General features: G+C 47.9%; 4 protein-coding genes across 10 annotated transcripts in view; 1 reads left to right on the top strand and 3 right to left on the bottom strand.

The window, feature by feature from the left end:
- Positions 1 to 11,971, bottom strand: part of LOC144946114 (solute carrier family 45 member 4-like) — a 41,432-nt gene extending 29,461 nt beyond the window's left edge. Inside the window, exons 1-2 of one of the 2 annotated variants that reach the window (XM_078874865.1) lie at positions 11,913 to 11,961; positions 7,793 to 7,919 (exon numbers count right to left, since the gene is read on the bottom strand). The gene's annotated coding sequence lies outside the window, so the exon portion shown is untranslated. Of the gene's footprint in view, positions 1 to 7,792; positions 7,920 to 11,912 lie in introns of both variants that reach the window. The other variant, XM_078874874.1, reaches the window with a different exon arrangement.
- A 23,227-nt stretch (positions 11,972 to 35,198) lies between these two features.
- On the top strand, positions 35,199 to 44,069 carry BAALC (BAALC binder of MAP3K1 and KLF4). Its single transcript, XM_078874850.1, has 4 exons — positions 35,199 to 35,739; positions 36,822 to 37,073; positions 40,489 to 40,859; positions 42,868 to 44,069. Exons 2-4 carry the CDS (start codon positions 36,875 to 36,877, stop codon positions 43,000 to 43,002), a joined length of 705 nt encoding a protein of 234 aa, XP_078730976.1. The 5' UTR covers positions 35,199 to 35,739; positions 36,822 to 36,874; the 3' UTR covers positions 43,003 to 44,069.
- A 6,338-nt stretch (positions 44,070 to 50,407) lies between these two features.
- LOC144946091 (focal adhesion kinase 1-like) lies at positions 50,408 to 118,399 on the bottom strand. 5 transcript variants are annotated; one of them, XM_078874797.1, is made up of 33 exons: positions 118,157 to 118,399; positions 101,640 to 101,868; positions 98,866 to 99,032; positions 97,746 to 97,833; positions 96,948 to 97,027; positions 96,067 to 96,129; positions 93,025 to 93,079; positions 92,139 to 92,279; positions 89,260 to 89,337; positions 83,429 to 83,536; positions 81,052 to 81,169; positions 78,406 to 78,436; positions 77,661 to 77,713; positions 74,730 to 74,747; positions 73,999 to 74,055; positions 73,170 to 73,190; positions 72,482 to 72,579; positions 71,878 to 71,962; positions 70,634 to 70,734; positions 69,868 to 69,983; positions 68,328 to 68,428; positions 67,165 to 67,254; positions 66,111 to 66,315; positions 65,664 to 65,772; positions 63,877 to 63,960; positions 62,842 to 62,970; positions 62,145 to 62,276; positions 60,353 to 60,415; positions 59,674 to 59,716; positions 58,759 to 58,868; positions 55,551 to 55,706; positions 55,330 to 55,410; positions 50,408 to 54,233 (listed from the first exon to the last, which is right to left on the bottom strand). In XM_078874797.1, exons 2-33 carry the CDS (start codon positions 101,823 to 101,825, stop codon positions 54,006 to 54,008), a joined length of 3,195 nt encoding a protein of 1,064 aa, XP_078730923.1. In that variant the 5' UTR covers positions 101,826 to 101,868; positions 118,157 to 118,399; the 3' UTR covers positions 50,408 to 54,005. The 5 variants fall into 5 exon arrangements, with proteins under 5 accessions (XP_078730923.1, XP_078730962.1, XP_078730943.1 ...); XM_078874836.1 differs by lacking the exon at positions 60,353 to 60,415; XM_078874817.1 differs by lacking the exon at positions 73,170 to 73,190.
- A 4,232-nt stretch (positions 118,400 to 122,631) lies between these two features.
- On the bottom strand, positions 122,632 to 128,266 carry LOC144946065 (elongation factor 1-alpha, somatic form). Of its 2 annotated transcripts, none has more exons than XM_078874794.1 (8): positions 128,138 to 128,266; positions 125,888 to 126,074; positions 125,153 to 125,332; positions 124,393 to 124,689; positions 124,112 to 124,262; positions 123,747 to 124,003; positions 123,148 to 123,382; positions 122,632 to 122,998 (listed from the first exon to the last, which is right to left on the bottom strand). In XM_078874794.1, exons 2-8 carry the CDS (start codon positions 126,029 to 126,031, stop codon positions 122,871 to 122,873), a joined length of 1,392 nt encoding a protein of 463 aa, XP_078730920.1. In that variant the 5' UTR covers positions 126,032 to 126,074; positions 128,138 to 128,266; the 3' UTR covers positions 122,632 to 122,870. The 2 variants fall into 2 exon arrangements, with proteins under 2 accessions (XP_078730920.1, XP_078730921.1); XM_078874795.1 differs by having other exon boundaries at positions 128,192 to 128,259.
- Between the last annotated feature and the right edge of the window lie 15,913 nt (positions 128,267 to 144,179).

Raw genomic sequence — 144,179 nt, 5'->3', positions numbered from 1 at the left:
TGTGGGAAGCGGTAGTGTCGTGATGAACACACTTCGCTCACGGCAAAGACCAGTGACGATTGTCTGAGTCGGTTACGGCCTCGCCTAGGTCAATTCCTGTTGCATTGTTTTTATTGCTTCATTTTGGTGATTTTTAAAACGTTTTGGTTTAGCCATGTTTCTTTGTTGTAGTACAGAGTTAGCCTGATAACTTTAATTAAAATTGTCTTATGGTTGTTATTGTTTGACTTACATCGCACTGGGATTTTTGCACACAGCGTTGAAATACGGTGTTTTTTCATGAACACTTTGCTGTTTTTTCCTGGATTTTTCTGTTGCGTGTAGTCACTTTAAGATGTTTCTTGTTCACGTTTTTGTTTGTTGCGGTTGCACCCGAGTCAAGAGCCGCATGGCTCACAGGGTTATCTATACCTAATAAATGACAAATAATAATACATGAGAACCAAAAGGGTGCAAGGCTGCAGGAAATGTTAAGAATCACTGCTTTAGAGCTTTCTCAAGTGGAGCCTGTTGGCTTTCGCCAACAGTGGAAAGTGCAAGCAGCTGCAGGGCTGCACCTTTACCATTTTACCCCGTGGGAACTAACCTATCCCGGTGGTGATCTCACACTTGTCACGATCACCGATGTCTCATTACCCATCACAAGCAGCTGCCGCCGAGAGCGCCGAGGTTGCAACACAAATGTGCTGATGGCGGAATAACCGGGCTATCGCATCCCGATCGTTATTTAAATCAAACATTACAAGATTTAAGCTCTGCCAACAGGAAAAAAGTAAAAATAGCAAGCAACGCCGAAGTGGCACTACATTGTTTAGCGACACATTACAGAGCGAGAGAGATATATTTAACCATGAGCGTGGCAGCACAGGAAGTTGGGTGATAATTACCGCCCAACAACTTTTGACAATCCTAATGCTTCTGCTCCCTCAATTATCAGCCTCCATAGGCCTACTTGGCGATGCAAAATGTGACCCCCATGGTCACCTGCACGGCCACACCTCCATCTATAAATGCGTTCCCACACACCCTGCATCTCATTCCTACAATGCAGAAAATCATCTCTTCGGATGCGTTTTTGGGCCTATACCGTGTGCGCCGTTAGGCATGGCGTCCGACGTTTCGCACCACTTCCTTGGGAACTTCTTCAGGAACCGATGTTTGTATCGGAGAGCTAGATAGCACAACCGCAGAAAAAACCTCCGCGGAAGAGAAATCCAATTGTGCCAAACTATGGGTCTAGTCGCTGCACCTCCGGCTAATCAGCAATGGAGAGTGGAACTATTTTCTATTTCTTGATTTAAAGCTTTCGTGACTGCAGGGATTCATCTTCTTGGTGCTTTCGGTAAAGTCACGTAGAAGGGAAATAATAAAATAATATTAATATAAAACAATAAAAATTCTCACGACGTTTCGACTGCAACACAAGCAATCATCATCAGGTGTGAAATCCACAGAATTTTTTTTTTCAAATTTTCTTTCTGTGGATCTTCAACATTTTTTTCCGTGGATTTCACACCTGATGATGATTGCTTGTGTTGCAGTCGAAACGTCGTGAGAATTTGTATTGTTTTATATCAATATTATTTCATTATGTCCCTTCTACGTGACTTTACCGAAAGAACCAAGAATATTTTCTATTTATAATGCACGAGTCCCTATCAAAAAGCAAAGGCGTCCATCCATCCAGACCATTGATTCATCGCGCAGTCGACCGCGCGCCCGATGCCCCGGCGATTGCGCAGGCGACGCACGGCTACCGTTCGAGCCCGCGGGATTTTTCTTTCTCAAGACGATAAATAATTGCGCCGGAGGTCAGATGACAAAATGCCTCGGCGCTGCCGGTGCACATTTACAATGGAGGAGGGGAAATAAAAACTTTCCCAATGTCCTTCAGCAAAAGTGTGCATTGGGCCAAGCATTCGGCTTTGCTTTTTGGTTTTCTGCCGCTATTATATTGTAAGTTGGGCACAGAGGCAGACGGTGTTGACATCAAATTGCCGACTGCCAACCTAAATTTCCAAGAATGTGGCCTTTGCGATGTTTATGCAATCTCTTTTCGAAGCACAATCCAATTTTCCAAAACAATGCGCCGAGCACAACCTGCAAATCAAAAGCCGACTTCCAGGTCTATGTTCAATTCAAATTTCTAAATTGCACATGGTAATTCAAATCATTTTTTTTTTAAACCAGCCATGCGACCACACAGTATGTACAACGGCAATGGACTACTGAGGGGCACAGCCACCCAGATTTACTGCGCATTACATCTGTGCAATATGCAAAATACATTTATCGTGCCCACACGTGACCACGAGTGCAACTTATGCAAACGTGAAATATCTTGACATCCCAAAGTTAGTGGGTGACCTTATCAGAAGCGGGCTCCAGGACATCAATAACACAACACAGTCGGCATCCAAACAGTGGCAATTAATTAACGATCGTGGGCCAACTTGAGCGCAAAAAGCCTGAAACCTAAAACTGCTTTGCAGATCTAGGTACCAACTGCATCGGGTTTCTCCGTTGTGCTGTACAGCTCTCAGATGTTTTTTTCAAGATGTGACCGCGTGTTGTTTTCGGCGTGACGTCCGACGTTTCAGACATCAGTCCCTGATGAAAATCCCCAGCGAGTGGAACGAAATGTCGGTTTACGATGCAGAACGTCATGCGGAACGACCCGAAAGCGCATCGGGGAGCAGCAGGGCTGCTGCGCTGTCGGATGCGTTGTCAGATCCTAGCTTCTGAAGATCAACTCACTGGCGCCGGTTCAAAACAAATCCACCGCGGCTCCACAGCTTCCGCGTCGTACCACCTGACCACGTCCTCGTTTACATTTTTTAAATAGAGGCACCGCGTCCTAAAAATATCGGAGGAAGGCAAGTGAGCTAAGTTAAGCACGTTCGCTGCCACGCCGGCCCAATGAGAATTGGGCAGTTTGGTTACTAACGTTGACCCTCTGTGTTAAACAACCAACCACTGCCCCCTCCCCCCACCCCCGTTGACGTGGGAAGACATTTGCCGAGTGCCGCCTGCGCCCGTTCGGGTTCAGGGAAACGGAGAGCGCTTGCCGCTGTTCAAAGAAGAAGAAACAAAACGCTTGACCCCAGCTACTCCCAGCGCCAGATGTTTTGCTGGGCAGTATTTGTAACACTGCCTTGGTGCAATGCAATGTGTTTGGTGTGTATGTTGAATTTCTTTCGCACCGTACGTAGCCAACCGTGCTGATTGGAGGTGCGGGAGGATGGACAACAAACTAAACACACAAAAAAACATTTAAAAAAATTAGTTTGCAATTGAAATGACGGTGCAAGTGTGTTAAATCACCACCTCCCCCCCCTCCATGCCTCTATCCACCCAGCAGCATGACCGGATACACCAGTTAGTCAAAAGGCAGGTCAAGATTGTTGGCCAGTGTGTAACAGTAGGCCAACTACCCTCTACGTGTGCCCTCTGGCGCCCCCTCGTGTGCAGTCCTTTCCGCCAGCAGTGATGCGAGCCAGCAATTGCAGCGCTGTACCTTTACTGATTGCCAAGGTCGGATTGGGCAGTTGCCAAGCTCCATTTATGTTTGGCTGCTCACCAAGGCTGCCCATACCAACAAGGAGTCTCTAGGAAGCATTCTCCAAGTGAGTTATGTTTCCTAAATAAAAAAGTAAGCACGTTTTATAAATGGTATCTTAAGCAGTGCCATTGAACTCCCTTGCAATAAATTCCATTGCTGTTTTTCTAACAACGAAGCTCTGTGTGTAACTCCACTCATCAGTGGGATGACCGTGACCTCGCTCTGCGATTCCAGCCTTTGCTATAAGTTTGTTTCATTACTTTGGTGCTCCCGGTAACAATCACAATCCAGCCTGGCCATCTTAATCTCCATCTACCTCTGCTCCATTTTCCTTTCACTTCACTAAACACAAACACTTTCTCCAGGGGATTCCCTATCATGCCTAAAGCCGTGTCCAAAACACTTGTGTGTCCACCGTTCAATTGCGGTGCACAGTCCTAGTTTTTACACCGATTCATAAAAGTTTTTTCGTGTTAAGATTGCGTGAGTATAAATGTGTCGTTTATCTGCCAAAATTGCCCGATGATGCTGGCTGTAATTACCAGCAAAACGTCGTACTCATATCGTAAATGTTGTGGATTTACTCTCCAACACATCGGTGGGCTGTGTCGGGTGGTGGCGGGTTAACGACACATTTATACTAATGCCACCTAACCCAAAACAACCTTTATTATAATATCGGTCGCGAAAGCCTACGTGTCAAATTTACACCAGTTACATGCGGTTTCACCTTAATTTGTTCTAAGTGCCATCCGAGGGACAGCGCGATAGCCCTCAAATGCGAAAGGCGTGATCTTTCTCCTATCTGCTGCCTCGATCATCTCCCGAGAAAGAAAAAAATGCGCGCACAGCACAAAAACACACGATGCAGTGCAGATGATTGATGTTCGAACACCCACATACATAAACCATAAATGCTTCCTGTTTCACGGACATCCATCTTGAAGTCAATTGTGACGGGACTATAACACTTAATCCCTGGCATTAGTAACTGGTTATGCATCCGCCCCACTGACACTTAGCGCATGCATTTTTCATGACACGCGATTGCTGTGCACGTACGGCGAGCGTCATCCCGCCGCGGAGTGCAACGTGGCCCTTTTGGCAGCATGGCATCGCGGAGGCAACAATCGCTGGCTGATCGACAAGCGCGTGCGTGTACGCACGCGAACGCACGGACGGGAAGCACTTCCTTCGGAAAACGGAGAAAACGGAACGCATTGCACGAGTCTTCGAGATGATGGAGACATCCTCTTGCGTTAGAATTAACGCGAGACAAAAAAGATAGATACTGATCGATGCATAAAACTACAACGATGTAAGATGAAAAAGGATAATCAATTTTGCCAATTGTTTCGGCACAGAAAAGCGACGAACGGCAAATCAATTCTAACTCGCAAAGTTTGGTTTTCCACGTTGGTCTGCGTGTTGAGAAATTCTTCCCTCAAGCTTTTGCCACGCACCATGGCACGCGGCATGTTCAGGAACTCTTGTCAAAAGGAGTTGAATTACAACTCCAGAATTCAATCGAGAGAAATAAATATTTAAAACATGCAACACCAACTCGGAATGCCATATGTGGATTACAGGCAACTGCGAAAAGTAAATTGCGACATTCTAATTTTCTGGGCAGTAGCACGGCCCAGCAGTAGCGCATTCGCCACTTGTTGCAGATGGTTCGTGGTTCAAAACAAGCGCCCGCCCTGGTTATTAGCACAAGTGAAATTAACGGTGATAATACTCCGTGCTGTCTGCTTCAGAGTAGACGTAAAGATCTCCTCGACGTCATTTACAAGATAAGTGCATTGTGTACCAGCATCCAAATTTGCCAAATTCGAAAATTGTCCTGCAAATGACTCAATTGTGATTATACACAGCAGCAATCATCACTCCTACTGGGAGACTATTGCCCCAGGTTACCCTTGCAAATGAGATTCATCCTGGTTAAACAAAATAAACTTTCTCTAAATGATAGGAAACTCGTCAGACGAAAAAGCGCATGTGGCTGGAAACCTACAACAGCAATGCACTCATAAGGTGATTTCTAAACGGCAAAATGTGGTTTTATGACCATCTGTTCGGTCGTCCCATCATGCCTTGCATGCAGTGAAATCGCCACACTGCGTGGATAAAGCACACATCCTTGTTTCAGACCACAAACTCAAAAGAGTCAAAGATGTGGCCAAATTATTTTAGAAAGCAAGCAAAAGGATGAAACAACACTATTACATACCAGATTCATCCGATTTACGAATCACCAGTTAATTATAGCCACTGGTGCCTACTTCTGCCTTGTATCTCAGGTGCGTTATGTGGAGAATCCCTCTTCCATGAATGGGGGCAGTTTGCCAGAGTTGTAGCCTCAGAGCGAACCAGTCGATATGTCACCGCGAAGATGTATAAGATAATGTATGTGTGCTGAACTTCTTTCGCATCGTACGTAGCCAACCGTGCTGATCAGATGTGCGGGGGGAGGACAACAAATTAAACACAAAAAGCAGTTTAAAAAAAAATTGTTTTCAATTGAGATTTAATAGTGCATAGATCCAGTGGCTTCTTAATATCAGAAGGAAGAGCGTTCCAGACGGCCACAGAAAAGCATCCCAAAAGCGCGGATGCAGTGACCGTCTTTGTTCCATGGCCAGAGTTCACGTGGTGGTTTATATTCCTTGACGAGATCAACAAGGTATTGTGGTTCATTTGTGGCAAGCACTTTGTATGTAATTATAATAATTTTACCAGTTAGCCAGATGAACACAGTTAAACGCCCAACCCTGTAAGACATTGAACTTATGGATGACGAAACTGAATACTGCACATGAAGGGCAGATTACAAAAACCGGATGATTCTGGGCTGGAGTTGACAGGCAAATCGTCTAATCCCCATACGCAAGGCTTTAATAATCCATGTAGGCAATGGATCAACGCTTAAGTGTCAAAGAAGAAAATTACTTTTTTGGGAAACAAAAATGAGAATTCTGACTTACATAACACTATATTATGAACAATAAGCCATGCAGCTGACTTCATACACGAACGTGTTGTTTTGTATATTTATTATAGGGACAGCCTCCAATACAATCTCATTACAAAGAAAAATTACTTTTCCATTAAAATGAAGACATTGCTTTAACTTTAGGAAACCAATTTCTTGCTACACATGGTGTAACTGGTCTGGATATATTAGCCATAGCACCCAGAAAGGGCCCACGCACACAACAACAAAAAAACCTCAACACCATCGTCAATAACGTTCCGGCCTTCAAATGAAAAATATATAATAGGCGCCATTTCAGTAAACGAGCCTTCTTCAGCGCGCATGATAACGCGCAAGACCACATAGTGCTAGCGACGAATGCGTTGAGCTTTTTGTTAATTCTGCCCGGGCAATACTGCCAACGCACCCACCCGCTGCTCCACATTGGCTTTGATCTGCCAAGAAAGAAACCGGTGGCTCCATCGTCCGCTCCTGAACAGCGACCGATGGTTGCGCACACCTCTTAAACAAGTGGGATATTAAAGATGACCCAAAGTGGGAATGCGGCCACCCAAACAACACAATGGAGGACTGCATTCTACGTCCGCTCTCTGGTGGACTGGAGAGTATTCGTAGTGTGCTGCTCCCGAAGCAATTGCGTGGCTCACAATAATTACGGTAAATCTGGACGTAATAATTTACGCGTAAATAGTCACACGCTCGACGAAGTAGCAGAAGAATGCAGCATCGGCCACATAATTTCATGGCAAACAAATGAGTAAGTAAGATGACAAACACCAGCGTAACTCAATGTTCCACCTTGGCTCTACAATGTCAACATCACGGGTAGGGGACCTCTCCTTCTTGAGGGCCAGTTACCTTTGGCAGGGTAAATATTAACACCCGTACCTTTGTGTAAACCAATAATAATAACAACGAAACATAACATCCGTGTTGACAAAGTACACAGAGGCCCTTGAAGTGACACATGTGACGGGAGCCGCGCTAAATTTAGAAACCGTGTTGCTCCCAAGGTTATGAAATATTCCCCTCCAGTGCCCAAGTTCGTGTGGCTAAGATGCATACGATGGGAAAATGGCATTTTACGGCCATTTTAAAGTGCTAACCCTTATGTGGCCGCAGGACCCATACGAAACAAAGTCACAGGCCGGATATGACCCGCGGCTAAATTTTGCGCGGCCCACAAGCCGAAGGTGACATTGCTCCTGAGTCCACACAAGAGTATATCACACCTGGGCTCGTGTGACCTCCTCCAGCCAGGTGACCCGCATCAAGTTTCGGTGGCCGCAAAATAATCGGCCCCCACCACTGACCGGCTCGAGATCAAGGCCTCTCTCTCCTCTTCTTATCCTGCTGCTGCTGCAAGTTGAAGCACACGCATCAGAGAGCGACAGACACAAATTTCCCCTTCTCCACAGACACAAATTTCCCCTTCTCCACAGACACATCCCGAGCCATGCCAGCTCGGGGGACCCTCAAAAGTACGCGTGGCTTTTTTTTCCCACTGGAAAATTTGCCAAGCCAGGCCAAAACCAAACCGTAAAACTGTGCCCTCACAAGACATCTCAATCTGGCTACGCAGGGCAAGGGTATAGGGCTAATAATTTTCATAATACACATCTACAAGCCACTTGATTTGCTCATTGCGTGTGTTGTCAGTGGCACGGCTTGGATTCTGCAGTGGAAAAACAACCTGGCGTGCCTCCCGTGCCATGCCAGGCTGGTTTGGCACAACAACGGCACGACTCAGTTATAGAATGTAAAAAAGGTAACAGCATGAACATTGGCAAACCTTAACAGAATGTTTATGAAGCAAAGGCAAATGTTATTAATTCACACAAATAGACGTTTTAATTATAGTAATTATAGTTTACTTTTGTTTGCATTTTTGACTGCTTGTGTTGTGGTTATTGCAAACTTGATCCCTTGTATAAAGGTGTCAGTTTTGTATTATTACTATATTTTGCTACTGGTAAAGGAGGTCTCAGTGTAGATTTTTTTAATTACCAAGAGTTTTCTTCACAAAGTTTAGAATCTTCATCACCATCAAATGTGTCATAAATAATCCAATACAGTACAGTATTTTTGGTGATGTTAATGGTTGACGGACTTTTCGCTGAAACCGGCAAGCCCAGTTTGATTCCCGGCCACTGCGAACATCGGTGGCAAGTCACATTTTAACCAAGTCCTGCCCCCCCCCTCTCCAATAACAACCGGCATTCGCCACATAGTGGCGGCAACGTCACCACGGCGCCTGTGCCAGGCCAGCGGCACTTTAAAGGCCACGTCAAGTGTCGAAGGCCCACCACGTGAAGTGTGTTGACCAACACACACTGACCAGCGTAGTGAAGTATGGTCAAGCAACCCACCCACCCAGCCGCCCCCCCCAAGACCAACACGTGTGTGGGGGACTTTCACTCGGCAGTGGATTGACAAAGGGCTTTGAATTACCATCATCGTCATATTCATGAAGGTAAATTATTACATTGCTATCATCTGTGCCGGCGTAATAAATCACCATCAAATGAACCTTATGGCGGGACCCCGGGGTCCCGAATAAAACAGAAGGCAAAATCGTAATTTATTTATTTTTGGCGACTCCGTCCCACCGCGCACATGAAGACCGTGACCCACCTGGCACGGATCATTCTGTTATCACGTTGTGTCCAAGCGCAGCAGCGAGGAAGAATGCGTAGAAAAGCTGAACAAGCGAATGCACTCCATGCTCGGGTATGGGCAGGATCACAAGTCTCATCCAAAGCTGCTCAAACTGCCTACACGACTTAAGTCCTTTATTTGTCATCACGGGATGCATAATACAGTGAAACTGCTCTTATCTTCATTATTATTTGTGACCTACCAATGTCTGCAGCCAGGATCAATCGATGACAATCCTATTACCTGCAGATATTTAACAGATGAGATGCGTTGCACCGTTAATTCCTCCTGTTTGATAATTAACACTTCTCTTGTCCGGATGCATCTGTGCAGATAGGTTTTTTTGCGGTTAAGCCACAGTCCCCACATACCGCTCGTATCAGTGCAGATAAGAGGAGCAGCGACCAACTACTCTGTAGAGTAACATTGGTATAAACGCTTGTTACAATATGAACAGCGCATTGAAAACGCGTACTATTTTATGTACTGTTTACAAAGTGTGTTCACAAATCCACACTGAGAAACACGATGATTGACAGAGGGGTGTAAATATTTTTTTCGATAGTGTATTTAAATAGAGGTACTGCAGGTAAATAGTTTTCAGTTTTAAAGGCATAGTTTAACAAGACAACACTTAAAGTTTGATTTAAAGCTGTCGTGGTTTTCACACCTGGTGACGATTGCTTGTGTTGCAATCGAAACGTCGTGAGAATTTTATTATTTATTATTGTATTCTTTCCCTTCTACGTGACTTAACCGAAAGAACCAAGAATATAAGACAACACTTGCCACCATCCTTCAAACCCATTGGGGAAAAAAGCTAAGTTTTTGTTTACATTATCATGTCATGTTTATGCGAGAGCCGGGGGCTTATGGGACCCCGGGGTTCCACCATAAAGTTCAAATGTCAATTGGGCACCCAGGCACAGTGAGACAAAGTTGTTTTTGAATAGAAGTGTTCCGGAATTATTTTAAGATTTTGAAAATCTGTAATCGTATATACTGCGAAGGCTTGCCGTGCAGTGTTGAATAAGGAATGGCATGCAGGTGTCAATATACTGCGACAAATTAAAAACAGCACTGCACTTACACGTTGCACCACACACAGAATTAGCATCAGCACAGCAACGTAAGATGATAAATGGTGAATTCATAGCCCTGATGCGACACGCACACACACAAGGCACACACACACAGTCTTAAGACAGTATACTCACCACATCAACACAAATACACACAGCCAACACAATGCACATAATATAGATCACACACACAGCGTACACACACAACATAAAAACACAATGCACCTTGCATAGAGCACACAACACACATATCACACAAACACGTCCTCACACAAACTTTATACGATAAATCAACAACTACCATTCGCCAATGTGACGTCACCACGGTGCCTGTGCCAGGTTAGGTGCACACAGAATACGTGACGTCTTTGTTGTTGTTGTAGTTTCATTGATGGTTAGAGAGGGGGGGGGCGGCCGCTTGCGCCTATCTTAGAGCCTCCCTTGGCCACTGTGGCAGCTGAAAGTAACATTAGACACACTGTACGGCATGCAATTATATACACGTGGAGTATACCACGTACACTCACAATACACAACACTAAGGTTCCACGCGATACACACAGCACGGCACACACAATACACACACACAGTACACACACATTAGACACGTAATATACACACAACACACACAGTACACACACACAGTACACACACACAGTACACACACACAGTACACACACACAGTACACACACATTAGACACGTAATATACACACAACACACACAGTACACACACACAGTACACACACAGAAAACACACAACCAGTAGAGAGCACACACGCCGCACATACACAACAGGATAACACATACGCAGTTAACACACACACGCACACGCACGTTAAACAAACAGTGCACACACATTACACAGTTCACACACACACAGAGAGAGAGACACTCACAAACACAGCTGACCACCACTTAGCCCTGGGTCCAAGCAGCTGAGCGATGCAAACCGAGGACGAGCACGTGGTCCAGGTTCGACTCTGGGTCCACGGGGGAATCAATGACCCAGACCCCCCAAGAATCCCACCATGAAACCGCGTGGAACCTGCAACCCACAAGCCCAAAATCCTCCGGACAGAATCGACATCCACACGAGCCCCTACAGCATAGACCCCCCCCCCCGTGAGACGTGGACCCCACAAGCAACGGACCCCCGTTAGAACTCGTGACATCCCATCACCAGAACTCGAAAAACCCCTGCGCAAAAGGCCCTTTCAAGAAGCTCCCGCCAACAATCCAAATCTCAAATTCCCATGGTCCAGATGGGGAGAAAAAAACCCCCAAAACGTTGCAGGAGACCCCCAGATCCAGGACCCTAAGATGCCTCAAGAGGCCGGGAGGACGTCAAGAGGGTCAAGAGGGAAGAGCCCGGGCCGCCGAGGTTCAAGGCCACTCGCTGGCAGGACCCCCATGGCCGATGACAGGGCCCGTGTGTGTGGTGGTGGTGGAAGTGGTGGTGACTGCATCAGCGCAATGTAAAGCTCCCCCACTTAACACCAACAGCACCACCACCAGCACCAGCACCACCAAATAGCCACCACGATTCATCCTCAGCATTGACGATGTGAACTGCCGAGCCGCGGTGCCACACAGACGAGGGGAACACGTACCTCCTCACCTCTCCACCTCCTCCTCCTCCTCACCACAAACCTCCTCCAGTCGCCGGGAGCAGCAGCGGGGGGGGGGGGGAGTAAGCACGGGGGAGGCGCAGTGCGGTGTCCGAGCCCCGCCCACCAATAATTAGGCCCCGCCCATTGTCTCCGAAGGCCCCGCCCACAATCCATTGAAAGCCACGCCCCCTTCAGCACTAAAGCCCCGCCCATTTTAATGTGTAAGCCCCACCCCTTCAGGACAGAAGCCCCGCCCGTTTCAATGTGTAAGCCCCGCCCTTTCAGGACAAAAGCCCCGCCCCCTGTAGCGCTGAAGCCCGGCCCCGTCAGTGCTGAAGCCCCGTCCAGTGTCGAAGCCCCGCCCCCTTCAGTGCAAAAGGATCCGCACGAGTTTCTGAAGCCCCGCCCACAAAGGCCTAGCAAGCCCCGCCCACAAAGGCCCGGAAAGGCCCGGCAAGCCCCGCCCACAAAGGCCCAGCAAGCCCCGCCCACAAAGGCCCGGAAAGGCCCGGCAAGCCCCGCCCACAAAGGCCCAGCAAGCCCCGCCCACAAAGGCTCAGCAAGCCCCGCCCAACTGCACCCAAAGCTCCCCCCCCCCAGACACAGCCCAGAGCTTCGATTCTCTGTTCATCATCGTGAGCCATGATCGTTCCACTGCTGGATGGAGGCATCCCATCAAGCCACCGCCATCCCTCGCTCCATCTCCCTGGCATGTAGCCTCATTAGGCTGCCACTCCATCGCTCGTCTCGACCCCCAAACCCACCATGCCCGTCCCTTCAAGCGGCGTCTCGTGCCCAGGCTCACCTGCTCTTCTTGAACAATTGCGTATTTAACCTGCGGTGTGTTGTCCGATCCGCGTGTGATACTACACCACGCTGGTCAATGCGGGGGTGGTGATGAGGCTCGGGGTGTGACGAGATGTCGACAACCTCGCCTAGTATACAGGAGGACGTGGGTTTGATCCCCGACCCTGACTCCTGCCGTATATTTGGAGTTTGCGTCTCTCTCTCTCTCCCATCATCATCATCACGGTGGCTAGGAGGTGTTAACTACCTCGCCTGGTATACAGGAGGTCGTGGGTTCGATCCCGACCCTGATGCCTGCTGTATATTTGGAGTTTGCGTGTCTCTCTCCCCGTGGCCTCGTGGATTTTTCTCCGGGTCCTCCGGGTTTTGCCTCCACATTTAGAATCCACGTGCATTTACAGTATTCGACTACCATATGTGATAGACAGGTTCGCTTCTGAAAAAGAGCTGTATAGGTAAATAAATAAATAATAAATGGTGACATTCTTTGGGTCTTTCGGTAAAGTCACGTAGATCAAATAATAAACGTCGGGATATTTTTTATTATTTTTTTATTCACTTTATTTTTATTATTTTATTGTTCTATCTACGTGACTTTACCGAAAGACCCAAATAATTTTAATTCCCGCAGTCACGAAAGCTTTAAATGGTGCGTTTAAGAGTGGCTGAACTTACCTGCGGCTAAGACAAATCTGACGTCATCTTGATGCATGCGAGAAGAACAAGTTTGTGAGGACCATCGGCCGCTTGTCTTTCTTACGCAACACATCGGCCCCGGGGAGACAATTGTCTCTTTCGTTATTTATATCTTCCATCACGATGCTGAATGGCCATTGTGGAGAATATGAATTATATTACGCGGTGATAATGATAATAGCAGCAGTGCCTCTTGACTAACCAAGACAGCCTCACTGAGTCTTAAGACGATAACTGGGACATTCTTTTCGGTTGCTTAACTGATGGAAAATTACCATTGATCACTTAAGTTTCATTTACTAGGTATAACCCTGTGAGCCATGCGGCTCTTGACTCGGGTGCAACCGCAACAAACAAAAACATGGACAAGAAACATCTTAAAGTGACTACACGCAATAGAAAAATCCTGGAAAAACAGCAAAGTCTTCCAGAAAAAGCACCGTATTTCAACGCTGTGTGCAAACATCCCAGTGGGATGCAAGTCAAACAATAACAACCATAAGACATATTCTTGGTTCTTTCGGTAAAGTCACGTAGAAGGGAAATCAATAAATATTTAACATTTTAAACAATTAAAATTCTCACGACGTTTCGACTGCAACACAAGCAATCGTCATCAGGTGTTAAATCCATAGCTTGTGTTGCAATCGAAACGTCGTGAAAATTTTTATTGTTTATATATTTTTCTTATTTTATTATTTCCCTTCTACGTGACTTTACCGAAAGAACCAAGATTGTGAATCCCTGCACTCACGAAAGCTTTAAATCAAAACCATAAGACAATGTAGATTAAAGTTATCAGGCCAACTCTGTGCTACAACAAACAAACATGGCTAAACCAAAACGTTTTAAAAATCACCAAAATAAAGCCACAAAAACAATGTAACAGTGATCATAGGAAACGTGATTCAATTTTAACAATAAACGATATACATAACATGTACGACCACACTTTGCAGCCATAGTTGGTTGCATGAGTCACTCCATAACAGCAGGAGTATCAGTAGCAGAATCAACATTTTTCAATACACTTTTAAAGATCAGCATACTATAATCAAAACTCTAAATCATACTTTGCAGCGGTCATCCAGAATGATACATTTGATTTCAGGCCACTGAATAGTGCAGCTAGGAGTGTACAACTCCTCTCTAGCAGTTCTGAGTGAAGATCTCACAGGTAGTGATCCAAGTTGCAGTTTATTGGCGATAGCATTCCAGACCCTGAGGGCATCAATAGAAAAAGCCCTTCCTCCAGTATTTGTACGGCAATAAAGAATGTGAAGCTGGTAAATGACCTTAGGTCACACTTGTTCTTTGAAACGCTGTCTCCTGAAACCCCTACAAGCCCCTCCCATGGCCTCCCGTTTTCAACTATTTTCGTGTTGATCGAGCTCAATAATTGTGAGCGTAATAGATTACTTAACTAATCGGATCACAATCACAGCTCTACTTTAGAGTGCGATGATTAATACACGTATGTGGTTTGGCCAATTGAACTTTAAACGTAATGGTAATATAACACTCACAGAATAGGCACAGGTGCATGATTAAATCCACTTTCTGGACTGGCAACTACTTAGCCACGCAGCAGCCCAAAGGGTTACGTGAATTCCACTGTATTTTTGTGTTACCCGCCAACCTCCGCCCCAACAACCCCGCATCGCTGCGTGCCACGTTGCATAAAGTCAATCGATGTCTCCCAAACTCCACGTCTTCCTCCTCCGCCCCTTGGGTTATTTTTCAGACTTTTTTTTTTCAAAAAGCGAACATAACGCTATCACGTGTGAACTCGTGTTGGCTCTATCATTTCGCACCGGAACAGCTGATTTCAATCGTCGCATTCTGGAGGTGACTTTGCTTCTTTGTTGAGACCATTATCAAGGGTCCAAGTGGTTCACCCCTAAAAAATTAGAGGTGCATAAAATATCAGCTCAAATTCAAATCATAAAAAGCATAACACACTGACGAAAGCCAACGAATATCTCTCATCTCGCGACATCTACCTCTTGACTATTTTCTCTCTCATCGCACTCATTATCTGTCTCAACTGTATCTCTCTTCATATCTGACTGCACCTCCATCGTGTCTGTATCTCTTCTCGTCTTACTCTACGATTCCAAGTTTGTCGACATTTATTTTATCGCACTACCAGCCAGGGAGCAAAGACGCCCACTGTATCGCAAGCTTTCAGATGCGCTTCTGTGGCCGTCTGGAACGCTCTTTCTGTCGATATTAGAAAGCCACAGGAGCTATGCACTTTTATATCATCTAGATTTAAAACGCATTTTTTTTAACTGCTTCTAGTGTTTAGTTTATTGTCCTTCCCCCCCCGCACCTCTGATTAGCACGTTTGGCTATGTACGGTGTGAAAGAGGCTCAACATACATACATCTATATATATATCCTGTCTATGTTCGTTCATATCACGATAGTTTAATACATTTAAATGGGGGGCGGGGGGGCTGCAAAATAACGTATGGGTCCCCAAGTCCCCAATGGGCTTGCACCATCACTCAGCGTTAAGGTGTGTATCGTGTGGTAGTAATAATACTATTAACTCTTATTTTATATCACGCCATTCATGCAAATTGCATTGCAAAAACAGAACATTGCGAACCACATTAACATCAAAATTGGTACGAGACATCCCACAGAGACACAGCACGTGCACGAGCAAGGGAACAGAGGGTGTGCACAACACGTGCCAGTGAGAGAACACCACAGAGAGACACAACACGACAAACAGTACAGATGATGAACACAACACGTGCTAGACAGAAAACACCACAGAGAGACACAACACGACAAACAGTACAGATGATGAACACAACACGTGCTAGACAGAAAACACCACAGAGAGACACAACACGGCCAACAGTACAGAGGGTGAACACAACACAAGCTAGAGAGTGAACACCTCAGAGAGACACAAGACGACAAACAGTACAGAGGGTGAACACATCACGAGCCAGAGAGTGAACACCACAGAGAGACACAAGACGACAAACAGTACAGATGGTGAACACAACACAAGCTAGACAGAGAACACCACAGAGAGACACAACACGACCAACAGTACAGAGGGTGAACACAACACGAGCCAGAGAGAGACACCACAGAGAGACACAAGACGACAAATAGTACAGAGGGTGAACACAACACAAGCCAGAGAGTGAACACCACAGAGACACAACACGACAAATAGTACAGAGGGTGAACACAACACAAGCCAGAGAGTGAACACCACAGAGACACAACACGACAAATAGTACAGATGGTGAACACAACACAAGCTAGAGAGTGAACACCACAGAGACACAACACGACAAATAGTACAGAGGGTGAACACATCACGAGCCAGAGAGAAACACCACAGAGAGACACAACACGACAAATAGTACAGAGGGTGAACACATCACGAGCCAGAGAGTGAACACCACAGAGAGACACAAGACGACAAACAGTACAGATGGTGAACACATCACGAGCCAGAGAGTGAACACCGCAGAGAGACACAAGACGACAAACAGTACAGAGGGTGAACACAACACAAGTTAGAGAGAGAACACCGCAGAGAGACACAACGCAAACACGATCACGTGCACGGAGGTGAACCCAACACAAAACCGGATGGAGCGACAGTAAAGCTCCTAATAGCGGCGAAAGTAAAAACATTTTAACGATGACCCTGATAACAGTTTGCTTGATCTTATGCAGTCAATCATGCAAATGGTACCACAAAGCGCAGGACACCACTAAGTTCGTGCATCTACCCCGCTGCATGGCAGCAGCAGTGAACTAGAGAGTTTTTAAGTGTGATGTGAAACGGCCAATAATGACCAATTCCAATCGAAACTCCACAGTTCCTCAAGCGATAGACAAAAAAAGTGTTTGCCTTGCAAATGGAATATATTTGGCGTTTGAACATTTTAACACCTGTTTTATTGCCGGAAATTGTAAAACCAATTTATGTTTTTTCATCATTCAAGTCCATGTGTTAACCCAAACATCCCAATGTAGGACCACGAATCTTGGGCAATTGTGGGCACCAGATTATACGGCAGCGTTTTGAGATGTAATTAGCGTCGCATTTGTAGGAGTGACCCGAGGTACCAAAATGATAGAAGAAAACAATTAAGTGGGTATATTAAGCAAAACAAAGATAACTCAACGCACTCGTCAACAACACTGCCTTAAAATAAAAATTCATATAATTGGCGACATTTCGGGCTATAGCCCTTCATAGTGCATGAGCAATAAAAAAGAAAGGTTGTGATCGGAATTAGAATATTTATTTAGACAGGAGGAATCCAATGAGCTATGAAACTCTTCGTCACACATGTCCAGTATGGGCGGGTGATATGGTGGGCATGAAGTCTGGCTCCAGTGCCTATCAGATTCGGGGACCCAGTAGAAGTGGGGACACTGCTAAGGAGAGTGAACTTGGGTTGAGCCAAAGGGACATTTGGTGGTGGTTACAGAGTCCACCAAAGCAACGCCACAACCTCCACAGGCGCTGGTGAGCATCCATGGGGGTGTGAGATGGTGAGAAAAAGCTTCATAGCTCATCGGATTCCTCCAGTATAAATCGATATTCTAATTCTCTGATTCAGCCGGGCTCACTGTGTAACCCGCGGTTTTGTTGCCTTTTGCTATTGCATAACTTTGAAATTGTTAAACCACGTTATTATATATTTATTTCGCATGTGCTTGTGATTTTAGTGCCACATGGCACTACCACAGGGCACAGGCCCAGGGGATTCTGTTCGTTAAACAGAAGAGGAAGAATAAGAAGACAAGAACCCCGCTGATATTGACAGACAAAATGAAAATCGACTGAAGCTCTACGACCCATCCTCCAGTTGCCGAATGCAGCCAAGCCACTTTGTAACTCTTTACCTACATTTAAGCGCATTCTAACCCCCCCCCCCGGCCCCTTCACACATATTTAGTTTTTACTTTAACTGAGCTGATCTATGAGCTGGGCGTGTTCAGGGTCGCTGCCTTCGGGCGTAGTGAAATTTGCGCGCGTTACAAATTTTTGTGCGCGGTGAAGTTCTATTACTGTAACATCGCCCTCCCCTCCTCCCCTATACTGTGGAACTCCTGCAGACGATGGTTGCCTGTTGACAAGGAGGACCTCATTCGCCAGCGCCTCGTTGCTGTCTTTGTGCGCATGGCTCAAATACCCAGCACGGTGTGAACGATTTTGACGAGCGGCGCCCGACAAATGTCGCCCGCGATGCCCTCAACAGCGAGAGACGCAATCTCTGTGTCATTGAACGATTAAACTAAAAACTGATTTTATACTTAACCAGGTAAGGCCCACTGAGATATGGATGTCTTCTATTCAGAAGCGGCCTGGCCACAAATGATAGCTTGACGAAGTGGCTTAGCGTCACGTGGAAATGTATAGCAGCCAACATACTCTAAAAGCGTGATGTTGATTCTAAATGTGGAGGGAAAAAAACCGGAGGACCCGGAGAAAAATCCACGCGACCAGGGGGAGAGACACGCAAACTTCAAATGTACAGTAGGCGTCAGGGTCGGGATCGAACACACGACCTCCTGTAGACCAGGCGAGGTAGTCAACATCTCGCCACCGTGATGATGATGATGAGAGAGAGAGACACGCAAACTCCAAATATACAGCAGCAGGCGTCAGGGTCGGGATCGAACCCACGACCTCTTGAATACCAGTCGAGCGAATTAACTAGAGTGGCCATGAAATATGTAGACCCTTGTTAACTATCGAGCGCATGTGAAATGCACTGAGGATTGCGTCCCCATGGTTAGGAAAGAAATCAAGACAAAGGTGTCACATGTAACACTCTGATAATTGGTTCTTTACCCTTCTATCTGGCAACAAAACTGACACCTTTTTACAAGGAGTCATGTTTGCATAGACCGCAATACCTGCAGTCATAATACAAACAAAAGAACATAACTCTGATAATGTGCACTGTCCTTGAAGTTGATTGATCCACACCCGAGACAGCTTTCCTTAGAGCCTAGTCTCATATGGGCTCTAAGGAAAGCTGTCTCGGGTGTGGATCAATCAACTTTAAGAACAGTGCACATTATCAGAGTTATGTTCTTTTGTTTGTATTATGACTGCAGGTATTGCGGTCTATGCAAACATGACTCCTTGTAAAAAGGTGTCAGTTTTGTTGCCAGATAGAAGGGTAAAGAACCAATTATCATATTTTTACTGGCAAATGAGGTTCCCATAATGTAACACTCTCTTTACTTGATACAGCAATCGTGCTGTGACGGTTCCACCTGAAGACGGAAGCTTGTGTTGCCTCCGAAACGTCGTGATTTTAAATTTTACTTTTTTTAATTTAAATTTTATTTTTTACCTACGTGACTTTACCGAAAAAACCTAAGAGTATGAATCCTTGCAGTCACGAAAGCTTCAAATCTAGAATGTAACATTCTAGCAATTAACACATTCCAATGGGGTCTGTTTCAGTGTGGAAGAAGTAGGCAAACAATACGCCATGGACGGGGCTCTGTAAACATTCCTCGAGCGGGAGGAACCTTCCAGCGGCGTTGCCGCGAGCGAGACACTTGCTGGGCTGCGCCTCTTGACCATGCGGCAGTGCCACTGAAATGATTTGTTTTTTTTCGGCGGAGCGGCGTACGGCGAAGCAGTCGACCACCGCAGCCTTCTGTCTGAGCGCGGCGAGGGCGAACACATCCACGGGAATTCCGGCAACCGCTCAACGTGACGCAAACATCGGTCGTGGCGCCGCGCTGTGTACCCGCTCGCAAAACGACCTCTCTCGATCTCTCTATCTCTCTCCTCTCTCTCTCCTGTGCGGCAATACACACAGAGTGCCTTCCCCGTGCATTATTAATCGCATTAAGAACCAACGTCTAAATATAACCGTATACGCCGGGGCGGAAAAATCGTATTTTTTTTCTGGACAGCTAACAGTGGAACACGGCCGTACAAGGCGCCACAGGGCGCCACGGTGGCTGGGAGATGTTAACTCCATCGACTGGTATGCAGGGGGTTGTAGGTTTCGATACCGATCCTGACGGCTGCTGTACAGCTGGGGCTTTCGTGTCTCTCTCTCCCCGTGGTCTCGTGGATTTTTTCCTCCGGGTCCTCCGGTTTCCCCCACCAGTTTGAGAAACATGCCTTCCGATTATTTTGCTGCTCTACGGTGTGATGATGATGATGATGATTATTTAAGCCACTTCGATGAGCTACCATATGTGGGCCAGGTTGCCTCTGAAAAAGAGCTCAAACCTCAGTGGGCTTTGCCTGGTGAAACACGTTGTTTTAATTCTGCACTAACCCGCGTAAACAATCCCATAACATGTGAGATATTCAAAGGGCCATCTGAACACGTACACATCTCTACATTTGAACCTTATGGGGGAACCATAATACCCTGGCTCTCGCACAATGTCGGTGATGCAGTCATTTTTAGCCTGTTAATGGTCGGCGATGCGGCAATCAACTCATCTCGACGAACTGTACACGATGCACCACGAAGGGGCATTACGAGCGTTCAGGGTTTCAGCGCAATCGTCCTCGCTGCGTTTCGACATCGCGGAGTAGCACTGATGTCGGATTGATTGGTACCCCAGTCGCGGAGTTAAGTACACCGCTGGAAAAAAATATTGTCCCAGAAATAAAATATTTTATTGCCTCGGTCATTTTGTATTATTCGGTACCCCGGGGTACCGCCATAAGGATCATCTGTTTAAAATTAGCCCTGGGAAGGGCACTGGACACCTCAACGCACACGTCTCACTTCGAATCGAAGCCCCAAGCCAGTGAAGCAATGTCGAGTGGCATCATCTTATGAGCTTCAAATTTGAGTTAACGCCGTAACGACGGATAGTGGTCTGGGCCCAGCCTGGCTCGTCCATTGGCAAGATACACGCGCGGGATTCTTCCTCCCACGTGTCCCAGTGGAAGGTCGTCCATTCACGGGTGCTGAGCAAACGATCGAAGGTCAAAACTACCTCGCCTGGTATACAGGAGTTCATGGGTTCGATCCCGACCCTGATGCCTGTGTATTTGGATTTGTGCGTGTCTCTCTCTCGCACTCCGTGGTCGCGTGATTTTTTCTCCGGGTCCTCCGGGTTTTTTTCCCTCCACGTTTAGAAAGGTGCGTTGAATGTATTTGGCTGTTGTGATTTTCCACGTGATGATAAGCCACTTCGTTGCGTTATCATTCGTGACGGCCAGGTCGCTTCTGAAAAAGAGCTACACAAAATAAAAAAATGTGTTTGAGTTTTAAGCGGCTAGTAACAAACAACACGACCATTGCACGTGTAATAGCCAGGTAAGCATATAGTATTTATACACGTACCCTCTGTTTCACAAGTGGCGGTAAGAAATATATTGACGAATAGAGGAGGGCCATGCATGTGTCGTGGTCCGAATTTTTGCCAAATTTAAACAAACAGCTAAAATATCACTCGCATTCTGCATTACGCGATTGGAGAAACAATGCAGCAACATCGACCCCTACCTGCTCCACTTGGCAGGTGTCGAGTCTCAGCGAGGCTTTCCTGGTTTACATAACAACGTGTTATATAAGATAATACAAACATATAACAATACAAATTTCTCACGACGTTTCGATGGCAACACAAGCAATCATCATCATCAGGTGTGAAATCCACAGCAAAAAAATTTGAAAAAAGAAAATTAGAAAAACCGCCACTTTTTTTCTTGCTGTGGATTTCACACCTGATGACGATTGCTTGTGTTGCAGTCGAAACGTCGTGAGAATTTGTATTGTTTTATGTTTGTATTATTCTATTATTTCCCTTCTACGTGACTTTACCGAACGAGCCAAGAATATGAATCCCTGCAGTCACGAAAGCTTTAAATCAAAATGTTATATAAGAGTTAGCGCAAGTGTCACATTCAGCGAGGTTGTTGTAGAGAACTTTGAAAGAAGAGACGACGGACGTGGGATTCCAAAGTGGAGCGGTGCGAAGGAAAAAGCAGGGAGAGACGCGATGTGACCTGGCAGTTGTGGTGAGTGGGTGCGTGGGTGAGTTGGTGAGTGTGTTGTTATGACCTACGCTACGAACCCAGCACAAGTAGCGATAGCAGAGGGACGAGTGGGTGACTGCCCGCTGCTGTGCATTGAATTCAGGCGCAGCGAGAGAGGGGCCGGACACAGTGAGGTTGGAACTGCCCCCCCCCCCCCCGCAGGTGCGAGGAGTGTGAAAGTCAACCTCGCGATGGATGAACGCTCACAAATTAGCTGGAAACATCTTAATACGTAAAGAACTGCAGAGCAAAAATGTTGGCGCCGGCTACCCGCCTGTCGGCCTTCCCAGCTTGGCTCTGGTTCCATGGCGATTGTGAGACGCAATTTGAACGAACGACGCTATATATAACTCCGGTGGCGAGATGTTTACTACCTCGCCTCGTATACAGGAGGTCGTGGCTTCTATCCCGACCCTGACGCCTGCTGTATATTTGAAGTTTGCATGTCTCTCCCCGTGGTCGCGTGGATTTTTCTCCAGGTCATCCGGGTTTTCCCTCCACATTTAGAATCAACGTCACGCGTTTAGAGTATGTTGGCAGCTATCATTTGTGGCCAAGTCGCTTATGAAAAAGAGTTACGTAGCTCAGAGGGCCTTACCTGGTAAAATCAAACAAAACTAGTTGATTTTAGTTCAAACGTATCTTTTTTTAGTTAATGCCACGCTAATATCTTTGAACGCACGCATGTTAAAGAGTTCCTCTAATCGCGATTTAATAACCGTTGAGAGAATCATTTTAAATCTAACACTGCCCCCTGCAGTTTTCAGCACCATTACATTGCCGTTAGAATACAAAACGCGTTTGACTCCGCCAAGATTATCGTATGCTCCGGAATATAAGACGCTCCAGAAAGTAAGACGCAAACCACACCTGTGTAGAATAGAAACGCACACTAAATCACACACTTTACACAGAAGACAAAGCTCCCCCGTGTCACCCTACACAGCTCTTTTGGGGCAAGTTCTGTTCGTGTTTAACCCTGCCCATCCCGCGACTATCGGTGATCGATTGTTCAACTTTGGTGGCATGCAACGCAATCACCCAGTCTCTTCAATCGGTGCGTTTTTTTCTCTCGTGTCGTATGGAAACATGAAGGGATTACAGGGGGCGACTCTACCACGACGCCTTCCCTGGTGCGGAGTTCGCCAACACAGCTGCAGTGCGGATCGCCCTGTAATAATTTTTTTTTTAATTACTAAACTAAAAAAATTTTGCTAAAAAAAAATGTGACAAAATCAAAATTTTCATGTTACCAGGTAAGGCCCACTGAGCGACACAGTATAGCTCTTTTTCAGAAGCTGCCTGGCCACAAATTTAAGCCCAATTAAGTGGCTTATCACGTGGAAATCAATAGCGGCCAAATACTCTCAGCGCATGTTTCTAAATGTGGAGGGAAAAACTCGGAAGACCTGGAGGAAAATCCACGCGACCACGGGGAAAACACGCAAACTCCAAATATACAGCATGCGTCAGTGTCAGGATCAAACCCACGACCTCCTGTACACCAGGCGAGGTAGTTAACATCTCCTAGCCAACGTGATGATGATGAAAGAGAGAGACACGCAAACTCCACTAATACAGTAGGCGTCAGGGTCGGGATCAAACCCACGGCCTCATGTAAAAGCAAAGTTTGTGGGGGATAATAGCCATCTTCTATACTTTTGAGGCATGAGCAATTAGAACATAACACTTACTACCCAGGAACAAAAATCGTGTTACATATAATCGGAGGTGCGGGCTTAACAATGCAACCACGATGCAATGTGGATTGTTGTTGTTGTTGTTATTATTTCTTTCAGCCTGTACATTCCCATTGCAGGTTTAAGGCCTCGCACATTTAAATTCCATTACTGTATTCGTCTTAACATGTTTTTTGGGAGCTTATGGGTCTTTTCTCCCACTGTGATCTTATCCGGATTAGAAGACTGGACTGTTTTATTATTATGACGAAAATTTTTCACCCGGATAATCCATGGAGAATGGAGCACTCCACTCGCGAGGGTAGTCAAGGGTGTCGACTGACGCACGCATGGTAAACGTGTAGAGACCATGGATACAAATATTTATTTTCAGTCGTGAAAATGCTCCAGCCACCGGTGTGTAGTGAGCTTCAATGGTCAGAAATTCATTGATACACCGACACGTATGAATGAATCAATAATATATTTGTAAAATGTGACAAACTTGTCGGGTAGTGGAGGATAAACCACATCAATTTGCTGTGAAACTACCACCACGTGGCCCAACCTAAAAAGTACCACCACGTGACCCAACCCAAAAACTACCACCACGTGACCCAACCTAAAAACTACCACCACGTGACCCAACCAAAAAACTACCACCACGTGACCCAACCCAAAAACTACCACCACGTGACCCAACCCAAAAACTACCACCACGTGACCCAACCCAAAAACTACCACCACGTGACCAAACCCAAAAACTACCACCACGTGACCCAACCCAAAAACTACCACCACGTGACTCAACCCAAAAACTACCACCACGTGACCCAACCCAAAAACTAGCACCACGTGACCCAACCCAAAAACTACCACCACGTGACCCAACCCAAAAACTAGCACCACGTGACCCAACCCAAAAACTACCACCACGTGACCCAACCCAAAAACTAGCACCACGTGACCAAACCCAAAAACTACCACCACGTGACCCAACCCAAAAACTACCACCACGTGACCCAACCCAAAAACTACCACCACGTGACCCAACCCAAAAACTACCACCACGTGACCCAACCCAAAAACTACCACCACGTGACCCAACCCGAAAACTAGCACAACGTGACCCAACCCAAAAACTAGCACCACGTGACCCAACCCAAAAACTAGCACCACGTGACCCAACCCAAAAACTAGCACCACGTGACCCAACCCAAAAACTACCACCACGTGACCCAACCCGAAAACTAGCAGAACGTGACCCAACCCAAAAACTACCACCACGTGACCCAACCCAAAAACTACCACCACGTGACCCAACCCAAAAACTAGCACAACGTGGCGCAACCCAAAAACTAGCACCACAGCTCTGCACCTCCAAGTTTTGCGAGACACGTGCGCGTGTCAAATGATCTTGGTTGTTATTGTTATTCATGACTCCACATGCACTGGCTATTAGAATTCACGTGGGAACGTTTAGAAGTACGTACTTCTGACGATAACAACAACAACAAAAACCGCGCGGATGCAAACCTAAAAACAGACAACCACACCATTGGGGCCACATGCGAGTCGTTGTGAGTTGATGTGAGCAAGTTTAACGTTGCGGGGAGGAGAGTAGCAATGGGTCCAATATTGAGAACCCTTGTCGGGAGGCTTCGGGAGGGATAATACTTTCGTTGGAGGGCACCGCAAAACGGCTTGGGCCAAACTTTGTTAGGCAGCTGCCTCGGTGCTTGCTCAGTAATTCCACACCGAATTCACTCGAACGTTTTAAGCTAAACACAAACAAAAATAGTGAAAATTCTTCTCGGTTCTTTCGGTAAAGTCACGTAGAAGGGAAGCGTCATTCAGACGCTGTCTCCCCGACAGACCTGGTCTTCACCTGAGGACGGCTGCTTGTGTTGTGGCCGAAACGTCGTGAGAATTATTTTATTGTTTTATTATTTTATTACTTCCCTTCTACGTGACTTTACCGAAAGAACAAAGAAGATGAATCCCTGCAGTCACGAAAGCTTTAAATCGAAATTTATAGTGAAAATTGTTTTTATTTAAGGCTGCGCTACTCACAATATTCACCGTCGCTCGAGCCGAACCCAGGTTCGCGCGCGTAGCTTGGGAGCGGTTTTCGTTTGAGCGCGTCGGTCCAGACACACTCCCTGCAAGACCTTGAGCTGCAAACCCTTTGCCGTACTGCTATAACCAGTGGGCACAATGGGCACTCGGGGAGATGTAAGTCACGATCCCAATGCCCTTTGATCCTTACCACAGACGCACACCGTGGGCTCAGACAAATAAAACAAGACGGGCGGTCTGCAATGTCATAATGCGTCATGGCAAAAACCACGGGTGTTAGCGAGCTTTATAGCTCATCGTATTCCTCCAATATGAATCAAGATTATGATTCTGAGAACAAGTATTTTGGAATTTTAAGTGGCGTGCATTTGTCAAATTAGACATTTAACAATTCCCGCTCCATGATCAGGGGTATTCGAAAAACAGCAACACCTGCATGGAATCTGGCGCAGACCCTGGCTTCAAAAAAACACGGGAGGTGTGGGATGGTGGAGGAGATGGAAGGGGGGGGGGGTGAACAAACAGCAATCGCTGTCAAATCAGTATCGCTTGAGAGAATTCGCAAAGCTCATCAGCCACTGTGCCGCGAGGACAAATGCGGCCGTGGCTGGGCTGCGTTTCGCTAATGCAATAACGCGCCGTTTGCCGAGCGATATTGCATTGCAGCCCCCCAGGGGCGGAGGAGACAAGACAAGACAAAGATCCCCCGTATAAGCTTAACATACTTTTGGGGCAAGTACTGTTAGCGGGGTTAGTGGCCATCAACACGTCTGGCCACCTTTGTCTCGCGAGCGGCGACGTTTTACACATTGCACCAGGTACTCATTTGAGGCTGAGTCGACCTAGGGGAGGTCCAGAACCGTCTCAGATAATCGTCCCTGGTTGCGGGAATGGAACTCGGGTGGCCAGGTTCGTAGCGCCTGTGCCGTCACCACGTACGCACAAAGACAAAGATCCCCCGTATATCATGTAACAGATTGGTGGGGCAAGTGCTGTTAGCGAGTAGCACCTATGAAGGCCGGCACGGCACGCGAGGGGGTGGGTGGCCGACACCACGGGTGGCCGCCTTTGTCTCCCTAGTGGCGATGTTTACACATCGCACACCATATACTCATTTGAGGCTGAGTCGACCTCGGGAAGGCTCAGGACAGGTTCAGATAATCGTCCCTGGTGTTGTTCGTGAGCGGGAATCGAACTCGGTTCGCCGGGTTCATAGCGCAGCGCGCTAACCACTACACGAACGCTCCCCCACGTTACGCACACAGACACACACAGAGGTCGGACGACACACGGACAGAGGGAATGGGGCAATAGTCCATGGGCCGTCCATAAATGACGTCACGCACCTAGGGGGGGGGGGACGGGTCAGACATTGGTGACGATGTGTGACGAGGGGGGGGGGCGGGTTTGAGAAATGTGACGTCACATCAAAATGCGCAACTTTAAATAAATATAGACAACACGTTCTCCTTAATTAAATAGACTTTTTAATAAATGTTTTATCCTACATCAGAGTGCAGCGGCACATTAAATACGCACTACAATGATAATAGTTTAAAGCGATTTGAAGCATGTTTTTTTTTTTGGGGGGGGGGTCAGAGCTTTGTGACGTCATATTTGAGGGAGGGGGGGTCTGACTTTTTGTGACGCCGTGTGACGAGGGGGGGGGGTAAAAAACCGTCCAAAATCGCGTGACGTCATTTATGGATGGCCCCCATGCCGTGGCTGGCCCGGGCTTTCGATGCATGATGACGACGGAGAGAGAGAGAGAGGGTTTGTGACTTCGGCGAATTGGCGGAGAGCGTCAGCTCGGGGCCACTTAATTAGCGGTCGTCACTTCACATCCCAATTCCCCCCTCCCCCCCTAGCGAGGCGTTTATGAATTCCATTTAGCGAAGAGAGAGACTCGGTTGTTGCTGTAGAGGCCTCTCAGTGTCCGGCGCAGCAAGCAAGGGACACGCACTGCGCGCACACAGCCTCATGCAACGCACAGGCCCTGCACAGCATACACACCACAACGACGCAAAGATACACACAGCCAACGCAATGCACCCAACACAAGGCACCAATCCCTCGCACCTTCCCATTAGCACGGTTGGCTACGTACGGTGCGAAAAAAGTTCTACGTATGTTTACGTACGTAAAAAAAAACACAACACATTCTCAAACCACTAATTAGTAGGCTGAGTATTGTTCAATTCGTAACATTTCTTAACGCGTTGCTTGCTACATATATTTTTTTAGTTTTCCCCAGGGAATAATATATTTGAACGTTAAATGAAGAGCATAGTACGATGGCCTCGATTTATATCACGATACATTATGAGATCGGGACGATACGATTATCGTGGCCCTCATATCGTATCGTCGTTATCGTCGTTATCGCCGTTATCGCCGTTATCGCGGGCCCGGTCACGGTAACTCCTCGAGCGCCGCCGACCCTGCTGCTACTGTCCGCGGTGCCACTGGACCGACAAATATGCGGCAGTGCCCTTCTTCAACCCCAGCCGCGCTTCGCTCGCATGTTGGGCCCACAGCAGACAGCCACGTGTGCTGGCGTCACGGTATTAAACGAGCCAAATTTATATCGCGTAATTTAAAAAAAAATCTCTGTAAAAAAATACTGACTTGGGTAAAAATCACATGCATAGCGAACGTACTCAACAAAAATAAAATTGTGATTATGACCATGATTATATTATACGACAATGCTTAATCATAGCTAGTATTGTCTGAACGAGATTGCAGAATTCACTGCCACGGTCCTGCGGGTCGCCATCGGAAGGGCCGGGCTGTCGGGTTTGGATTGCCGCCGTGGTCTTTGCTATCGGCCCACGGGCCCCGGACCATTTGGGCATCGGCCGTGGGGGCATTGCGGACTGAGCGTTGCGAGGGTCAGATGCTGTTGTGGAGTGACTCATGCAGCCAGCTATGGCTGCAGGGTTTTGGTAGTACATCTTGTCTATGCCATTTATTGTGAAAATTCCGTCACAGTTCCTATGATCACTGTTTCATTGCTTGCATGGCTTTATTTTGGTGATTTCGAAAAGTGTATTGGTTTAGCCATGTTTGTTTGTTGTAGTACAGAGTTAGACTGATGGCCTTAATCTAAGTTGTCTTGTGGTTGTTGTTGGTTGTTTGACTTGCATCCCACTGGGATTTTTGCACACAGCGTTGGTGTACGGTGATTTTTTTTCTGCAATGTTTTGCTGTCTTTTCTTGGATTTTCTGTTTGCACTTAGTCACATATTCACTTTAAGATGTTTTTTGTTCATGTTTTTGTTTTTTGTTTGTTGCGGTTGCACCCGATTCAAGAGCCGAATGGCTCACGGGGCTATACCTAATAAATGAACTTGAACTTGAACAGCCGAAGAGAGATGAGAACGTGCGGAGGAGATGCCTAGGGGTTAGGGTTTAGGGGTCAGGTAGGGCTGGGCACAGTGAGTGTGAGTGGAACGACTACTCCTACTACCCCACGTTTAGAAACACGCATCTGAGATTATTTAGAATATTTTGGTGATATAAATGTCCAAACGATGGGCCACTTTGTTGAGCTATCATTTGTGGTAGCCAGGTCGCTTCTGAAAAATAAGTTCATGCCTCAGTGGGCTTTGCCTGGTAGGATGGGAGATGGTTGAGTTGTATTTGTATGCGTTTTGGGTGGTTTGTTTAAATTTCACCTGACGACGCCCCCTTCTCGATTATTCCCGTAGCCACCAGTCGCTTCACACTCACAGCTGACACCCCTGTCACTACCTCCCGTGGCCACTAGTCCCCTCACATCGCATGCAGGCTCTATTGTCACTCCAGTCACACTTGCGCCTCACGACAAAGATGATCCTTGGTTCAATTCCCGACTGGGGCATCGTTGTATGTCCCCCCCCCCTCTCGTCTGCGTGGATTTCCTCCGGGCTTACCGGCTTCTGCCCGTAGCTAATAACGACAAGAAGGCGCGTGCACATGCGAGTAGCTGATATCAGCGAACGCACCCCAACGCCAGAGGTCGCAACCGGGTACCCGATACCCGTACCCTACCCGATACCCGGCTGCCCGTACCCGGCCGGGTACGGGTACGGGTAGCCGTCTGCGACCCTGGTGCGGCCGGGTACGGGTAGGCCGTGAGTCACTGGTGAGTAGTCGTACCCGTACCCTGGTGCGGCCGGGTACGGGTACGGGTAAGGAATCAAAACGCGTTTGCGACCTCTGCCCAACGCTCAACAATTACACCATCTGCAGTAACTCGAATTTCCCCAGCACGGTGACAGGCCCCGATCGAGCCCACCGAAGCGAAACCATCAAACATCTCTCCACTGCTGGTTGAAGGCCTCCCCAAATCCGCCGCCGACTCTCGCGGTCTCGCGATGAAATCAACACTTCCACCGAGCTCAAATCATTGCTCCGTCTCCGCGAATGATGTTACTTTGCTCGGAGGTTTTAGCTTTTTTTCCACCCAAACCATCTTCTTTGGCTGTCATTTCGTCACGAGTCTCGTCTATAGCCACGATTGGGTTCTGCCTAGAGCCCTCACGGAGTGGGGTTCTTCACACTCGATACGATCGCAATTTACGAATGTTCCCTCGTGAGATCAATCAGTGTTGCACGTACACACGCCATGCACAAGACGCCGCTAACCCCGCATCGCATTCAAGAGACGGTTGTGGCAAGCGCTGTTAGCGAGCATCAACTGGACATCTGTGCGAAAGAGCTTCATAGCTCATCGGATTCTTAAAGTACAAATATATATTCTGATTCTCGTTAAGAATGGCACGGCGCATGAGGTGGGGGGGGGGCATCACCAGGCTCCCGGCCGCATTTGTCTCCCCAGTGCTGCTGTATTCCACACCGCAGCAGGTACTCACTTAAGGCTGAGTCGACTTAGGGGAGACCCAGGACCTGTTCAGATAACGGTCACAGATTGTTACCGGCTGTGAGCGGAAATCGAACTCTGTCGGCGTGGAATCGCAGCGCAGTGCGCTAACCACTGTGCCACCGCTCGGCTCCCACTCAATATTTCACACACATACACACACACACGATATCTTTGACATATAACACACACACAGCTCTTGCACAACCTTCTGCTGTTGCCACGGCAACGGAAATAATTACGGCAGTAAAGTGTGACAATTAAGGCGCATTTTCGCGGTCCTCATCAAATCCGCGTCGCTGCTTCGCTCGCTCATCGCTTCGACGAAAACGTGACATTAGCATCCCATTTGCATACGATTTGCAGACATCTAAAAATAAAACATCGATTTTTTTTCTTTCAAAGTCGTGATTCTATGCTTGCTGCATCGTGTGTTGCAAGAACCACCGCGTTGTGTGGATTATACGACGCACTGCCCACTCCCCCTACCTGTAACCGCCACCCTGTGTGTGTGTGAAAGCCACACTCGGAGGGGGGGGGGGGGTATTACAATCCGGAGTGTATGTGTCTGTGTGTGAAACGGCCTTCGTAGGTTCTCGCTAACAGCACTTGCCCCTACAGTCTGTCAAGGCTAGACGGGGGATCTTTGTTTTTGTCTGTGTGTGTGTGTAAGATGTGTTTGGAGTTATTGACGGCGAGCACCAGGGTTGGGTGCGTCTTACTTCACTGAGCGTCCTCGAAATCAATATATTGTTGTTGTTGTTGTTATTATTAGATGGCGTTGACAAGAAAGGTGAGAAAATTACGATCAAGAATTGACGCGGTTTGGCAAAGTCCCGTCAATGCCCACCCGTCCGCTCCCCCCAACCTGCCCAGCAGTATAAATGGGCACATCACGGTCAGTCTATGATCGGCAGGCCGCGTGTGGTGGGGTAACGTGTGGGTACCCCCCCCCCCCCGCCCCACCTCTCCCAACACGCCCGGCCAGCGTGGAAGACAACAACAATAACAACAACAACAACAACAACAAACCCCGAGCGTCCCTCGAGCCTCTAAACAGGAGGCCCCTTCCGATAGCAGAGACGTGAGCGAGCAATTGCAGGGCTGCGCCTTGCTGATGAGCAGAGGCAAAGCACCCCCACCGTCCCCCCGCCCTCTAATTCCGTGTTTGATGAGTGGAGGTGAACGCGAATTGAATGCGGTCGCCTTCTTTCATTATCCACGCAGTCGCGGTGACACGAGGCGGACCTTAGCGCCTCGAAACGTTCTCCCCCCTCGTGCCTAAATTAATTGACCCCGCGTCCACCCCTCACAGGGGAGGGGGGGCGGTGGGGGAGGGGGGTAGCGGGCGGTGGAGGCGTCCTGAGTTTGATTAAAGACCCAACAGCAAAGGCGTGCGCTGGGGATGAACGGAAGGGCGCCACTGGCGGAATGATCGTGGCAGGGGCAGGTAGAGGGGGGGGGGGGATGCGATGCTAATGAATAATGAAGGTCGGTAGGAAGCGTGATATTAAAGGAATGGAGGTAGACGGAGTATTGGAGGGGGTGGGGGGGCAGGGAGAGATGAAGGCGAGGAAGGGAATACTCGAGTGAAGAAGGCAGCAGGATGTGCGGGAAGTAGCGAGGGAAGCAGGGCGATAGGGGTGATGGGGAATCATGACGGCAGGGTGGACGGACCATCGTGATGTAGGGAGACGGGCAGAATGGGAGCGAAGGTGATGAGAGGCAGGGAGGGAGGAGAGAGCGAGATACGAAGGGAAGCAGACAAAGGCAGGGAGGGGAGGGTGAAGAGGAGGGACGGATGGAGAGCGAAGGGGTTTCCAGGTCATTTGGTTCGGACCGCGGGAGAAGTCGAGAGCATCTTCCGCACTCTGGTCGGAGCCAGGGTGTGGGCTGGAGTTCCGCCATGCGCGGCTGACCCACGCCGTGCCGGCCTTCAGGGAGCAGTGGGCGATGGAGGAGGCCGTGTGCTCGGTGGCAGATGACGGGGAGCTCTGCATGCAATCATGAGCTACTCGTCGGAGGCCGTTGGACTGCGAGAAGGGCTGCGTGCAGAACGAGAGAGAGCGAGAGAGTGAGCGAGAGAGAGTGAGCGAGAGAGTGAGCAAGAGGTGGGGGTTTTACATAAAGCAAAGTTATAAAAATAAAATTACGAAATGATGAACGAAGCAAAGTGCCGACTACACCGAGCATCTTCTTGTTTCCACTGATCGTAAAAAAAAGAGAAAGAGAACAGGGCGAGGGCGCATTTGCAAGGGTGGCCTGCTGGGTCACCATAAGGACGAAAGTAGAAATAAATGAAGTAACACGTGAAATGACAGCAACGAAGCGAGTGGGGATCGGAGATAAAAAAACAACTGCTGTGTCCATGAGAAATCGAAACAAATTGCACGAACGTGAATCACTGTTAAATAATACATTCCATGCAGGTTATGTAGGCTCTTCCAGATGATTTATTTTTAGATTGATCCATAATACAATTGCTAAATGACTCAACGCATTCGTCAATAACATTGTGGTATAACGCATTGATACATTTTTAAAATATATATTTTATATAAAATAGATCACATTTCGGGCAATAGCCCTTCATCCTACCACGTCATTGTCCGAAACGTCGCACATTCTATTTATATTTGATGTAAAGGCCAATGTGTTGACTTCTACGTTGTCACTGGTGCTTGAGCACCACTGGTAACGTATAATCACCATACGATGTCGCGTACAATTGTTATTTTTTGGTGATTTTCTTTGAACCTATCAACGTGACTTTACCGAAAGACCCAAGAATATAAAAATAAGTGCAATGACGTTAAAGAAACATGAAACAAACACAGGGCGACTGCTCTACTCGTATGTAAACGTATAACGAAATATGACGATGCATTTCAGCAGGGAGGGAGTGAGATGGGGGGGAGGGAGCAGAGAGGGTTGGAAGGGAGAGAGGAAAGGCAAAGATGCAGGCAGTGTGGCAGAGTGAGAGTGGGAGAGTGAGCGAGAGAGTGAGCGATAGGTGGGGGTTTTACGTAAAGCTAAGTTTAAAAAAAAATTACGAAATGATGAACGAAGCAAAGTGCCGAATACACCGAGCATCTTCTTGTTTCCACTGATCGTAAAAATAAAATAAAAGAGTGGGAGAGAAAGAGAGAAAGGGTGGGTGGGAGAGAGAGGGTGGGTGGGAGAGGGAGAGAGGGGGTGGGAGACTTGGGTGGGAGAGAGAGAGAGGGGGTGGGAGACTTGGGTGAGAGAGGGAGAGAGAGGGGGTGGGAGACTTGGGTGGGAGAGGGAGAGAGGGTGGGTGGGAGAGGGAGAGAGAGGGGGTGGGAGACTTGGGTGGGAGAGAGAGAGAGGGTGGGTGGGAGAGGGAGAGAGAGGGGGTGGGAGACTTGGGTGGGAGAGGGAGAGAGAGGGGGTGGGAGACTTGGGTGGGAGAGAGAGAGAGGGTGGGTGGGAGAGGGAGAGAGGGGGTGGGAGACTTGGGTGGGAGAGAGAGAGAGGGTGGGTGGGAGAGAGAGGGGGTGGGAGACTTGGGTGGGAGAGGGAGAGAGAGGGGGTGGGAGACTTGGGTGGGAGAGGGAGAGAGAGGGTGGGTGGGAGAGGGAGAGAGAGGGGGTGGGAGACTTGGGTGGGAGAGAGAGAGAGGGTGGGTGGGAGAGGGAGAGAGAGGGAATCTCTCTCCCTCTCTGTGCAGTCCACGTCTGTCGACGTGGGCGCAGAGAATGAGGAAGGAGGAAGGAGGAAGCCGCACGGCCGAGACGTGGATCGCGGAGGCAGCGAATCGACGTCGCGTCTCTGGGCAGTGTCCCCCCCCCTCCTATCCCCCCCCCCGACTCCCAGCCCCCCTCCCCCACTTCCCCACACAGGCCACCACAGCCCCGCCTCTCCACAGCCACAATATTTCTCGTTACCCTGGAAGGATAACATCAAAACGCGCACGCCGACCACGGAACCTCGGCACGCGATTGTCCATCGCGGCGTGCGTCACTGAGGAGCCGCGTGTGGGTCAACAGGTACCCAGATCGTCACGGGAGGGAGGGGGGTGGGTGGTGTGTGGCGGGGGGCGAGGGAGGCTGGAGTGAGTGGTGGGGGGCTGTTTTTTTTTGTGGGGGGGTGGGGCAGAGTGGGTGGGGGTAGGTAAGGAGGAGGGAGTAGTGCTGCGGTGGGAATCAAGCCAGCGTGGAGCCAAGGACAAGCTCCTAGTGAGAGACAGAGATAGAGAGAGAGAGGGGCGGACGGTCAACGCTCCACCATTAAGAATCTGCACGACCAACGAGGGGAGGCGACAGTCGGCGAGAGGCATCGGTACCAAGGACAGCGGCTTCCGCACCGGCAGCGAGAATCCGCGCCCATAACGGCGGCGCAAGGGGACGGAGACTCTGATTGAATGTCAAGGGCCTCGCTCGTACAGAGAAGGGTCCAGTATAGGGGGGGGGGAGGAGGGGGGGGGGGTACCTAGAGGGTACTAAAGGGGTTCCCGCGGGGGCGCTCGAGTCCCAGAACCTGCTCGCGACTGCACGGGCGGTGGAGCCGTGGAGCTGTTAGCGCGGAGATGGAGCGGTGAGGAGGGATCGCAGTTCTGCCGCGGCGCGTCGACGGGGATTCATCTCGGAGCCTCTTCCCACGCAAGCCAGCGCCATACAGTATACATTGGTATACTGTATAGCTACAGTACGTACATATCGGACACAGCACCAAACAGTAAACATAGATGCTCATGGCTAAACACACACACACACACGTGCACACATCACCGTACATAATACACCCCTATGTATACACCCACAGCACCATGCACACACACTCACAGTAAGCATCATGCAGTGTAATACCAGGCGTACACACAGCACCATGTACACACACACAGTAAGCACAATGCAGTGTCATACCAAGCGTACACACAGTAAGCACCATGCACACACACACAGCACCATGCACACGCACACAGTAAGCACCATGCACACACACAGTAAGCACCATGCACACACACACAGTAAGCACCACGCACACACACACAGTAAGCATCATGCAGTGTAAATACATTCAGCGATCCATACGGTACAGACAAACAGCACCACACATCCACACAAAGATCACCCATATAGCCTTCAACAGACTGCTGTTAGCGAGCACCTATGAAGGCCAATACGGTACACGAAGAGCGAGGCGTTGGCCAATATCACACCCGGCCACCTTTGTTTCCCCAATGCTGATGCTAACACACCATGCCAGGTGCTCATTTAAGGCTGTGCCGACCTCTATACACACACACAGTGAGCATCGTATACAATCGTAAATCCACGCGCACGCATAAAATCAGCAACACCATGTACACAGCCCACGCTCACAACACAGTACACGTGTTTAACAACACAGTACACGCGTGTAACAACACAGTACACGTGTGTAATGACACAGTACACGTGTGTAACAACACAGTACACGTGTGTAACAACACAGTACACGTGTGTAATGACACAGTACACGTGTAACACAGTAGCAAGCGTGTAACAACACAGAACACGCGTGTAACGACCGTGATTAGCATGGTTGGCTACTTACGGTTCGACAGGAGTACAACATACGCCTAACAACAACAGCAGCAGCACACACGCGTGTGTAACAACAACATACACACGTGTAACAACAACAACAGCAGCACACACACGTGTAACAACAACAACAGCACACACAGACACACGTGTAACAACAACAACAACACACACACGCGCGTGTTTACGCGCCCACTGCAGCAGACACTTGGCCGCACTGGGGGAAGTGGAGGGGGGGGCGAGGCTCGTCCACGATGGGATGCGGAGGGAGCAAAGCCGACGCGATCGAGCCGCGCTACCACGAGAGTTGGACCAAGGAGACAGAGAGCACGTGGCTCACGGGCACCGAGTCCGAGGTGCCTCTCTCCGCCATCCCCGCCGCGCCGGGCAACCTCGACGCGGCGTCCTGCGCCGACAGCGGCGACGGCGGCTCCCTGAGCCTCATGAGCGCCGGTGGGTGAGCCGGAGCCCGAGCCGCATCACCGCACGGTCATCATCACTGTCATCCTCGTGCATGGTCCATTGATTGGTTGATTGGGTGGCCGGCTGATTGGCTGAGTGGCTGACTGGCTGAATGAATGAATTATTGGTTGGATGAGTGGATATTTAGGTGGCTAGCTGACTGGATAAACCAATGACTGCCCGACTGATTGGTTGGTTAGCTGGTTAACTGCACTGGATTTCCGGCTCGCTGACTCTCAGGCCGGATAGAATGCCGGACATTGGATGGTTGGTTTACGGACTAGGTGGTTGGTTGACTTGGTGATTAGCTGGCTGATGGATAGGCTGGCTGGCAAGTTGGCTGGTGGACAAGCCAGTTTCCTGGCTAACGACCTGGACGGGTGGACTGGCTGGCTGGATGACTGACAGGCTTGCACACTGGCAGACTGACTGTTTAGCTGAATGGCCGGCTAGATAATTGGCTACCTGACTGACTGGGCAGCTAGGTGACTTGCTGTCTGACTGACTGGCTGGACAGCTGACTGTAAGGGCGGCTTGCAGAGTGGCTTAATTGCCTGGCAGGCTGCCCGGAAGCTCACTGGATAGTTAGCTGGCTGATGTGTTGCAATGGGAGAAGTCCCATTGGGGATGTATTATTTTATTATCAAGAGAGCTCTCGTGGCCCATGGTTACATAAGGACCATAATTTACACACACACACAAACACCGTGTTACAATACATACGATATACTGAAATCAGACAATGACAGACTCACAAAATTTACTCAGAAAAAAAACCAAAGGCGGAGGCGTGCTTGCGCACAATTGACGCACGATGGACATGAGCAGACCACAGATGAAATTACATAAGCCTGCAAGCTCACGTTGTGCGTGCGTTTGTCAATGTGTGTCAGTCGCCCTCCAGCAACAACGAAGGGCAGAGGAGCGACGCTTACAATGAGCGGCTAAAATATAGCAATTTGGCACTGTAGGGGGTACAGCTGGTGGTGCATCTACCAGTCATCTCAGTCAGCCAACCCATGGCAACTGCTGGGGCTATCCCGAGACATCTTCCTATCAGCGAGCCTTCGACGCTTCACGTGGCCCCAAAATGCACCTAGCCTGGCACAGGCGCCGTGGTGACGCCACCGTCACTAAGTGGCGAATGGTCAGGTACTGGTATTGGTTTGTGGGTAATGTGGGGAGCGGTCGTGTAGCGGATAGGGCGCTGCGCTACCACCGACCCGGCGACCCGAGTTCGAATCCCGCTCATGGCCAACAACAGTGACGATTTTTGAATCGGTCCTGGGCTACCTCTAGCCTGACTCGGCCTAAAATGAGTACCTGGTGCGGTGTGTAAACATCGCCACTGCGGAGACAAAGGCGACCGGGCGTGGTGCTGGCCACCCAACCCCTCGTGTGCCGCGCCGGCCTTCATAGGCGCTCGCTGACAGCACTTGCCCCAACAGTCTGCTAAGGCTGCACGGGGGATCTTTTTCTTTGTCTCTATGTATTGTGGGGGGCGGTCGTGTAGCGGCTAGGGTGCTGCGCTGCGTCCTAACCCGGCGTCTCGAGTTTGATTCCCGCTCATGGCTAACACCAGCGACGATAATCTGAACCCGCTCCTGGGCCTCCCCTAGGTCAACTCAGCCCTAAAAGGAGCACCAGGTTCGGTGTGTAAACATCAGCACTGGGGAGATGAATGCGGCCGGGGCATGGTGCTGCCCACACCATCCCCTCGTGTGCTATGCCAGCCTTCATAGGTGATCGCTAACATTACTTGCCCCAATAGTCTGTTCGAGGCTATACGGGGGATCTTTGTATTTGTATGTGGGTGTGCGCAAATTGTGTTTGTAACAAGTCATCCGTAGAAGCAGATGTAATAAGAACTCCTTGATGGCATCAGGACATAACGTGAACCAATTTTTGATAGTAAAAAATGTCAAATGATCTCAGCGTTATGGACTCTGATGGCTTTGACATTAATAGCGGGGTCACCCACACACACCAGAGGTGTGGACTCGAGTCATGTGACTTGGACTCGAGTCAGACTCGAGTCATGAATTTGATGACTTGCGACTCGACTTGGACTTGCATAACAATGACTTTGTCCCACCTATGAGATGTGGACTCGAGTCATGTGACTTGGACTCGAGTCAGACTCGAGTCATGAATTTGATGACTTGCGACTCGACTTGGACTTGCATAACAATGACTTTGTCCCACCTCTGACACACACCTACACACCCCCACACACACACACATGGGGGGGGGGGGGTTGCGGCAGCGCAGCGGTTAGTGCACTGCGCATTCAAACTCAGCAGCAACACGATTTCGATTCCAGGCAATGGATAACATCAGTGGTGAAGTGATATCTATACTGCCCACCCTTCCCGTTCACCATCCTGTATTGCTGTCCGCCGTGGTGAAGTATGGTCACCAACCCCATGACTGACACTGCGGGGAGGGAGTGGGCTTCATCCAGCAGTGGATTGACAAAGGGATGTGAATGATTAGAAACATGAGCGATAGTTAAATGCTTAGAACAACTGTGCTGATCAACTCTACCTATTGGGCTCCGTGTAGCATATTCCTGTTTGGGTGCCAACCGTAGAATCAATTCTATTCTGGATGACGTCGACTATCAAATAACAACACCAACAATATCATCATTATTAGTATCATTCCGCTTGTCAATCCATGAAGGCCTCACTCGATTTTGAAGACAGATTTTCAGGAGGATCCTGCCGAGTGTTTCGCATTAGGAGGGCGTTGTTGTTGTTGCTGCTGCTGCGTGTGAACCTCTAACCTTCGCTCCCCCTCCCGCCCCAACAACCCGTCAAGGGAATGTGGAATTTCCATCTTTGGCTTCGGAATTCGGCGACGTGTCGAACACTTTTGCCCCGGCTGCACATGCGAGGCAGGTCGCTCTGCATGTGCAGCCGGGGCAGGGCGTTCCTGTTGCCACACGATCACTCGCCGCTCATTTCGGTTCCGTCCGAGGGTGAAGCTCACCGATGCAGGGTGCCGTGCGCGCTCAGGGTTCCAATAAAATAACTCTCTTATCGTGTTTGTCATTTATATAGCGCCTTTACCTTCACCAAAGGCGCTTTACAGCAATTATATATTTTTAAAAAAATGGTACGTAGCATGATAATCGTTTGAAATGAAGAAACGGGGTCATTGTAAACGGGGTCATTGTAAGCGGTGGTGTAGTTTTGATGCGGTAAAACAAGAGGGATTGATAAGGAGGGGTTGGGATAGGCCTGTGCGTAGCTGGGGGGGGGGGCGCCAAAAATCTGGAGGGCTGGAAAGGAATGAGAGGGGGGGGGGGGGTCTCAAGGAGCGGGATCCGCCAGCGCGCAGCCCCGCACGACACTGACGCGCCGTGCCCGCGCCCCTCTCTCTCCCGTCACTCGACCGGCAGGGATCTTTGACGACGGCCTGGCGTACCCGGCACAGGCGTACGTCACGATGAGCCAGTCGGAGCATCTGCACCAGGCCGCTGGGCCGAGGGACTCCGCGCTGGAGGACGCCGACGCCTCCCCCCCCGAGGTCCCTTCGCCGGTCACGGGCGAAGGGTCGAGACGCCCCTCTGAGCCCCCCATCGGCGCCGCCGCCACTACCGGCGAGGCGGCTGCGGCGGCTGCGGCGGAGGCGGTGGCGGTGGGCGGCTCTCCCGAGCGCTCCTCGCTCTCCGTGGAGCTCTTCCCGGCCACGAGGACGCACGCGCACCACGCCAGCACGGGCGCCGAGATCACCACGCTGGAGAAGAAGAGCGTCATCCGCACCGAGGAGGTGGGAATTCACCGCCGTGATCGTTCACCGCCTTGATCGTTCACCGCCTTCATGATTCACCGCCGCGACAATTCACCACCTCGATAACTCACCGTCGTGATCATTCACCGTTGTGATCATTCACCGTCGTGATAATTCACCACCTTAATCATTCACCGTTGTGATCATTCACCGTTGTGATCATTCACCACCTTGATCATTCACCGCCGCGATAATTCACCGTTGTGATCATTCACCGCCGTGATAATTCACCACCTTGACAATTCACCACCGCAATAATTCACCACTGCAATAATTCAATGCCGTGACCATTCGCCACCGCGATAATTGACCACGGCAACAATTCACCGCCGTGATATTCACCGCCAAAGCTGCAATAATTTATGAACCGCGATTAGGTGTAACGAAATGCACGAACAAAAAAGTGTTTGGGCGAACGTTTGCGAATACCGTAAACCCAAATACCGGAGCTCTCATCAAGCATACCAGGCCGGGCGAGGCAAGGGTCGGGGATTTGCTGGGCGCTGAAATTCCCCCAGCATCTCAGAGCGCCTTGCACACGCAGTCCCACCTCGAATCGGCCGTTGTTTATTTTGTGTGTGGACCATGCCCACGGCTCAACTTTGCGAACCACAGCTCACTCGCTCGCGTGGTCGTCTTCGTGTAGATACGAGCGGGTCTGGGGCCGTTTCACAGCAGGAAGCAACATCGGCGAGATGTGATCGTGCCCTAATACGGTGTCGGGCAACAGCTCTCGGCTCCGCTCTCTCTCTCGCTCTCTCTTTGCATTCCCATCCCTTTAGAGCGTTGGCGGGGATCTTGGCTGCATCGCGTGAAAAACGAGTTGCCCTGGGGCAATGTCCATTGTTCTGTTAAAAAAAAAATTTACTGCTGATAATATAAAATAGGTATTTGTTAGCGCGTTTTCCATAAGCATGTGTGTGGTTAGTGCGGTCTTGATTAGTAGTAGTATGTAGTAGCTACTACACGTGTAGTAGTAGCTACTACATATGTAGTAGTAGCTACTACATATGTAGTAGCTACGGGCCCCGCACTTTCAAGGGCCCCGCGCGAAATGCTTTCAAGCTATCAATTCCGGTTCAGTGATTATGCACCTGCTCTATTACTATAGCGCTATACCGCCCTGCAACTTTTATGAACGACTGGGTGTTTAAGGTTAGCGATTTGTCATATAATCTGGCCGTATAGCAAATGATAAAATACAATTACTTTACTATGCAAGTAAAAATTGTGTTTTCATATTTTTTATTTGGGGCCCCTTTATAACACACTAGCCCAAGGCCGTAGCCATGGAGTCAACATTGGGGGGGACCAAATCTCCCAGGGGGTCTGGCCCCCCCCACCCCCCCCCCCAGAAAAAAAATCTAAATTTAAAAACTAATTTCCTGCCATTTCCTGCCTAAAATATTAAATAATTCACTAACACATAAGATGGTCTTTTAATTTATTTTTTACAATGTCTAATAGTGTATTGTATTACATTGCTCACTTTTTTATTTTTACCTTTTCTTGTTTCATTGTATGTAATGGCAGAGATTAGGGAATAATAAAGTACAACCATAACCACAATCATATAAACAGAAATCTATTGTATAGCAATATATTATAATTACGGCCTTGCACTAGCCTATAGGCCCGTCCAAGGACGGGTCGATTGCAGTTAATCTGAAATATTCAATCGAAAATCATGACCCGCTCATGATTATTAAATGAGGGGGGTGGGGGCAGGGGTCCACGTGAGTGACGTCATCACCCCATGATAATTATTGATGAGGGGATGGAGCTCCATGTGGAGTGACGTCATCCGCTCACACATTGCCACAGGTCCCGCACGAGCTCAATCCAGCACTGCATAACGCCTCCTGTTTGACTGCCAGCAAAAGTAAAAGCGTTCTTATTTTTCATACTTTTCATACTTTAATACTGGCAAAAAACAAAGGGGATGTCCCGTTTGTGATGGTAATTTGCGTCCTCCTCTCGCCGGCAGACCAAATGGCAGGCGAACCGCATGTCCACCAAGCAGGTGACCATCACCATCACCAAGAGCATCCGTCAGATCGGCAAATCGGGACGCAAGCCCGATGCCACGGCCGCCTCTGCCGCCAAGCTCCAAACGAAGTAAAAGCAGATCCCGTGAACTCAGGGCGGGAGGCTTCGGAGGTGAACTCGGAGAGTCGGGGGTGGGGTGGGGATGGGAGGTGGTGGTGGGTCCGATTTGTATCCTGCCGGCAATTTCGACCTCTCTCCTCCTCCTCCGGTATCCATCAAAGACAAAGAAACTCGCGTGAGCTGTTGGCGAGCACCGATGAAGGCTGGCACGGCACGCGAGGGGGTGGGTGGGTGGGGCAGCATCACCGCCCGACCGCCTTTGTCTCCCCAGTGGCGATGTTTACACACCGCACCAGGAACTCATTTGAGGCTGAGTCGACCTAAGGAACCCGGTCGCTGGTGGTTGGCCGCGAGCGGGAATCGAACTAGGGTCGCCGGGTTCGTAACCGCGACACGACCGCCCGCTCCCCCGCACACACAACGATACAAAGACAAAGATCCCCCGTATAGCCTTAACAGACTGTAGGGGCAAGTGCTGTTAGCGAGCACCTATAAAGGCCGGCACTGCACACGAGGGGGTGGGTGGCCAACACCACGCCCGGCCGCCTTTGTCTCCCTAGCGACGATGTCTACACATCGCACCAGGTACTCATTTGAGGCTGAGTCGATCTAGGGGAGGCCCGGGACCGGTTCAGATAATCGTCACCGGTGTTGGCCGTGAACGGGAATCGAACCCGGGTTCGCCAGGTTCGTAGCGCAGCGCGCTAACCGCGACACACACGCGCACACACGCTCACACACACACTCGCACACACGCACACACTCACACACACTCACACACACACTCGCACACACGCACACACTCACACACACTCACACACACACTCACACACACACACACGCTCACACACACACTCGCACACACACGCACACACTCACACACACTCACTCACACACACACGCGCACACACTCACACACACACACGCGCACACACACACACACACGCTCACACACACGCACATACACTCACACACACGCACGCACACACTAACACAAACTCACATACACTCACACGCACACTCACTCACACACGCTCCCCCGCACGCACGTGCACACAATGCTGGCGCTAACTTCTTAGCGCACCATCGCGCGTCAGAGTTCAACACTGCCAAGCAAGCCGGCAGCCATAGGGAAACGTCTCACGGCTACCATATGAAGTGTTAACACGGGACGGGCCTGACCAGCAGCAGCAGCAACAGCAGGAGCAGCAGCAGCAGGAGCAGCAGCAGCAGCAGGAGCAGCAGCAGCAGCAGCAGCAGGAGCAGCAGCAGCAGCAGCAGCAGGAGCAGCAGCAGCAGGAGCAGCAGCAGCAGCAGGAGCAGCAGCAGCAGCAGCAGGAGCAGCAGCAGGAGCAGCAGCAGCAGCAGCAGGCAATATTTCAGAAACGTGCTGTTCCTAAACAGCACGTGCAGTATTTTACTGTCTCCGATGGTGCACACGGGATATAAAGTAAAGCGGCTGGCCATGATAGGAATGCACAACACAGAATGTTTTCGACTGCCTTGCCAGATGGGAGGTGTTTCCACTCGTTGAGGTTTCCCAAGTGCTCAAGATGAATGTCGATCATTCGACATTCATGCAAAAAAAAATGCCAAGGTTACTTAGAAGAGGGGTTAAACTTGAAATCTCACTGCCAAAAACGAATTTCCCCAAACCCCCCGCTCCCTCCAACCCTTATTTCTGTATTTTTTTTCAAAAAGCCACTTTGGTTGTGGCTTACATCTTTAGAGGCACGAAGTTATTCATATATATTTAGTCGTTTTAAGTGTGAAAACAGCAGGAGCAACAGCAGCAAGCGACTCGCAAAGCCCAGCAAAGAAGCTCACAAAGCCCACCGTTTATTTGCGTTACATCATTACCTCCCTCCCCCCACCGTCTCGAATCGTCGTGGAGTCGTTGTTTTTTTTTGTTGACACCGTGCCGTCCGTCACGTATTCTGTCAATGACGGGGGAGGGGGGGGGGTTCTTTCTTTCGGGTCGAGTCGTTGAACGTCGTCGTCGTCTCTGGAGTGTTGTGAAGTCGCTTTTTGTTTGTTTTGTTTGACCAGCTCGTCCGCCACGCACGGCGGCCCAAACGGCCCCACGCGGCGCCCTCCGAACAAGCTGGCCTAAACCAGAGGTTGCAAACGGGTTTTGATTCCTTACCCGTACCCGGCCGCACCAGGGTTGCAAACGGGTACCCGTACCCGGCCGTACCCTACCTGTACCCGGCCGGGTACGGGTATCGGGTACCTGATTGCGACCTCTGGGATGAAGCCATGTTGCAGGCGCGGGTGGGTTGATTCTAGGAACTTGAATTGTGAGAAGAGACAAGACGTTGGGAAAGGAGTGACAAACGGTGACTCACCAGTGACTCACGGCCTACCCGTATCCGTACCCGGCCGCACCAGGGTCGTAAACGGGTACCCATACCCGTACCCGGCCGGGTACGGGTAGCCGGGTATCGGGTAGGGTACAGGTATCGGGTACCCGGTTGCGACCTCTGGTCTAAACTAAAAAAAGTGTTTTTTTCTTGTTCAGAGTTATTTTTTAATACCATATTCTCGAATAAAGACACCGTCGATTGCCACGAAACCCGACGGGCAATCATTCGCAATTTTCTTTTCGACGCGATGTTGCAGTCCCCTGAAATTATATTCTTAGCTTTGTTTTCGGTAAAGTCACGTACGTAAAAAAAATGTAATTAATAAAAGTAAATAAAAAATAAAATAAAAATCACGTTTCGGAGGCAACACAAGCTTCCGTCTTCAGGTGGACAGGTGAAAGCTTGTGTTGCCTCCGAAACGTGATCTATCTATCTATCTAGTTATTTATTTAATTCTACTTTTATTAAATTTTTTTACCTACGTGACTTTACCCATAAAACCTAAGAATATGAATCATTGCAGTCACGAAAGTTTCAAATCTAGAATTAATACCCCCTGAAATTAGTTCGCCGAAAGCCACCGCTGGTGGGACAGAGCCCCCCCCCCCCTCTGCCTCGAGCGGAGTTCTTCATCGCAAGGCTCACGGGGGGTCCACTGGGGGGCCCCTGGTGGCCTTGAATGCGCCCCCCCCTGACTATACACAAATGCATGGGCGGAGTGTTGCCCCCCCTCCACCACCACCAAACTGGACACCTTTGTTAATTTATTTTCAGTCGTTTACGATTAAAATGTAAAATAAATTACGTGCACCTGCAATTCATTATGTGAGGGACAAAGCGAACCCCTGCCCCCCCTCCAATATAGAAGTAAAACTTTGCCTATGCACAAAAGTGAAAACACCCCCCATCCTCATCGTGCTGTCCGATCCCAATGGTTTCAAATGTGTGGCATCCCTCACACTGATGATGTCTCGTCGGCGAATGTGGCCCCGACTTCTGAAAATTAGTGAAGAACACTGGCTTAGAGGGGAGCTCTAGAGAGAGAGAGAGCCCCTGTGTAGATGGTATTTGGCCTACTCTTCCACGCTGTAAGAGGTGGGAGTACCCAAATTTGACCACACCGCACGTGGCCTGCCGTCGACTAACTGCGGTGACGTCCGCATTGCCAGTCCAGTTGTGCTAACCATCACTGCACCAAAGGAGCATCCCAAGAGTGCATGCAATGTATTGTCCCATTAAGGACCTACTGGGCACACACATGGTTGCTAACTATAGAGTAAAAGCGAGTTGGTATTCCATGGAGCAGTATTAAAAGAGTTTTTTTTTTTTTAAACGCAGCGAGGTAGGACAAATGATAATCGACAATCTTTAGAAGTCTCGGGACAAGAGATGTCACTTTACAAAGTGACACGCACGGAAATGGCGATGTGCAGAAACATCGAGCGAGGATGTCAGGCGAGAGGTTAGCAAGACCAACAACAGGACGCGAGGAGGGTGGGGGGGACACGACATGGGATGGTGGGACGAGAGAGTCAGATTATAAGGAGCGCACTAGGGTGCTGCCAATCAATGGGTTCCGTCCCCTGCAGTATGTACAGGGAACACAGACCCACGTTCACTCTCAAACGAGGTCCCTGAGATCTTCGAATCGCCTTAAGTATCATACAGGTTTTTTTTAAATCCTTAAGTTCACTTGCTTGCTTGCGCGCTTACGACCGTGCAAATCTTTCGGTCGTTTTTTAACCCACTTCCCGTGATCCAATCGAGCTGACATTTTCCACACAGACTCGTTGTGCGTGACAATTTATTTTCGTGAAATTTTTTTTTAATGGTGGCAGGCAATCATCTGACCCATAGGTGGCAGCCATCTCAAGCCAGAGGACGAGAGGACTCTAGCCGCCACGCATATAAAGGATTTATAGTGAAAAACTTTGTTTTTACGGGTTATTTTTTTTGTTGGGTTAGATCGCGTAAATATAAATACAAATGTTGCTAGGGTGATCGGGCTTTTGCCAGTGCAGCCTCCAAGCTTTGGAACGAGGCTTTGCCTCTTACGAACAAGACAATCAGAGTAGTTAGATATGGTTAAGCTCGTCTTGATCACTCACCTCTTCAAACCTGATAGTTCTGCCCGTTTACCCTGCAGGTTCCGTTTATTCTCTGCTTTCCATACACGGTGGCACATTGGTGGGATCTAAGGATTAGATTTGCTTTACAAGTGTAAATGATTGTTTTATCATTGGATGGAGGTGGCATGGGTGGGGGCATTTCCATGACCGAGAAAGGAACAACAGAGCAGTTTGTGGCTTCAAGACACGTGACCATAGCTGGGGCTCCCGGCTAACAAAAAAAAGCTACAACGAGCAATCAGGTGAAATAGTTCTTCGGATAAATAAACTCACACGGCTCCAGTGCGTGCGATGTTTCATTTACAGCCGCTAGAAGAAATATGTATACATTTTAAAATGCTTAAGATGTCACCACTGCTCGCCACACTTGTCTCACCTGTGGTCGGGACAGCGCAATGACCTGAAATGAGTCCCGGGGTGGCACAGCTGCGGCCACTCGTAAACACACTTATCTTCGCGTGACACACAGTCGCTACGGCTCGATGGCTCTCAACACGGCGCAGAAGAAACAATAAGCTTACGCATTGAGAATAGCGCCTCTTTTCTTATTATTCTACAGCTGGACAATAGACCAATGTGTCCCCAAAACACACACAAAAGGCACGGTTTAATTGAATGTCCGGCGAAGGCAAATTGTGCTTATAACCCAGAGGCGAGCCTGTTTGTAATCCTTTGCATATTGCGTTCAACTCTGCAAATACAATAATCACCGCGCGAGCACACACACGGGGCACTTGCAAATTCTAATCTCGTTGCTTGTCACGTATTTAAATGATTGATGATTTTCTATTATAATACAAATCTTCAAATAACATTTAAAAAAGAAAACACGAGGTGCTTTAATCGTCATGCTGCATGGACACAAACGAATCTTATGCCTCGCTCATCAACGGGAATTGTCAGATTTGCATTGTTGAACTGTGGATCTGTGCGCTCCATTGAGCATTTTCATGCCGTATATTACATCTCTGTCGTATGTTACATTTGTGAAATATACGGCAGTGTAGCAACTCAGGTCACCGAATCAATAGCGCAGTGCCCCCCTAACCACTACACCCACCACTTCATCCGTATTTACTGAGCACGATGCGCTATTGCGGAACATTCAGGCGAGGCAAGATGGCACAGCGCAAACACTCGTGTCTCAAAGCAAGACGGCTTCTGCGTGAAAAATTCTCGACTCGGGAGACTTTCTGCGTAGAGCTGTGGGGTTTCCTCTGGGTGCACCGGTTTGCTGCCCATATCTGAACATAAATAGGCAACGTAATTGGCATTGGTCACAACGTCCCAAATTGCTGAAACATGTACTTGCAAATGACTCGATTTCGGATCACCGCACGGCATGATTTTACTGCCGCGAAAAATCTGCCACGGCCCTCCTGAAAAGGTGTCTTGGAGACTCAATTGAGCCTTTCCTGGATAAACACGCACAATGATAAAACGATGGTTGTAAGCAGTACTCGGTTCGGCGAAGAGATACGTGACGTCTTGACAATGTTGCCGTTTGCGTTTGCACAGGGTCCAATAGTTTAGGTGGAACGCTCTTGCCAACAACAGCTGGTAACCTCCGCAACATTTGTTTAACAAGCCTGTTGACGAGAGACCCCAGAATGTCGAAACCATTCCACAGTTTACTTGCTTAAGCAAACGCAGATGGATTATATTGGTTTGATTAGCCCGATGGACTAATCCACATCTGTATTTGCGTGTGGAGAAACAGAACAGCGTTTCACTCGTTATTTTCTTGTATGTTGACGACACCCAAACCACAACCAGACCACAACCTGTATATTTTGATGTAAAACAGCGACACGTGACGATGACATTGTGTCTGATAATCACATGGACCAGTGTGACCTTTGTGGCCAATTTACGGCCCCCAACCAATTCAACTGTGCAAATGGAAACCCTCCGCCTCCACCCCCGTGGCCTGCCCCTCCCCCTTGATCCCTCCGGTGATGGCAAGCATAATAAATTCAGCTCTCAACGCACAGAGCATTTAGAGTATTCGCTCAGTATTGTGGCTTCTTGCAACACGACTCACTGGAAACGTATGACACTCGTATAGCGTTAACACGCTGACAACTTCACATATACCATACACAGAACATATAATTAACGAAATCTTGTAATTAATATCAATAGCTAGCACCGTTTGCAATTATCACGTAATGTACGCGTACGCAGTCGTTTTTGTCAATCCACTGCTGTATGCGGGCCTCCTCCCATGCCCTCTACAGGTCATGGTGGTTTATGTGGCCATACTTCACCACGCTAGTCTCTGCGGGTAAATGAAAGTGGGCAGCACACACGTTGGGATCCGGCTCAGTACAACAAACAGATTTAGCTGCACTGTCTCTTTGTTAATGAAATCAGTTTGCAACATTTATCGCAAAAAATATTTTAACAAAGATTAAGTCAAATAAACCAACGCATGATGTAGCTTATGTGTTGTAATGGTTACTAGACGATAAACTGGGATGTGCACATGATTGTATCCGCCCAGGAAGCTCAAGTGCAGAGCCAGCAGTTCGCAATCGGAAACTTGCGAGTAAAATTCCTGGTAGGTGCAAGGGAGGGGGGGGGGTGTTGACTCAGCTAATCATCCCTCTCGGGTCGATAAAAAACTCCGACTTTGTGTAGTCAAAAATAATTGTCCTCTGTACAGACTGCCTCCCCTCCACCACCCTCCCCTCCCCGCCATAAGAATGTGGAATTTCCATCACTGGCTCAGAGCTGCAGACAAGAGACGAGCACATTTCGAGGCTCAGTTTGAGCAGGAAACCAGAAGTTCCTTTGAACCTCTGGTACTGCAGAGTGGCTGCAACCAGTGGAATCGGTTTGAACCCCGTGGGGCGAGCGGCCCAGCCCCGGCACCTTTACTGACAGCCGCCAAGACAGTAGATGAACACCTTTCCTCCTCTTCTTGTTGTATTTTTTTTATTAGAAAATGATTATTTATACATGGCAACCAAACGCACGGACATGAAAACGTCAACCGACTACAGTGAGATTTAGAGGTAAAAAATACTAGAATGAACGACGAAAAAAAAAAATATCCCACTCTGGACGACTACAAATGGTATCACCTCCCAAAGATGCGATAAACCTAGGGTTGCTTCCAAAGGGGGAGGGGGGGGGGCAATTCTATCGTACACACGGCACAATCAAGATTCCTCTCTTCAGGCTGAACCAGGTGCAGAGCCGCGCGATTGTTTTTCAAAGTTAAGAGCGCCCCATGCCCTTCTTCATCATCATCATCAAAAGCGTTGCAGGCGTCTCTCCAGAAATCTAGGAAAGGGCACCTCGTTCTGGCGCGACCATCACTGCCAATTGCAACACCAAGAACCATGCCGTACAAGCCAATTATCGACATTACATGGACCGCCCATTCACAGCTGACATTTGATTTCAACAATGCAACCATGCACCTCCCCCCCTCCCCCCATGCTGAAATCTGGGTCATGGTGAACCTCCCGCGATATAAAAGGCTTTCTCTAGAGCGGTGCGACAAAGAAAGAAAAACAAATGTGGGCTGTTAGCTACATTGGATAATAGCATTTGATATGCGGAGCAGTTTTTACATAAGGGAATTCTGAATCCGTTTGTGATTGAACGCAGTTAACGTTGCCCTGTATATCACATTTTCACGTATCGGCAAGGGGTAACGTCATTCGAGTGGGGGGGGGGGTAGGGGAAACAAGTGTTAATACGCACTTTATAATGGCCAGAAAAAACACAAAGATCCCTCTTCTCTAGTCCAACTCGTGTCACCACGGGCAGTCGACAAACACAGCATTTGCAAAGCCCACCGATGATTTGGCGCGTCACAGTGCACGCAGCGCAGCATCGACGGCCTGTCTGCAGGGGAACGGCGATGGCGCTGCTGCGTTTGCCATGGACGCGTTTTTCCGTCATTGTTCAAAATGGAACCGCGCAGCCGGAATCCTGGAACCAATGTACAAAGCAAAAAAAAAAAGCACCAAATATTTGACAAAATTACGGGAGTTTGGCTGCTAAACTTATGGGATGTGGCCTGGCAGGCCCTCCAGGCATAATCTGTACATCTCATATTCTACCAGAGAATATTCATCTATTATAATTTACCTGGATTCTCGAATAAAGGGAACATATATTTAGAGTCAATTCTTTAAAAATGCAAATATACAGTTATGAGAAGAAAACAAATATTTAATGAACTCCTTCTACATTCTCCTGTGGCAGAAGCGGGATATAAAGTAAATAGCAGATACAGCAAGATAACCGCCACGTAATAGCCGTACGGCGTCAGCCGTGACACAGCAGCGCGCGCCGTGTTTCAGTGCTTGCCGTGACAGCAGACCCAGAAGACGGGCCCGCCAGACTATAGAGAGCACCGACAACAACAACAACAACCCGTCATCGCGCTAAGCTCACAACACTCATGCATAAGGACGGCGCAAGCGCGACAGCGTGTGGAACTGTGGAGCATGAGCGGCGGGGCCCGCCTTGTCGTTTCGGAAGAGCAAAACGTCATCCGAAGGGTCGTCGATAAAACGCCGCCGTCGGAGGCTAGGACCGACCGCGACCGCTCTCTGCGTAGCAAGCTGTGACGCCGAAAGTTATCGCCTCCCTCGGGCGGTGCCGTGAGAGCGAGGGGAGGGGGAGGAAAAAAAGAAAGCGATTCCAGTGTGAATACTGTTACAGCTGCCGAGAATAAAGTTAATATTTAATGTTCTATTATCCAATGCCAAACGTCGTACATTTCGGTAGAAGGCTTTGCGCAAGTCGGAGGCGAGCAGACGCGTGGGAGCGTCAGGCAGCAGGGACAAAAACGTTGGGCTGTTCCACGCGCGTTGGTGCGCATCGCGTGCCGGTTAAAAATGGTCCAACTGTTGCCACCCGGAAGCCGTTTGGCCACAGATTATATGGCTAAATGGTTAACGGGCGGTAACGTACGTCACGTCGACATCTGTGAAAGACGGTCAGGAGGCAGGGGGGGGGGGGGGCGGAATCAATGAATAGTGTTCACTCAAATTGTGAAAAGACGCGCCCTTAAAACCGGCTGCAGAATTTGTTACCAAGCTGGTTAACGCTGAGTTTTTGTACAAAAAGGACTTTATAAAATGTACAACAGACACAAACACCCTATGTTTTGACGACTCGAGTACCAATCGCTGCATTGGCAAATGACAGCCGTTTGGAAACAGAACCTAAAATGTAGGTTAGCGCACACCCCCTGCGAACACCAGTGTTGCAAGAAAATGATATCACTTAATTATAACAACCAACAAACCCCCCCCCCCCCCCCCAATAAGAGACAGTTTGTTGAGTAACATTTGGTTAGCAGACCTGCTTTCAGGAAGAGCAAGTACACGAGCACTTCCAATTACATTTGCATTACAGTATATAAATGATTCGTATAAGCCACTGCTATACAGGATATAATAATTAATAATAATGGGTGTAGCTCTTTTCTTAACATGCAAACAGTACTTAAGCCTATGCAGTCGTGCACAAGACTTCCTTGCTAATGTTAAACAGTCAACACTCTTACCCAGATTAATTTGTTCCCTTTGTTTTTTGTAAAGAAAGACACCGCTGTTAATTGGGTAACTACTCACTGCAGTTGTTGCAGTTTTGTTCTTTCGCCCAGGCCAACATCCCCCCCCCACCACCCCGCGTGGAACGCCCTTCCCTGGGCGTGCCTTCTTTGTCGTGCGGAGGTCTTCGTCCCCTTTGCCAACCCGGAGAGCTGCCGGGTTGGCTTCAAACGTCGCAGAGCGAGCGTACACGAGCCAGGCCGAGCGTTACCATGCAAGGTAATGATTCACAACAGCGACGCGTTACCGTTTTTTTTTCTTTCCCACCTCCACCACCCCCTCACCGAAATAAAATCTCACAGCGCCGTCACTTGCGAACGTCGGCACACCCCCCCCTCTCCCCCTTGCTCGCATTAGCAAGAAGGCACCCCTCACGGAGCGGTAGTGAATCTCAGCGGACTCGAGCGAAGCCGACGTCCCCCGCCCCGACGCACGCGCCGCGCCGACGATGAACGACAACGTCCGCGCGTCACAAGCCGGTCGTTACTTTTTTTTTGGTACGGTTGCAGCAAAAGTTTTGGGGGGTCATCGTCCACCCACCCCCCGCCCCCCAAGGGCCAGGCAGGCAACCGCCCCCCGCGGGTCGGCAGCACGTAACGGTCACCGTCACTGCAACCGAATCGGCGGCACTTTGCCGGCGCAATACCTGGATCGGTGGCGACCCCTGGGCGCACCAGCCGACAGCCGCGAACCGCCCGACGACTCGCGCGTACGACTCCGCGGCAGAAATGAGTGACGGACAGGAAATCGATTGTTCTAAAAATTAAAAATTAGCCTCCGCGTTGGTGGTGGACGGGGGGGCGGGGTGTGGGGCCCTTGATAGATATGCGGATCGGCGATGCCAGCCGAGGAAGCTTTCAAACCGGCGCTCTTGCGTGGATCGCCGAGAGGGCAGAGTCTCGGCGGGGGGAGGGTGTCGGCCGGGCGAGACCGGGGCCATCACCAGCGGGCGCCCCCGGCGGGTGCGACCGGCGCCATGAGGCGGATGCGCGCCTGGTCCACGACGTCCAGGAGGCTCTTGGCGTCCATGGCGAGCGCGTGCGCGGCGGTGAGCATGTGTTTCTTGTAGTCGTGCTGCAGCGTGGTCATGGCGTACTGCTGCGCCAGCTTCATCTTGCCGATTAGCTCGGCCAGGTCCGAGTTGAGCACCTTCTGCGCCATCTCCACCTGCGCATCCCCGGCATGGGCGGCAACACACCACCCTTACACCTCGATTTCAAGACAAGTATTAACTCTTATCTATCATGCATTCATTCGTGTTGTCTCACACCTCCGGCTAGCACCGTTGGCTACATACGGTGCGAAAGAAGTTCAACATACGTACCATACATTGTTGCTGATTGCTTGGCGATTTGGGCATGCGGGTCTATGCTAGGCAATCATGATATATATATAAAATCATGAGCCAAATGGGCCAAGCCAAGGAAGCTCCCACCACAGCCGCTGCATCAAGTGTTGAACGACTTAAAAGCCAATGACCTGAATCCAACTCGTCACTCGTGCAACACAGGGCTCCCCGGTTTTCCTCATCGACCACAGGGCAAGTGCTGTTATCGAGCAACTCTTGGGGCGGATGTTCATATACCGTTCCAGGTACTAATTTTCAGGCTGAACAGACCTAAACTAAACGAAACTATTTTTTTATTGTATCAAGTAAGGCCCACTGAGCTATGTAGCTCTTTTCAGAAGCGACCTAGCCATAAGTGATAGCTCAACGAAATGGCTTATCATCACGTGGAAATGTATTGCAGCCAAATTTCTCTAAAATACTCAAAACGACCTAATGAAGGCCAAAGAAAACATTCAGATATCACAAAGCCATGGACTGATAAGCATAGCCATTGGTGGGATTGGACCGCAGTGCGCGAACCACCGCACTGCCGGTTCCCACTCAAGTCTCCGCTACCACCAATGCTTTTCAAAATCTGTTGGTAAGCACGTGGACATCATCGTGTCATCCGAGACAGACTGTAAGCAGAATGGTCAGGGTAACTATAAATATTTACGGTCCTTTGTCAATTCACTGTTGGACGAATGCCTTCCCACGTCGTGTCGGTCCTAGCAGTTGTTTGACCATACTTCACCACGCTGGTCAGTGCAGGTTGGTGAAGGGAGGGAGAGGGGGATTGGACCGATTCAGATATCATTCACCACCGATGTTGGCCTAGGCTGTGCATCAAACTCAAGTCTCCGGGTTCAAGTCACTGGGGTTCACAGGGCACCCCGCCAACTTTGCAAATCGGAAGGCGGTCACGGCACGCACCTCTCTGTGAGACGAGGACGGGAGCGTGGGGATCGCCTCGTCCACGCTGGCGAGCAGGGTCCTCAGCGACAGCCCCACGTCCTGCGGAGAGAGCGGCGACACAGTCACTTTCGGCGCGACGCTCGCGCCCAAGTCCCGTCGCACGACAGCGGCACACCGCAAGCAGCACGCGCACACACACCGCACCGCCGGGTGCGTTCGTGGCGAGTCGGCGCCCTCACCTTGACCATGGCGACGTACTCGTCGGGCGCGGCGGGCTGGATCTTGGCCGACATCTCAAGCACGGCCTTGACGAGGGCCGTCACGTTCTCGTACACCTTGTCGTTGGTGCGGTCCAGGTCGGCCGTGGGGGGCGGCGTGATCTCCTGCGGGGGGGTCTGAGTCACACGCGCACGACGTTTCGATTGTAACTCTGGTGGGGGGCACGGGGGGGCAGTGCAGGGGGTGGAGGGGGGCAACTCAACTCCTCGTGAATGCGTGACAAGAAGGAAATCACGCCACGAGCTCTGCGTAATGTCCGCGTGATTATGTAACGCCAATTCGTCTATGTTATTCAATGTTTTCGAACTAGGGTTGAGAGTATTTATGCATTAGGCTGTCTGTCTGTCATCTCTCTGTCCGTTATGGGGAGGGGGTGGGCACTAACTGATTAAATAAAGTGAAAGTTGGATATAATGACACCTTGTATAAGCACAGTTCTCATACGAGTAACACATTCTTACATTCCACTGGTGGTTAAAAAGTCCAACGGCGGCTTCCGATAGAAGCACACGACTTAAACTAATGCACGTTGGGAAACGGTAGATATAATCCATGCTTACGCATGATTTGTCTGACGTTTTTTATTGTATTCATATTCAACAGCAAGGCTAGGGGAAGAGCAAGCACGTGGGCTATACAGGTCGGAAACAACATGCTGCATCAAAACATAAAAGCGACTGTTAGTCTCTATAAGAGCGGTAAGCATGCACAACTATTGCTAAAAAGCTCAAAAATAGGAGCAAGGTCAAAATGACACGCAACAATGAAAAGGCCACGTCGGGACAAAGCAGCGCACAGCAACACACGGCTCTCAGCTTACCCTCCAGAGCTGGTAGGCACGCAGATATCGGTAGCAGCGGCACAGAGCAAAATAAAAGAAAATATAATTTAACATTAGTCACGGGCAGACAGAGGCATTTGCGTAAAATTTGCACAAACACAGGAAAAACAAGCTCGATTCAACGGCGACAGATGCAGGTGGACGTCATTAGAAGGTCGGCATGTTTGAGCGTTAGCCCAGTAAATGTAACCACCCGGACAGAGAGCACGAAGCATAGCTGATGACATGCATTGTAAAATAGCAAATGTTGGATTAGAAAAGCAATTAAAACATAATGCTCATGCAAAGGGTAAAAATAATTCATTTGTTCGGAATGTCCTTTTGCAAACATCCAGATTTTATTACGAAATGATTTGCATGAAAGCAAACCTACATACTTTATATCCCAGTTTACAAGACCCTGCTGCCATGTCATATCAACTGCTGCCATTCTGCATAAATTGTCGTTCGTGTCCGTGCACCTTGAATTTCCACAAGTGTGAAAGAATATTCCAAAAGCAATTGCCAATCTTGTTCTGATCTGTCGAGCATCCAATGCCAAGCGATTTTGCGAGCCAACATCTCGACACTGATGAAGCGCAAAAAGGGGACAGCAAGCCACAACCAACGGGATTTCTTTTTTTTTGCCACGTGGGTTTTTGCGTTTGAGCTCTCCGGCTCTGCCGCCGTCTAAGTTTGGTTTGTACCGCGTGCCGTTCGAAGAAGCTCGGGAGCTAAACGGACATGACAGCGAACAACCAGAAAAACACATCGGAGAGGAATAATTGACCAAAAAGTTTCTGCAGATGATTTGTCGAGAGACCTGCACGGCAGCCGCAACGTCTCCGAGCCTGCAACATTTGGAAGCCCAAGTCTCCCACGTCAATTCCAAGTAATTTCATTAAGTGATGCCAAATGCCTTGTAAGGCAAACCACTCGTGAAACCGAAAGCTATTTTCAGATGTGAAGCCACACTAGGGTAAACGCAAACCCAAGGAATAGGGACATTGTGTGTGTGTACGTGTGTGTTCGTGTGCAGAATTGTGCCTTAGCAGACAACGCTCAAAAAGACAACATTTTAAAAACCTCCATGTTCTTGGAAACAATTATGGGGGGGGGGGGGATGTTTGCACTTTTTAATAAAAAAATCCAAATTGAATTTGATTGTGGCACTAGAATAATGTTTAAATTTTCATGAGGTAGGTCAGAGTTCACGAGAATATTACTCGGAAATATATTCGGAGACAGCACTCGCAACTCGCACTGTTGGCCTCTTAACCTTAAAGTCAATCCCAGATGAATTGCTGCCAGCATAAAAATGTTTCGTGAAATTAGGATGCTTATCGACAGACAAAAGAAAAATTTCTCGCCCACCGCTTTGATGGAGGGGAGCGGAGGTGGGGGGCGACACTATAGACTGAACAGTGAAGATTGGCTCTTGAATCAATTACTTCAAATTGATGAAATTACTTCATTTGTCGCAGCCCTTGTGAGCACAGGAAGGCACGGGAACAAACCGGCCTCGTGTACCGCACGCACAGCTTGAGCGAAATCCATCGGGAGGACCTCGCGATTGATAAGCAATAGAGTCACCGTGCTCTGGGAACAAGCGCAAATCAAAGACGTCACATTGACAACTAGGCAACTGGGCTAGGGCGGGGGACACTTCGCTGGAGGGGGAACGACGGCCAATGGATGAGAATGGGGTGACACCAGGGGTGGAGGCGGCTAAAGGAGGGAGAGGAATTGGATCACTTCACGTGCCGGAGATGGATGGTAGCAACGCAGGGACCGTGAGCGATAGTGATGGCGTGGGAAGGAATTTCGCCCAGTAGTGGATGGGGCTGATGATGATGAAAGGCCCATGGCACGCGCTGCGGTGACGTGGCGAGGCCGTCGCATGCTTGCTGCGTGTTGCAGGAGTTCACGCCGTCTGCTACGCAGCGGAGGTTACTGATCCCGTGGCATCATTTGAAAAGAAGAAGGCCATGTATGATGGTGACACGGTCCAGATTCGATCGATAACTCGCAAATTGCTTCAATGAAAAACACCACGTAGCAACATCGACCCCTACTGGCAGACTAATGCCCATTTTCAAGCTGGTGCTGAGTATACCTTTGTGCCACATTGAGACAGCTGCCACTGGTAGTACCCCTAGGCCAGAGACTGCAGCAGTGCAGCATTGGCATGGTCGAGATGTTAGGCCGAGGAATTTAAACAAGTTTTACATTCAAATGCAAATCCCTTCTCTGTAACCGAGACTGTCAGGCAGGCCGTTGTCATCCCCAACTGAGTGCAGCTGGGATTTGAGCACGTGGTGCCAAGGGTAGGGCCCCCCCCCCCTCACCTTAGGGCCCCCGTTCTGGGCTTCGGGGGCGGCGGTCACCATGGCGGGTAAGCCGGGCGGCTGGGTCGGGGCGCCCGGGCGAGGCGGCTTCCTGGGCGGCGCCGGCGGTTCTGACATGGTCGACCAAGGGAATGCAAGGTTTCACACTCGGCGAGCCACATTCACGTTCACCTCGCTTCATCTCAGAATCAGCATCTTTATTTAAGACTGAAGGAATCCGACGAGCTGCTAAGCTCTTTAAAACTCAGATGTCCGGTCTTAAATCAGAAGGCTCCTGTCGACCCCAACCGCCGGCAGAAAACACGGCGGTGTAGCGACGGCAACGCACGTTACACACCTCGAGGGATCTTTACACATTGCAGTAGAACCCCTCTTAATGACCACCCCTGTTAACAACTAATCGCTTAACGACGGGCCTCCATAGAGCGCAATGTGTTCGCTTCCCGACCATTCCCCTGTTAACGACGGGCTCACAACGAGCACGCGACCGACATTTTCGGCCAATCGGCGAGCTACAAAGTGGTCTGACCAGGCCTCGTCCAATCAGCGACGTTTATTCATGAGCGTTTGGGGCATTGTTTCCATTCAGTGTATGCTGCGCTTTTGAAGTGGAAATGTGAATTGCATAACGACCAAATCACGTAATGACCGTTTTCGTGGAACCAATTACCGAGGGGTTTAATTGTACAAACGTTAAGTGAATTTCGTGGAAATTGTAAATTTCAATGTGGCCATTAAATAAGCCAATGCTTGAGGTTTTTTCGAGCAACTTGTGCCAATATTGTATAACTACTGTGACCCATCAAGGAATATAAAACACATTGATAAACGTAACAACTGTCGAGTTTTGAGAACTTCACCCTTGTAAAACTGTTCAGAAATTAAAACCGGATGCGTGACAAATGAACCACTCACCGGGTTTTCCCACTGGCTGATAGACGGGTTGGTGTTCGGAGCTCTGTTGCAAAGCATACGTTCGAAACGATGAATCGGTGAAATATAAACAAAGCATTTAAAACCCAACACAAGAAAAAAGATAGGTGTGAAACTGCGTCGGCGGTCATGCACGAGCATAAATAACAGAACCTTGACACGCTCAGTCAATAACGCTGCCCTAAAGAGGAAAATATATAACAATAGCCGATGTTTGGAGCAACGGCCGTTCTTCAATACAGGGAGAGCAAAATAAAATAAGGTTGAAAATGAATTTACAGCCCGATTGTTCGGGGTAACAAGGAGGAGGGGGGTGGCCCAACTAAAACACGGATGAATGCCAAAACATGCGTAATTTTACGGTGTCAAACAATATTTAAACCATTTACCTCCGTAGAATGGGGGGGATGGGAAGACAGTGTTGCTGAATGTTCTTATTGTTTCTTAGAGTAATCGGTTTGCTTGCTCGATCTGGGTAGCTAAGTGCGCATCGGGCCATTGATCCCCGACGAGTGAGGAGCGGCTAACAACAAAACCGGCACGTGAACATTACATTTTTTTGTCGCAAACACGATTAATCCGCAACCCGGATATAATCCGCGGGTAAACCGGGAGTTGACTGCACTGGGTGATTGTTTAGGGTCAGGTCAGGTCACAGCACCATTCCACGATATCCGCTGTCGTGAAGGCCGTCACTGTTCCGGGACGTCCAGTGATCTGGTTTCTGGAGAAAGAAAATCTTGATTTAACGAGAAAGAAAAACCATGCGTGCGCATGGTTTCTGTAACACTTTCCAACGTGTGTTCGTCCAGGGCAGAATGTAACCGCTGGCAACGACGCTTGCTGTCACGCGAGGCCCCGCAAGGAGGCAGCGTGTCTGGAGGCCACGACGAGATGGCAAGGCTCGGATAGCGGGGGCTCTGCCGGGGAAGTGTGGGAAACGCCTTGAGTCGATATCGCCGGATTTCTCGACACGGTCGGTCCCCTAAGTGCAACGTAACTTTACGCAAACGAGCGCCGTTCTTATTGGATCACCATTACGTGCGTTACCACGCCCCAAAGTGAAAGGCAGACGGAGAGAGCTAATGCTTTTGAGCTTAGTTGAAAAGTGTAAAAAAAGAAACTGCCACAAAACTTAAATAACAACAATGTTTGGGTTTAACTACAGACTCTACAAGAGGAAGGGGCAGATAGATTCCAGTCCAGCTCACACTCGTTTGCACCTGATGAGTTAAATGATGACGTCATCTACTGCTGCTCTATTTAAGACCGGGAGCAAGAGCAGAGCCTCACCATTCTGGCGAATTGCCCATGATGCTGGATGCAATTACCAGCGAAACGTCGTACTCAAAAATTGTAAATGTTGTGATTTCACTCTTCAACACACCGGTAGGCTAAAGTAGTGAACTATTCGTCTTTTGTCAACGTGACATTTTTTTGCTGATTGGCCGTGTCGGGTGGTGGAGGGTTACGACACATTTATAAATAACGCGATCTAACCCAAAAAAGTTTATTATGAATAATATTTTGTCGCGAAAGCCTACACGTGTTAAACTCACACTCGTTTCTCGTCGAGAATCATAAGCTACACAGTGCTGAACAGAATGTATTACTGCAGTCTCTAGAAAAGGCTGACACCCAGCAAATAGAGAAGTCTGCATGGCATTGCACTCAACCTATAAATAGCCAGTATCCAGACAAGGATGTGCTTTAGCCTTGGGTTTGGAGTATAATTAGACTTAAGATAACATCCAGCCTTAACGGGTATTATTACCATTCTCAAGAAGGTTAGGGGAGGCTGGACTTAAATGGTGCGGGAATTTGTTGAGAAACTACAAACAAGGTACAACGAGAAGGGCAATGGAGATGACACTGGTACAGAGCTCGGGGAGCAGAGGGAGACCGAGGGTGAGGGGGGAGGACGCGGTGGAACGAGATACGAGGACAGTGGACGTGACTCGAGAAGAGGCGCAGAATAGAAGCATGTGGAGGAAGAAAATCTGAGGAGCTGACCCCATGTTAAACTAAACTATGTTTTATTTTACCAGGTAACCGCCCACTGACAGCTCGTTCAGAAGCGACCTGGCCACAAATTATTGCACAACGAAGTGACTTATCACGTGGAAATTTATACCAACCAAATACTCTGAACGCACATGGATTCTAAATGTGGAGGGAAAAAACCAGAGGACTCGGAGAAAAATCCACGCGACCACGGGGAGTACATGCAAACTCCAAATATACAGCAGGCTTCAGGGTCGAGCCCACGATCTCCTGTATACCAGGCGAGGTAGTTAACATCTCGCCACCGTGGTGCCCCTTGCAACAATGGGATGTCTAATTTGGAAGATAACATCCTAAGTCGATAACAAATGCGCACCAAACATCCCTGGCCCCCAAAAGATTTTGCTCATACAACCATGCATTCGAGCGAAGCAGGACAGAGTTTGTACCAGAAGGCGTTCCTCATTCTCTAGCCACTTCTCATCGGCAACCATATCCTGCTGCTGCTGATGCAGCCGTTGCTCCAGCAGCGCTTGCTCCAGCTCCATGACCCGGCGAGCATGCTCCGGTCCGTCGTAGGACTACCGGGAGAGAAAATACATTGCTCAATATTAGGCGCCTCGTAGATTTTCGCGGTTGTGCTGCATGGCTATCCCGACATGTTTTTGTTGGGGTAGCGCAACGTTTTGTTCGCCACGATGTCTGAAATTTCGGAAGAATCTGCCAGAAACGACGAGCAAAACGTCGGGAAGTCGTGCCAAACACCCGCAACTCGAAAACACATCGGAGAGCTGGGCACTGAGCTGGAAGCTGCTCAATGTGTGCATCTGTGTTTGCTGTGAAGCTCCCAGAATCACTCACTTACCAAGGTAAACAAACGCAGGTGACAGGATTCACTGCCCGGGGGCTGGGTGGAATGATGCGGTGCACAATAAATACTTTTACATGCAGAGACAAATATGGGAAAACGGCGGTGATGCCTGCTTATTTATTTTGTTACTTATATTCCCTCTAAGGACAAGTCCACAATTATTACGTAGTTAAAAATGTAAGAGCCGTTCGTATTTTTGTTGCCGTGTCTTCCTTCGCCAAACACCCCCCGTCCCCCCCGCCCCCCACCCCACGTTCGCTGGCACCAGAACACACCTCGCTGCTGATGGGGCGCGCAGGCGAGAGCTCGCCCGAGTGTGGCTGGATCCAGGTGTCACTCAGGGGACCTGTGCTCTGGTAGATGGGCCCCGCCACAGCTGGCATCGCCACCGAGGATCCCACCGCCTACGGGATCAACAGATTTTGCAAGCTGCTGCTGCTGCTGTTCATTCATCAAGCACAGTCGGCCAAGGACCGTTGCGTCAAGCATGTAACCTCTTGCGACAGCATTCACGTAAACCGCTCTTGCTGCTATACCCCGGCATCTCGAGTAATTTGTTTGATCCACGGATCACGGGGGTGGCGCCATTCCTTTGAGGGTTGCAGTCCACTCCGAACATCGACCGCCAATGGAAGTGCGCAATCTGCTGCAGGAGTTTGCGCATCAAGGAGGGGCTGCTACTGCTGATAAACAACTATGGTCAGCTTCCACACCATGATTTCCCAGAGCCGTAAACGCACGGGATTATAATCGTCACGCGTGGACTATGGGGTTATCAAACGCGCGCCATTACAGGCATCTTCGGCTTGAAAAAACAGCTGAACATCATTTAATGTTTAGACCCTCGATACAATTCAAGGTCTGGGTTGACTCATTAGTTGGGGGGGGGGGGGTGGCGGAGAGTCCTCTTCTGCTTAAACTCATCGCCTAAACCACAGAGAAAAAAATCAATTTGACAAAGGATAACATAGCGACAGAAGGCAGAGGAAGACGTGGTAATAGACGGAAGCGAGATGAAACTAGAGAATTCGGAGGCCGCGACTGAACAAGAACAACGAAGGAGAGGAAGCAACGGAAGAAAACAGGAGAGGCCATTTCCCGGGATTGGGAAGTTACAGGCCAACAACAACAACAACCTCATCGATAATTTCACCACAGGTCAAACGAACCGCTCGAGTCAAAATATGCACGTAGTTGTGTGTGGCGAAAGCTTGAGAAATTCAATTGCCCGTCACGCAGCTTAGCCCCGAAGACCACGTTCACATTTTTTGTTACATTTATATTCCAATCGTGACCGTGAGTGAGCGTACCTGGTGATGGTTCATGTGGGGGTGCACTGGGCTCCCGTGGGACATGTCCACCACTCGACCTCCTGGAAACGCCGGTCTGCTTGGCTGGAAATGTAAAGCGTTCATTCATTCATTCACTCGCCCACTCACTTATAAAACCAACAAAAAAAATGTTTGCTCGTGTTTACAGCTCGAGGCATGAACATTAACCAGTCGCTATAATTAATGAATTGGTAGTCCGTGACAACTAGGGGCTACGCAGTGACGAGATATAATCTCCCTCGCCTGGTATACAGGATAGTGGGTCTGATCCCGACCCTGACACTTGTATATTTGGAGTTGTCATGTCTCTCTCCCCGTGGTCATGTGGATTTTCTCCGAGCCCTCCGGTTGTTCCTTCTGCATTTAGAATCAACATGCGTTCATGATATTTGGCCGCTATAAATTTCCACATCGTTGAGCTATCAGTTGTGGCCAAGGGTGGCTTGTGAAAAAGAGTTAGATCGCTCAGTGGGGCCATAACTGGTAAAATAAAATAGGTTTAAAAAAATATTACTAGAGAGTGGCTGCTAGATGCCGGGAGAATTGATGGAAACTGCTCAAGTGTAAATACACAGATATGCGTCGTACAAAAACAGACACTTGAGTTTTGAAAGCCGAAAATAGCTGGGGGGGAAAAATAGGCATTTCCACAAAAGTCAAGAGTGTGGAGGTTGCTGTGTTTGCTGCAATTGTTTTTTGATTTCCCATCGATCAGCTCCCAAATGCAAACGACAAATTGTCTAGAACTTCACCTCGTCATACGCGGAAAAACATAATAAACAATATATTTCAAGAAAATATCTCCATACAGTAATGACTTTGATATTGTGCTGTGCCCACGCAGGAGACAGGCAGCCAGTCACACGGAGAGGAAAAAAGGTAGGTCTTGAGCCTGGATTTAAACAAGGACATGGAGTCGACAACACGGACGGCTTGGGGAAAGAGAGTTTTAGACAATGGGGGCAGCATAGGAGAATAAACGATCTCCCACTGAATGAAGGTTGACTGGAGACATGAAATGAACGTCATTGAATTGGCTACGAAAATATGTTTTAAAGGCTTGGTTGCTTGAGTGGAGAGTACGTGGAGGGGAGTAGAGTGAGGTAAGAGGAGAAAGGGAGGAGAATCGTGAAGACGGTGAGTTCAATCTTCATATTTATCTGGGATTGCATTGGGAGCCAGTGGAAGGATTTGAGTTTTCGGGCAGAGTAATCTTGGATACGGGGGCCACGGTGGTGAGACGTTAACTTCCTCACCTGGTATGCAGGAGGTCGTGGGTTCAATTCTGACCCTGATGCCTGTATGTGCGGAGTTTGCATGTGTCTCTCCCCATGGTCGCGTGGATTTTTCTCCGGGTCCACTGGTTTTTCCCTCTTCAGATAAAATCAACATGCGCTTAGAGTGTTTGGCTGCTATAAATTTCCACGTGAAAAGCCACTTCGTCGAGCTGTCATTTGTGGCCAGGTCACTTCTGAAAAAGAGCTAAGAGCTCAGTGGTTCTTAGCTAGTAAAATAAAAATAAAATGAGTTTCATAGATCAATTTAGTAAACAGCCAAGTGGCTGCATTTTGCATCATTTGGGAGTTTGGAGGCCTACGTCGGACTCGGGGAGACCACAGAGGAGAGGGCTGCAACAGCCGAGTCAAGACGCGACGAAGGCATGCGCAGGAGATGTTCCACAGACAAAGGTTAAGATGGTCCCGAAATAAATATAGCCTAGACCTGGCGAGGAAAGCCACCGGCAAATGAGGTTCAAATGCTCTTACTTTAGGGGGTGCCTCGTCGGCCCCTCCGGCTGTCCACGGCGGCGCTATCCGCCGATGATCCCTCTTCTGTCGGTCCTCCTGCTGGGTCTTCTCATCCTCGTAGATGTCGCTGCACCCAGCAAGGCCACAAGCGTGCGGACCACGGAATGCCAGCGTGCGTCAGTTACAAACCGTGGCTCTGTCAACGCACGGCTACGTTATAGCATCGTTGTTAACCCTTTCCCAATCTGATGACGTACGTGTGCGTGTACAGTGGCGATGTTTGCACACTGCACCAGGTACTAATTTTAGTCAACGTAGGGGAGGGCCCAGGATCGGTTCAGATAATCGTCACCGGTGTTGGCCATGAGCAGGAATCGAACTCGTGTCGCCAGGTTCCTAGCGCAGCACGCTAACCGCTACAATATAGCTCCCCACCGACCGACACACACGCGCACGCCCGTGCACCTTAGCTGCTGCTTGAGGTCGAGAAAGCGCGGCCGCTTGCTGGGGTCGTAGGACCAGCACTTGGTCATGATGCTGTAGAGAGTGGGCGGGCAGTTGTGAGGCATGGGCAGACGCTCGCCGTTCTCGATGCGCCCGATGATGTCGTTGTTCTTGACGCCCTGGAAGGGCTTCACTCCGAACATGAGGATCTCCCACATGCACACACCTGCAAATGACAGCAACAGCTGGATTGGCGTTGGCCGACGAAGCTTGTACTCATCTTATTGCGAGTCAAAACGTCATGCATATTCACGTACGTATGTATGTATGTTCAACTACTTTCGCACTGAATGTAGCCAACCGTGCTAATCGGAGGTGCGGGGGAAAGGACAACACACTAAACACAGAAAATTACTCTTTAGTTCTTTCGGTAAAGTCACGTAGAAAGAAAAAAGTAAATAAATAATAGATCACGACGTTTCTTTCTATGTGACTTTACCGAAAGAACCAAAGAGTAATTCCTGCAGTCACGAAAGCTTCAAATCAAGATTAAACACAGAAAGCATTTCAAAAAAAAGTTTTCAATGCAGATTTTAAAATGCATAGCTCCAGTGGCTTCCAAGTATTGGAAGGAAGAGCGTTCCAGACGGCCACAGAAGCGAATCTGAAAGCGCGTGATGCAATGACCGTTTTAGTTCGATGGCTAGCCAAAAGCCACTGCCAGGATGATTAGAGTTCGCGTGATGTTTTATGTTCCTTTACGAGATCAGCAAGGTATTGTGGTTTATTTGTGGCAGGCACTTTGTGTAATGAGTGCGACCCTGTAATGTATACGTGGGGCAATCGGAAGCCAATGCAGCTCGGCGAGCACTGGATGGACACGGTCAAATCTTGCAGTACCCGTCACAACACGTGCCAGAGAATTGTGTACACGCTGCAGCTTGGTTATAACAGACGTCCCGTATCGTCACATAGGGGCTAAGGCGCCAGTATTCCCAGTTGAGGAACACATGGAAAGTCATGAAGCAATGAAAAAAAATCCGAGTTATTACATTCGATCAACATGCCAGCTTACCGAACATCCAGACGTCACTGGCGGAGGTGAACCTTCGGAAATTTATGGATTCAGGGGCCATCCACTTTATCGGCAACTTCCCTTTCGAGGCTGTGAAAACATTTTTTAAATGTGTTAATATTTTAGTCCGTTATTTTGAAAAAGTAGCTAATTTATCCCAAAGGAGACCTTGAGAAACAAACCACTTTACAAAATGTCTCAGTGCAGAACGTTAAATAATACATCCATTAAAATAAAACCATTGGGCTAAAACTTTATCTTCGGCACGCCGATGATGAATTAATCATCGGATTTTTCGAGTGCGATGATCGATTGTGCTTTAAGAAAAAAAATTTAAACTTAACAACCCGACATACTACTTACGTACACGCAATCGACCAGGAGCCAGCAGGAGGCCTCTCGCAATCACTAGGCCTGCTCAGCTGTGCCATCGGATGTTTCACTTCAGGAACCGAATTCAGTGCCACCCCCCCCGCCCCCCTCGGAGCTCAACGTCGGGCGTCGTGCCCAACGACAGGGTGGGCCACGACCCCGAAATTGCAACGGAGAAGGCTCTCTGCACCTCGCAATTCATCATCAACAGAGTCGCGCTCCTTTGACCGGGCGGGTAATGGGCACCCCGTCGGGCGTTCTCCCGCCGGCAGCAGGCAGTCAACAACCCGCCGCACGCGGAGGCATACTAATGGTACAAATAATCGTTGTTGTAGCTTATTCGCTGCCTTTTCACAATGTTTCAAGGCGTAAGGACAAAGATAATGAAGAAGACAACGGGTGGGGCAAATAGGGGGCCGAGAGGAACAAAGTACATTTTAAGAAAGCTATTGCAGATGTGCATTTAGTCAGCACTTAATATATCAACAATAATATCTGAGAGGCCAATATCCAATGGTAGGGTGCTCAACAAGTAGGGAGTTCCAGAGAAAAATTCCTGCGACCACGGGGAGAACATTCAAACTCGAAATATACAGCAGACGTCAGGGTAGGGATCAAACCCACGACCTCCTGCATACCAGGCGAGGGAGTTAACATCTTGCCACAGACAGCCAATGCAACGATGCATACGACGGCAGACGCGCGGGAAGGAAAAGGAGGCGCACACAGCGCAGAGCGAGCAACCGTGGTGCAGACACGGTGTGGTCGCGGTGCGGACGCTCGCCCCGTACCCTTGTAGTAGGTGTCGTCCTCCATGTGCCGCGACAGCCCAAAGTCGGCGAGCTTCACGCAGTCCGCCGACGACACCAGCACGTTCCTCGCCGCAATGTCTCTGTGGTGTGGCGAAGGCAAGACACAAGCTCGTCAAGCGTCAGAATCATCAGAGTATGTATTTATGCTGGAGGAGGAATCCTACAACTATTTTTACGTTACCAGGTAAGGCCCACTGAGCTATGCAGCTCTTTTTCGGAAGCGACCTGGCAACAAATTATAGCTCAACGAAGTGGCTTATCATGTGGAAATTTACAGCATCCAAATTTTAGAAACGCATGCTTCTAAATGTGGAGGGAAAAACCGTTGGACCCACAGAAAAATCTACGCAACAACGGATAGAGATTTGCAAACTCCAAATATACAGGCGTCAGTCGGGATCGAACTGACAACCTCCAGTATATCAGGCGAGGGACATAACATCTCGCTACCGTGAATCCAATGAGCTATAAAGCTCTTTGTCTTAGATGTCAGGTCGAGGCGGGTCACAATGTTACAACAATAAACAAAACAAAAACGCGTTTGGAGTAGTCAACGTAGGGGAGGGCCCAGGATCGGTTCAGATAATCGTCACCGGTGTTGGCCATGAGCAGGAATCGAACTCGTGTTGCCAAGTGTAGGAAAGGTAATCAAACGACTAAACTAAATGTGTGGCTCCTTTTATGAGGATAGCGATTTGTTTTTTTCACAGACTGCCCTATGCAACTGGGCAAGTCTCGAGAGCACTCTTCCACGCGATTCCAAAATATTTGAAAGTGCACCACCCAGTGGCAGCACAAGCTGACTCGGCACCCAGTCTGCAAGCGGGCATCAGTCTTGCGAGCCGGGGATAATGTCTACTGCTGCTGCTGCGAGTAATACCAATTGTGGTAATTATTCTCAATGCACCGCTTGATAAAGGTATCTCTCCCCGCCGTGTTGGTCGCGGAGATTGTTTTTTTGACGACACCGGTTGGTGGTGAAGGGGAGGCTCAGGATGAGAGGCAGATATCACCCGCGACCGATGTTAGCCGTGGCCGGGATTTAGCATCAGTTTGTTGCTCGGTTGGCTACGTACGGTGCGAAAGATGTTCAACATACATACATACATAGTGCGCTCACCACCGCATTTATCGCTTCACTCTAGAACCACATAACCGAGCTAAATAAAAATGCACACACGTTGCATATTTTTTCCATGAAAAAGAATACTGCAAAATACCTTAAGAAACTAAAAGGTGCTCTTGTAAGTTTGGACTTAAAAATAAGCAATAAATATTTCAAGTAGGACCTCCACCAAAGAGGCGGAACAAGAAAATCAGCGAGTGTGCAGACACGAGGTGGACTATTACATCGCAGGATCACGAGAGATGGTGGCGGCATGGGGAGGACTTCACCAAATTTTGGATTGGCCACGGCTGATTATGACGACGATGATCATGTTGAACGATATTTGCAAAACCTTTCCAACACAAATATATTTCAAAACGTTACACCAAAATAGGAGCGTGCACTCGTTACCTGTGCACAATCTTTTTGCTCTCCAGGTAGGAGAGGGCCGTGCTGAGCTGGTAGATGTAGAGAATGAGCGTGCCCAGGTCCAGTGTGTAGCAGTTTGACTGCAGGTACGAGCGCAGCTGCAAGCAAACGACAAGATAATAACTCACCAACATCCTCAAAAGACAAAGATACCCATATAGCCCTCTACGGGCTCTTGGGGCAAGTGCTGTTAGCGAGCAGCACCTACCAAGGCCGGCATGGCACAAGAGGGGTGTGTGTGGGGGGTTATCAACGCCACGCCTGGCCACCAGTGTCTCTCTAGTGTTCCGTTTACACACCACACAGAGTCCTCATCTAAGGCCAAGTCGACCTAGGGGAGGCCCAGGACGAGTTCAAATATTCACCACGGTTATTGGTCATGAGCGGAAATTGTACTGGTGTCGCCGGGGTCATAGCGTGGTGCGCTAACCACTACACTACCGCCACCCACCCACGTCCCCACAGCGGACAACGCACAGGGCACAAACAGGTTAAAAACGGGCATCAGATCGGATCAAACTCCATTTTCATACAGCCTTGCAGATAACGACAAATGAAGTTCCAGGGCAATTAATACTCATTAATTCTTCCGTTACTGCCAAGCTCTGTGAATCGATATAAAATTGCAAAGAGACAATTAGTGGAAATTGCTCAGACGAAACGTACTTTTCTTTTACGTTGCGTTAAAAACGGTCACGGCAGAAACCGCCGGCGAAAGGTCTTCCGTGTCACAGGCTGCGCTATTTACCTCCCCGTACTTGCACAGCTCCATCACGATCCATATGGGCGGGTCCGATATGACACCGATCAGCTTGACGATGTGCGGGTGATCAAACTGCCGCATGGTGTCTGGCGTTCCCGCAAGCCGAAGCACAACAGTCAATGCACAAAATTATCCTTTTACTGGCAATTTCAAAACCAGGACAAGAATCAATAGTACGAGTGTATGCCTAAACGAGTGACATTCACGTTGTTCTCTGTGATGCATTTTTTTGAAGGCCGTTGTCAATCCAGAATCAGAATATTTATTTATACTGGAGGAATCCGATGAGCTATAAAGCTCTTTTCATAGAGGTCCAGTAGGGGTGGGTCACAACGTTACAACAAACAATACAAAAACACAATTGGAGTGCAAAGTATTTGAAAGGTAAACAAATCACTTAAACATATATAAATAAAAGTATTTTTTTATCTTACCAGGTAAAATAATAAAAGTAATAATGGAAATAAAATAAAATCATTATTTTATTTCCATTATTACTTTTATTAACTTTTAATTTTATTTTTTACCTACGTGACTTTACCGAAAAAACCTAAGAGTATGAATCCTTGCAGTCACGAAAGCTTCAAATCTAGAATTACCAGGTAAAGCCCAATGAGATATTAACTTATTTTTCAGAAGTGACCTGGCCACAAATGATAGTTCAACAAAGCGGCTTATCATGTGCGAATCGTGGGGGTTGTTTGACCATACTTCACCATGCCGGTTAAGGCAGGTTGGTGTAGGGGCCTTAGACTGGTCACATCTCACTCGCCATTGATGTTAGCCACGGCTGCGAATCAAACTCAATGTTGTGGGCTTCAACGCTCCGTGCACTAACCGCTGCACCACTGCTTCACCCTCCCTGAGCAAATGAATGGCCTCAATGATTTATTTTCATTTAGGCCGTGCGCCCAGTGGGATGTGTGTGGTAGGTTGCTGTGTTGGACAGCCCTTATCCCAAGCAATAGGCGATAAGGGGCCTCTGGGAAAGGGGTATAAGGGGCTAGGCCATGAGATAAGGGGCCATCAGGAATGTGGGATAAGGGGTGAGGGCATGGGATAAGGTGCCTCCGAGAATGTGGGATAAGGAGCTAGTACATGCGGTAAAGGTCCTTCAGGAAAGTGGGATAAGGGACTAGGGCATGGGATAAGGGGCCATCAAAAATGTGAAATAAGAGGCGAGGGGCACTGGATAAGGGGCCTCTGGGAATCTCAGCGTAGCTACTTACACGCCTCTTGAAGAAACTTCTCCCGAACGCTGTCCGAGCAGCTCTCCTTGCACGTCTTCACAGCCACCGGCATGTTTGGGTCGCTCTGTGTGCACATACAAAAGCATTCGGCATAGGGAGATTTAATTGGGGGGAAAAAATGCGTATTAAAAATAGAAAATGCTCGACATGTGGGAACGACATATACAGCATGCGCCATCGGTGTATGCATCAATAATTTAAACAACGCACGTAGTAATAATAACGAAAAGACAACCGCCAAAATAACACGGACAATTTTTTTTTACACGCGCAGGGTGTGCAACAAATAAATGTTTTATATATCCGAAATGTTTTATATATCCGAAGAACATTAATAACGTAACAAAGACGGTACACGGTCAGCAAATGTAAATGCCTGTTCCGACTCACTGGTTCCTAACCTCACATGCATAATTCATTCATTCATTCTGCCAGCAAGGAAAAAAAATAGAAAAGCAACACATTGTTTGGTGTGTAATCCCGGTTGAGGCACGCACGTCCTTATAAGGTTTCCAGTGCCTGCCCAGCTACACGGGGAGGCTCATTAGGCGACGCATACGTGCACGTGGGAAGGGAAGCTCACCGGACTCTTGTAAATGCCCTTGTGAACATCTCCAAACTGCCCTTCCCCTATACACGTCACCAACTCCACCTCGTCCCGAGGGATTTCGTAGTCCCTTGCTGCACGAAACAAACAAGCAAGCGAATGAACACAAGCGCAAGTGCTCGGGCACAGTAGATGGGACGCACTTTAAGTGCACACCTGATATGATTAACCGCTCCCAGTTTTCTGTGGAGCCAAGAGGGCATTTAATGGGAAAATGTAAGCTAAGCCTGACATTTTGCAGTCTCATGCCATTTTAAATAACTCCGATAACAAAGCGGCACATTTCTGCACGTGCATACAGCAACACTTTGGGATGTTCCTCGACTCAGTCGAAATGTGCCAAAGGTAAAAAGAAGCTCGTCATGCTTTCACATATCACAAGGCGATTGGGGGATCCTACATTTCACGATGTGTCTGCGTGTTTACGTATGTCTGGGTTGGGAGCGGGCGGGCGAGCGGGCGGGTGGGTAGGGGTTGCGGGGTGATAAAAAAAAAACAAAGAACAGTATCAATTACGTTTTTGGATGCACGAAGCTCACAACACAACGCATGCTTTCTTCCCAGCATAAATCAATAAAACAATAATGTAAAAGCGCGATGCTTTGTACGAACGGCACGAGCAAATGGAACGAGCAGTTGTGTTCGTAAGGAGCGAAGCCCATACCTTCAACTATCCCACTGCTTTCTGCATTGCCATTCAGGGGAAAATACCAAAGAAAGAAGTCCAGTTTATGTTTCTACCAACCCTTGCACAGAGACCGGATACACATAGCACTACAGAAGCATCGCAAATACAAGAAAAATATACACGGTCAGTTTGCAGTGAGTGTCGCTAAGAGCTGGAAAGAATATCGGGGCTCTCAGCATTGCAAAAGCCAGCGCTTCAATTACCGAAAGCCAAACTGGCAAATTAAGGGAAGACCGCGTGTCGCGTCGCGGTAATGATCTCCGCTGCGCCATGGCGGCTCGGCAAATTTGCTGCCGAGACCGCACAACCAGGGCCAAGGAGCAGCTGCTTGGCAAACCCTGCCCCTGTCAGGAGCATGGCGGGGGTTGGGTTGGGTTGGGGGAGGGCGGGGCGCCCTGCCCGTAAAGCTGAAGCCGCCATATGGAGTCGAACATCGCGACCGTCGGCGAAGACACCGCGAGGATTTGCGGCAAACGTGAGGATTGGTGGGGGGGTCAAGGAAAGAAATTTGCGGTGGATGCGCGCGATTTTTTTAGTTGCCAAGCTCTTCACCTCGATTCTCTCGCAGCGAAAAAACTGGCGGTGGGACGGCTCAATGGCCTCCACCCATGCGAGCGGCGAGCCACCTGAGATCCGTGTGCCGAAGGGCACCACCGTCGTACGAATCACCTCTCACGTGTAGGTCCCCCCCTCCCCCGCCACTCTCACGTGACCGTCGATTTGGAAGTGATTAACAAATATGACAAGAGGTGTGCGAGGGCGGTCGATCGTGAAAAAACTCGGAAAAGAGCTGCGGGTTACTCACTGGACGGCATGTTGTAAGTGTCTTCATCGTCCACGATCTCGGCGTAGTCGTCTGTATCTGCAATCGAGGAATCGCACATCGTGTTTGAGAGCGGCTGAAATGTCGAGCTCTTTGCAGACGGCATTCGGACGGCGAATCAAAATAAATAAATTATATCGTGGAAAACGCTATTATTATTAGCGCTTACGGGACACCAAAGGCCACGAATGGGTCCCCTTACTAGCCTGGAATCCATCGCAGCGGAATAGACAAACAAGGAGAGAATAGAGTTTTGTCAGCCCATGAGTGGGTGGATGGGCAATTGGGCAGGGGAGGAGGGGGAAGCAGAACGCGAAAGTGGGTGGGCGTGAGATTATCAGGCCTCCGGACACGGAGAATGTGGCAGCTCTGAATGGGGCCATTGACGTGCCGGAGGCATGTGCGGGCGGGCGATATCCACCGAGGCGACCAAATTTACTGCCGCGTTTATTATCCTCCCGTCGCGAAGCGGCCGGGGTCTGTTCCTCGCGGCCGCGGCTGGCCCCTCTTAATTTACAAGCCGCCACCTCCGCCTTTGTTTCGTGATACCGTTAATTAAACGTCGGCCTCAAATGGCCCGACGGCCATCCGCACACCCGTCGTCCGCGCGCGCGAGGTGTTAACAACGGCAAAACGCGACTCGGGCGACACGTGTGAGGGTGTGTGGCGCGGTTAGCAAGACAGCGGGTGAAACAGCATGTAAGACGTGTTACCGTCACTAGTACTGCTGGCTGTTATGTCCAGTGGGCATGTATGCAGCGGAGAGGAAAGGGAACAGACAAAGAGAAAATGCACGTGAGAATACCTGGGGTCGCTACAAACATCTGCGTGCTGTCGCCGGTTTTACATCGTGCCCAATCAAACGCAACGAATACGCCGACACGGCGACTCTGGGACGGTACGACCGAAAGCCGGAATAACAATTGAACAAAACGAGCTGGGAAGGCCGCAGTGCTGACCGGCGCTTCAGCAGCTCGCGCTGCGCACACGCAACGCCCACCGTCTCTCTCTCTCCCTGCTGACCTCTGCGGCGCATGCATGTTGAAGCGTTTTACGCGCGTGCACGTCAGTCGTCCCCCCGTCTGCACGGTCACCGGGAAGAAGGTACAGAAAGGCCACGGCGACGTTTCATATGCGTAAATGAATCGATGGATTAACGCGAGTAAAAAAAACCTGGGAACTCTTAAACCAGTGGCTGTCGTCAATGCTTGCTGCTCCAGTCAGCAGATGAGTGCTTCGAGCATGCTGTTAGAGTAGCAGCTCAAGTGAAGTGAACAACAAACGGGAGTGCATGGATCGCACCGAGGCAAGCTTTTGCATTCTCTGCAATAGTTTTTTTATACAACAGACGTTTCGTGCATGTACCCTTTCATCACCCGATTCACCTGGATATTAATAGGGTAGTTCCTACAGCAAGGGTGGAGAACCTCTAACTTACTAAGGGTCCAATGTGACATTCAGACACCCTTTGGCAGGCTCACGCATTAACACCCACTTTAGCGCTATCCATTAATAATGCACCAACAAAAAACACAATGCTCATGTCGAACAAGTATTTTATAAAGACCCCTTGCAGGGACAAAGGCGACTGATCAGGCTCAAGTTAGAAACGGCGCTGTTGCCAGGCCAAAAATATTCCCCTCTAGTAGCCGATCAGTGCGACCAAGATGCTCGCAGAGATGGATAAACATCGTTTGGAAGCGCCGTTTCACAGTGGCAGATCTCGTGTGGCTGTGGGCCCGTGTGAAACCAAGCCACGGGCTCGTGTCTGGCCCGGGGGATCGTAGGTTACCCACCCCTGCCCTACACAAAATAACGCCACAATGCAGTTGAAAAAAGGAGACACTGGCCAATTTTGCAAGTGGTTTTACAACTCTTCCAAGACACTGTGTGGTGGGGGGGGCAGTGCAACCCTTGAGCAGCACACGCAGGGATTAGTCACACGAGCAGCCACGCAGCACACCGTCTGCTGCAACGCAGACGTCCGCTCACTCAGAATGTACCCTTGCGCCGGCGATGGGAACAGCTCAGAAAAGGGAGGAAAAACAGGTTGCCTTTCTTGGCTGAAAAATGAAAGAAAGAATATATTCAACCCTCTCGAAAGACGAGCGAGCATGAGAAGAGACAATTAAAACAAAACAAGGAAGCTGGATTGGAGAAAGACGGGCTTGTTAAAATTCATCCCAACAAACGCAAGACGCAATCTCATGGTGCCGGTGTGCTCACAATAGGGCACCGTGTGACCGTGTGCTCGAGTGAGTGTCTCCGGTCATCATCCCGCGATGAGAGGCGGCAGCAGCGTCACACGGGGAGAGCGTTTGCATGCCGCATATCACGGTCACCATTAGACGCTTGGCAGGAGATGGAGCCACTTTTCCGCGGCTTGAAGCACCAAATTAAGCATTCACAAAGGGGGACTTCGCAGATACATAGATGTACTTCGTCTCATAAGGGCGCTATTATGCCGAGATGCTTTTCACGAGTGACGTAAGGCGGGACGCGTATAAAGATAAACACCGTGCACGCAAGCCATTAAAAACGCCCACATACATCTTTCTGCGGAGCAGGACGGCTTTTCATCTAATAGGAAAGGGGGGGGGGGGGGAGATAATGCACACAGTGCAGTGCAGGGGAAGGAATGGCTACCAAAAGAAGCAACACTCAATTATTTATGAGGCTCTCTGACAAGGGCAGCTCACACGGAGCAGTCCCACCTCTCTGGGATCGGTCATCTGCAAATGGCCATGTTGTACTTCTTGCTATGGATTCCTCCACCCCCCCCCCCCCCCCCCCTGGAATATTCAGCTATTGCAATTAAGCCCACTGTGTGAGGCCATATGCCAACATCTCCTCGGAAAAGCCAGAGGTAAAATAAATGGGGGTGGTGGGAACAGGGCAGGAATTATTTCACTTAGGTTGCATTTATTACATTATAATGCCCATTGGGCGTTTTTTTAATGTAAAAATTTGACGACAGGTGAAGTGCACATACCCGAGCCATAATCTCAGGACGAGACAAAAGCAATGTTTACACGTGTTGCTATAAGTTCCAAAGCATGCCGTTGTAGATGCGCAAAGTGCGATTGTTTAAATTCGTGCAACTGTTCCATTCAGTTTTGTCTATTTAAAACAAATTTATACTCTCACCCTAATCAAATATTTGTGTTTTGCTTTGGGTGCTCGTGTCATGAGCGGGTGTATCGGTCATAGCTCAAGCGAAAGCAAAGGTGGAAACCAAGTGATACTGTCCAGGACTGGCAATGCTGGCCATCGTCCATTTTTCAGCAACTTTTCATTTTATTTTTCTCATTCAACTTTTAGTTTGTTTCATTACCCTCGATTATCCCATGATAAGTAACACCCCCCCCCCCCCACCGCTCTCAAGGGAGCGTCTTACCGGCAATTATAAATAAAACCAGAGCACGTCAGCATTCTGCCGAACTGGTGTCTCCGGACCCGCACTGCAAACATTCATTTGGAACGATCGTTCGCTTAACCTTTGAGTAAACAAGACAACGGCTTGCTCGGGCAAGTTCATGACCGAACGCTTTCACGGCAGTTTTCAGCCTGCAGCGTAAGACCGTGCTGCCCTCTGTTGGCAACAACTCGCACACGCGCGCATGTAGAGGGCATCCATCGCTTACCAGCCGGGGTTACTTTCTTCGTTGCTCCGGCGTGAGCGGCGTTATTTTGGACCCTGACAGATGAAAGACAAACGAAACCCACATTGTGCATGTCACCGCTCGGAGTTCAAACATGCCTCGCACAAACCCAAGTAAAGTCTCTCCGTTGCAGGGTTGCGTTGGCCAAGTTGCCGAGGAGTTACTCGTATTTGCCTTGTTGAGCCGTGAGATTATAATTCGATCTTGTTGCGCAATATATCAGACGCCTGTTCTACTTGAGTGGTTAAAGTACAGGGCCAGGATGGAGTAATTGGGCACTTTACTCATGTCACATTCTATTTGTTCTGTGGACACTCATTTACATTTAAACATAAAACATCTACTGTCAAAGTGATTTGGTGCACAGATGAGCATTGAAGCGGTGTTCATCTCCTGTTAACAGCACTGAGCCACTGATGGAAATTCCCCATTCCCGTGGCGGGGGCGGGTGTGTCCATAGCACAACCAATGTTGACGTCCCCACAAAGTGGTACTCATTGGAGGGCTGAGTCAACCGCCAATCAGGAATTGAACTCGCCTACCTTGGCAACCGCAAACATTTCAAACTAACAGGAAGAGTTAACAGACCCAAGGACAGCAGCTCTTGACTTCCAAGCGAAATGGGCAATCGGTAACACAATGCCAATGGAACAACTCAGACGGCTCTCTCTCTCCGTCTCGCACACAGCAACACAACACACAGAACGACGTGGAACAGGTCACTCACTTTGGAATGGACGGCAGCGCTCTCTCTCCATCTGTGACAAAAAAGACACAGCATTTGAGCTCCTTCAACATCGCCCACGTAGCAATCCAGCGAGGAAATCGCGTGCCACGCATCACAGGCAAAACGATCGTGGAACGAATGGTGTATCACGGCGGCCGGCCGCCGAGCTTTTTCGCTGCGTCTCCTGCCCAGCCCTGTGTTCAGGGCAGGTTAGGTGACGTAACGTAGCACACACGCACACACGACACTCCCACCCTCCCCCCCAGGCTAATCAGACGACTAAGCAATTTCCTAGAGCCCCTCCCCTCCTGTCGAGCGGGGGCCTGCCCTCTCCCCGGAACTCTCCAAAGTTACTGGCCAAACATCTACGGCTTGGCGCAGTTGGTAACAGAGACAAAGATCCCGCCCCACCCCGGTCTAGCCTGACTGTGGGGGCAAGTGCTGTTAGCGAGTAGTGCGTATGAAGGCCGGCACAGCACGTGAGGAAGTGGGTGGCCAGCACCCATGTCCGTATCCCAAGTGGCGATGTTTACACACCGCACCAGGTATTCCCTTAAGGCTGAGTCGACCTAGGGGAGGCCCAGGACCGGTTCAGATATGTCACCAATGTTGGCTGTGAGCGGGTATCGAACTTGGGTTGCCGGGTTCATAGCGCAGCGCGCTAACCGCTGAACCACCGCTCACCCATTTGGTAACGATCACGGCGACACATGTTTGCCAAGGTGCAACTATTTCTGTTGTGAAAGGTAAACACGATTCCAATAGTTTATATTTTTTTGGGAAACTGACAAATATGGATTTTTCGCTTCCATCCAGAGGTTTGCACTCCCCCCCCCTCTCTCCGTGTGTGTGCGTGTAGGAGACAAGATACAAATACGGACTTTGACGTTTACAGTGCCGGTTAGTGACTAATCAGCACGGTGGTTATCGACGAGCATGTCATCGCAGGTACATTGCAGTCACCCCAGACAGGAAGACGGATTTCAACATTCATGACGGGTACTACAAACAAAACTTTTTTTTTCAACATTGATGACAGGTACGACAAACAAAACTTTTTTTTTCTTTCCGTGCCACAGTTGGGTTTTATTTTGTTTGTTTTTTCTGTCACACAGCTGCAACTGGATAGTCTGCCTGTATGAATGACAGCTAATTGTTATTTGCATTCATCCACAGCAGGGTTCACAGCAGATAAATGATCCGTCAAATAATTGGTCAAGGGAGTGATGACTCACCACAAGCACTGGGTAGGGAGAAACAGATTTCCCCGGCACTACTCGCCCCCGCAGATTTTAATACAATTGCAGACCGTATGCGAAAAAGGTTTGCACGTATAAGAAAACCTGATGATGCAGGCAGTGACGAGAAGGAAACCGGCACTATTTGGACACACGTGTAGGATGGACAACAGGAAAATTAACGGCGTGTTGTTCGGTGACACAAAAATGGAAGGAACCGTAAAGAGAGGAAGGCCTAACAGCGAATGGCTTGACGATGACCACCACAAGAGATCAGTGCCAGAAAGATGTGGCACGACTTGAGCATATTGGCACAAGACAGAGCAAAGTGGAAACAAATGTGCAGCGGACACCTACAGGCTGACGATAAATCGTAACGACGATGACGGACCATATTTTCGGTTAATCCCACGGCTTCCTTGAGTTGTGGCGAATGCGCAGAGGCACTTTGCAATTTGCGCTCATTCATATTTTATTCAATACATTATAAAGGGACGCTACTTCTTTCGCTTTCGTGGATGGTTTAGGGGGGTTAGGGTCCAGGGTTTAGAGTTCTTGTTATAAGGGTTAATAATTACAGTTATTGGTTAGGGCTCTAGTTATAGGTTAGTAATATTGCCTCAGGAGCTCTTTTCTTGTTTGGCATCTAGTTAAGAGTCCATCCTAGAAACTCGCCCAGCCGGAGGAACGCTGGCAAACTCAATGAAACAACGCAAACTTACAGAATACATATCTTGTTCAAGACACAAACATTTCACCTCCTGGCTTTGATATACTTTGGAGACATCGGTGTAACCATCAACCACATCAAAACATCAGTAGGCTAATGAGCACATCTCCCTCATGAACGGAAAATTAAAGACAGCCCACGGTAGTGCAATTGTGGCCATGAAACCCAGACTATGGACCACACAGTAAACCATTGTAGTCTACGCTCCTTCAAGGGCGGAAAAGCACAACCCACGTGAACTCTCCTATAGCTCTCTCGTGGCTAACAGAACTCGACATTTGCATTTCGCTCCTCAACACATTGCTGCCATACACTAAAATAGAATAGTGCTCACGTAACCCCCCACCGCATCATTGGTCACATTGTATGACCCCTAGAAGTAGAGGTACGGCGATTAATCGACTTACATTTTTAAGTTCATGATACGCACGTCGAATCGACTGCGCGAGACTCACTGCAAGTTTGAAATCGTACATTTAGTAAGTAATTGCAGCCGGCTACGTTCACTGCAATAAAAAAAAATACAAGAACTGATCCTTGAATCAAATCGCGACACTTCATGGGCAGGGACGAACAGGGGCACAGATGTGAATCACGACAGCTCTACCGAACCGTGGCTGTGAACTACTGTTGATTGCCGCACGGACGGAGGGAGGGGAAGGAGGGAGGGAGGCGTACCTTTGAGCTGACGGAGAACGAACGACTTGCCGGTGGAGTTTGCCAGCCGGCAGTAGCCGTCGATGAGGTCGGCCATGTTCTCCGCGATCGTGAGCGAGGGTGTGGTGATTGTGAGTAGCTGCGGGGTGGAGATACACGCGTGAATGGACACCACGCTGGCACCAACTCTATTCGTCGGACGTCCAGCGATTTCGTTTTTAAAGGTAAAAGTGCAGACCTGATTTCATGAAATTGCTTGCACAAACCACTGCTGACAGAAGGGCCTCCAATAGCGGGAGCCCTAGACAGCCCCTCTAAGAGAGTTCTTGGCCTACTCTTCCACACTGGCCAGACATTCTTGGAAGAGGTAGGAGTACCCACACTTTACCCCACTGCACGGAATGTGTCAATTGATGAACCATGCTGTACCCATTGGTTGGACAGAGCGGGGTGATGGGGAGATTCAGCTGCTAACATATCTCTTAATTTCGAACTGCTTGTTGTGCTTGGTTTGTTGTCCTTCCTCCCCCGTACTTCCGATTAGCACGGTTGACTACGATGGGAAAGAAGTTCAACATATGTACGTACGTGCAAATCAAACCGTCGGCCTCTGGATCGTAAGCCCAGCACGCTGCTAACCATTATAACGCGGCAGCATCCCAACTGTATACCTTGATTTAAAAAAAAATATTTCAGGTAATTTAATTTAATGTCAACATTGTTCAAAGCAATAGCTGGAGCTAATCATTCGACGGATTTAAAGCGATACAAGGAATTAAGTCAAGTGCATAACTAAGAGACGCACAACCAGTCCATTTATTTCCATTATACGACAACAAATATGAATTCATAGAGAGCCTCCCATTTACTTTAAACATCACTCAGTGGGCTGACCGACCCATTAGCAGATTAGTTGTGCATTACGAGCATGCATGCGCACTACCCGTGTGCTTTTTCCATGCCCACTTCGCTTCATTAGTTACACTCTCAAGGCACTGCCCTGCGTTCAAGGGTAGGTGTACAAAACAAGTCCGACATCGCTTGGTAGCCGCACACTAAATATATCCTGCACACGAGAGCCTATGGGGGATTGACAAACAGGTGGCCACAGTCTATGGCTGCAAGGCTGTCTACGTTCACGTGGGTAGAAGTGAAAAGCGCAGCCCTGCGATCGCTTGCTCCACACCCCCGCTGGCAAAGGGCCTGCACTAGAGGGAGCTCTACAGAGCCCCCCCCCCCCCCGTGTTGAGGGTGTTCTTTGCCGATTCTGCGACACTGGCCAAACGTCTTGTAAGGGGAGGGAGTACCAACACTTTACCCCACTGCACGCAACATGCCGATGAACTGTGCCTGCATTAATTGCCGTAAAACAAAAATAATGTGAAAGATCTTTGTCAATCCCTGCTGGATGAAGGCTTCACCATGCCGTGTTGGTCATGGAGGGTTGCTTGAACATACTTCACCAAGCCGGTCAGCTTGAGATTGTGAAGAAGGGGGTGGACGAACCAATTCAGATATCACTCGCCACTGATGGTTAGCCGTGCGTGGCCAGACATCAACCTCAGGTCGTCTGTGTTCCGAGTGTCGTGCGCGTACCAACGCACCCCCAGCCCCCAACTACATTATTACACTTGCACCGTTGCTCGGATGCATTCACAGCACAGTACAGGAAGGAGGCTTGCACAACAAAAGCTCACTGCGGGAATTGAAAAATAATGTCGGTCTCAAATTGCCGCGCAAGGTTATCGCAGCTGTGCCAATGTGTTTTCTCGTTGTTGGGGATGACGGCCAACGTCAGGGTGCCGCGGTGGTGAGATGTTAACTCCCTTGCTTGTAATGCTGAAAGTCGAGGGTTTGATCCCGACCCCGACACCTGTATATTTGGAGTTTGTATGTTCTCCCCATGGTCACGTAGATTTTTCTCCAGGTCCTCCGGTTTTTCCCTCCAAATTTAGAATCAACATGTGTTTAGAGTATTTGGCTGCTATAAATGTCCACGTGACAAACCACTTCATTGACCAATCATTTGTGGTCAGGTTGCTTCAGAAAAGAGCTAATAGCTCAGTGGGCCTTACATGGTAAAATAAAAAATAGTTTAAATAACTTAGTCTCACTTCACATGCTGAGCTTCCATTCACCGCAATTGTAAAAAAAAGTCGAATCATGACCCTGCATGGTGACAATGCATCAACTTGCCAGGCATGGTGAATCGCTCCTCCCACAGAAACTGTATTGAGCTGCTGAAACGTCGGAAATCATTTCAAACAATGCGCGGTTAAGCAACGAAGACACGTCGGAGAGCTAACACTGGCCTCGTCGCGCATTCACGGAAACATCTGGGACGCAAGGCAGACCGGGACGCAAGGCAGACCGGGACGGCCGGATGCTAACGACTCACCTCTGAAGCTCCGGCGATTTTCAGCTGCAGGGTGCCCTTCCTGTCGCGGTCCTCCGTCTGGGAGTACTGAATCGATTTGACTTGCGTGAAGTCGGCCAGGTGCGTCGGCTGTAGGGCGCAAGGGAGGAAGACGCGTCTGAGGCTCGTCACGCTGGGCGCACATGGCACCGATCGGCGGTAGGGCACGGTCGATGTCAATAACAGGTGCACGCGGAAGCATCCGGTGCATTACAGCGCAGGTTTACTGAAGTTGTAGACATTGGCAGAAGCGAAGCGATGGAAGTATCCGCTCGTACGCCTAAACGCTTACGACATCTGCGCTTATTTTGTTCATGTCACTTTAAAAAGTCTTCGATTGAAAATGTCAAGTTGCAAGCGTGATTATAAATGCACGTGTACAAGAAAAAAGAAGAGACTTTTGTGCAGTGATACTCAATAAAAAAAATCTGCTGATGAAGTGCCACACAGCACTTTTAGCTTATAACTGGCTGCTCGGGGTGGAAGAGTGCGTGGGTAAGGCTTGATGTTGTCAACTCATACAAAACATTGTTACCCATGGCACGCCACGGAAGGGGGAGTGGCGTCAGTTGCGTAACAGGGCGGCAGAACGGGGGGGTGGGGGGGCAAGATGAACAGGAGAAAGAAGAGATGCCGGGACGGATGTCCTCAAGACGGACAAAGAGGGCACACGGCTCGAGATCATAATCTTTAGTAGAATCATAATCTTTCATTATACTGGAGGAATCCGATGAGCTATAGAGCTCTTTTTCACAGACGGCCCAGTAGATTAGAGCAGCAGGAAGAAAGGGGGAGCACAGGGGAGGAAGGGGAGGATGAGGAGGATGAGGAAATAAGTTATATGTGGTGGGGTACAGTGGTTAGTGCACTGAACCAAAACCCGTGCAACCTGAGTTCAATTCCCTATCAGTGGCGAGTGATGTGAACCCAGTCCTGGACCTCGCTTTTACCAACCGACACTGACCAGTGCGGTGAAGTATGGTCAACCCCCACAACTGACATGGCCAGAGGAGGCTCATCATCCAACAGTGGACTGAAAATGGATTTTGTTTTTAATTCACCATCATCATCTTCTTCTTCATCTTCTTCTTCAACAATTGTCTATCCACTGCAGGATGAAGGCCTCCCCTCACCTTTGCCATTCATGATGGTGGTGCGAGCATCCACACTGCTATTTCCTTACGTTGCATTACAACGGGTTTACGTGAACTCTGCAACCACTGGAGGCGCTACCATTTTACAGCAACTGTTAAAAACCGGAGTCGAATCGTGACCCCGAATGGTGACAAATCATAAAATTTTGCCAGCGAGGGTGAAAGATTGCAGTTTCCGCTCACACAGCGTTGTGAGGCCAATGCATTCTGTAGTGAACACACGAGGGGGCAGTGTTGGCCTCGATATGTATAAAGTGAAGGCTCACATGCAGGAACAACGCGACGAAAGTCATTCAGTGCTCCACCTTCCCAACTAAAGCACCGCGGCTCATTTTGGTTGCAATTAATGAATATAAGCTTCCAGATGAGACCCACAACTACGGTACAACGTGACATAGCTCAACTCCACAATCACCAGGTTCATTTGCGTTATATAGGATTTACTTCAACAGCACTTTTAAAACGCAACTGTTCGGGCTGTTTACTCGTCAAGTTTCTGACATTTACTACTTTGTATTAACCATCATCGTCAGCCATGATCTATCCTCTGCTGGATTAAGGCCTTCCCAAGCCATCGCAAAATCCTCACGGTCCTAGCAAAGCAACAGTCCACCTAGCCAACTGCACACGAGCCGATGTCATCACTCCGTCTCCTCGGTAGACGTCCTCTTGGATGCATCCAGTCCCTTTGGCTGCTACTCTGTCATTAGTCTCGACCGCCGGCCATCATCCTTGCCAAAGCCGACTTTCCTTTGCAGTCAATGTGCTTGTTCTCTGATCCACGTATTCCGCTTTCTCGTCCCTCCGTGTAATGCTGCGCGATCCATGTTTAGACACCCCAATAGGTTAATCGTGTGCAATTTTGAAGAAATTTTTTTTTTTTAAGACTCCACAAGTTTGGCTCTCTTCTCTTTACCATACGGAACCTTTGCTTTTAGAATATTCAATCACCTGTTGAGAAGTAAGAGGGACATCAGATACCAGTGGGGTCACTGTAAACACCCTGTGTAACCAAGCGTAGTGCAATGTTACATATCTGACTCACTGGGGACTGAGATTTCGGCGGATATGTGAAAAGGTCAGATATATGAACATCGAAAGTCGACGGTCGTTACAATGTACGTATGTACACTGAACTTCGTTCGCACTGTACGTAGTCAACCGTGCTAATTGGTTGACTACGTACAAGTACCGCACAATGACTGTATGCACACCTCTTGTCAAATTACTGGATTGGGATTACACAGGGCAATCATCGCCTCCCCCTACTGCGAAACCATCGCGGACAATGTCTGTGAAGCACAGCACCTTCGCGTTAGTGTGCTTTTTTTTCTTTCTTCCATTGAGCATAAAACCATCACGCAAACTTCGGTCATCCTCGCAGCGGATTTTGGTTAGTCGTCGGACAAAGACGGTCACTGCATCGTGTGCTTTAAGATGCACTTATGCAGCTGTCTGGAACGCTCTTCCATTCCGATATTAGGAAGCTATCAGAGCTATGCACTTTTAAATAGAAATTGAAAACTCATTTCTTTGGAACTGATTTTTGTGTTTAGTTTCTTGTCCTTCCCCCGCATCTCCAATGAGCATGGTTGGCTACGTACGGTGCAAAATAAGTTCAACATACATGCATCCACGTAAGAACGGCGCGTGTACCAAATTACTAAGTACTCCAAATTATCGTTTGCTCTCAGTCTGCACTCAATCACAGAACGTGCTGGACTTGAACCGTTACTAATCGTGGAGCAGAGCACGAGGAATGGGTTAACGCTGCGTCTGGGACTCTGGGGTAGTGACACTTATAGCAGGAAGCTTGTTATTTTTGGCAATGCCCGAGGGGGGGGGGGCCGCCCGCCCCGCCCGTCCGTCCGTCAGACGGTACTCTAACGAACAAGCGGCGGAGGAAACAAAAGCAGGAGGAGGAGGAGGAGCAGGAGGAGGGGCAGGAGGAGGGGGAGGAGGGGGAGGAGAGGGCTGGTCCCTGCTGGACGTAACGTAGCGCGACAATGTGTCACATAAATCGGTGCTGGGGTTTTACTTTGCCCCTAGCATCCAAGAACAGCTCCGCATAAACACGACCCCCCCCCCCGCCCCCGAAAGGCGGCCGCCGTTTAACCCCATCCCGTTCTGATGACGTGCACGTACGTCATCGACACAGAACTGGAAGACAGAAGTTAAATGAAATAACTTTATCCGTACCAAGGGGCTCCCCCACAAGGCGTGCGGCACAGTTTGGCGGCGGTCGTGTCGCTATGGTTCATTGCGGTGAGCACGACGTCTTTAAAAACAACGGCGATACGCCTCTGCAAATCTAAATTAAAGCCGAACTGCTCACGCGTTCGGAGATTCGGCGGCGAATGGGGACCCCCCCCCCCACCCCACACTCCTGCAATCTCACAGTAGTCTCAAACGGGGAAGGGTTAAATAAACCCCGGCACTCGGCATCTGGGTTGCGGCCACGTGACAGCGCTGTGGTGACTGCGGCGACGGCTTCTCAATTGCACTCAATTTCACCCACGCACACAACCCGCCGACGGCAAAACTTAAAACGCGCAACTCGATGTAATTTGCACATGCAAATGTTCCCATCCGCTAAGAAAAACGGCACTCGCACCACCCGCCCCGCATCCCCCCCCCCCCCCAAGGGACGTACTTCACAAGGCGGGCCTAATCGTGTACCACAGCCGTAAATTTCATGCTTTCTCACTCAAGTTGAATTGTTTACCTAGTAAGCCCTTCGCGGTTCATAATGCCAAACTTGGCTACCGATATAAATAAGAGGCCCCTCTGCTATATAGCTGTCGCGTTCACTTAACTCCATGCAAGATCTATTGCTCGCGATTTTATTCATTTCAGATCGCAAGATTAAAAAGTGCACGCTTTCTTAAGACCGTCCCTAACCACAGAGGCATATTGCCTCAATGGGCTCTCACGTGACTATGAATAAACTGCCTGCTGTTTAATTAAAGTGTTTGTAAAAACTAAATTAAATACACAGCTGCGTAAATTCTTTGGCAAAAAGTTCAGCTCCACTGCAATCGACTGAGCACTTACAAGTGTGACTAATATGGCACACTTTTTACACATTTAATAATGCTCACCGTTTACTCACAAAAACCCCCATTGAGCCTCAAAACTCAGGGGGGGCACCATCATCTCTCAGCCATGATCTATCCACTGCTGGATGAAGCTTCCCCAAGTCATCGGTCTAACGTTGCTGGAAGGGGTGGGCGGTCAGTGGTTCAGACTAACGGCAGGATGGCAACTTGCAGTGGCATGTTGGCTCAACAGCATTCATGATTTTTGGAATGTTGGGTTGAACTGGGATGCCCACAGAGAAGGGAATAATACTCAAAGCTCTGCTATATATGTATTGAAGGGATGTGGTCACGATTTTCAAATTAATCGCAGAAATCCTAAATTGAGCCGAGATACCAAATGTTGGACAATCTGAATTTCTTTTCTTTTGGATTGATCTGAAACTCTAAAGGCACAGGAAGTGGCTTTAATGCCCAGGGCACCACTTCTGTGCTTTTCCTGCCAAAAGTTATACCACCTGACATTATTTTCCTGCGATGTGGCATCAATTTTTCTAACAATATTTTAACGTAACAAAAAACTTGTTTTACCGATGGAAATTTACCTTAAAAATGAAATGATTAATAATTAAAATCATTGAAATTATCCAAATTAGGCCATAAGCAGGTAAAGTTATTAAAATTAAATACATTTAAATAGTTTTCGGGCCTGTGCTCAGCAACTATAATTTTAGATAAATTGTTAAATAAGTAGAAAATAAGTGAACTCTGAAATTGGGCCTAAAATGCAAAAAAACTCCAATACCAGATTTTGTTTAATCTGACACTCATCCCTAATGTATAGCATCATTCTCCGACACTGCTCTTTCAAAGAGGGGCACATCCGCTTGTCATCTGTTGATTCCTGCTCTTTCCCAAGGCAAGCCCCAGGGAAAGCGAGAGGCATAACCTTGACAAGTCACTGAGGAATTACTCACATCTCAACTCACAGCCTTGCGCCAGCAAACTGCCACATTGCGGACATTCTTTGTTTGGCTCTGCCGTGAAACATTTTTTTGGTAAAAGGAAATGGGAAGCCTAACCCTTCATTTAAAATGCAATCTTTACAAGTTTATTCAATATTTTTGACAAACTGAAAACAATGCAACATGTAGAATGGGACTAATTAAATAGGTTCTCTGAAATTTTGTACGGAAATTGTATTTTATTTGCTCACATGATGGAATATATTTAGTCTGCTATGCAAAGGCATGTGACCGTTAGTCTCAGAAAAGGTCAAACTGCACAGTCAAGTTGCATCTCAGCCGACAGATGAAATGCGACAAACATAACAAATGGACAAGCCTGAATAAAATCCCGAGCGAGGTGTACAAACAAACCAGCACGTACAGACCGACACACCGACAGCCAGATATAGATGAAATGAGACAGAGAGGCAAACGTACAGAGGCAGACATTGCAGACAGTGAGATGGGCAAGTAGGCAAAAGACAGATAGTCAGACATGCAGACAGGCAGTCAAGGAGACTGGCAGACAGAGACAAAGACAAAACACATGAGACAGACAGGCAGACAGACAGACAGCAAGGGATCGTTGGATGTATCCTGGAAGCAAGACTCACCGAGGAGCCCTTATCAGTCAGGTAGCTGATTCCATCTTCAGGGCCAATAGCCAGCTCCACAGAGATGCTCCATCCACTCTGCCAAAAACAAAGACAAAGATCCCCCGTATAGCTTCAACATACTTTTGGGGCAAGTGCTGTCAGTGAGCACCTATAAAGGCCGGCACGGCACCCGATGGGGTGGGTGGCCAGCGCCATGCACGTCATGGCCATGTTTATACACACCGCACCAGGTACTCGTTTGAGGCTGAGTCGACCAAGGGGAGGGCCAGGACCGGTTGAAATAACCGTCACTGGTGTTGGCCGTGAGCGGGTAACGATTTTGAGTCACCGGGTTCGTAGCGCAGCCTGCTAACCACGGCACAACTGCGTCATGACCCACTCCGCGCACATACACCAGCTATTTAAGTTTGAAATATTCACACCGCAGGGAAACATATTTGGAACCATTGACAATCTATAACAATTAGTGTGTTACTGAAAAAGGCAAAAGTGGAGAATTTTAACAATGTCACACATAGCATTAGTAATGGGTTTGATTATAGACTTGATCATAAACATAAAATAAATGTAAATATCCTCATTTGGAGTCTACGATGGTTGTTCAAGTTATTATTGAAGTTTAGTTGGCGAAGGAATATCATAATAGCCACATTAAATAGTTTGTGATTGAAGTTACAGGTCAAAGCCAACGCACTTATTTATAACTAAACATACGAGGCAGAAAAAAAACTATAAATAGGCGTATTTGCAAAATTATAAATACCGTAAAATTACATGCTCAATCACGGCCATTCAGAGAGAATTTAAAATGCATTAAATCAGAATTTTAATGGAGCCAAATGTGGCCATTAGTCTCTCCGTTCAGAGCTGGGGTAATAGCAAGTGTCATATTTCAGAGCGTGACCACTCGTGCATATATAATGGTTTTTAAAAGTTTTATATGATAAAATGGCCCATATGTATGTCCTAAATATTTAATCAGCACGACTAAATTATTCAACTGTGGCCACGTTGGCTGTAAATTCTTAGAGGACAATCAAATTGTGCAATAAATAATCATTAAGCACAGGAATAAGATTTTAAAAAAACATGTAATTTTCACCAGAAAATGTTTACGACCAATATGGCGTGTATGTGTAACGTTTAAATAAAAAATAGTTTAACCATTAACAATTAGGCAACCCCGCAATTGAGGCTCCCTGTTATCCTACGGCTATAACATCACCGCGCCGCGTTCCTCATTTAACGCCGTCACTCCAAAGCGCTGTGTTCTATAGTGCATCTTTAGAGAGCTCACGAGCAAGGCCCGATGGCGCAGCCTGCCCTGTTTACTTGAGAGTTAACACTCGCCGGAAGAGGCCATTGCGGGAAACAGCAACGCCAAAGGAAGGGTAACACAGACTGCAGTGCAGCTGTACGTCCTACGCACAAACACACCGCTGCACGCTAGAATATTAATTCTCTGCACCAGCAGCAATGTCTCGAACGAGCCAACACCATTACGCGCAGCAGAACACGATCCGACTTAAGTCCACCACGGTTAAATTCCCATGCCGCGTTGTGTTTGACGGCGACATTCAGTGCAAACGAGGCAGCGCTTTGAACCCGTCTGTAATTGTGCAAATCTCTGCAAATAACGGGGGCTTCGTATCTTGCCAAACGCAATGGCATCTCTGAACAATTCACAGGCATGACAGGGTAATATATGGATGTGCCATAAGGGATTAGGAGACAAATATGTTTTGGTGGGTATTAGCCACTGGCAGAGAATCACAAGTATGCAGAGTGAATTCTACATTATTCCAAAAATGAGAGCAGCAGATGAGAAGCTGTGATCTATTATGTGCATGTTGATGGGCATTTGAGAGCGAATGCAGTGTTCCAAAAGAGAATGTAAAAGGGCAATTGAATATTGAATAAGGTGATTCAATAAGGTCAAGATAAAAGGTACTATTTTAGACTAATTCTCCATGACTGACATACAAAGAAAAGCTACGCCATTTATTTTCGGGAGGCTTCGATCTGTAATTTCTCATTAGTATTAATGAGAAAATTCGTTTGATAATAATTATCTTCTCCACATGGAAAAAGGCGACAAAGGGGAAAATTGCAGGCTGCCTCACTTACCCCAACTGCTTCTGAGACTCATATCCGTCTCCTTATCATATTCCGATTCGATTACCACAACTACTTATACTCCCTCCCCAAAGTCCCTCATCTACAAACTCCAGATGACCCCAAATATCCACTGCCAAACTACCCAACTGCGTCCTCAAACGTGACCACATCACCCCAAAACGCCAATCACTTCCACTGGCTCCCAATCCAAAGCCATATCCATTTCAAGATCGCGCACTCACTGTCTTCAAGATCCTCACCCATGTCTACCTTTCACCTCTCCTCTCACTCTAAAACCCCTCCATGCACACTCTCTAGTCTGGCAACAGAGGCTTTCTGTCAAAGGGCCCAGTCAACCTTCAAGAAGTGGGAGGTCATTCATTCGCCTCTACAACCCCAAGGTCATCTCTACAACTGCTTTCCCCGAGCCATCTGTGCATTCGTCTCCCTGGCCCAGTTCATATCCAAACTGAAGATCTTTCTTTTTTTCCCCTCTGCCAATGATTGACAGCTTCTCTCTATAAAAAAAAACACCCACTGTTTCTGTACAGCCTCTTAAGATGCTGTTGCATTTAGATGCTGAATAAATCCACAAGCCGTTCTTTATCATCATCACCGATTACTTGATGACACATAACACAAGTACGAACCAAGTCCTGTATCAACGACATATCGCATTGCATCACTAGAGCTTTGTTTTCGACCAGAAATTAAAAAAACCTTCAAAGTGAGGTGTACGGTTGAGAGACAGGCCTCACCCCAAGACCACACTTGTAGTTTTCTTGATCGAAGCGGTATATGGAAGAGAAGATCTCAAAGAACTTCAGCATGCACTGCTCTTCTGAGAAGCTGGCATACTGCCGGAAAGACTGATGGATCATTCTCCGCAGGTTCTTGGCCTGAACAGACACACACAGCCAGGAAATCAGCACAGACAAAAAACGTACAGCTGTGGCAGCCAAAGCAACATCTGGTCCTTTCAGGATTCACAATTTATAATTACAGAACGTGAATGATGACGGGAGGCAATATGGAAACCTTAACAACGAAATAAATACGACTCGAAAGTGTGTCATTCATAATCGTATAAACAGATGGATCACCGATTCATCTGAGATTTTAAGTGCATTACAACCCTACTGCAAGGCACTTGCACACAGCCATGACAGCAAATCAATTTGTCTGACCCTATTTCAGAATACAGTTTATAAATAGACATATAATCGCCGTCTTTACGAGAGAAACATACAACTAAAACTAAGATTTCAGCATGCAAGCCCATAAATATAAGACGCAATGTGTAATATATAAACATGTGCTGATAAATCCATCCAAGCCTGTCCACCCAGCCTTATGAATGGGTTCCCCACATCGAGTCGATCTGAAGGTGGCGTGTGGTGGGGTAAACTGTGGGTGCTCCCACGTATGTCTAGCGTGGAAGAGTAGGCCAAAATATCCTTTAGGAAAGCTCCCTCTAGTGGAAGCCCTTTTGCTATAGGTGAAGTGAGCACGCAATCACAGGCCTGCACCTTTGCCTTTACTTTTTTATATTATAAACACACCCTCGTGCCCAAACGTGACGCAACGCATTTTTCTTTTTTAAACAGAACGTTCCGCCGATTCGTGAAGCAGAACTGTGGTCACCTTGCACGTGTCGAGGATCTGCTTGGGAAAAAACCTCCGCAAGCCCACGTCCCTCCTGAGGAGGGGCGGCACGCACCAGAGACAGCGAGAAAAGAGGGCAGCCACAAGGGAAGTCAGTTGTGAAACTATCAACAGCACAAATACCATCGGCATGACAAATATAATTTCGGAGGCATAACGTGTTTTGTTAGAGCGCGTAAATATAAATGTGTCGTTAACACACTGCCACCCGACACAGCCAATTAGGAAGGTTTGTCACGTAAACAAAACGTGCCAATTAGTTACTAGTTCAGCACACCGGTGTGTTGGAGAGTAAACCCACAACTTTTATAATTCTAGTTCGTTTTGCTGGTGATTACAATCAGCTTCGTCAGGCAAATTTCCAGAATTGTGAAGAGGTCTTCCTGTTTCCAGTCTTAAATAGAGTAAAGGTGATGACATCACTGCAAGCCTATCAGAGGGGGGCGGGGTAATGTTATCATGTAAATTGCGATGAATTATGTTAACCTGAAAATATGCAGTACAATATTGTTCACGAAAGCCTTCGTGTTAAACTGAAAATGCCCGAGAAATGTTTGAAAACTGCGGTCAATTGTACAAGAGACGAGTGGTGAGTGTGCTCAGCAGACCTACCCAGTCCATAAAACAAAGGGAGCTGCACTTTGTCCCACCTGTAAAAGCTCTCCATAGCAGTTTAATTTATAGAGAAGTAAAACTATCTCTTAGTAAGTTAATAATTAAACAATGAACTTGTTCAATCTTTGATGCATTACAACCAAGGTTGAAATCACTGATCCATTACGGCTGTCTGCTGTATAAAGTTTTGTTGCTATGATGGACTTACTCGATGTGAAAACTGGTCAGATTTCATCAACGAGTGCGCCCCAAATACTTGACAAGATACAAAAACCAGTGCTAAAAGAACCCGTCCCGTCGCTTGGAGAGAAGATGGCTGCTTGTCGAGACTAAGGAGGGAGCACACAATTCGATTGTCGTCATTCAGGATTGACAGCTGATTCAAGGATCACTGGATTCCTCCAGTCGAAATACAGATTCTGATTCTGAAGGATCATTATATTTTACTGTGATTGTGGTGAAAGTATTGAGAATTTAGTGCAGTCATTCTCAACCTTGTTGTATGACGGCCCCCATAATCGAGACCACTTGTCCTGATGACACCCCCCCCGCCTCAAGGTCACAATGCACCGAGATTACATGCCCACATTTCTAGTCATCGCTGTCGCAAGGCATTTGTATCATGGTTTGTATTCGTGTATTTTGTCACTGCAATGTGGCGCTGATGAAGCCCACATTCATTCTTTAGTTCTCCTACACAGTATCCATGCTGCAGACTGCACCCTTAAACTCGCTAAACCCCCTCCCCCACAGCCCCCCACAGCCCCCCACACTGAAAGGCTTTCCCACCACCCCACAGGTTGAGAACTGTTGATTTAGCAGCTATATACGAATCGAAGCACGTTAATTTTCTCATCGTGAGCTTGGAGAACGGTTGTCAGTCGATGAATCGCCACTTCATTGCACCCCCACAGTGCACAATGTACAAGTCACTGTGTTTTCTTTCAAGTAACATTCCATAACATGTAGGGGTTAAAATAAAAAATATGCACGTGAAGTAATATCAGTCGGCGTGCGTTTGCTGCGGTGCCCGTGTCACAAAGGTTGAAAAGAGAATAAATGAATTATACTTCTCCCATGCAATTAAGCACGAGAATCTATCTACGAACCGGAATGCCTATAGACACACATTGACAAAGCCACAATTATGACTCACTCTGTGCCACACAGTACAGTTTGAATGAAAAAGTTCCACAGTAATGCTATTCACTCTTTAAAAGTCCAACTGTCCATCACTCTTTGGAACAAGGTTGGTTATACATCACGCTAATGATATTTTATAAAAACTTTGATGGGGATAAAAAAAAAACTTTTGATGGGGATAAAAAAACCGGGCAATTACAATAAAAAGATCCATTCCTCTTCTTGGTTCTTTCAGCGTCCGAATGAATGAATTCGGACGCTGTCTTTCCGACAGCCCTGTTCTTCACCTGAAGACGGCTGCTTGCCTTGTGGCCAAAACGTCGTGAGAATTTTATTCTATTGTTTATTTGTATTATTTTATTATTTCCCTTCTACGTGACTTTACCCAAAGAACCAAGAAGATGAATCCCTGCAGTCACGAAAGCTTTAAATCGAAATTTAAGATCCATTCCCTAAATTAAAACACCACAGACTATGCCTTTGGGCCGGTGATGCGGCCCAGCTGTAGTGCGGTCGCCGCATGTTGCAGAGGTTCACGGTTCGAATCCAGCAGCCGCCTTGGTTAATCCTGTGAAAGCCTGATTTATAACCATAATAACACCGTCTGCTTCACTCACAGTGGACGTTAAATATTCCCCCGACGACAATCGGCAACAGTAGGCCGTTGTGTTGGCGTAGTGTGGAGAGTGGTTGTGCAGTGGTTAACGCACCGCGCTACAAACCCGGTGACCAGAGTTCGATTCCCGCTCACGGTCAACGCAGGGTGATGATTATCTGAACCGGTCCTGGGCCTCCCCTAGGTCGAGTCAGCCTCAAGTGATCACTTGCGATTAGTACGGTTAGCTATTTACGATGCGAAATTAATTCAAGTGGTTCAAATGCAAAAAATTACAAGCAAATTACTCAACTGTGATTATACGCAGCAATCATCGCCCCCTACTGGCAGACTAATGCCCCAGGTCACTCTCGCCAATTCGACTATCACCTGGTCTCTTGAATTCTCAGCTGGTTAAACAAAATAAACCTGAAAATGTGAATTTACAAGTGTGATGTTGCTCTGTTTAAGCAATAAAATTAGCTCGGTCGTTCGCGTGCCCTTGAACTTGTAAAGTAATACTCCAGGCGAGCGATCAACATGCAGTTTTACCCATCACCCCCTCCAAAATGGCAAGTGTAAATCAGTAGGTGAAAATGTACCACTTACTACATCAGCCAAAAAAATTCATGGCGAAAAAAAATTCATGGGGAAAAAAAATTACTCACTCGAGCAACTCAAAGTTTGATTTCTTATCCAGTGCCATCTGTGGCATCTCCCTGTAGTATCTCCTGTTGGCAAAAGGACAAGTCACGCTTCGTGTTACTTCAAATATTTCATTGCGTAATTGTAGCAAAGGCGCAGTCCTGCAATTGCTGGCTCATACCACCGCTGGCAGGAGGGCCTACACGAGAGAGGGCGTTCTGGAGAGAGCCCCTCCTGTGGAGGTTGTGGCCTCCTCTGCCACGCTGGCCAGACATGTTTGAAAGGAGGTGGCAGTACCCACACTTACCCCATCACACATGACCTGTCAATCGACTCAATGTGATGCACTCATTCATATTGCCGGATGGATGGAGGTGGTGGGATTTAAGAAATTCCCCCGTTGTTTCAACCGTCAAGCTGGGAGTTCGAATCGAGCGAACTGGTTTCCTCTGGATTACAATTCCTGTGTGATTACATTCACGTGCAACATTCTTTGTAATAATAGTAAGCAAACAAAATTGGAGCTTTAGTGTTCAAAGTATATATTTCAGTTCTCTCTGCAGATGTATCACAAGTAAAAATAGTAAAACAGCAGTAAGCATGTGCACACGCTACCATTTAGTACCACCCAACACAATTTTATTAACAGACACAGAACTTAATTATACGCGTCTCTTTCCTGTTAAAAGCCGAATTCCCCAATGGTGCATCACAAAAGCATCTTGTTAGCGGTCTGCTAAGTGCATGAGTCATGTGGTTCGTTTTAAGACTCTACGGAATGCAAATTGTATAATTTCGATATTCAATACCACTATCCATATCGGTGGAGAATTTACAGCAGCTTGTAAAGTATGGCAAGGTCTCGCGTCTATTTTGGAAGTGTGTGTGTACAACAGTTATTTACCGGATCTCTAAGCAGCCCAACTGCACTGCTGTGTCATGATCCGCATGTTCCGCAAAGTCTTGCATGTAGTCGCTACGCACCTGGGAAGTGAAAGGGATCATTATGAGATGACGGCGCTAATGATTACATTACCACGCGCTGTGTAGGCACAGGTATTGTGATGGAAAAAGACACAGGATTATCACACAGCACTCATCGCTAAACGATAGCCGAGATGGCACCCAATCACAAACTCTGTGCTGATATTAATGAATGAAAGCCCTTTGTTAATCCCCTGTTGGATGAAGGCTTGCCCACATCGTATTAGTCACGGGAATTATTTGACCAAAGTTCACCGCAACCGGCCAGTGCAGGTTTGTGAAGGGAGCGGGGGAAGCCAGGACCAGTTCGGAGGTTTCCCGACACTAATGTTAGCCGTGGCCGGGAATCTTGTCAAGGAACATAAACTATCACGTGAACTCCGGTCGTCCTCGCAGATGGTCACTGCATCGCACGCTTTCGCATGTGCTTCTATGGCCGTCTGGAACGCTCTTCCTTCCGATATTAGGAAGCCACTGAAGCTATGCACTTTTAAATCAAGATTGAAAACTATTTTCTTTACAGCTGCTTTTTGTGTTTAGTTTGTTGTCCTTCCCCCGCGCCTCCAATTAGCAAGGTTGGCTACGTACGATAGGAAAGACGTTCAACATACATACATACATGTCTCTAGGTTAATTCGCGCAGGTGCGCAGGGACCACAGCACCACCGCTGACCCCACCTTACACATTGAAACCAAGCACTTGAGCAGCGTATCCTACCTGGTGGTAAAGGTAGGCGAATGTGGGCTTGTCTTTGCTGAAGAGGTCCACATAACGCTTGGGGTAGTATCTCACTCTTAATTCATACCTACACATCGCACGATGAACAAACACTTCAAGGTGTGGGCAACATGACCCATGTGCTCATGCGTCGGGTTTGTCGTAGTCGTGCTGCAATGCACGGCTCCCCGACGTGTTTTTTGGGGCTGTTCCGCGCGTCGTTAAGCGCTGCCCGACACTTTTCGTTCACCGCCGTGCAGAGCGAAATGATGCGGTGGAACGAGAAATGAGAACGGCGGCCACGACAAGAGGCAGGGCAGGAAAGAAGTCCGCGAAGAAATGAAACTCCGAGCAGTCGACTCCATGCAACGAAGGCGCTTTCGGCTTAGAGGAAGGAAAACGCACATGGAGATGTGCAATGCACAACCTGCGTGCGTTTGTTGAACAACACTCATCGGCTTCCAGCATAACAACCTTAAATTAAAACTGCAAAGAGCTCATTAGCTAGCCAGCCAGCCAGGGTTGCCAACATGTGGTGGAAAGTTTTCAGCCATAACACGTGGGCAACACACCGGCAGGGTTTGTGTGGCGATAATTCGAGTATTTGGCTGCTATAAATTTCCACGTGATAAGCCACTTCGTTGAGCTATCATTTGTGGCCAGGTTGCGCTTATGAAAAAGAGCTTCATAGCTCAGTGGGCCTTACCTGGTAAAGTAAAAAATAGTTTAGTTTAACATTAAAAAGTCACCGACTGCTAGCCTACACGCACAATCCCCAACAAACACGGGCAAAGCATCTGCAGCAACAATAAAAACACACGTTGACTCGACAACATAAAAAAACTCTAACGCAGTCATTCAAATTCATCAGAAGGCTGAAGTCAGATTCTGAAGTCAGGTCAGTGTTACTGTTGTGCTTAAACAGTTAAAATATCCACCCCGGTAAACTTTGCAAAATGCCATTGGTTTCGTCTTCGAATCACAACGTCACTCGGTCACAAAGAAGGGGCCTAGTGGGGCCCGGCGAGGCCTCGCGGGGCCCGGCGGGGCCTTGCGGGGACTGGAGGGGCCTGCCTGGCATGGCCTGCTTGGCAGGGCCTAGCGGTGCTGCGAGCGTTACCTCCATTCCTCGGGCGGGTGGGCCGCCTCGTACTTCTCGCGCACGTACGACACGGCGTGGTCGGGGTGCAGCCAGTGGATCTCCTCCGACTCGGTGTGCACCAGGCGCATGCCGTAGTGCGCCTCAAACTGCACGCTGATCGACGCCACCATCGAGTGGATAATGTTCTGCAAACAAAAACACGTCGTGAGAAACCGTCACGATCGTCACCTCTCTCTCAACGAAGATAAAGCTCCCTCCCCCCGTAGGTGGCCACGGAAAGTGTTTATAAATGAAAGCAACTGAAATATTGTAAGTTAGAATCCTAGCAGGGGTTACTAATATTCTCAAGAAGGTTAAGGAAGAAGAAACTCAACTGATTTGGGAATGTGGTTGAGAATATACAGATGAAATCCGATTAAAAGGGGCTATGAAGATGCCACCAGAGCCTGGACAGTGCTTGGATTAGGCGACCGTCGATCATGCATGTGTTAAAGGCTGAAGGATAATTTTGCGGGCAGCAGAGGGCAGAGGACCAAAATCCACGGTTGTACTGTACTTCTGTGAGCTCACATGTACGATGCCCTACTTCTCAAACCGCCCTTAATCAGTGTGGTAAACCATGGTCAAAACACCACTTTTCTCGCAGGGGATAGACAAAGGGCTGTTCATGTAGTCATAAAGATATAAAATATTGTAGAACAATATACAAAATGTTTTTTTTATATATATAAAATTAAAACAAAGAAATTATGTGACTGACCAAAGCGCATGTCCCCCCAAAAAAAACACATAAATTTACACTGACGTAGAAGCCTTAAGAAAACACATGTTTTCACACGATTACTCCCAGAATGCGAATTTGAATATAATCATGGACCGCCCTATGTTGCGGTCTTTGCATCAGCCAAAATTAAAGAGACGCACATCATGCAAGCGGGCACGACTCAAAACCACACCTCCCCGCATGTGTTTGTTGTGAAATATAAAAGTTCTAGCGGATGTCAGTACTATCGTTGGCTACTTAATCGCAAACCAAAAAAAAAGCTTATAATTTTCAGTCGTACAGCTCAAACGCATGTCAGAGAAAGTTAAACGCATCTGCGTTCAACCAGAACGAATTATTCCTCGGTTGAAACCGTGCAACGGCTGCCATGTGTTATTGATAAGCCATTCTTCCCTTAATACCACAGTAGACAAATGTTCCATTTTCATGTGGTTTAACAATTTATTATATATATTTTTTTAAGGATGAAAGAAAGCCTTGGGGGCAGGGTGACGTCGCACTTATTTCCAACTCGAGTGATACAGCCTGCAAGTGGTGGCTTGGTGGGTCACATTCTTCAAAATCAGCCATTGAATCATCTCACCTGCAATCGGCTATGATAAACTGCATGACTCCCGCATGCACGGCAAGCCGAAGACGTACAAGCACATTCCCGCTCGTGCCGATCGTTTATCGGGAACACTGGCTGCGAGATTTATATCGCATACGCGCATATCTTATCCTCCGTGAGTACCTACTACGGCTGCCACCTCTGCGTGCAATACGAAAACATGGGACGTATCACGGGAATATCTCACGATACCGGAAGAGTGGAGAACTATATGTGAATGCATTGTCTTGAGTGGTGTCTTATTATGGAAGAAGCATAAATAGGGACTTTGCTTTCCCCAGGGAAGACGTATAGATTTTGCCGGATTAGTGACCACAAAAAGAGGACAATCCTGGAAAAACCAGGACAGGTGATGTCGTGGTGAAGGATCATTACTCAAGTCTGAGTGAAAACCACGTGATTTTGATATTCAAGATGAAAATGGGGTTCTCAGTGTCCAATATGCATGAAAAATTACTGAATAGCCTAACCCTGAATAAAGTGCAAAATTATTTCTAGATTTGAAGCTTTCGTGACTGCAATGATTCATATTCTCAGGTTTTTTCGGTAAAGTCACGTAGGTAAAAACATTAAAATTTTAATGTCTCAGGTTTTTTCGGTAAAGTCACGTAGGTAAAAACATTAAAATTTTAATGTTTTTACCTACGTGACTTTACCGAAAAAACCTGAGAATATGCAAAATTATTGTAAAGTACCCTTGAAATAATTATATTCTTTGATTCAAGTAAAATTTAGATTGAGAAAGCTGTTTAAAAATCCATATAAATCTATACCCAAATAAAACCATACTGTAAAAACATGGGGCATTATATGCAAACTTCTCAAGGAACATTATTTATCTGCTGCCAGTAAAAAACAAACATGTCAATAATTTGACAAGTTGGGAAAAATCGTGCATTTGCATGGATTCTGCAATGCTTTGCAACTTGCGATTGTCTTTGGACGTAGTGTTTTAATAATCAGGATGTAAGCTGACGAGTAGCTGTCAGGGAAAACGCGCTTTCGTACTTGCTTATATGGTAGTCTTTTTTTGCTCTGGATTTCATCTCCAAGTTTTGGCTGGCTTTCTTTTGGGTTAAATCCTTAACAGAAACACAACTTAATCAAATGTTTTGTTCCAATTCTATCATTATCATGTGCCATCCTGTTTCAGAGAGAGACACAGACAGTCGGGCAAATAGACATAGAATGCATGGAGGCTTTCAACCCTTAGATGCAAAGTAATACAAATGCCAGAGCTGTGAAGCTGGCATGCCCAAGTAGGCTCCTTTGACGCAGCACTTTCCCACCCAGTGTTTGCAATGAGGGCTTTTTGACCGTGACCCAGCCAAAGCAATTAGTGACGCACATAGCCATGAGCGGACTCGGTGAAGGGGCCTGGTGGAAATCCATCGGTACCTTGACATCCGTCGAGTCCCCGTAGCGGACGTTCTTAAACTTGCTGGCAGGATCCACGCTGTCCGAGTAGTTGTAGACCTTCAGGAGGCGCTCCGCCAGCGTGGGAGAGCGGGGCAGGCTGTAACGAGGGCCCGACGGCCCCGCCTGCACTCCGCTCTGGCTCGCGTCCACGTACGCCTTTGCCATCTCCTCTAGCACCGTCACCCCCCTCCTAGGAGGCCGAGCTCATCTGTAGGCACACAACATCACAGCGCCCCCCGCACGCCTCTTAAAAATTACGTTACCTGCGACCGCCGCCACCTCTTCCAATCTCAAGCCGCGATGGAGAAAGTCAAGCTCGAGATGAACACGCTGCACAGGCACTATGCGACGCGGCAGCTGCGAACACTTCGGTGTTAACCAACCAAAGGATCGCCAATTAATTTCAGAGAATTTACTTTTACAAGGACAAGGTAAAAGGTCAAGTGCAGCCCTGTAATTAATTTTTCACACCACTGATGGCACATAGGGCCTCCACTAAAGGGAGATCTAAAGGGTACCTTGAGGGAGCACTCTTCTGCGCTGGCCAGATGTACCGTATTTGACGAGGTGGGTGTACCCAGACTGTACCCTACCACACACGATGTCTCTATCAATCGACTGCTGTACCCATTTACACTGCTGAGTCATGGGGGGGGGTGGGATTTTGGAAACTTGCACCGTTTTTTCGATTGTTGCGCCAGGAGATTGATTCAATCCGGTGACCTCTGGATTGCCAGTCCGGTGTGTTGCCAGAGTCCCTAGGTAGGCAGCAGTCTAAAAAGCGGTGGTGGTACAGGTCAAAATCGTCTCTATTGAAAATGGCATGCAAGCAGATGAACGTTACTATAAACCTGAAACATTGGCATTTAACCGGCTGAGGCAGTTATCACAACATATGTGGGAATATTACTTCTGACACCAGAAATAATCATGCACAATGATCATAATTAATCACAGATTCATCACTCCACTGCTGGGTGAAGGTCATCTCATGTTAATCTCAGTCACGGTGGGGGAGGTGACCTTACGTCACCACGCTGCTCAGCGTTATCCATGGCCAGGAATTAAACTGTGGTGACCGTGGTTTGTGACTGCAATGCATGAACTTCCTTGCGCCCACGGTTCCCCCGCAAGGATGTAATACAATGTTGAACTTCAGTTGCGTAAACGGCTTCACACAAAGATTAGAATTTTGAGCGTGCAAGGAATGGTGAACCAAACAGCAGCTGTTCGTCCACAAATCCTACCACGCATTCTTCTTGCAAAACCCACGAACGAAAGGCACGGTTACAAATATGTACATTTTATCAACTTTACAAGTACAAAGCAATGTCTACAACAGAGATATTATTTTTCATTATCAAGCAAAAGGTAGCCAATTTTCACGACGGCCGCATCGAATAATGGTCAGAAGCTTGCAACGATAACTTGCATGACACGGTGGATATTTTACAAGCTGTCCGCATACGTCTACACTGTACTCTTTAATTCTAGAACTATTTAATGCCCAAACAACACACACACAGCAATTGAATAATGCACTTCCATCTGGTTCCATTCATAAAAAAAACCTTTCACATACAATCAAAAATGTTTACGTGTTGCGCCATGCAATGCACTAGTCACAGCAATGGGACTATCGCTGTTGTTACATCTCAGACCATGAGGCGTGCAGAGGAATCAGTTACACGGCGCTTGCAGGGACAGGTAGAGAAACAGGAAAGCCCTGTTTGCATAGTTGCAAGTGCTCAGCAAACAACGGGCACTACTGTACTGCGACAAAACATGACGCGAACAGTTAACAACGCTTCTTCGCATACAATTTTATAGCACTGTACCGTGAGGCCACGTGTGCAGGACAGCAAAACACATATATACATCTTTCTTTTAGCAATCTATTTTAAGGGAATTCAACGGCAGCGGTCCAAACAATGGCACATACTTCTCTCTACTGTGCGCGCTCAACTGAGGCGTAAAAAAAATGAAATAAATTGAGCCGTTAAAAGATGGGAAGTTTTAAAGCGGGACTTCAATTCCGCGGTGTAAAAAAAAAGAAGTGGGCAGTAGTTGGGAGTGGGGGGGTCGTAACCCGTCCAACACAAACACGGGGCCGGAAAGCAAAACCCGGCGTGCTCCCTCCAGCACAAACACACGGGGATGGCCGGACACGGACACACGGGGATGGACACACACACACGGACACAGACACACGGGGATAGACACAGACACACGGGGATAGACACAACAACAACAACCGCCATTCGCCACTAAGTGGCGGTGACGTCACCACGACGCTTGTGCCAGGCCAAGTGCACCTTAAGACCACGTGCACCTTGAGGCCACGTGAAGTGTCGAACGCCCGCTGGCAGGAGGTCACGGGGCAGACCCAGCAGGTGCCACGGGTCGACTGACCGAGATGACCCAGATGACTGGCTGATGCACCACCTGTGCCCCCTACTGTACCTACTTGCTGTGCTTTAGCCACCCGGCGCTCTGCTCGTTGTTGTGAGCGTCGCTCCTCCGCCCTCCGTTGTTGTTGGAGGGCGACTGCCTCCAACTGCCCAGTAGCGTCCTTCACGAGCCTCCTCCACAGAGGCCGATCTTGACACCGCTGGTACCAGTCATCGGCAAGTCCACTCAGCTCCACGTCCTCCTGTACCACATCACTCCATCTCTTCTCTAGCGCGTGCCGCGCCCGTTTAGCCCCCTCGATCCGGCCGAACAAAAGCTGTTTAGGCATGCGTTGGCTGGGCATGCGGGCTACATGACCCAGCCAACGCAGCCTTGCCTGCCGGAGGAGCTCACCGATGGGACTTTGCCCAGATCTTTCAAGGATTTGTGAGCTCCTCACACAGTCCAGCCTGGTTAAAACCAGGATGGATCGTAGGCAGGCCAGCCTAAATGTTTCAACCAGTGAAGATGCTCCATTAGGGGGGTCCACGGGATAGACACAGACACACGGACACAGACACACGGGGATGGCCGGACACGGACACACGGGGATGGCCACAGACACACGTGGATGGGCACAGACACACGGACACAGATACACGGACATAGACACAGACACACGGACACAGACACACGGGGATGGCCGGACACGGACACACGGGGATGGCCACAGACACACGGACACACGGGGATGGACACAGACACACGCGGGGCACCTGTGCCATGCTGAGATGCCATTTGCATTTCCTCCTCATTTTGTCCACCGCATTTCGAAACGAGCCCTCCCCCAGCACCCCAGTGAAAATGTTACTTTCAATCGATCGCAATGCATGCAAATGAACGCACAACGACCTGCTGTGACGAATTGCAACGGGCATCACTTAGATTAGGACGGACAGGTGAACGGTAAAGGTGCGGCCCTGCAATTTCTTGCTCACGCCACTGCTCGGTCAAGGGCATCCCGTGGAGCAGGGGTCCGCAACCTGCAGCCTCTGCACGGACTGTAGGAGCAAGTGCTCCGAGCGAGCACTTATGAAGGCCGGGAGGGCACACGAGGGGGATTGGGTGGCCAGCACCACGCCCCGGCCGCCTTTGTCTCCCAAATGTTGATGTTTACACACCGCACCGGGTACTCATTTGAGGCGGAGTCAACCAAGGGGAGGCCCAGGACCGGTTCAGATGATCGTCACTGAGCCTGGCCGTGAGCGGGAATCTGGTCACCACCACACATTACACACACCCCAGACAACTCTGTCGCTGCATGCGGCACAATGCAGTGACAAAAGTGACTGAGCGTATGGTATTTGAATTAGAAACACAACATTGCCTGCCTGATCAAATGCATTGTTCCCCTCCAGTAATCGATTATGGCTCAAGATGCTCGCAGCGACAGGATAAAACAAATATCTCGTCCGCCGTTCCTAAATCGTAGGCCTGATGTGGCTGCGGACCGCATTATTGTAAGTTGTGGGTAGGGGTACAGCCCCGAAGACCGAAGGTTTCTGTGTATTTTTGTTGAATGCCAATTAAATGCTGAACGTAAAAGTTTGATTTGCTGAATGAGAATGTGGTGTCAGCAGCAAATGACTCTCTGGAAAATAAATAAAGAACTGAGCGTCGGGCCCAATTTGTCAATGACTTTATGACAGGCAATGTTGTTGTAGCACACAGCTCAATACTGTACACCATGTGTTACACGCCAAGTGAATTACTCGGATGTAAGTACAATGAAGCTTAACTTCCACTGCACATTACGCCTGGTGAAAGCAGGCCGCTTCCACATCGGTGATACGTAAAATGTTCTCCTGAACCCAATGCTCACACAGACGTGTAACTTTGCTGGATTACGCTGCCATTATTATCCCCACATCGCCAAATCAGCCGTGCTGGCGCATTATGGCTGTGGCCGCTCGTCTCCTCTGTGATCGTACATCCAATCCGCCCATTAATCTCGGCGGCCGGTGGCAGTGACAGACACGGAGCCACGTGCATCTCTCTTCGTCATGTCCTTGTCCAGGCCGTGCCGCAGCCAGCCTCCAGACCAGGGAATCGAGGGATATTTACATATTCAGCAGTGGGCAGTGAGCAGAATACAGATCTGTTATCCTGCACATTTGTTTTAATGTTTAAAAAAGATATAGTGTTCAATTGTTCTTGATGCGACCCAGGCTACCCTCGTGAAAGAGGCAGTTGCTTCATGTTTCTCGGTGGCTTTATTTGATCTCCTGGTTAAATAAAGAGCGCGATATAACACATGTTACTTTTACAGAAAGATTGTATATGTACGTAGTGTCGCCGGTTTATTTCATTCATTTAAAAAAATCACATGCTGCAATACACCAGGACATTAAATATATATTGCCGAGTTTGAGAACTACGAACATGAAAAGCAAGTTCGTATTTGCATATAACTGGAATACTATCGCGATTACAAATTTTACTTTTAAGTGTTACACAAATTCATATCGCTACAGCTGGATATCATAAGCCTATAAGCCTGGACTCATGGTCGCTCAACCAATCTGTCCAGCTCAGCCAAACCACTCAACCGTCCCCCATTACGCTCCGCTGTGCCAAGGAGATGTTCTGGTCGATTAAATCGCTGAACATGACAAAGAACTAAACACCTGTTTCCATAAGATAACTATGCGTATACTGGCTGTGTGTACGACAAATACTGGGGAAGCAGTAGTGTCTAAATCGATTAGGAACTGCATTAGTATTGAATACTAATCGGTCAAATGTGGCATCAAAAGTAATGTGCTTTGAACACCATCACTCAAGAATGTGGTAATTGTAATAGTTGCAAGAAAACCAATATATCCCAACTATGAATGGACTAGATCTACAATGCTTAATACATGATGCAGATTAGTCAGTGTGAGCACAATACAAAGTATTACAATACAGACAGACGGTGTATGTTTCTACTGGTGATTCGATGCATTGCCACGATTCAGGGGCATTATTCCATTTGAGAATAGATTATTTATTCAACATCGCGGCGAATGGTAGCGCCTCAAGTGGTCCATTCATTGAGTTTATTACAGTGAGGAATACTGACTGCTGTGTTGTTTAAATGCTTCACATTCTCGACCTGCAATCAATAAATTGCTGGTTCAATTCAACCTCCGGGCACCAGCAGTTGAAACAATGGGGCAAGTTTCTGAAATCCCTCCAACTCTATCCAGCAGTTTCGATTCAAAGCTTTCGTGACTGCAGAGATTCATATTCTTGGTTCTTTCGGCAAAGTCACGTAGAAGGGAAATAATAACATAATAATAAAACAATATTAAAATAAAATTCTCATGACGTTTCGGCCACAACGCAAGCAGCCGTCCTCAGGTGAAGAAACATAGCTGTCGGAAAGACAGCTGCTTGCGGTGTGGCCGAAACGTCGTGAAAATGTAATTTTATTATGTTTTATTTTCATTATTTTATTATTTCCCTTCTACGTGACTTTACCTAAAGAACCAAGAATATCTATCCAGCAGTATAAATTATCGTATGTGGTGGTGGTGGTGTAAAATCGTGGGTACTCCCACGTGTCTTCCAAGACGTCTGGCCATCCTGGAAGAGCAGACCAAAATACCGCCAGAGCTTCCACTAGAGGAACTCCTGACGCCGGCAATGGCGTGGGCATGAAATTTCAGGGCTGCACATTTAGCTTTTTATTATCGTGATGTTAGCCATCCTTAAAATAACTGGAGTACAATTAAAACTGCACTGTGGCCATGGGCGACTGTTCCATAACCACATCAAAACCCTTCTTCTTGGTTCTTTCGGTAAAATCACGTAGAAGGGAAATAATAAAATAATAAAAAATTTACATACAAAATTTTACGTACATTTTTTTAATAATGACAATTTGCATAATAAAAGAATGTTTTATTTTTATTATTTTATTATTTCCCTTCTACGTGACTTTACCGAAATAACCTTGAATAGGAATCCCCGCAGTCACGAAAGCTTTAAATGAAAACACACCAAAACCGTTTTATGCCCACGAAACAATGCGACTGTGGTTCATCGTTTACACAACGTGAAACGGAGCAGGATGGCCCCTCTACAATTGCTACGACCGGTTGCTATTTTTTTTACAACTGCGGCACCATCAACATACCACGCTGCTATGCAGGGTGATTGGTAAAAAAAGGCCCTCCATAGTTTTGTTACAGTACATCGTCGCATACCCCAATCGTTGGGGGCAGTGAGATATTGGCAGGTAAGTGCAAAGGTCAGGTGTGTGAACATCTATAGAAAATGAGTTGCACCACTGTGATTGCCACAGTTGGCCACGTACGGTACGAAAGATTTTCAACATACAACGAATTCTGCGCTGGGTGTGGGTGGTTGATTGGTCAGGGCATACATTTGAAGGTCGGATATGCGACGTTGCACATTGCATGTGATGATGAGATATTCCACATTGTTGCTGCAATTTTTTAAAAATGCGAAACGTCTAGAGCCTATATTCTCAGTACAAATGTTCAGTGACGCTGTAAAAACGTACATGGTCCGCCAGGATTGTTTTGTGCACCCACGTGGTAGCAGTGTGTTGAGTTAATTACAAGATGGCGACAGTCCAGCAGAAAGCTCAATGTGCTTTGCGGTTCATCATCATCATCAACCAGGATCATCAATCCATCTCTGGATGAAAAGCCCCCCAAGTCCCTACCATCGCACATTGTCCAGCGATCCAAGAGTACACCCAGAACCTGCGCACGAGCCAATGTCATTGCTCAATCTCCACGACTGTTCTCCTCCTGGGCACTTTTCCCTCAAATAGCTAATGAGCGTTAAAAAAAAGAGTCTAGAGCTCAATAATAATGTCTATCCCTTCGTCTATCCACTGCTGGATGAAGGCCTCCCCACGCCGTGTTGGTCAAGGGGTCATTTAGCCATACTTCACCATGCCAGTCAGCATGGGTATGTGAAGGTGGGTGTGGGGTCTGGACCGTTTCAGATATCACTCGCCACATAAGTTATCCATGGGCAGGAAGTGAACTCAGGTCATTGGGTTCATAGCGCATTGCTGTAACAGTAATCTCGTGTGTAAGGGCGGCGATGTGAAAGTGATGTGGGCTAAGGCTGATGCATCAATTAGAATCAATTCTTTCACGAACAAAACATGCATTCAATAATGCGCACAGGACTCTTACGATTTGCCATTCATATTCATTTTTTTGTTATATATAATAATGGATTCTCGAGTTTGATATTATTATATGCACCGTAGTCACAAATAAGCATGGAATCATGAAACTAAATCATGACAATTCATTGAATAACAGAAGGGATGAATGATTCTTGCTGGGGAGCCAATATATTTCTGCTGCACGGCCGTTAAAATATTCTGGGTGCAATATCAGGTAACTACAAACGGAATTTTAGAAAAACCGCGAGAAGCACATCAGGATATGAGCACACCAAAGCAGCAGCAGCACATTGGCTACTACAAAACCAAGTTGAATTGAGGAATATAATGGCTTCCATGAACGCGAAAGCATTACGTGCAGCTGTAAACACAACAACAATGCGACCACCCAAAAAAAAATAGCTGAAGGCGACAGCGTCTACAGCTTGGAAGCAATGCGGCTAGACAGACACAAAACACCACGGCGGCTACAACGAATTATAATATTAACAACTTCACGTTAAGAGCACCCTGCGCCACACCAGGACTCTCGCATGCTGCAATGTCTCCACGCGACTGTTTAGGTTATGGATTTTTTAACATCAACTTCTGAAATAAAAGCTCTCTTACCCTATTTAGAGACGCCAAGGATTAAATAACCCACATTGATCGCGCGCGGGTTCCATTTCTGTCAATGCAAAGGTTGTGTCTCCTGCTTTTTGGTTTTACGAACCTAAAACGGTGTTTCCGGTCGAAACAATGCATGTTCCACTTAAATGTCCCTTTAAATACTGCACAAAGACAAAGGTCGCCCGTATAGCCTTTTTACCAACTGTGGGGACAAGTGCTATCAGCGAGCACCTATGAAGGTCGGTGGGCACACAACGCGGGCGGGTTGGGCCAACACCACCACGCCCGGTTGCCTTCGTCTCATACCCCCCCCCCTCCAATGCTGATGTTTACACACTTACAACAGGTACTCATTTATGGCGGAGTCGACTCTAGGGAGGCCAATGATCTGTGCAGATAAACATTACGTTCGCTGCAAGTGGGAAACGAACTCGAGTCGTCACCTCCGATTAGCACGGTGGGCTACGTACGGTGCGAAAAAGATTCAACAACGTACATACATAGGGCAGTGCGCTGACCACCACGACAAAACCACTTCCTACAACACGTGCACGCACGCACACACACGCACATTAAATGCACTGTACCTTAATGTGGTCACAGTGGCGACACTAAAACGTGACATGAATAATCTTGTGCGTGCACAATAGTGCAGTCACCACAGGAACTGCTCTACTCACAAAACCACTGACGAGCCTAAATGTTACATGAGCAATCAATAGCTTGTGCACACAGAACGGTAACACTATTGTAGTCACTGCCCCTTTATGTTGATTACCAAGGGGAATACGTTACAGGATAAGCTTTTCACACGATACAAAGTGTCTGTGTAAAACTTAATTCGATCATGAAAAACCAAGATAGATCCACGTGCCTGAACAAGGTTTTCAATCGGTGAAGACTACCCGCTGTGACAAACTTTGCCAAAAAACACGGTCACTGGCAAAGAAAATTAAACAAAATCTGAAAACGTACACAAAGGAAAAATGGAGAGGCGCATGCTTTGAATTACACCGAGAGCCAGAAAGAGGCCCATATGAATCAGCGAAGAAAAACACGAATCAGGAGGAGACGTAGTGACTGCTGTGGCAAAGTAAGTGGCCTTGGGCAGAGCACATTGCAACTACAAGGGATTGATGGCCGACGGAATGGAAGCAAAGGGAGGGAACATACTGAGGGGTGTGATAGACAGCGCAATCAAATCTTATTTGAAGCGCAGCTCATGATTATGATGTGGATGACAAATACGCTTTCCTAAAAAAATCTCAAGCATTCTTACAGTAATGCAATGTCTGCGAGGCCATCCAAGGTTAGGGAACGTATAAGAAAAGGTGAGTGGGCTACATGAGTTTAACACGGAAGCCTTTCGCGACCAATATCATGCATATAGCTTTTTGGGTTAGATCGCGTAAATATAAATGTGTCGTTAAACCAGCCACCACCCGACATGGCCAATTAGTAATGTTTGTCATGTAAATAGAACATGCCAATTCATTACTAGTACAGCACACCGGTGTGTTGGAAAGCAAATCCACAACATTTACAATCTGAGTACGACGTTTCGCCAGTAATTGCAGCTAGCATCATCATAGCGGACAGCCAGATTTGTGACAAACCTTACTAATTGGCTGTGTCGGGTGGTGGCGGGTTTAACGACACATTTATATTCACGCGATATAACCCAAAAAAACGATTATGGGTTACATGAGCATACACACCTATCCAAGATGACCATGGTATTATTTGGCGTAAAGTAGAAAATTCTCATGTCAGTGAACGGGTTTTGAAAATTCACTAAACATTATTTCTTGGCCCCAATATGAAATCATATAAAAAAAAATGTCAGTAGCAGTCTGCATAAGCCAAAGGTAAACAATAATCCCTAAAGTATTTATGCATTTAAAAAAAAACTACATTCGAACATGAAAGGGCCTATTGTGTTCTAGTCTCTCTGTGTGGCACATAACAAGACTTTGAAGGATACGCGTGACTTTACAGAAATATTCTAAAAGCTCGTTTTTGCTAAAGTGGTTTACTAAACTATAAAATGACAAGACGAACAATGAATTTTCTGGCAATGCAACATTTTCTGGGAAATGCATCTATTGAATAAAAACACGCTCTGACATCGCCGTAAGAATAATAATTTGTAAAAAGTGAACATAGTTTATAAAATAGTCAAGGCAAAACTGGGATTTCCGGCTGCAGTCTCGCACCCTGGGGAAAATGCTTCCAACGCCGAGTGGCCGAGCCGTGGCCGAGCCATGGCCTGTCCGGGACATGCCGGGGGTAACGCGCAAATCCCAGAATCAGCCTCCCGGGGGGACCAACTCACCGCACCGACATTCCTTCACGCGGCGTGCACGCGAGAGAGGGCTGCACCCTTCCGTCTTCAATAATTACAACAGAAGCCCCGCGTTGGGGCCCGGGCATGCTCCGCGAGGCGAGTTCGCAAGCGCCCTGCTCCCCCCCTATTTGGATGGCCTCGAGAAAAAAATGATTACATAAGCAAGACCGCCGAGTTAAGCACTTGTGGACAATTTGTGAGTGATTCACGTTGCAAAGTTTATCCCATGACAGTATTCCCCAGATTATAAAAAAACGCTTTTTCCCCCTCCTTCAATATTATAGAAAAATGTCGGGGGGTGGGTCAAATAATCCGAAGCACACACAGTCTTCCAGAAGACGTCATAATCGAGGTGGTTCAGAATCATCTTCCGGAATATGGTTCTCCGTAGAAATACATTCCCAAGCAGAGGACTGAAGACACCACCACAAGTTCAGGATAGTCTCCCAGAAGACATCTCTCCTCGTTTAAAGCTGCACATTCATAATCATTTTCTGAAAGGCTCTCCTTAGTACCGTATTCTCCAGGTTATTAAACTAAACTTATTTTAAAAGGACCTCGAAGTTTGTCTTACTTTCCCAAGCGTCTTATCATGCTGAGAACTAGCATGTGGGAATGCTATAAATGTAGTTGTTTAAAACAATTTATGCTCCCTGTACTGTTAGGCAATACCCTGAATCTCCAGAGCTGCATAGCTGAGGTCCATTATCATGCACGGTTGTTACAGAGCTGCGAAAGACAGCAGTGTGGGTCCAACACTCTCACTCAAATGTTTTCCGAGAAGCGTTAAGTGAGAATTTGTTTTGCATCTCATCCGCTGGCAGAGAAGCCGCACCGATGTTTACGTCACACTGGTTATCATTGCACCACCAGACATTACCACCCTCTCCATGTTGAGAATCAGCATGCTTGCACATGTTTAGGAAAAAACTACTACACTGCTATGTACACGCATGATGACTGACAGTCGAGAATAAAAGGATGGAATGGCAGCCAAGGAATGGAACTAGTTTAGGAGGGGCGTAGGTCCACCGAAAAGTTTGAACAATGAAGTCTCGTGTACAGATTCTCAGTGGAATGTTACATCACTGGATCATGAGCCATGGTGGCGGCTTGTGGAGGCCTTCATCCAGTGGCTCGACCATGGCTGATAATGAAGATGACTCAGCTGTGGTGTTGTGTTTTTCAGACGGAAATGTACAAAAAAACAACCCAGGTTGTTTTACCATTCTCTCCCGTGCTGGTGACACCGGCTTGGTGAAAGGAGGCCCAGAATTCGTTCAGATATCACCCGCCATGAATGTTAGTCATGGGCAGGAATCAAACTCGGGTGGTCAGGTTAACAGAGCAGTGTGCTAATTCACTGCACCACTGCTCCACCACCCAAAAGAAAGAAAAACAACCTTCTATAGCAAGCCACGATATATTCCAATGATTTATATTGGACATGCTAATGATTTATATGGGGTGATTATTTTTGCAAAAGATTAAAAATTGGCCCGATTAACCTAAACCACATTTTTTGTTATATACTTGCTGGTGGTCTATATACAGGCCATCATTAATCTTCATTAAGTCAAATAAAAAAGCCACCTTGCATTGTACACAGCTCTATGGTAAGGAACTGCGAAGTGCCTTGCGTTGTATGTGTTTAACAGGAATTGGAGGAGAACCAATATAAGCATGAAATCAAAAGCCTTGGCACTGTCGGTACAGATGGTGCAAGGCTTTAAGTTGTAAAATGTCTCACTTGCTTAATGGTTAACACACTATACAAAAAGTCCAGAGCAGAGTACGGCAATACCGGAGCCTCTTCCCTGTGTCAGATGCCGATTGATTTTTGTTGGCCCTGAGGCAGCGTTAAAAGCACCATTTTGAGACCCCACAAATGCAATGGACCCACATAGGCTTTGGTAGGAGTAGGTGTACCATGTTCTCCAGATTATAAGACATTCTGGAAAAGTAAGGCTTACCCCAAGGTTGAGCACAGTGTGAATAGATTCATACATATTTGGTAAATGTTTGCTTTAAAAAACAGATTTTTAAAAGTGTCTAACTATTCAGAAACTATGCTTGTAGTTCCACAGCTAATAATGCTATCAAGTTTCCAGAGTTCGACAGCCATGTCCGGGAATTTACCGACAAAATGACTTTAGTCTGATGAGCTGTGGGTGAGTTTTGTCGCAGACTCATGGAAATGAGTCACCCTGTGGCCAAGAGAACACCCTGAATGCAGTACGAGGCGTTCCGGAGACGAGAAACTCACACTTGCTAAGGCTTCTGTGCTGCACTACTGCGACCGCTAATAAGCGAGTGTCACATTGTGTCATCACGCTCCCTGCAGCCATACCAAGGCGCACAAAGCATCCCAACAACACGCCTCACAGCACCCCCCCCCCCATCTCGCCCCCTCTCCCTCCCGGTCTCCAGTTTCATTTTTAGAAAGTGACGACTTCTGTACTCCCTGCTTCAATGGGAAATCATTCCCCTCCAGCACGGCAACGCAGACGTGTCCGAGAGGCAATGCTTTCCCTCTCGACCTCCCCCCATCGCTGCGAGGAGGGGGAGAGGTTGTGCCTCTCTCGTCTCCTCCCGTGCCCAATGTCTGAACCCCCCTCTAATCGTTGTCCATATGTCGGGCTCGCGCCACTCATTGTTTGAAACCCGATTAAACGATGATCTCACGCGCCCACCAACTGCTACGCATTCTGTTAATTATATTTTGCCCTTTAGTGAAACGTCAACGGATGTAGGTGACGAACATCCCAAACACGCACCTGATCCCATGGAAGAACCACCGGGATTGGATCTACCTCGAAAGCGATGGTTCACGTTAAATCGAAGCCGCCTGCCTCATAGCGGATACACCTACTGCCTTCGAAAGAGGAAATTCAAAGGAAGAAGTTGGTGCAATTGCGGAAACACCGACCAGAGCGTAGACCACACAGTGAACCACTGAAGCAATTCACTGCACATCAACTGAAGCCATTTCCTGACTTCGCCTTTGTGGTCAAAGACTTTTCAGCTGCTATTCACCCAGCCGTAGAAAATATTATATTTCTTTGACACAGAATGGTGTTTGTGGGATTATGCATGCATGTGACTGCTGCCAGCCTGCATCTTACTCAATTACGCACTGCCCCTGTCACACGGCACAATGGGCCGGATCCACGTTGTGACGAGAAAGCCAAAGCACATCACCTCGGAGATATTTCCCCAATGTCGGTGATGGACACTTACATTTCCCTCAAATATTGGACAAGAAACATTCGCCAACAGCTGAATTGTGCCCAGCATATAGTATCTGGACAAAGCTGTAGCAGACGAGCACTGCACGATCAAGGCAATGGATGGACAGGTGTATGACCAGGTACACACACATACAGAATCAGAATTCTTGTTTATCCTGGAGAAACCCGATGAGTCATTCAGCTTTTTTTTCACAGATGTCCAGTCAGAAAATTACAACAAACGATACAAAAAAGTAAGGTAAGCTAATCACAAATAAATACTGTATATAAAAACTGTTTTTATTTTACCAGGTAAAGCCCACTGACCTGTTAGTTCGTTTTCAGAAGCAACTAGGCCACAAATGATAGCTCAGCGACGTGGTTTATCGTGTGGAAATGTAAAGCAGCCAAATAATCTAAACACAAACTGTTGGGGCAAGTGCCAATTCGTGATAACTTATGATGGTGCTGGGGGTGTGGACAGTATGTCTCCCAGGTATTTGTGATCGCAACACCGGTGCTGGCCCAATAGTACAGGGATTCATCAGCCTTGGTGGCGGGTTTAATGACACATTTATATACGTACGCGATCTAACACCAAAAACAACTCTATTATGGCTTAATCAACCTTGCCGTGCTTACCCTCGCACATCCGATTAGCCACGGTTCGCTACGTACGGTAACGAAAGAAGTTGAATACACAAATACGTAGAACATCGGGGAGGCCTAGGTCAAGTTTAGATATCATTCGCTAATGCTATTAGCCGCGATCGGTAATCAAACCTTTAGTAGACATGCTTTGCACATATGCCTATTGACGCGAAAGTGCATTTAGACACCCGCGTTCGGTTGCATTAAACACGTTAAGTATATCTCTCAAATTACACAGACTAATTAGAAACTATGCGAAATAATCGCATCAACTTTTGCCGGTTTACGCTAACGAACCACTGGGATTGCAAAGTATCGGACGAACATAAATCGGTGCTGCAAAACGGACAACCATAAAATCAACAAAGCCGAGCAAACAATACAATATCACATCAAGTCAAAACCTTACAGATGTACCTTTCACGCATGTAAATTGCACAAACTAGAATCAATAGAAATTACATCCGCCCTTTCCGAATAATCATATAACACAACAGCTTTGAAAACATGGTTTACGTTTTAATGCAATAAACACGTGATTTGTTAAACCGGATGTAATCAAGCAGTTTACTTTATTTCATTAGATAAGCCCGTTATTATAAAAGGGGGTTAATTACATCGTTTGCACTAACTCGACTTGGCTTCCTTCGCGTAAATGGAGACGACGATTAATACACGTTTCGTGAAATCGATCGCAAAAATACACTGGCTAACTTACGATTTAAAGCTTTCGTGACTGCAGAGATTCATATTCTTGGTTCTTTCGGTAAAGTCACATAGAAGGGAAATAATAAAATATATAAAACAATACAAAAATTACCACGACGTTTCGACTGCAACACAAGCAATCATCAAATTTCCTTGCTGTGGATTTCACACCTGATGATGATTGCTTGTGTTGCAGTCGAATCGTCGTGATCATTTTTTATTGTTTAATATTTTTATATTTGTATTATTTCCCTTCTACGTGCCTTTACCGAAAGAACCAAAAATATGGTTAACTTCCTTACTTAACGTAACCCCCAGTCCTTATATAAACCGGCTTTTCTCCCATGAATAAATCGGTTTCACTAAAGCGGCTTTCACTTTCCTGCGTGCCTGAGCCCGGTTTGTCGAAATCAACATTTTCGACTGCAACCAAACCCATTCATGCAAGACCGCAGGCGTGTTATCACAAACATTGCAAACGGTGACCCACAACCACACACATCCTCCCCGGGTTCCTTTACACTTAATTTCTCACGAATACTAACCGCTGGAGCTCAAACCTGACTTGCAGCTTAATGTGGCACAACTAAACACAAACCGCAGCAGTGCGATTGCGGCCATGCAACCCAAACTATGGACCACATGGCAAACCCAGAGGGACGCATATGAATAGATCCGTACATTATAGACACATGAACGACAAGCCACAGCCGTCACATAACCCTTACTATATACACCATACAGTAAAGCCATATACACACATGCTCATCAATATACGTAAGCCCCTCGACATACGTACACATTCAAGACAAGCCACATCAGTCTGATTGTAGCCACATAACCCTTACTATATACACATTACATCAAGATACGTAGGCTCCCCGACATACGTACACATTCAAGACAAGCCACAGCAGTGAGACTGTGACCCCAGAGTAAAACCACTGCAAGCTGCGCTCCTTCAACGGAGAAGAAATAGCAAAGCCACTAACTCTCTCTCTTGAAGCACTCTCTTCGTGGCGACAACATCCAGACACCCTGCACACACTGACCATCGTACGCAAGCCTGTAGATAGCGTGCACTGGCATCTTGCGCCGGTCGCGAGGGCACAAACACTGGGGACCTGTCACTGTCACCGCCACCGTCAGTCGCCTTTGTGCCGCCGCGTTCATCCCCCACGGGCCAATAATCAACAGCGGGTGCCTTGTGTTGCCGTTTGCTCTGCTGTGCAAGGAAGGTCGTCCTGCCAGCAACGTAGCAATCTCTACGAGCTCCCCCTCGTAGCATTAGCGATGGTGACGGGCATTGTGTCCGAGCGAGAACGCGGTCTTCCCTTCTCACCCTTCTGATGAAGCAGCAGTGCCGAGCGCCACCGGCAACCACCTCCCACCGCCGCCGCCGTTCGTTGTGCGCTCTCTCTCTCTCTCTCAACACCCTCCCCCCACCCCCTCCCGTCCGTCTTTGTCTCTCTGCGTGCTCCCCGCGAGCTCCCCGTGCTCCACTCTCCGCTGCTCCACGACCTGCGCCTCTCGCTGCAAACACCCCCCCACAACCCGATCCAAGATGGCCGCAACCAGCACTCCCGGCGGCCCCCGCGCGGTCGGCGTGACGTCACCGCGCCGCCTAGCAACCACGTTGCCATGAACGCCGCCTCCATCCCCACCCCCTTTCCTCTCTTCCCCCCGCCCCCCGCCCCCCTTCCCGGATCACGTGACCGCAGCACGAGCGAGCTGGGTCGAACCGAGCCACAGTGCCTCCTGCCGGCACGGCGACGTGTAAACACGTTGTCCTGCGGAGGGAGCTGGTAGTAGGAACACGTTGGGGTGCTCGGTCAATGGCCAGGGTCAACGGCGGCGTGGTGTATTCCGCAAATATGGCCGACTGTGAGGGCGGGCACAAGCCGGCGTGAGTAGGTAAAAGGTTGAGTTTTATAAGGGCACCACGGGGTGACCAGCCCCTCCCCACCCAGCCCCACCCCTCCCACCCCCCACCCAGCCCCACCCCTCCCACCCCCACCCGTCCCACCTCCCACCCAGCCCCACCCCTCCCACCCCCCACCCAGCCCCACCCCTCCCACCCCCCACCCAGCCCCACCCCCCACCCAGCCCCACCCCCCACCCAGCCCCACCCCTCCCACCCAGCCCACCCCTCCCTCCCACCCCCCACCCAGCCCCGCCCTCCCCACCCAGCCCCACCCTCCCATTTTTGGATTCACGACGGACGGACGGTCACAATAATCCCCTGTGGGCTGGTGGAACCAGGTGGTTCCTACCAGTATAATTGCCTTTCAATATCTCGTCATCATTGTTAGATTCCAATTAACCAGGGCCCCCCATGTGATGTTAGATGTCAACTAACCAGGGCCCCCATGTCATGTTAGATGTCAACTAACCAAGGCCCCCATGTCATGTTAGATGTCAACTAACCAAGGCCCCTATGTCTTGTTAGCTTTGGTCTCCCAAACTCAAATGCGTTGAGGGTTTGTCGTGTATGTTGAACTTCTTCTGCACCTTACGTAGCCAATCGTGGTCATCGGAGATGCGAGGGAAGGACAACAAATTAAATATAGCAATCTGTTCGAAAGCAATGAGTGTTAAATCTAGATTCAAATCTGATGTCCGTGCACTCTGCCAACGCAATATCACCAATTAATTGGTTTAATATTTAGTTCATCTGTGAGACACACGACTTTTGGGTTCGGCCACGTCATGATATTGCCAGTCTATGTCGCGAAACCCTCCACCACCCAACATCTACAACAATATTGTATTGTGTATACAAGCATATAACGTGTTAATTATCTTTTAAACGTAACGGTAAGTTTTGCAATGTCGGATGCTGGAAGGTTTCACGACAATCATGGTCTAACCCAAAAAATGTCGTTCTTGCCATGACTGCAAAGAGCTACGTGTTAATACTAATTATTAAACATACCACCTGCAAAATCCCTTGATTCTATTTATGCTACACTTGTATTATGGGTTAGGGTTACGACGACGCATCCCAAACCCATGGAACACAGGCTGCGGCGTGGATACTGTGCAGGAGAAATTACTTAAGGGCCCAGTGGCCTCAAGGTTGCCGCGATGTCGCTGCACCGCATTCCGCGCAATAACTAGCAACAGAAAAATGTTCCAGCTTCCAAAAGTTAACGGTCAAGAATGTTTGGTATTTATTGTCTTTTAAGCTAGGACAGTGGAGGCTCTTTCCCCAGCAACGGTGAGCAAGGACTGTAATTGCAGCGCTGCAACCAACTTTTTATTTTGCCATTCCAAGTTTCATCAGGAGTATAGGGACTTCGTTCGGAATGAAAACAGCAACAAATTAAGCCATGTTGGCTTGAGAGTGATCTGCGAATGGTGTATGAAATGTGCAAGTTACCATTTTTATTTTGAGAAAGCATTAGATTGATAGAATACACGGTTAAAAGCTTAAGAAGCCGAATTATGGTATGAGAAAGACTAGATTTGCAGCTTTCGTGACTGCAAAGATTCATATTCTTAGGTTTTTTCGGTAAAGTCACGTAGGTAAAAATAAAAATTATAGAAATATTAATATAAATAAAATAATAATAAATCACGTGATTAAAATAAATAAAAATATTAGAAATAATTGAAAAAAATTGTGAGTTATTATTTTATTTAAATTAGTATTTCTATTTTTTTCTTTTTCCCTACGTGACTTTACCGAAAAAAACCTAAGAATGAGAAAGACCTTGGGCGGAGGAACTTGTACTGAAACCAAGTAAACATGCCAATCTTGGCATGTGGTTGGAAACGTTGAACCAATGTTGACCAAACGTTCCACGTTCACTGGGTCGTGAGAATTCAGAACGAAACATCAGACCAGGTTGTGTGATGTCACAAAAACCGTTCAATTTGTATTCTAAGAGTATCACGAGCACTGGAACACCGTACAGAGGGGGCATTTCAATTGCGGGGAAAGACGGTGGCCATTAGATCTGGAGATGATGCGGCTGATATCAAGCAGTGAGAGCCAAGGCAGCATCTGAACAAGGGTGGGAAAATGTGGATGTAGTGCCAAAAAGACGGGAAATAGTAAACAAAATAAACTCCGTTGTCAATAACATTGCCTTAAATTCAAAGTATGTAACAGGTGACGTTTCAGGCAGTATTCCTTCTTCATAGCACATTAATAAATGGCAGTGTATAATGAAAGTTGGAGATTGCACTTGACACTTTAGGGGTCTAATAATAAACAAATGTTTAAGGTTGTTTGAGCAGTTTTGTAAAACGGCACATGAAGTTACCTAATAGTAACGATTGCGTAATATATATGCAGGTTAGCAAAGCGTGGATGCAGATCAAATATCAAGATAGGGGAGAGACAAGTCTAAACAAGAACACTGAATTGATTTAAGCAGTTTAAAATGGCAAGTGAATGCCGTCTGGTCAACCCTCTAGCGTCTTGCTTAAAGGGGGGCCATATAAAATTCAGGGGTGGGGGGGGGGCAGTCAATAGTAAACTTACCAGTTATAAAATGCTAAATAGGATCTTTACGTCGATTGTGGACTTTTCTGCAGCTCGACGTGCATGAGAAACGGAGGCAACGTTAATCACGCAGTTGTACGAAGTGTTGTACAATGACTCCTAAAGTAAAAGGGGAAAGTCTGGGTCTCCCACCTCGTCAGTTTAAGACCACGGCATATTATAAAGGAGCACACGTCGCATATTGGACCACGAAAGGCATTTGGGCAAATCAATAAGCATGCACATTTAACATGGTATGAGCACTCGACCTTTCTGGGTTATCAGAGCGGTGGGGTGAACAGGAACGTTGAGTTAAACTTAAGAATCTATTGTTAATACTCTGCCGAATGGACTAAACACCAAGGGGGAGGATTGAACCAATGGTCAGTAGTTTGAAGTTCCCTCGGTCGTAAACTCGCCACCGTTGACGTCTTGGCACAAACGCAACTCATGACAATTAGGGAAACGTTGGACAGAAGCAGACTGTCCCTGAAGATTTGGACTGGCAAAAGTTGTGCACAACTTGGTTTGATGCAGTCTTGGAATCTGATGTAAAATCTTGCATTAATTTCCATGGAGTGTCGTGGACAATATTACACCCGGTACACCCGACTGGATGAATGATGTATAGAATCCCTTGCCCAATGCAGTCTCTTCACACTCGCCAGGTCTGGCAGTGGATTGCGATTCCTATGGTGATAGCGCACCCCGGTGGCGAGTTTATGAACAGAATTAAGAACCCAATTGCGGGCAAACCACTTCGGGGTTGCCACTGAATAAAAGCACCTATAATGGGGCTATATGGATGACTGCAAAATGCAAGAAATTACATTAACCTTCCCATTCTGATGAGATGTACACGCCATAAAGAGCGAAAACTTGATTCGTTCCAGGCTTCATAGTGCAGGGCCCGTCCAACTTTCTCATGTCTCTGCTTGAATGGGCACTGCCACAAAAGCCCATTGTTTTAACCCTTAAACCACTATACATTTACACAAAAACTTCTCAGCGCTACGGTAACAATTTCCTAAAAGTTGGAAAAATTGGCAGCCCAATAACCATATGCAAAACAATCGAAACTCCCTTGTTGCAACCTATGGACTGTATCTTCTTGGTTCTTTCGGTAAAGTCACGTAGAAGGGAAGTAATAAAATAATAAAAATAAAATGAATCCCTGCAGTCACGAAAGCTTTAAATCGAAATCTATGGACTGTAGTTTTAAACTCTACCTCACATGCCAATCCCACTCGAGTACATTTTAATGAAGCAAATAATCTACACGACCAGTTTCCTGGCAGCATTTAACACCACACAGCAACAAAAGACACGTTCAACTGCAATGTTTATTACTTTAATGTGCGTCACAAATGCTGGACAATCTTTTCCTTCTGTGATGTTTCCACTGCATTTTGATCAACATCATCTTTTCAGCAACTAATAAACTGTGCAGGTTACTCAAAGAAATTAAAAGCGCTTGCATTAAGCACAAAGATGGTGGTCCGCTGAAGGTAATGAAAGACGATGGTCCTCTTCTGGTGACATCTTGGGTGGATTGACAGGCGATTCATTTCGCTTTGCCGGTGGCCTTCTGGGCAGACTTTGTGACCTTCCCAGTTGTGGCAGCCTTCTTCTCGACGGCCTTGATGACACCAACAGCCACCGTCTGCCTCATGTCACGCACGGCAAAGCGTCCTGGAAGGAAAAATGCAAAAAAATTGTCAATGTGCCCTCGTCATTACAGCTGCAACCACTGAAATGTTACGCATAAACCGTAAAGCATTTAAAATGTACGTTCATAAACAACTTGGGATAACTCTTAGTCATCTCTCAAGACTACTTACCCAGGGGTGGGTAGTCGGAGAAGCTCTCCACGCACATGGGCTTGCCAGGAACCATGTCAACCATGGCAGCATCCCCAGACTTCAGGAACTTGGGGTTGTCCTCAAGCTTCTTGCCAGAACGACGGTCGATCTTCTCCTTCAGTTCAGCGAACTTGCAAGCAATGTGGGCAGTGTGGCAGTCAACCACAGGCGAGTAGCCGGCATTGATCTGGCCAGGGTGGTTCAGCACAATCACCTGCACAAAAAGAGTAACAAGATGTTTCATTATCGTTCGCATTCCACACATGCTCAATACATTTAACGAGTCGGCAAAGCTGCCTCAGAATTGTACAAGACATAGCATTGTTCCCTTTGTTACTCAGTGCTATATACATACAAGGGTTGTGGCATATTAATGGAAAGCCCAAGACCCGTCAAGAATGGCCAAAGAAATTCCTGAATCTAAGGAAAAATTGGATGTGCTGGGAGGTAAAGTGTATAGATGAAAAAAAAGCCGATGGGTCAACATAGAAGTTGACAGCAAGACTCACTAAAGTTCACAACAGGGAAAAACGCACTTGTTCATCTACCCTCGCCATTGACGACGAACATGTGTTTACCTGGGCGGTGAAGACACCAGCCTCCATGGGCGGGTCGTTCTTGCTGTCACCAGCAACGTTGCCTCGACGCACATCCTTGACGGACACGTTCTTGACGTTGAAGCCAACGTTGTCGCCGGGAACGGCCTCTGTGAGAGCCTCGTGGTGCATCTCCACAGATTTGACCTCAGTGGTGACGTTCACGGGAGCAAAGGTCACCACCATGCCGGGCTTCAGGACACCAGTCTCAACACGACCCACGGGCACTGTGCCAATACCTGGGGGAGGAAAACAAGAATTAAAAATCGAAGCATTTTAAAAATATTGTAAATTAATTGAATTATCCCCAGGCACAACCTCCGCATGAGAGAACACCCTTGACATACCGCCAATTTTGTAGACATCCTGGAGGGGCAGGCGGAGGGGCTTGTCGGTGGGGCGGCTCGGGGGCAGGATGGCATCCAGAGCCTCCAGGAGAGTGACACCGGAAGCATTGCCATCCTTGCGCTCGACCTTCCATCCCTTGAACCACGGCATCTATTGTCGGTGTACAAAAAACCACAGTTAGAGTACATTCTTGAAAACTTCTGGCACGATAAAAAAAATGGGACAGCCATCCTTTATACAAAACAAAATTGAAAAGTTACAGGTGAAGAAATTAAATTACGTTGGTGCTGGCTTCCAGCATGTTGTCTCCATGCCAGCCGGAGATGGGCACAAAGCCCACGGCGGCCGGGTTGTAGCCGATCTTCTTGATGTAGGTGCCGACTTCCTTGACGATCTCGTTGTAACGGTCGGCGCTGTAGGGGGGCTCGGTGGAGTCCATCTTGTTGATGCCGACGATGAGCTGCTTCACACCCAGGGTGTAGGCGAGCAGGGCGTGCTCACGGGTCTGGCCGTTCTTTGAGATACCAGCCTCAAACTCACCGACTCCGGCCGCAACGATCAAGACGGCGCAGTCAGCCTGAAATAATTATGGGTAAAGGGGGGTAAGGGCACAATAAAATGTGAACATTAACACTGGGTTACATTTCAAGACTTATGTTGTTTCAATACTTCCACAAAAATGCTATGACTGAACAGTCCTTTGACAATCCACTACTGGATGAGGGCTCCTCACATTGGCAACAAAACTTTTGTCCGATTATACAGCAATGGTAAGTGCAGTTTAAAGGTACGCGGGATCCCGGGTACAATGGATTTTGCTGCACTGCCATATGCTGCTCACCACCCTACCAGCCTTCAATGCTGTGCATGGTCACCCCTTGTAGCACAGGCTCAAAGCCTGCCCTCTAACTGGAGACCTGACGACACCTGGCACATTGCTGATTGTTAGGCCGTTGGGCATCAATTACCGAATATTAAAGGTTTAAAAAGTGTGAACATTCATGCAAAGGAGTGGCTGTGCACTGGTGTCACAACCCTACCTGCGATGTCCCGGTGATCATGTTCTTGATGAAGTCCCTGTGGCCAGGAGCGTCGATGATGGTGACGTAGTACTTCTGGGTCTCGAACTTCCACAGAGAGATATCGATGGTGATACCACGCTCACGCTCGGCCTTCAGCTTGTCCAGCACCCAGGCGTACTTGAAGGAGCCCTTGCCCATCTATAAAACACAAAGGTCACAAAAAAATGCTGAGGTACACTTAACAAGTTAATACAAAGGGAGCAAGCCTTCCAACTACATGCTCACGCCACTGACAAAGGCCTTAAGAGGAATCTCAAGCACACCTCGTATTTGTCCAGCTCTTCCACACTAACCAGGCATCTTGGGACAGATGGGAGGACCCATTTTATGCAACCACGCAATCGACCTGCTGATTAGTGGTGTACCAATTAGTTTGGACAGGTGGTAGTTAAAAACACGGCCAAAGTTGAAACTAAAGCCAGGAGATAACTCAATCGGCAACATGGATTGCAAGTCCAGTGTGCTAATAAATATTACACCACAACAGCACCCCTACAAAAACATTACAGGTAGGAACAGGTTCCACACTGCCACCAGAGATTATTTGTCTGTCGTGCATATGTCTGTCGTGCACGAATGCGCTGTCCGACCAAGTTTCAACCTGCCCACTCCGAAGGAACGTGTTTAGCAAGACTGGTCGAGTACAAATGTGTGTGCATACAACGACTGAGCAGGGGGGCACAGGTCACGTACCTCGGCGGCCTCCTTCTCGAACTTCTCAATGGTACGCTTGTCAATGCCGCCACACTTGTAGATGAGATGGCCGGTACTGGTGGATTTCCCAGAGTCGACATGGCCAATGACGACGATGTTAATGTGGATCTTTTCCTTGCCCATGATGGATGGAGGTGGTTGCCTAGGCCGTCAGCAAATGTGAACGCTGTTGATGACAAAAGGAAAAAGCACGTCAGCCAAACGCCTCATTACAAAAGGGTCAGAGAACATGCAGCCATTAGCAAGTTGGATTCAATGTTACAACAGATTTTCTACTTAATGACTGAAGTGAAACGCCAGCAACAAGCATGTTAATTCATGAGCACCCAACACATTTTCACAACCATTCCAAACATGCTGCAACTACAAACATGCAATGGTTGCAACACTTGCTCTCAAAAAATTGCCGTTTCACATAAAACAAAGGCACGCTTTGTATCGTCAGCCATATTCCCCACGTTAGCAATTAGGGGTAGACAAGTTTGAGAAATAAGCTGGAGACTGCGGTAAGAAGAGTAAAAAAGGCTGGGCAAAAGGAGCGATTTAAGCCCTGGAGCAAGAGCAGCGGCTAGGAAAACCATCGGAAGGTCCAATGTAGCATCCCAGAGAAATGAGGGTAGTGGTGCTATGGGGGGGGGGGAGCCAGGGAAAAAGCCAACGCAAGGGAGAGAGATGAAAGTGAGCGGGGCGAGTTATAAAGGACTTGAAAAAGACAACGTAGCAGTGGAGTGAACCAAACCAATTAAAAAGTCGTGGGGGGGGGGTGACGAGAAGGGAGAATCAAGCCGAGACAATTGCGCCCCAAGTATAATAAATGTGAGCACGTCAAGAACCAGCAGTGACAGGGGGCTTGACTCCAGCACTCGCTACGTTTGCGAATAACATCCAACATCTAAAAAAACTCGTCAAAGTAATCAATCGATAATACATGCAGGCAATCGTGCCCCCCCCAAACTACAAAAACTTGTCAAAAGAGCTTCTGCAATATTGTCGCCTAAACTAGGCACGGTATCTTGGCTAAATTAGCATAATATTACAATCATTAGCAGAAAGGCAGGAGGGTGAAGCCATAGAGGGGGGGGGGGCAAGATCACGCCGAGTGAGCCATATGCAGAGCCGGCAGGGAGGGAGATCTGTAAAGATGTCGGTCAAATGAGTCGCGAGAGATCCTTCAAGAGGCAAAGGAGGAACCAGTAAGGAGTAGAAGAGGGGGGGGCGGCGAAGCAGAACAGGGCCACGAGGGAGTCGTGTGAGCGGGGGGGCGAAGCGGCCAAAGGCGTGACAACCAACAACCAAGAGATTCGTAAAGACGTCAGCCGGGGGGGGGGGGGGGTTGGTAGCCGCAGCAGAGTCTAAGAATGCAGAGTAAACCAAATGAAGGGAGCCGTAAATGCAGAGAGGAGAGCGGAGAGAGCAGTGGGGGCGTGGGTGGACAGGAGCCGGGCCGCCATGTTACACCGCGACAAAATGGCGCCGCTACGTGGAGCCTCCATCCCCGCCCAGACCCCCCCCACACTGCCCCCTCCAAGCATTGCCGAGACCCCCCCGAGATCGTGGGGGGCCGCCCCCCGCGACGATAAACCGGGGGGAGCCCCCCCCCATCGTTTTTCTCGTCGTCTCCTGCTCGGTAAGGCCCCGGCCATAACGTGGAAGACTTCCACCCACTCCGCCTCAACCCCCCTCCCCCCCCCCCGCGCGGTCTCCAATTTTGTTAAATTAAAAGCATACGAAGCGATTTAATTGTATACCGACAAAGCAGCAATTTGCACACCGAGGTAATCGATTAAAAGTTAGACTAGAAAAAACGACACGCGGTGTTGCGTCACTGACCGGCTGAGCGCGCCGGCATCTTTGCCGGGCCTTGCTTTGTAACCAAATAAAAAAAACTGAAAATAAAATTACAAAATCCAAAAGTAGTTTAAACCACTCGCCTTTACAGCACGACGGTGCAGGCCGGAGAACACTAAACGAGAAAAGGAAATTAATATATCGCTCTATATCTAACCACCAGTGCAAGGCCTATAAAGACTTTACAAGTGTATCCGGCCTTGCCACACAAAACCCAACCAACTCAAAACCGCGACACAAATAACACACTAAAGCGTCGAAAAATATCGCAAACTAACATCGCGGCACGACACTACAACATCACCCGCGTCAAAATAACACAATTTCCCAAACGGATGGCCGAAGAAAGTGCGAGATCTTAAACGGATTCCTTTGTGTTACCGCAAGCGAGAAGCCGGCAAAAGCGATGGAGGGCCGCGTTGAGACGAGACCCACCTAAAGATGCCACAAGCGAAAGAGGGAGGCGGTCGGCGTGTCACGTGATTATATAAGCTCCGGTGGGGGGGGCAATGACGTCATCTGCCGCAAGACCCCCCCGACCACCCCCACCCGCACCCGTCCCCGCTTCAAACTGCTCCCGTCTGGATCGATTACTATTTTGGACGCATAGAATCGATTAGCGATTCGTTCGTAATTAACGGTAATAATTACCAATGGGGTTATTTATCGAGGTGGATGGAAGGCACGAGATGGCCGCCGAGCAGACGGCGGAACTCGACGGCGAGGATACAGAACCGAGAGACATCGCAAACGAAACGCGTACGAAATAGGAATCGATGTCTCAGAATCGATTCTACAACGTGGAATAGAATCGCCATGTGGTATAATCAAATTCTTCGGTTTCACATCCTCATTCATCATCATCGGCCATGGTCTGTCCACTGCTGGCTGAAGGCCTGACCCCACGCCTCTTCCCAGCGTTAACCCCCCTCCTGTCTCTTCTGCACAGACGGATTCGTTATGCGCCGTCTCCACGGCAGTCGGATGGCTTGGCCATTTAAAGTATGCACCGACTAACCGATTCCCGCGCGCTCAAAAACACGCGCGCATCGAATCGTGCGGGGCCCCGCCATAGGGATGTGGAATTGTCACCACTGGACAAGGGGCTGCAAAAGCTGGAGATGAGCACTGCCTCAATGCGAATTTGGAGCAGGAAAGCAGTTTACACCGTAGGATAAAACATCAGCAGGTTTCGTCGAGTTAAAGGTTCCGATTCTGAATATAATCGGCGACGTTTCGGACAATGGGCCTTCATGGCACATGAGGCCAGAGATGAGAGAATACGATTCGTTGGGTGCACTTTACACCTTGGGGGCACGATACATTTGTTGATTAACATATGTATAGTTACCTAAGAGGGCAGCTATTGAACACCACACCACTTACAAGCACGCTTCTAAATAAACTAATGATAACGCTCAAGGTAAAATTAAACGTTACTGAACGTTGCATTGCCGACGAGCTGGACCATGCTCAAACATCGCCGTTTACAGCAAAATATGCTAAACAAATGGGAATTATTTTCAAGATTTTCAGAAGACCGACTCATCATCATGTCCAGTGGGAGTGACCGGCTGGAAAGGTTAATGGACAAATGGGTATAGCTCATCGGATTCTTCTAGTATAGAGATTATGTAAGCAGAAACTCCTTTCAGTGGCTGCAAAACTTGGGGCACAGGATAAACTCGGAGCAAAACAGTGGTCATCATGTAACAACGGAATCCGCTAGAGAATTGGAGACACATCGGTCGGAACGACAAACCGGGAGGGAAAAAAAAATCACAGCAGTGGACAACACTGAAAAGTTGCCCAAAGCATCGGAGACACACGGAGCAACGTGGATTGAACAAGCTTATAACCGCAGGTTAACGACATCAAACCAGAGATAAACAACAGGGGGAAGTGGAGGGGGCCTTTGGCGAGGAGCCATGGGGACAGCTGGTGGCCAAGACACAATGGGGGTTGCCAAGCCATTGCACCGTAAGATTGCGACGGCTTGGGAGTGAGCTTTCATCCAGCAGAGGACCGACCCCATGCCCGACGAGGATAACATAATGGTCACGCCCAATTAGGAATGGAAACGAATCCCAAGGGGACGTTAAGCAGGGAGATGGAACGATGTACTCGGTCCGTGCGCATGCGCCAACTCTTGATTCGACGATTTTTGGAGGCCTCTCATCCAGCAGTGGATTTACCAAGCCCGATGGTCGTTTCATGTCAACGAGTTGCAACCAAGCCGCATATCCACACCATTTAACCTTCCGATATTAGGAAGCAACAGGCGTTACGCACTTCTAAATCATTTCCTTCGCAACGGCTGTTAGTGTTTACCGTTCTGGCCACGTTACGGTGCGCAAAAGTTCGTCGCACGGCACAAAGCCACTTTACGGCAACGAAATGTTGAATCGATTCCAATGCGCGCATCTACGCGGAGTTACTGGCCACCAGCGGCAATCGTGAGCACTTCACCGTCGCTCTCCAAACTGTGAATCATCAGCATCAGCAAGCAGTGACTCGCGAACAAGAGCAGACACCGCCACGTGCTACACGTGGCGCTGCGATCAGCTGTTGGCCACGTGGGCGCGGCAATCCGGGGGCTCTAGGCGAGGCTGCATATTTGTCGCTGGCCATGGGGCAGCTGTTGCAGGTCGTTTGCATGTCGTCTTTTTTATAATAATGGGTAGATTTTTTATTTTAAACCACGCCCCAATGTTCGCCCACCGCCAAAAGTCAAGAGCCTTTTTTTCGTTCGCACAAACCATTTGCAATATCATAAAGCGGAAAGGCTGGATTATGAACGGCTTACCAAACGACCGCGTCATTCACATTACACCGTGGGGGTGGGGCGGGTGAAGCTTACACAAGCACACTTTGATTAAACACGCACACCAGGCCCTGCCTTCTAAGTTCTATCGCTCGTGGCTTGGTTGAACTCGCTGGCTAGCGAGGGGGGAGGGGTTGGTGACTAGCGAGTTGGCTATGGCTCGATGGATACGACTAGTTTATACTGCACATGGAACGTAGGTCCAAACCCTGGGTACGGTACTCGATTAGCGCTAGAAAGGAAGGTTAGTTACGGCTGGCTGGCTAGTCGGTGACGGCGAGACGGTTAAGGTTACTAACAGAAGCTACAGTAGTTAGCCATTCGGGTTAGAGGGCTACTCTCGATTGCAGCATGTGGCCCTTTCCCGTTCTTTGTCCACCTATTTAGAGCTCACACCTCCGCACCTACCCAATTAGCAACAATGCAGGGGGTAGGGGAGGGGGTCCACCCAGTGCTGTACAGGTGCCCCCCCCACCACCATGTGACAAGGGACTCTGGCCCCACTGGGGAACCACATGACCTCCCGCTATGGAAACAAAGACCGCAGCGTGTGGCGTTGTGTGTTTGGTCTCATCAAAAAGGGGGCTCTCTCGTCTGCGGAAACAAAGCAAACGACACCCAAGTGCAGACATTTAAACCCAAGCTGGCAAGTCCACAAGTATTTAGATTTTGCCCGGCTTCATTGTTCGATTATAGGCCAACCGCACTGAATTCCCTTTCCACATCACCCCACTTTTGGAACGGACCACAGCGGCACAAACATCCACAACCGCAGTAATGGATGCCCCATCGTCCTATTAATCTAGTTTCGAGGAATCGTTCATGAGATCCAGCAAATAAAAAAGTCCGAATGGCTGTTATTATATTTTGTGGCGGTCAAGCCATCACGTGTACGTGACATTTGGTTATTGCATCGAATCCAGAAAGACTGCACAACATTGAACAATCCTCCGCGAATACCTAATAAAGTGAGATTAGGCAGAATAGCTGCCATCACCTCTCCCACTAGAATAGACATTTGGCTGGCAAGCAAGAACTGCACAGCAAAGCAGTGGGGGGTGGGGGTTGGCAACGGGTCTGCAAAACCATTCTTCTAACTCCAACGAATTAACTACAAAACAAATTTGCACCATCGTTTCCAAAACTCACAGGCTCGCAACGCCATCACTGTCGGCGCCACCTCCACCAGCAGTGTGAATACGCCGATCGCGGCCTCTCGCCTTTCTTCTCCAGCCCCTTTATACAGCAGCAGCTGAGCCAATTAACCAGGGCACACCCTGCGTAACGAAAATGCCCGATTTCACCAATCAAGTGGGCATTGTTATCACTAAGCCAGTCACCCCCCCAGTCACCCCCATCACAATCGTATGCACCTGGTTCCAAACAAGTTAATAGCACTCAAGGCTGCGCGTTAACAATATCCGAAGCCTCTCGCTTTGCTCGAAATACAACCAGTTATGCCGGTAGAACGTAACCAGTGCCCCCGCCCTGTTACGGCGCCCACGTGGAGGGCACGCGTTGAGATGGAGCGGTTCGATCTGCTTTGTCGAACGACGGGTGGATTCTTGCATTCCAGGACCGTGAAATATGGATACAGCTGATGATGATCCTTAGCTACGGGTGTATTATTCAAACAACTATAGATCATTAGGTGCTAACCACCTGTATTATTTAGACGATTTCCAAAATGGGCATTTACAAGGATTTAGATTCGCGGAAAACTCGTCATCTGACAATTCCAAATGTGCCCTTTCAAAATAAAAAAATGCTCTCTCAACCTCTGATGCACTCTCTCTATGTACTGCGATGCAGCGTTCAGCAACGTTTTATAATTTATCATTCAGCGTTATTGTTAGTTTATTTAGAAACGTGATTTTATTTATTTAAGTGGTGTGTTATTCAATAGCTGCTCTTATGTAACTATCCATATGTGAATCAAAAACAAATATTTACCGGGCTCCAGAGTGGAAAGTGCACCCAACGAATCGTATTCCCTCTAATCTCTGGCCTCTTATGTGCCATGAAGAAGGGCCATTGTCCTAAACGTCGCCCATTATATTCATTTGTTTTTTCTTCGAGGCATTGTTATTGGTGAATGTGTTGAGTGTCATCTATTCATCGTGTTAGTGCGCCACTGCCAATGTAACGGCATTACCAAATAACGTGTTGAATTCCGAAAATCTTGCTCAAAATGTCCCAGTTTTTTCCCCAGTTTCATTTATTAGGTAGAGCCCTGTGAGCAATGAGGCTCTTGACTCGGGTGCAACCGCGACAAACAAAAAACATGAACAAAGAACATCTCAAAGTGGCGTCGCGCAACAGAAACATCCAAGAAAAACCAACAAAATCTTCACGTTTTCCCGAGACTCAGCGTGAGGTGCGATCTGCCACAACAAATCGGTCAATATATCTATGGGGGCTCTCTTTCTCTCTCTCTCTCTGCTCCGACGAAGGGACGTTACTTGAAACGTCATCCAGCTATATATTGCGCTGTTATTTTGCAGCATTGTTGAGTGTGCTTTTGAGTTGTGCCTGTCAATCACTGCTAATGCAGTCCCTTCAGTTTCTTGTCGAATTTATGGGAATTGACTGGATACTGTTTGAAATCGAAGCAGTCGAGAAGCTATTGACATTCTGGGATACAGTCCCTCTTTTATGACCTGCATAAAACTTGCTTCGTACACACTGTAGGCATTTTTATTATCGTCACCTAGTAACCATAGCTTCAAACAATGCCAAGTTGAGGACAAAATTAATTCGAACCGAAATAAAAAAATATGAATTAACTAATGGTGTTAACAGACACGGCAATTGCTATTCATGATAAAAGTACAACTTTTTTAAAGCTGTATACACATTCTAGATTTGAAGCTTACGTGACTGCAAGGATTCATATTCTTAGGTTTTTTTCGGTAAAGTCAAGTAGGTAAAAAAAAAGATGTATACACATCTATATTCTATATGTTTATTTAAACATTGAAATTAAGATGATGTAAAACCTGTTTTTTTTTAAGATTACATGAAAACTATTTTATATACCAGGTGAAGCTCACTGAGCTCTTCGCTCTTTTTCAGTCGACCTGGCCTCCTGGCTCATCGAAGTGGCTTATACCATCATCATCATCATCACACGTGGGAAGTTATAGTCGAAGCCAAATAATCTAAACACATGTTTCTAAATGGTTCTGGTGAAACTCGGAGGGAAAACCGGTAAAACAAAAATCGACGCGGCTACCATGGGGAGAGAGAACATGCAAACTAAGCTGGTGATTTTGTCACAGGAGGTCGTTGGCTGGAACCTCCGACCTCCTGCGTAACAGGCGAGGGAGGTAACGCCTCCACGCCACCATGGCGCCCTGAAGGATAGCACTGGTTCAGACAGTCCCGTAAATACTCTAGGTTTTTTTAAGTCACGTAGGTAAAAAAAATTAAAATAAAAGATAAATAATAAAAATAATAGAAGAAATAATAGAAATAAAATAATAAATCACGACGTTTCAGAGGCAACACAAGCTTCCGTCTTCAGGTGGAACCGTCACAGCACGATTGCCGTATCTTTTAGTATTAATTTTTTTCACCTACGTGACTTTACGGAAAAGACCTAAGAGTATGAATCCTTGCAGTCACGAAAGCTTCAAATCTATTCCCGTAAATACACCATGAAGGACATTACTAGTAAAAAAAAATCACTAAAAATGTTTGGCAGATATTTTAATGTTCAACTGACACTGACCAATCGTAACCGGTTTATAACTGGCAAGGGAATCTGGTGAGTAGCCACTTCACAAATGTAAAACCAAAACTTTTACGTCTCTCGGCATGAGGGAAATGCTTCAAATGTGCATGACAAAATGTACCTAATGCACACGTGAATATTCCATATTCAACGGAGCACAATCAGCAGTTGTACATTTCAATTTGCACACATCCTGCAATTGTTCTGCCGGAGGGAGGCAAGCGGAGGGGGACGGGAGGAGGGAATTGGGAGCAGGAAACTGGTGGGGCTCACATTCCGGACTCGCCAGCGTTGAAGTCATCTCTCGACTGGTCGCACGTGTTTCAAACATTGAGACACTTCCTCATCGCTCATCATCAAGCCGCTGCTGGCCTTCCATGAACCGACGGCCACCTAAAAGCATATTCTTAGGTTTTTTCGGTAAAGTCACGTAGGTAAAAAATTAAAATTAATAAAAGTAAAAGAAAAATATTTTTTTTTACTTTTATTAATTTTAATTTTTTACCTGAAATTTTTTTTTTTTATTAATTTTAATTTTTTACCTACGTAAATTTACCGAAAACCCTAAGAATATGAATCCTTGCAGTCACGAAAGCTTCAAATCTAGAACCGAAAAGCATCGCCATCCCTCACGGTCCAGTGATGTCCACTGCGCTGTAAACCCGACGACCTGAGGTCCATTCACGTCCAAGGTTAAATTGAACCGGTTCTGGGCCCCCAGCCCTTTCAGCAACCCTTACTGCAGAGGTCGCAACCGGGTACCCGATACCCGTACCCTACCCGATACCCGGGTACCCGTACCCGGCCGGGTACGGGTCGGGTACCCGTTTGCGACCCTGGTGCGGTCGCCAAGAATATATTAACACTGGTGAGTAACTGTTTGTCACTCATTTCCCAACGTCTTGTCTCAACTCACAATTCAAGTTCCTAGAATCAACCCACCCGTTCCTGCAACATGGCTTCATCCCAGAGGTCGCAATCAGGTACCCGATACCCGTACCCTACCCCTACCCGGCCGGGTACGGGTAGGGTACAGGTACGGCCGGGTACGGGTACCCGTTTGCGACCCTGGTGCGGCCGGGTACGGGTAAGGAATCAAAACCCGTTTGCGACATCTGCCTTACTGACCGGCGTGATGAAGTTTGGGCCAAAAAAAACCTCCCATTATCGACATGGCACGGGGAAGCTGTCATCCAACAATGGAATGACAAATGGTTGTAGTAAAATAATAATCCGGTGACCTGGCTATGATTCTCGCCAATCGCGAACATCAGTGACGAGTGATGTCCGAACTGGTCATTGGCCCCCTACCAAGCGTCTTCCTTCACCAACCCACACTCGCCAGCTTGATCCGCCCCAATTGGACATCTGTGAAAAAAACAGCTTTATAGCTAATCTAATTCATTCAGTATACATATTCAGATTCTGAAGTATGGTCAATCAATCCTCATTGACTGACATGGTGAGAGAAAGCCTTCATTTTGAAGTATTAAAAAAGCGCTTAAAATTATAACTGTTATTCAAAGTGTATGCTTTGGGTTAACAGAACAAACCAAATGGGAAAACCGAAATCTTAAAAATAAAACATTCTTAAATCGTGACTGAATCGTTAGAATGCATCACACTGCTCCGGTGAGCTGTGGTGGTAGTGGGAATCGGTGCAGGTCTACCACACGTGATACTTTATTTGATTTTTTTAATGTATATACTGTCTATGCACATTCTGCTGAATAATACCAGTCTGAAAAGCTAATAGGTTGATGGACTAATTGACAGATGGACTAAACATTCATAGGCTGATGGAGTTAGAAGCTCATTTGCCCGCGCTTTATATTATTATAATAATTATACTTTGTTTGATTTTGCAATTTTGGTGACCCAGGGTCACTCTTGCAACTGAGGATATCCTGGTGGTCTCTTGAGTTCTCACCTGGTTAATCAAAATACGCTTGACACAAACCTAGTGTTTACACCATTGGAACCTCCTTTGCCAGTAGCAAAATATGATAATTGTTTTTTTACCCTTTAATCTGGCAACAAAACTGACACCTTTTTACAAGGAGTCATGTTTAAAATATAATAATTATCATATTTTGCTACTAGCAAAGGGGGTTCCAATGGTGTAAATGCTTACCCCGAGCTCTCATACTCTGATGGTGCATTGTCTTTGAGTTGTGCGCCTTTTGGCGTCATCTGGTTCAACACCATGTGACACTAGACCAATCAATTTCAAGGACAGTGCATACATTATCAGAGTTGTGTTTTTGTTTGCATTCCGACCACAGGTATTGTGGTCAATGCAAACATGACTCCTTGTAAAAAAAGGTGTCAGTTTTGTAGCCAGATAAAAGGGTAAAAAAACTATTATCACAAACCTAGTGGTTCTCGTGATGTCCTACACGATATTTAACGGGTTTTATGTTTGTTAGGTGGAGATAGAACACAGGAATTGTCTCGTGTGCTGACGCTGGGTGGATGTTTCCTTCGCAGGATTCGTGAGAGTGGAGGTGGTGGCAACGTCTGGGTCGCCCTTCATCCGGCAGTGAAATTGATCGTGGCTGCTGATGGTGACGATAATGACCTAAATCGATCTCAAAAGGTCTCAAAAGGCTGATGGGAGGACCAAAATATTGTACGCTCATGTGTAATGCATCTCTATTTATGCAGTTCATATGCAGTGCATGGTTCGGTTTGGAGAGATGCTTTTTGTGTGTTAGATTGTTGTCCTTCCCCCACACCTCGGATGAGCACGCTTGGCTACATACAGTACAACATACATACAAGAGGTCAGCACTTTGGTATGACCGGTGCCTCGGGTCAAGAGTCCTTCTGCACTGTAAATTTCCGTGAGTGACTAAACTGGGCTGTGGAGTGGCTGGGCGTGGTGGCTTTGGCCATGTAATGGAGTGTCCTGATTTGCCACCAAACATGCTGCTGCTGCTACTGCTGCAGTTGCTATGGTCACACCTTCCACACCTCCTCCTTGGGGCAGCCAGTGACTAAATCACCCGCCTATATAAATGCGTAATAATATGATAATAATCACGGACAGCCCTTTGCCAATCCATTAGTGGATGAAGCCCTCCCCACGCCGTGCTGTTTGGTGGTCAAGACGGTTGTTCGACCATACTTCACCACGCTGGTCCGTGCGAGTTGGTGAAGGGAGGGAGGCACAGGAAACAGTTCAGATGTCGCTTGCCATCGACGCTAGCCATGGCCGGGAAATAGGACTGAGATTTGGGTGGCTTTATAGTTGAAGAGAACCCATTATGATTTGGAAAGTTGGCAAAAGTTACTTGCTTGAATATAAATAAATTTTCATTCCAATATCTCAGATTTCTTTGTAAAGACACTCACTACTTTCAACGGAGCTTCCATTGTTGCAATATCCTGCCCCTGTGACTTCACAATTCCGTGTTTTATGGTTTCATGCTGCAATGGTATGTTGAACTTTTTTCGCACCGTACGTAGCCAACCGTGTTAATCTATTCTTGGCGACAAGAGGCGGCAGCCGTAGAATGAAACGCATTTAAGAGGAGTCGGCGGAGGAGATGGAGCGATGAATTCAGGTCGTGGACAGGCGTTATGTAGATTGTTGCGTCGCAGAAACTATGCGAAGTGGTGACGGCTTGGGGAAGCCTCCATCGAGCAGTGGAATTGATCTTAGCTGATGGTGCTGGCTTAATGTTCTAATGCGGTGCCATTCTCTTATAGTTCTGCAGTATAAATGAAATGATTTGTTGGTGAGCCTGCTTCTGTGTCGGCGGTGGTGCACGAGCACAACGAACAAGCACAAATTCAACAGATACATCAACATCACTGCCTTCAATGGAACAAAATATACAATAGGCGCCGTTTAGACCAAATGGCCCCTCTTTCATAACACGTGGTCGATCAAAACTGATGCAGTATACTGTGCTATGAGGAAAGGCCGTTGCCCGAAACGTCGCCCACATTAAATACTTTTTAGTTTAAGGCCATAGTGTTATGAACCAATGTAGACTTAAATTTCGATTTAAAGCTTTCGTGACTGCGGTGATTCATCTTCTTGGTTCTTTCTACTTCCATTCTACGTGACTTTACCGAAAGAACCAAGAAGAACAATGTAGACTTCTTGTGTGCAATGTTCGCTCTCTCGCCACGCGGTGGCGTTCTCCGCCTGAAGATTGAACGCCCTTCGAAGGCACTCTACTTATAAAGTTGGCCGCGATGTCGCGATACGATACGATATCCTGTTTCGCGATATGACGATTTTCACAATACCAGTTTCCCACTACTTTGTTCGACCCAAATGTAGACGCAGAAGCGGAAGCTAAGCGGGGTTTGAGGTATGGTGGGTGACCACCATACCTGGTGGACAGCAGAGGGCGGTGGAGCAAGGCCACTGTTCTATGCGTTCACATCTATGCTCCCGCCCTCATCAACTGACCAGCGTGGTGAAGTATGGTCAAAGTACCGCCGGTACCCCGCACAGCGTGAAGAGGCAACGGTTGCCCGGCTAAATTTCGATGTAAAGCTTCTGTCTTCTCGACAGACCTGTTCTTCACCTGAGGACGGCTGCTTGCTTTGTGGCCGAAACTTCGTGAGAATTATTTTATTATGTTTGATTTTCATTATTTTATTATTTCCATTCTACGTGACTTTACCGAAAGAGCCAAGAAGAAAAAGGTTGCCCGGCTTTTGGGTCTGACCTGGGCATTCCAGACATTGGCACCCTGTGTTAGAATTGACACAGGGGTCGGCAGACAAGATAACAAAAAAATTGTCTTTTTTTTTTGAATCCGGTAAAAAAAACCCACCTCAATATGTCAAGAGCCGCAATGAGAATACGAGACGGTGGTTGTCCTTAATCAAGAACGTCACGCAGCAGTCATTAAAGAGCTGCATGCGGCTACGGAGCCGCAGGTTACCTACCTCTACCCATGGTAAACTGAACTTCATTGGTGAACTGAACTCCCATGGTAAACTGGACTCTGGACTCCCATGGTAAATTGAACTCCCATGGTAAATTGGACTCCCATGGTAAACTGGACTCTGAACTCCCATGGTAAACTGGACTCCCATGGTAAACTGAACTCCCATGGTAAACTGGACTCCCATGGTAAACTGGACTCCCATGGTAAACTGGACTCCCGACTCGTCAAAATCGTAAGTTTATTTCCCAAGTAAAGCCCATTAAGCTATACAGCCCTTTTTCAAGGGCAGCTCGGCTTCCAAGGGCGTCCAATTAAAACACGGAAGGACAACCTGCAGTTGCGTTGCACAGTTGCCCGATGATATTTCGTCATTTGCTTACGGTAAATCGAATTGCTAAAATAATCACCACTACGATAAAACACCCACCAACGACATCATCATCATCATCATACTCCCAAACAGGGTTCAATATCATACAGGACTTCTTCCGTAATTGACGATCCAGAAAATATGTCAACATCTCGGCACACCACGTCCAACTTACCTCCCCTCCCACTGTGGCCGTGATTACTTGCGACCCGGACAATCTTCAGTTGAGAAATGAAGTCCTGGCCACAACCATAATCAACAACGCCACCGCCAAAATCACAACCATCGTCACCACCACCACCACCACCACCAAATCATCACCACCGAATCAACGCACCACGAATGTGATTGTGCAATAACCCTGCACATTCGTATTGCACAATCGCAATACAATTACTACCGCGTCGGCCTTCAAAGGTGTTCACTAACAGCCCTTGCCCTTCACAATCTGTGAAACTATTATTGGGGGGAGGGGGGGTTGGTGGGGGGGACCTTTGACTTTGTGCGCATCGGGGTCATGGCGAATACACAACGAAGACAAGCCTCCAGGAATCCGCTCTCGATTCCTGATTTCCCCCCGCCCTGCGCCCGCCCCCCACCTCGAAGCATCAATCAGTGTCTGTATCTAAATGAGGGGTCTCCCGTGGGTCACCTCAGGCTGAAATGAGAACCTGCTGTGTGTGTTGTCGGGGCCTGGAAATACATGCTTAGCTAGATTAAACGCTGGCTGCCAGCCCACCCCCCCCGTGTGTCACTGTGACCAAAACACGAGCTCATTAACTGCTTTTCGACTCCTAAGATCCGCGGAGAAGTGAACGGCCGCTTTCGTTTCTATTTCTCTCCTCCGTGTCTCAGTTTAATCTCCTCGACTAAATGAAAGAGAATTATTCAGCGCCGAGTGTTTGTAAGTGCAATTTTTAAGAGGTTTAATCGGGTGTCCCACGCAATCCACCCAACCAGGCGATTCCGAGCCACGGTTTTGATGCCACGTGGAATTATCTGTCTGTTGCAACGTTTGCGGCGGTGAATTTAGCGGACAACTAACTCGGTGTCCGCGATCGCGGTCACGTGGACCCATTTCGATTAACCGAAAGAATTTCGAAACTTACACGCGCGGCTCGATGGACGTATCTGTCCGTACCGTCGGAATCAATTGCTCGACATCAATAAGCAGACACATCTGTGCAGCCATCAACCCTGTTGTTTCCACACAACACGTGCAGTGTTTCCCTCGTTTTGTGCGATTCCGCGCTGTATATTTCAACGCAAAATTCGCTCTATGCGGTTTCAATTCACTCACACGCGGCTATGCGGTCGGACGTGGGACAACGTTGTGTGTGTACTGTGGGTGTACTGTGTTTACTGTGTGTACTGTGCGGGCGCTGTGTTTACTGCGTGTGTGCTGTGTTTGCTGTGTGCGTGCTGTGTTTGTTTACTGTGTGTGTATTGTGTATGTAATGTGTGTGTGTACGGTGTGTATGTGTGTACTGTGTGTGTGTAATGTGTGTGTACTGTGTTTGTAATGTGTGTGTACGGTGTGTGTGTAATATGTGTGTAATGTGTGTGTACGGTGTGTGTGTACGTTGTGTGTGTAATGTGTGTGTGTGTATAATGTGTGTGTACGGTGTGTGTGTACTGTGTGTCTGTGTGTGTATAATGTGTGTGTACTGTGTGTGTGTACTGTGTCTGTGTACTGTTTGCGCTACTCGGTAGGCAGCTATCTCCTTGTGCAGTTTCGCTTTGTGCGCCCCTTTTTTTTGGAACGCATCTACTACCGCACCCGTTTTGTTTATCGCCTCACGATTGGCCTACCCGTGGCGTGTTCCACGGAGTGTTCACTGGACATATCAGGAGGACCCGTGTGGCTGCTCATATCAGTGATTTGTTTTATTTGATTGAACCACGGATCTAGGCGACAATAGAGGATTGTTTGTTGTTTTAAAGATGCATTCTGGAGGAATATTGCGTACTTGGCAGGGTCCCCCCCAGGTGGTGTAGCCAACCCCTGAGATCAGTGTTCTTCATTGGAAGACCCGTGGGTCACTGGCCCCTGGCGATACACAAATGTGACAACACCCCCCTCCCCCCACCATCATCATAATGCTGCTGTCAAACCCCCAATGCTTTCAAATGTGTGGCAGCCCTCACACACACTGATGATGTCTTATCGGCGACAGAGCAGCTCCGACCCCCACCACCTCTGAAAATTTGTGAAGAACATTGCGCTCAAGACCCTGGCGCCAGGCACACGGGGCGCTCCTCGAGGGACATGATCAAGCTCACCCCCGTTCCACGTGTAAGGGATGCCACGAGGTGAACCCTATTCGGCGGGGGGGGGGAGGCGACGTAGATGACATCACAATGGGGATTTGAAGGCGGAGAAACATTGACGTCGAATTGGTCATCGCGGTTATTTGAAAAATGTTCGGGGCAAATCCAAAATGGAAATGAGCGGTCGGTTGGGAGATCGTTAGGAGGAAGGAAGCGGTTTGGTGGAGAGGCAGGGAAAGTTCAAGAAAGGACAGAGGAGGGGGTAGAAGGAAGGAGGCGATAGGGAGGGTTGACAGGCCCCTGAACGGAGTGATCCTCTGATATTGTGACGTGTCGTGCTGAAGACGGAATAAAAACCAAGTTCAAGATGCTGAAACTCCTTCACATCATGAATTAGCCGCTTAACCCCCTCGCCTCCCCTCCCCTCCCTCCTCCCCACCACGCATTTACAGAAGATACAAAAACGTGGCCAACCCCTGTAAGACAACAGACGTTGAAATCAACTATGCGTACGATTGTGTAACTTCAGGGCGCAACGTTTGATGCGGGAAATGAATCGTGCGTCCAAAAATGTGAATAAAGTTTATTTGTTTTTTTCAAAGTCGCTAAACGAACCTTAACACGTCTCAAGATGTCGCGGACCATTTACCGAGTGTTAAAAAAATCGTAAAACCGGTACGGGGCCGTCAACGCGTACCCGATGACAATAAACACAAATGCCGCACTCTGGCGTTACATTAAAGTCTTTCCTCGTTATCTGGCGCTTCAAAACTGGCGCGATACGGACCCAAAAGAGGAGCTTCGTGAGCGTGCATCTGCGAGACGAGAGCGATGTTTATTTATTTATTTTCGAGTCGTGCATTCCCATGAAGACAAACTCGCTGCATTGGTTTGGGAATCTGACGAATTTATGGCTTACAATGGCACAACGTGAAAAACTGGCGGTTTACGAAGACAATCCGGTGGAATTAAACGCACGGATTTATTCAGATCCGTCGCTTTGTTCCGCAGGCAGGCAGGCCGCTACGTTGGCGGTAAGCTCTTTATTTTGACTATCAAACGAACTTCCGGCTCCCTCCCTCGCTGCGTCTCATCACAAATCACCCTCTCCTCCTGCCTCCCTCTCTCCCTCCCTCCCTCCACCCACCCGCACCCCCAGTCGCTGACTCGTCACCGCACCCTGCCCATCCCCAGATGCGGGAGCTGAATTCTTCACGCGGACGTGGTGCAGGAGGAGTCGTTTCTTTGGCAGAATAAGGAGCATCTTGAATGATGGGCCCTGCAGCATGACAGCAGCCTGGCTGGCTGGCTGGCTGCCAGTGCTAAGATCACCTAGGGTAGCTACAGACGACTTAATTTCTAAAAATATCGGTGCTGCACCCAAAAAACTGCTGGGTGGATGGACAAAGGCGGGTGGATATAAGAGACAAGCAGTAGTCACAGCCATGATGAGAGGTGTACTGGATGTGGTGTTCCGGGTGCAGAAACATTATCCGGGTCACTGGTAGGCTGGAGTAGTTGGTACGTGACTAGTAGTAGCCACAGACAAAGCGAGATCTATACTGGACGTGGTGTGCCGGCTTTGAAAATATTTTCTTGGGTCGGCGGTCGTCTGACTGGTCGTCTGTTTATATAAAGAACAATGGAATGGAACGCAAACAAACCCAAGAACGCGCAATTGGGTCGTTAAATATAAAAGGCCCCGACTGGTGATGAATGGAGCTACAGTAGAGTTGTCATGAAACCCGGCTTGCCGCACAACCAGATGCAAAGACACTGCGACCTCATTCCGTAAAGACGCCGTCTCCGCCGCCACGCTGTGCGGCCGTTTCAACTCGAATTTGACGGCTCAAACGTCGCCGCCTGTTATTTGGCATATAGATATTTTATATATATATTTTATATTTTTATATATATACAAGATATATGTGTTTTACGGTGAATAATTGAGGAACGCCAACGGGCGCGTTCAAAAGAAAGGCAAGGGGAGGGTCGAGAGAGACAGAGAGAGAGAATAAGAGCGAGCGAGAGAGCGAGAGAGAGAAAGGTGGAGTGATGGGAGTGGAGGAGGTGTGAAAGCAGGGAGGAGTGATATGGGAATATCAAAAACAAATGATAGCCAACAGTGCTGCTGCTGCTGCCGCTGCTGAAAGGCTGCTGATGCTGCTGCAAGGCTGGATAGGAAGAGAGAGTGAGACAGACACACACACTTGGTAATGCGAAGTCACCCTTATGTCATTTGCATTCATCCAGGCATGATAGTTAGCTGCAAGCAAGGGGTCATGGTCACGTTAGCGTGATGATGG

Source organism: Lampetra fluviatilis, chromosome 2 (genome assembly GCF_964198595.1).
Source record: "Lampetra fluviatilis chromosome 2, kcLamFluv1.1, whole genome shotgun sequence".
NCBI classification, from domain to species: Eukaryota; Metazoa; Chordata; class Hyperoartia; order Petromyzontiformes; family Petromyzontidae; genus Lampetra; species Lampetra fluviatilis.
Note: the sequence above shows the minus strand (reverse complement) of the source record. Positions and strands in the feature narration are given on the sequence as shown.

Coding starts and splice junctions, on each gene's coding strand:
- BAALC (XM_078874850.1), top strand. CDS start 36,875: ATGGGATGCGGAGGGAGCAAAGCCGACGCGATCGAGCCGCGCTACCAC. Junction 37,074..40,488: donor CCTGAGCCTCATGAGCGCCG/GTGGGTGAGCCG, acceptor CTCGACCGGCAG/GGATCTTTGACGACGGCCTG. Junction 40,860..42,867: donor GCGTCATCCGCACCGAGGAG/GTGGGAATTCAC, acceptor TCTCGCCGGCAG/ACCAAATGGCAGGCGAACCG.
- LOC144946091 (XM_078874797.1), bottom strand. CDS start 101,825: ATGGCAAAGGCGTACGTGGACGCGAGCCAGAGCGGAGTGCAGGCGGGG. Junction 73,191..73,998: donor CACTTACAACATGCCGTCCA/GTGAGTAACCCG, acceptor ATGGCAATGCAG/AAAGCAGTGGGATAGTTGAA. Junction 65,773..66,110: donor GACCTCAAGCAGCAGCTAAG/GTGCACGGGCGT, acceptor TGCTGGGTGCAG/CGACATCTACGAGGATGAGA.
- LOC144946065 (XM_078874794.1), bottom strand. CDS start 126,031: ATGGGCAAGGAAAAGATCCACATTAACATCGTCGTCATTGGCCATGTC. Junction 125,333..125,887: donor TCGAGAAGGAGGCCGCCGAG/GTACGTGACCTG, acceptor TGTGTTTTATAG/ATGGGCAAGGGCTCCTTCAA. Junction 123,383..123,746: donor CTGGTGTCTTCACCGCCCAG/GTAAACACATGT, acceptor CTTTTTGTGCAG/GTGATTGTGCTGAACCACCC.